This window comes from Trachemys scripta, chromosome 6, assembly GCF_013100865.1.
Source record: "Trachemys scripta elegans isolate TJP31775 chromosome 6, CAS_Tse_1.0, whole genome shotgun sequence".
Lineage (NCBI taxonomy): Eukaryota > Metazoa > Chordata > Testudines > Emydidae > Trachemys > Trachemys scripta.
In genome coordinates, this window is record NC_048303.1 from 88,220,831 (window position 1) to 88,342,123 (window position 121,293).

General features: G+C 41.4%; 1 protein-coding gene across 1 annotated transcript; it reads right to left on the bottom strand.

The window, feature by feature from the left end:
• Positions 1–4,592: 4,592 nt before the first annotated feature.
• On the bottom strand, positions 4,593–79,520 carry SLC1A1 (solute carrier family 1 member 1). Its single transcript, XM_034774054.1, has 12 exons — positions 79,381–79,520; positions 50,800–50,940; positions 29,298–29,390; positions 27,448–27,562; positions 25,028–25,070; positions 23,470–23,577; positions 21,797–21,981; positions 20,463–20,570; positions 14,390–14,512; positions 13,605–13,799; positions 12,724–12,858; positions 4,593–6,512 (listed from the first exon to the last, which is right to left on the bottom strand). The coding sequence occupies exons 1-12, from the start codon at positions 79,469–79,471 to the stop codon at positions 6,266–6,268; spliced, it is 1,584 nt and encodes a 527-aa protein (XP_034629945.1). The 5' UTR covers positions 79,472–79,520; the 3' UTR covers positions 4,593–6,265.
• Positions 79,521–121,293: the final 41,773 nt, after the last annotated feature.

Genomic DNA, 121,293 nt, shown 5'->3' on the forward strand with positions numbered 1-121,293 from the left:
ACCCCCTGGCCACCCAGCACTGCTGGTCCCCGGCGGCCCGGTGCACTCCCCGGCCGCCCAGCACCGCCGGTCCCCGGCGGCCCGGCGCACCCCCTGGCCGCCCAGCACCGCCGGCCCGGCGCACCCCCCGGCCGCCCAGCACTGCCGGCCCCTGGCCCTGGGCCAGCCCCCGGCCCAGCGGCGCCGGATTTTCCAGGACATGTTCGGCTTTTTGGGATTTCCCCCCGGACGGGGATTTGAGTCCCAAAAAGCCGGACATGTCCGGGAAAATCCGGACGTATGGTAACCCTAGACCACAATAACATGTATGTAGGATAACTAGTTACCCATCTGACTGCAGATGTGTAGCTCTGAGCTGCTGCCTTTTCATTTTATAATGACCAGGGGCCTAACCCTGTTACTGTTACTCACATGAGAGAGGATTTCAAGATTAAGCCATTCATAAGTGCCCATACTTTTTAGGAATCTGTCCCCTTGTGCTTAGTAAATTGTAACTAATAATCATGGGTTTCCTTGCATGACAAATGCTTTTTTCTTAATGATGTAGGATGCCATTTTGTGACTTTTGTATTCATTAGCAATCAGAGCCATCCCTTGGGTAGGTCAAATCGGGGAGATCACTCTGGGCCCCCCCAGCTGCGGGCTGGTGCAATTGGCCAGCGCGGTCAGCCCCGGAAGAGATGAATCCGTCACTTCTGCCCCAGGCCTTGTACCCTCCTAAGGATGGCCTGCTAGCACTCCAGGCTCAGAAAGAGAACCCAGCTTTACTTCTAGTTAATATACTACAGTAACTCCTCACTTAACGTTGTAGTTCTGTTCCTGAAAAATGCGACTTTATGCGAAACGATGCTAAGTGAATCCAATTTCCCCATAAAATTTAATATAAATGTGGGGGTTTTTTTTTTCACCAGACAAAAGACTATATATATATATATATATAGTCTGTCTGGTGAAAAAAAAATTTCCCTAGAACCTAACCCCCGCATTTATATTAAATCTTATAGGGAAATATATATACACACACACACACACTATAAGTTTTAAACAAACGATTTAATACTGGTACACAGCAATGGTGATTGTGAAGCTGGATTGAGGTGGTGAAGTCAGGGTGGGATATTTTGCAGGGAATGCCTTACTGCTAAATGATGAACTAGCATTTGGCTGAGCCCTCAAGGGTTAACTGGTTGTTAATGTAGCCTCACTCTACAAGACAGCAGGCATGGAGGGAGGGGAGAGAGCACAGCAGACAGAGACAGAGAGACACACCATGTGTCTGAGAGCAAGAGATGCACATTTCCCCTTTAAGTAGCTGACGCCAGTCTTAAGTACACCTCCTTGTTAATTAGATCAGCTTGCTGAGACCACAGCTGCTACCTGGAAACTCCCTCCGTCCTGAACCCTGTCACGTGTCTCCCCTGCAATATGGGGTAAGCGGGGTGCAGGAACAGGGGGGAGGGGGACACCCTGACATTAGCCCCCCACTTCCCCTCTCCCCCCATACAGCAAGCAGGAGTCTCTGGGAGCAGCTCCAAGGCAGAGGGCAGGAGCAGCACATGGCAGTGGGGGAGGGACAGCTCAATGCCAGCAATTGCTAGCCTGCTGGACAGCTGCAGCATAGGGAACTTAGGGGAGTGGGGAGCTGATAGGGCGGCTGCCATCCACCCTGATTACAAGCCCCCACCAGTAGCTCCAACGGGCTGCTCTTCCTGCAAGCAGTGGACAAAGCAGGCGGCTGCCAAATGACATTAGAAGGGAGCATTATACAACTTTAAATGAGCATGTTCCCTAATTGATCAGCAACGTAACGAAACAATGTTAACCGGGACGACTTTAAGTGAGGAGTTACTGTAGAACTACAGGTGGGGAAAAAAATCCCTGCTATTGCAGCAGGAAAACAATGAGCAAGCAGAATGGAGAGTTGTAAAATGCTCAGAGTCCATGCTATCAACTGCAGCGATGACCAGCAGTGGATGGAGTTTAAAGTATTCATCTATATGGCATGGGGCCCAGAGCTTTGACTGGGGTTCCTAGGTGCTACCTTAATACAAATAATAGATAGTAACAGTAAAACTTTTTCTGCCATCATGATGAAATTGCCATGGATTTACCTGCTGTATGTGGGAGCATAACTTAAAGAATTACACCCATTTGCAAGAAAAAGAGACTGGACACAGAGTTACTTTGACTTCCTCATTTCATTTAATAATTGCTCAGCATGTCGTTACTACAGTAACAGATCCAGTGCTTGTTACAGAGGGAGACCATGACTGGTTATGTGGTGATACACTTACAACTTAGGGTCAGATTGAAATGCTCTACGCTCTAGTTCCACTGTCACCCTTCTCTGTGTACCCTGGAGACGTATTCTCAGGCAGAAGCATACAGTAAGAGCGCACAGATGGTGTGTGTGTTACTGTGTGAAAGTCTATGGGCCTGATTTTCCTCCTGACTAACACCACCATACGTCACTGGTAATGCCACTGAAGCCAATGGAGCAATGTAGGAGTAAAAGTGGTGATGAGAAAAGAAGCAGGCTTGGAAGAGAGAAAAAGGCTTTGTTTAGAATGGTATTTGCCACTTTCTTTTAGTTGTCAAGGCTAAATAAGATCAGCAAATTCCTTTGGATCACATTCTGACCTGTTTTTAGGCACAACTCACTTTCAGTGGGAACTTCTGTGTGAAAACAGAGGGCAAAATATGGCTCTTTAGATGGTAATTGCTGGGTTTCAGTGAAGCCAGTGGGAGTTATTCCTTTGACTTTGGTGGGGCCAGGAATTGGTCATAGGAAAATCCATGATCGTCACCACTCTTCTTTCTTTATTTATTATTTAAAATATCCCAGCCCCTGCCACCATTCGCTAGCCTGCCACTGGAGCGATATCAGTTAACACTTAACCGGTTAAACAATATAATTTTAATCATTTAACTGGTTAACTTTTTAAACTGATATTTACATCCCTAAGCCAGATGATCCCTTTGCATACCTGCTCAGGTACCAGTCGCAACGTAGGAGGAACAGAGAACCTCTGCTCCATGGTAGAGAGCTAGCATTAGCCTTTACAAAGTAACATTAGGAACATGGCCCCATCCCCTCAGGAGAACTGGTGAGACTTGGTGGTGTGCGTACATGCACCTGTGTGCACACACACAGAGTGTTCTAAAGGAGAGGTGTCCAGGTGCAATCTGGTGGTCCAATGGGGCTTGAACCCCTGTAACCCAGAAGAAGGATAAAGCTGTTAGTCTGAGGTTTTTTGCTGGTGAAGTTAAACAATAAGCAATTTCTGTTCTTCTCAAGGAAGATACATGTATAAGTAAATAGCACGTCATGTTTGTGTGGCTTCATTTTTATCTTCTAAAATTTACATAAATGTATCATATATGCTAACTAGTTGAAGTCCCTGTCTTCTCCATTGGTTCCCGGAAAGGTTTCCATTGAGACCTCCAGTCTCACTAAATTTGGACAATCCAGCCTGAAGGGTTTTAAGAGCTGTGCATGATTTTGAACAAGAGACTCCCACTGATTTCAGTGGAAATGGCATGGCTAAAACCACGTGTGCCATTTAAAGAATGTTGGGTCCAATTCTGAGGTTGCTTGCGCAGTCGCATAAGACCTACGGCAGCAGTAACATTCTGTTTCCCTTGTGTGGGGGGCCAGATCTGTGGAGAACCCTGGAAGAAGGAATCCACACCTGCACGCAAGGGAAATGATTTTTGGTGTGGAATCTTGGTAGGATAATGTGGAGGGAGAAGGCAAGCGCTTGGCTCACACTTGGTGATTCACACACTAAGAAGCTATGTGGTCAAAACTACATGTGAGCAGGAGCGCCGCCAGCTTTTCTGCCGCCCTAGGTGGCGGAAGGTCCCGCCCCAAAATGCCACCCCCCCCCACAGAGGTGGCGGAAGGTCCTGCTGCGGAAATACCGCCGCAGTTGCCGCCCCCCAAATCGCAGTGCCCTAGGCAACCGCCTAGGTCGCCTAATGGGTTGCGCCAGCCCTGCATGTGAGGATGGGCATCCCTGGACTTAACAATATCTTCAGTATATGGGTAGATTGTCTGGTGCTGTAGCTCCTCATACCTAGCAGTATCAGTTGCAGGTTGGGTGCATGGGATCCTTAGTGCTAAAGCATGTGTTGGATAGGCGGATCCTTTCCCCTAGCCCCTCTGTAGGTAAAGGCTTTGCTTGCAGTCTTAAAATTGGGTCCCTGAGGGAACAGTCTGCTTTCCTTACTGAAAAGGGCAATCCATACATAGTAAAACAACAAATGTTTGCCAGCAAAAGCGATTTAGTAGTGTATTAGCAGTTCATCTGTTTCTTCCTGCCATAACAGGAGAAATACAGAATTCCACAGAAGGATGATGAGAGGATGGTAGGATGGAGAAAGAATGAAATAAATAAATATTTATTTAGATCACAATGGGAACAGTATCCATAGTGCCTTATAAGAGGCTGGTTACAAAAAAAGACTTAAAAAAAAAAAAAAGGCAAAGCACACTATAGACAATTATGGAAATTGGTGGTTTTTTTTCTCCTATTAACAAAGCTGTACAAATGAAGATTTTATATACTAGTTCTGCACACGGTAAAGCATTGATTTACTTACTTTGTACACTCCTTTATTTTGTATAAACATATCAGTATTTTTACTTTAGAGTCACACTGTGTTATAGTTTACAATGTTTATTTTAAATACATACAGGATTATGTCTCGCAAATTTAATTTAAGGTGCAATTTATCAAAACCTACCGTAAGGATTATTTTCTTCTCAGTTCTCTTTGGCACATTTCCAGGTTTACGTAAATACAAAAGTGTAGGATTGAATTTACTATCTAACAATCCAGGAACTTGAATATCTTGACAGCATGTAAATGCAATTTTGTGTTTACTACAAGCTTATTTAAGAAAAAAGAGACTCTTGGATATGAATTTCAATTTGCTTTGCAAATCAGATGGCCGACACGATGTAGATATGCAAGGCAAACAGTTTGTTCTTAACAGCGATTCCTCCCTCCAGGGAAAGATGTTGCACCATGGAAATATCGTATCCAGCATTGTATAGAATGCTTGACATTATGGAATGTGTTTATGAAGAAGCCCATGGTGATGTCGTCACTTTGTATAACAAGTCACTAAAACACATGGCTTCCTTAGTCCAGGAGCTTTGATAAAATAGTACGATTTAGCTGGTAGGGCTTGGCACTGAAATGGTGGGGTGTAGGGCTTTTGCAGCTGCAAAATTTCACCTGTTCAATCAAGGAGCAAACAAACCAACTAGCTGTGTAAAAGCTTAGCTAGCCAGTAGCATCTCTCTAGAAAAAGGAGTGCCTCATCTACACTTGATATTATGTCCTTCTTTTTCCAAGCGGAAAAGATTTGGAAGTCACCCTATGAGTAGCTATTTTTATCTTCATGACCTCCGCCTGCCCTGCAGCTGAGAAATACTAGGCTAAAATAAAAAATGGACAATACTGAAGCTGTCTTCTTGCTACTTTCAATGGAGATGTTTTAATAAACTATCAAAGTGGACCTAACTTGGCAGAGAGTTTCACTTTGCAATAATTTATTCAAGTATAAGAGAAAACCTGTAGCAATTTGCTTCACATGCAGAGTTCAGTTCTGCTCTCTGCTGGCATTCATGGGGGGGAGGGGGGAAATCAACTATATAACATTAGAAGCTTGTCCTTGACCAATAACTTCCAACATCCATAATGCTTAAAATAAAAGCAATGTAAAACCTCATAAATGTTAAAACGCTTATTGAAGAACCCTTAAGGCCTGTTTTCTTTCTAAAACTGTTTGCCCCATGTATTGTTCAAACCAGCTGCAGAAGTGAACAATTTGGCACATTATCAAGTTACAGTAGGTGTTTTATATGCAGCGTCATTTGTAAAAATGTGAAAGGCAAAAATATTAACAAGAATTCCATACACAGAGTGGCAGAATGGAAGAGAGGTGTGAAACACTGCATGTTGCCCGAGAGAAGCACATTTGCTTCACTTCACTGGCCAGGTTCTAACATCCAGCTTATGAACTAGATGATTCCAAATAGGTATTCCAAAGCCTCATCCATCTTACATGATTAAAAAATGACATATTTTACAACTTGCCTTAATGCCGTCTCATCAACTTGCCCACAGGGACCAAATGCTGCGAATCCAAACAGTGGGGGAAAAAACAGAAGTCTGTGTATCAAATCAAACATACTCAAGTTTGTTATTAGCTTTTTCTTAATTATCCTTCAGTGCCAGCGGAACTGTAGGCTTCAGAACTGTGATGTCTGGGTGAATGATATGGTGTCAGATTTATCTATGGCAAAACCTCCATTGATGTAGGATTTCTTGGTCTCCGGTTCATCATTATCGAGTATTGTTGTTTCCAAGGCAAAAGGATTGACTATGTTGACTTCAGAAGAGACATCCATTTGCTCTAGCTCTCTTTTGGAGAGCTTCTCCACAATCCCTGCACCAAAGGCATCTCCAAGGACGTTTACCATTGTTCTGAACCGGTCCCTATGGAGTAAAAATGTTGGGTTAGAGAGGCCAGGATTTCTGGTTCCAATGTGCTTTCTTAGAAACTGTATGTCATTTAAATACAAATATTTTTTAGTAATCAGTTTAAAATTAAACTATACTGTAGATACTAAGCCAGATGCTATACTGGTGTAACTCCAGTGGGTTTACTCTGGATTTTCACTGGTGTAGGAATTAGGAGCAGAATTTTTTCACTCTTTCCTCTAGGCAATATTATTTGAAAAAACTTGGAATTATTGGTACTAAAAAGTGATTTTTAGAAACAGTAGGTAACATTACATTTCTGTTATAGCAGAAGTTACCAGGTGGCGATGTTACATGTAGTTTTACAAATAGAGCTGGGCAAACTGTGATTTTTTTGATTCTCTGTCCTGTTTCCACCCCATCCATCCCCCCCCCCCCCCCCCCCCCAAAAAAAAAAAAAGAAAGAAAAAGAAAAGAAAAGCAAAGAAAATCAGTTCAGGTCAAACTACATCTAAAAATTGTGAAACATTTTGGCAAATTGAAAAAAGTCCATTTAGGACTAAACAAATTCATTATCTGTCGTATTGACAATGAAGTCAGTGGGGCAGGAAAAGTGAGTGAGAATGCCTCTATACCTAGTTAGAGTGCTAGTAGAATGTGGGAGACCCAAGCTGAAGTCCCTGCTCCAATGACTGTTTATACATAGTAGAACAGTTTAATCAGGAGAGATCCCTTAACCTAATGGTCAGGACACTATCTTGCAATGTGGGTGACTTCAGGCCAAGGGGGGAGTTGTAACCAGGCCTCTCAAACCCAGGTGAGTGTCCTACCAACTGGGCTAAAAGTTATAAAAGAAGCCACTGCTGCAATGCATCAGAGTCCTGAAAAGCCTTTTTGGAGGGAGAATGGGAGGGGAGCAGAGCAGGGTGGTCAGTATTATTTAGTGAATTGACACAGTTTGTGGTTGGCCAGAACTGCATTTTGGGGGAGAAAAAATATTCCTCCAAATTTTTTTGCCCAGTTCTACTTACAAGTTCTTTTTCATGTGAGCATTGTCCAGTCTTTGAAGAAATGCTGTGCTGTTGGTTGTTTTATTATGAGGGGTTTTTGGGGGGGGGAGAGAGGGAAGCTCTGGTGACCAGCTGGAGCATTTGCTCTCTGCCTTAATTGTTCCAACTGGAATCAATTTTCGTTGCAGAGTTGCTCCCTGGGAAGTGGGCATTGGTATTTTGGCTGAGAGTCCAGAAAGAGGGGCTTGCCTGTCTGCTGTTTGTCTATCTCTGTTTAAAAACAGGTGTCTGAAGTGTACATAAAACAAATTACACTAAGAAATAGCTGGACACCATGTCACTGGTTTCCCCTCCAATGGGAAACTGACCAGAAAGGCCCCAAATTTGCTTAATAATAAATTATAATGCTACCACTTGGCAAAGGAGTGACCATACTTTGCCATGTAGTATAGTTTGAAATTTGGGGCCAGATGTAAATTGGCACAGAACTGGGACAGGGAATGTGAAAACTAGTGTGTCTGTTGTTTGTTCCCCATGTGACCTCTGGATGGTTGGGACTTTGAGGGATGTTGATGCCAGTGCATGGGGCGGAGGCAAGAAGCTTTTCAAAACGATAGTGCCTCAGGTGGTAATACTTAAACAAATGTTTATTCATGGTAGTTTTGTGACTATTCTTGCAAATAAAAAGTCACTCAAATGTTCCCCTCAAATGCGCCCGAGTTAACCCTGCAGTGAAGATGCACCCTTAGAGGTGGAGCTGTGCTGGGAGCAGGAAGGGAGAGGAGCAGTGGTAGCTGAAGGCATTATGCTAACACTGTTGCTTAAGAATGGTAGGAAATCAAATTTCAGTGCAGATAAACGTAAGATTGCAGAATCCAAAGTTCAAGGGAGGAAAGAATCTGCATAGGACACAAAACACTAACTTAAAAAGAAGTGGAATATTACCAATTTATAGGCACTGTGCAGTAAAGTTAACTGGCTGTAAATATCAGCACACTGGTTAAAAGCACATAGTGTAGAATTTTGTGATTACACTGAATTCTTAGGAACAGCCCATCTTTTCTTGTGCATGATGCTCTCTCCTTTAGATTCTCTTCCTTTCAAGTAATTTCACATTGCTGATGTTAACTAGAAGATCACAGGTCCTGGTTTAACAGCTATGGCAACAACAAACTTCTTTAGGGGATTCCAGGGTACAAAGGTATGGTCTTGAAAATCTGCCCTATGAAATATATGGTATGTGGTATTATAAAGGTTTTATGGTTTGGGACTGGTCACATTACTACTATGGCTAGCACAGTAACAGCCATCTAAAGAGCAACTTTAGCACTGAAAAATCTTTCTATTTAAGGGCATGGCACTTCCCAGAGGAGGGTTTTCTGGTAAAAGCATTCTGACCTCTTCCAAACATTTTTCATGCAAACAAAGGTGGGTTGTGTGAGTTTTCCTAGATTGGCTCCCCATTGTGGGTTTGATGCATCTGTCTCTATCATCAGATAAAGGGTAGACTGAGTACAGTATATCAAAGAAAAGACTGAGTAGCATGACAAAGACAAAGAAACTGGCTGAGATGCTGTAACTCTATGCATCCTTTCTCTATAATTTCTGAGTAACATCAGTCTGACTTGATGAATTGCCATATTGAGATAAAAAAGAAAGGTCATCCCTAACTGCAGGTGGACATGGAAGAAACTGCCCCCCCCCCCCAAAGTACTGGATCAGAATTTCCAAGGAAAATATCAGCATGGCTGCTTGGAAGCTAAAGATGATGAAAGGGCTAAAGAGCTGATGACTCAGAAGAGCGACGGTATTGCTTCCCAGTGGTGCTTCCTTTGAGGCCGATGCACAAATTACTTCTGGTGGGCGGAGAGCCCAGAGTCTCAGCCTGGTCGATGCTGTTAGAATTCTCCCTGGCACATGCAACCTGTTGTCTTTTTCTTATATGAAAACTGGGACCAATCCAAATTATCTAGCAGTGGTTCTTGTGTCCTCCAGTTTCCCAAGACTGGCGTTTGTTTTGTCATTAGATTAGAGCTCTCTGCTGGAAGATTTTGACATTGTTCGTCTGCATTTATTGAGAAAGTCCCAATGTCTGGCACCAAGAGCACCACCCAGCGTAAGCAATGAGACTATGGAACAGCAGCTGAAACATTCTACGCTGTTCTCAGAAAGAGTTCAGACAGATCTTAGCCTCAATGTTTTCTGGCCCTTGAGTCTTCCTTGTTGTCCCCCTGGAGAAGATCAGTCACCAAAAGTTTCAATTATATGCCAAGTTCCTTGGAACTGTTTAAATCAAGGCATTTAAACTCAATAGCATGGTATATGACTGAGCTTTACTGATCATTTTGACACTGCATGGGTATCCTCATGGCACTGACTAAACTCTCACACCGAATTTACAGCCATCAGGGAGAGAGGATAAAGAGATGGCCATGAGTCATCAGGTAAGAGGATGCCACAGCCTCCCTCATCCACTCTTCTGTTTCTTATTCAGAGCTGTTGTCGCTCAGATTAATGGATTCAGATACTTGGTCACTTCCTGGAGATTCTGCTCACTTCTTGGGACATTTTGGGAAAAGAAAGAACATTGCATCACCCCCAAGATCAGTCCACAAAGGACAGAGTTGGTGTTCGTAGCCTTATGAATCTAGCAGGAGATATGATCTCACATTCTAAGAGAAGGCATTTGTTCTCCAATTGTCAAGGCGGTGCATGACCACAAAGCCCTTTTTGTCTTGTCGCTGTTTATGAAGTAACCAGAAGTGCTGGTTTTACATCTTCATCTGGCTAGGAGACTTTGCACTTACCTTTTGGATGCAGCCACAGCCACAGGGGCCCATAATTTTATCATCACAAGACTTGATTTCAACATTCTCTACCTTGGACTGACCCCTGAAAGCCATCCAGAAGCTACAGCTGGTTCAACATGCAATGGCCTGCCTGCTAGGCAGAGGCTAGGCCTGCCTGCTATGCTGACATGAGCACATCCATTCTATACTTCACATGTTATACCAGCTACTTGCTTAATACCAGATCCGTTTCATTGTTCTGGACCTTATCAGTAAAGCCCTAAATAGGCTAGAACCTGCCACTCTCTCCATACCCCTCAATGGCAAGCACTGAAGATGACAGAGACCAGGTTCTATCATGTGGGAGAGTCAGTGTTCTTAGTTGGTGGGCCCTTAAATGTGGAATTCACTACTGCCAGAGGCCAGGCTGAAATGGAGTCCTGTGACCTTTAGAGAATGGTGTGAGACTTGTACTTTTTGATAAACCTTCCCCTAAGAAAGTTTCCCCTGTTGGGAGGTCTATGAGATACATCAACAAGGAAATCGCATCAGTCTATTGGTGAGGGGATGGGAGTTTTGTTCATTGAGGGGAGCTTTGTATGTCTAAATTAAATTTAATGGGACCCTGACAGTACAGAACACTTCAGAAATGTACATCATAATAAAAACAAATTACAATCCCACTGCCCTGTTCATTTGTTTTCTGTGGCTCGATGAAGATGGCATAAACCATCAGTGGTTCTTCCTTGCTTGTATGCCCATGTTTAGACTAGGACATAGATTGTGTATAAAAACATGAGCTAAGTTGTGTTTATAAATTATACTACTTTCCTAGTCTAGACAGGACCTTTGGGAGAGGATTCCACTGTTCCCCCATCTGTTAGCCCACTTTGCAGATACTGATTTACAACTCCAGAGAGTCTCAGGCAACATTAAGGCAGCTGACATCTAATAACACCCTGGAGAGACTTTATCTGGCTGTTTTGGGAATACAGGAATAAAAATGCTCATCCTGTTGTAACTCTGACAGCCATCAGCTGTCTGACCATGACACACAGGAGGAACGGATGGCTGCACAAAGTGGGTGGCTCACAGGTCAGAGATTTTTCCTGTTATGGTTTTCTTTTTTTAAGAGTAATACTCGGTCACACTTTTCACCTATAGGTCTCTAAGCCTCTTACAAAATGGGTAGCACCATTATCTCCAAATGATAGGGAAACTGAGGCACAGAGCGGCTGCTCTGCTCCAACTAACACTATACATCCATGACAGTCAGGACCCAGGATCCTACTCCAGCACCTCATCATGTTGCTTCCCTGGGGCTTGGGTGTCTCATTCTTAATCAGAAGATACTTTCTCCTCCATCAGTCCAGCACCTGGCATTAGGGGTTCCCCAAAATAACCAAGTGGGCAAGGCCAACACTTTTGAGACCTTTCTTCCTGGAGAGAGGTCTGTAAACAAACCTCTAGAATCAGTGGAAAAGGCACATGACAAGCCCCCAGGAGATCTTTATCTCTCCCCTGGAAAAATAACTTAACAGGATCAGGAAAGTTTTCATGAGCTGGAAAGGGGGAATCAAGGTGTGTGTGGGGGGGGGGGGGGGGGGGGGGGGGGGGGGGGGAACATGCCCATGTTGATCTTTCAGAGTGGAGAGCAGCTCACACAGGAAAGAAGTTGCTACTGCAGAAGCCCTGTGCGACTGTACTTTGGACACGTGCTTAGAACTTTTTCCCTCTAAAACAAAACAAAAATCACAGAAGTAAATGGTTTGCGTTGTGAAAATTAGCTGGAATGTTATGTTTGTGGCTTGCATCTGATTACTGCAAATAAATTATGTAACTATCATAACATTATTTTACAAATACCTCTGATTGAAATGGATGTTTTTGCTTACAGTTCTTTTCTTAGTTACATTTTGCAGTCTGTATATTTTGAGTTAGATTTTCATGAACTGAGGCCATTTTCTTGTGTACTCTGTATATGCAGTTACCATAACTGCATTGGTGAATTGGGGCACATGGGTGTATAAACAGGTATTTAACCATTGAGGTGCATATGCAATTGTGGTAATTGGTGTGAGTATTTTTGTACGTATAGAGTGTACAGATCTTGGTCCTTGTTTTTATCAAAATCTGGCCTTGTATGTCATTTTCACATAACAGAATAATAAAAAGGGCCCAGATCTGATCAGACTGTTAGCTGTTTTGATTAACTATGATGTTGTTTATATAATTGTATTACAAATCAGATGTGTGGCAGTGTTATCTCTAACCTACTTTATTTCTAGTTAATTTTTAAACATATTATTGAACAGCCTAGTTAGAAGGAGAAATAAATTCAGGGTTAAAAGTCCGGTCACAGATGTTCATGCACCATGTATAAAATACACTACTGAAATAATTAAATGCTGAATATATTAAACTTACAGAAGCCAGTCAACTGCTATGATAAGGGTAACATCTTCAGCAGGCAGCCCAACTGCGCTCAGCACAATCACCATGGTGACTAGTCCAGCCTGGGGGACCCCTGCAGCTCCGATGCTGGCTGCAGTAGCTGTGACACTAAATCCCAGACAAATGAGGGAAAAGACAGTTTGAAAATGTCCTCCTCCTGAGTGGATTTCTCTGCTACATTCAGAATTGTGTGCTCATTGAAATATAAAACTAATTTTTAAAAATCCTTCTTCATACTAATCCCATACTTCACTGGGAGTTATACCTGCATAGAGGCATGTGGGATCCAGGACCCCAGTGGGTTTCTATCATTTGCAGATGTTTTTATCAGCATTGTTGTTGACATAGTGGCTGATCACATTTAGGGGTAGATCCTGGCCTGCCCTTGTACAAAAGGCAAAAAAGGTGTACAGGCTATGAAGCTGCCATCGTTCTGCTGCACAGGGCAAGTACATATACCCAGTATGCTTTGGAGCTGTCTAAACAGCAGCACTGATGAGGAACTTAGGAGGGGTGGGGGGCATGGCCAATGGGATTGCAAAGTATGCAGATCTACTGGACAAAATGTCCAGGTTGGGGGTGTACTGCAAGCCTCAGCTGTTATTGTACCTACAGCTTCCAGACACTGCGGCCCCATGCCCTGCTACCTTGTTCCTCACCCCAAATTCCTACATAAGTCCTCGGTGCAAGGCTTATTTACTGAAGATTTGTGGAAGAGGTGAAAATTTGACCCTTATTGCTCAGGGGTGTGAATGACAGGTGTGAAATCAGCAAGATTCTATTAGGGTGCCTGAAGTAAATCCACAATTCAGTAACAAAAATAACAACATAACTCATGTTGGTATCACCCTCACCTAATGGTAATTATTTTGCCAACATCCAACTCTAAGTCATTAAGTTGTGCAATAAACACAGCTGCCACGGCTTCGTAGAGGGCTGTTCCATCCATGTTGATTGTAGCTCCGACTGGTAAAACAAATCTGGTAATTCTTTTGTCGACATGATTTTTTTCTTCTGCACAGCGAAAGGTGACAGGCAGAGTTGCTGAACTGGGTCATAAATAAATAAACAAATAAGCAGCACACTACTAGAATGCCTGTTCTTTTATTAATCTGATGTGCCCTTTATTTTTTTTTTTTTAAGCCAAACTGCAGTCAAATTCTGCCCTAGGGTGTGAAGGAGAGTTGTGCACATACATTGAAAGTACAGTTTGTCCCTTGGATTGAAATCGTAATTCCCATCTCTTCTCATTCCTGGAACAATAACTGAAAGTTTTAATTATCCTTAAAATAACACAAAGCAATGAAACAATTTAGCTTCAGATATTTTGTGAGCAATGAACTAATTTACAGCACTATTTCCTGGACTTACACACAAGAGACTAGACACTAATCTCAAAAGCATTGGTATAAATCCAGGATAACGCCATTGTAGTCAACGGCACACTTTTGGGTGCTATATGAAAAATAATTATAAGAGTAATACTTCCTCTAGGTTTACACCCAATGGATTTACAATGGTTCATGTGAGATCAGGATGAGAAACACAGGCAGCAATAAAATCAGAGCAACAGATAAACTAAAGGGATGATGATTACAAAGTATATTAATGCTAGAGGGAAAAAAATTATTTTGATTACCTGGAGGAGATCATGAGGGCTGTCAGAAGTGCCTGAGCCATCCCTATGGCAAACCGAAAAGGGTTTTTCCTTACTGTTATTAAATAGATCAGTGGCAGAACTACAACGGAATGGATTGCAAGTCTGCAAAAGAAAACAGCCTGTTCAAATAGTTAGATCTATCTGATCTCATGGTCTTAATGAGGAGGTGTTAACCAGTGTCCAGTTCTGCCCTCAGATACCTGTGTGCAACTCAGATTGACTTCAATGATAATTACATGCATGTATTCCAGGGCAAATTATGCCCAATTTATGTTAGTAATTTTTGGACAGATGCACTTCTCCTGAAACATTTTTTTTGGGGGGAGGCATTATATGTCTCTGTTTTCAATGTACAATATGAAATCAGATGAACTAATTAATATATTAGGATCAAAGTCAAACTGAAGATGTTAAAACAAATAAAATAAATGAAGAATATTCAAACAGAAGAACAGAGGCAGTGTTGAAAAAAATGAAAAAGTCCAAAATATTCTTATAACTAAGACTAGAGGCTAGAGCTAAAAAATGGATTAGCATTATTAAAAAGTATTATATCACCTTTGGAAATATTTTCTGATTGCGGTTAAAGGGAAATTTGGTTTACAGATGAGTTTTCATAATGGCTTTGATTACATCCATTTCAACATCACATTTTTGTACTGTGGGAAATTGCATATGTAAATTTGGTTCAAATTCTACTGTTAAATTAGCGTAAATCTCGATTAAATTCAACTGAGTTATTCCTGATTTACCCTGGTGTAAATGAGAAGTATATGGCCCTATAGTACTGAATGTTGTTAGAGCTGAAGGATTGTCATTTAACACTGTTACTTAGATCACTTTTATTTGTACTGATAGAATAAGAAGGACAAAATTCTCCCCTCAGATATATGTGAGCAACTCCTGCTGGAGTTAATTGGAGTTGTGGGCATGTATCTGAAGGAAGAATTTGCCCCGGGATGTATTAATTACTATACTTGCCTAGCACACACCTGTTAATTTGAGCATAGAGTTCATGAATGTGTATGCTGCAGCTTGGAAAAGAGGAGACTAAGGGGGGATATGATAGAGGTAGATACAATCATGAGTGGTGTGGAGAAAGTGAATAAGGAAAAGTTATTTACTTGTTCCCATAATATAAGAACTAGGGGCCACCAAATGAAATTAATAGGCAGCAGGTTTAAAACAAATAAAAGGAAGTTCTTCTTCACGGAGCGCACAGTCAACCTGGGAACTCTTTGCCTGAGGAGGTTGTGAAGGCTAGGACTATAACAGGGTTTACAAGAGAACTAGATAAATTCATGGAGGTTAAGTCCATTAATGGCTATTAGCCAGGATGGGTAAGGAATGGTGTCCCTAGCCTCTGTTTGTCAGAGGGTGGAGATGGATGGGATCACTTGATCATTACCTGTTAGGTTCACTCCCTCTGGGGCACTGGCACTGGCCACTGTTGGAAGACAGGATACTGGCCTGGATGGACCTTTGGTCTGACCCAGTATGGCTGTTCTTATGAGGCTGGAGATATATAGCTTATGTTAAGTATATTTGAAGTGAAATGTTTATGAAAGGTCTGTGAAATACTTCTGGCCACATGCCATCACAGCAACAGCAATTGTCATAGATAGGAATAGTCAGAGCCTGGAAAAGGCATAGACCATATACATGGCATGTACAATCTTGGAACTCCTATAGTACCATCACAGGATGTTCTTGGGAGCATGAATGTGTTTGCAACACCATTTAATGATCTCACAGCAGCTGATAAAGATATTGAGAAAGTCTGGGACCACTTGTTCTGCCAAAATCAGGCAATTAACACAGCAATGGCTACCTACGGAACAGAAATTTACAGTGGCACATAAAATGGGCAAGTTATCAGACTGTAGGGGGAGAGATCTGTTTTACACCATTGGACTTCATAGTTTTTAATCTGTAATGTGAGTGCTTGGTCCAGCAAGCAGAATGGAAGTGTTGAGAGATTCTGGGGGCTAAGGAAGTGGATGGAGAAAATTTTTTACTCTTCGTAATATTGGAAAAAGGAACTTTTTCACCATTCTGGTAAAAGCAAGTTTAATGATCATTGGCCTATAAACAGGACGAAAGCAATTTTAGGGAGCTGGTTAAACCATAAGTGTGAAAAACAAAACTAAGGTTTATATCTAACCATTTAAGTCAAATTTGGACAGAATGGTTGTCTCTAAGAAGTCTGAACCAGGTGTTTAACAGAAAAGAAATCAAGCCCTTTATGATTATGTGCAGAAAGATATTTTAGATCCAACAGAACAATAAAGAGAGAATGGAAAGAATGTTATGTGCTGGAGTTTACAAAAAGTTACTAAAGGTAAAATTTTCTATAGGGCCTAAGTGACTTAGGGCTTAACAACTCCCAACTGACTTAGGCACTTTTGAAAATTGTATTCTTAGGTATTGTTAGAATCAGTAATTAATCAGAATTATCCCAAGTAAATATGTTTGTGCTCATCTCAGTACTCATGCCAGTAATTTAGTCATATCTTGCTCTAGTATTTATGAAAATTTATTTCCAAAAAACTTCCTCTCTCAGTTGATAATAAAATTTTTACAGTTAAAAACAAAAACAAAAAACTCTATCAGCAGCGAGAAGGGAAGTCCTGGGAAATAGAGCTCTTCCTGAGATAGAAGCCTGTTGCCCAAGAATATAGATAAACATGAGGATTTAAGCAGTTCTTTGCTTTTTAAAGGATCAGAAGGAGCAGATTACAGGGACACCACTTAGTCCCCTGTCCTCTCCTCCCCAGCTTCTCTTTGGGCCCTGATTCCTCTGGCCTGCTCATGGTGCATTTTAGGTCAATTCCTCTTTCTTTAGGCTGATAAAGTGTCCCCATTTTGACACATCATCTGTGAGATGGAGAAGTACCACTGGGGTAGAGAGATACTGGGGAAGACAGAGAGTGAAGGAGGGAGACATTGGAACCAATTAGGGTTTGGGCGGGAGAGACACTGGGAGCAACGTACCCTTGGATGACTTGAAGGAGAGACATTGGGGGTGAGATGCATTACAACCAATCTGAGAGTGAGACCTAATGGGGTTCAGAAACACATGAAGATGTTTGGGGATGTGAGAGAAATTATACAGGGATTTGGGGGAGTGGAATAGAGAGAGAGAGAAAGAGACATTATGGGGTGATTGAGGAACACATTAAAAAGTGGAAGGACAGAAGAAAGAAATCTGGGAAGAGATGAGATAGGAAATGGGAGCTGGAGACAGGAGAAGGAAAGAGGGGATGGAGTGAAAGGAGTGTGCAAAGACAGGGACAAAGAATAAAGGGTGAATGCAATGGAAGTTGAGGGCGTTCTACAACACACATGGATAAAACCCAAAGAAAGGCATAAGAAAAAAATGAAAAGATGGTTGCAGAAAATGCAGAACAGAAACCTGCAGAGAAAGAGGAGACCAAAATATAAAGACAGAGAAGAACAAGAAAGAAGGTCAAAATGGAAGAGATTAATAATGAAAACCCGGCTGGGTCTAGGGGAAAATATAGTAATGAGGATGAGGAGGGACAACTACTGTGCTCTCCTACATAGCAAAAGGGAGCTAGGTATTTAGCTGCCTAAAGATGGGAGAAGGAAGAGCAGGCACCTTTCCCTCACCCCTGCTGTCTAATGCCCGTTACATACATTGCCACCCTCACTTCTGTGAATCCGGTCATAAAACCCTCTCCCTTCTGTTCAGAGTTGCAGAGAATGTGCTGCCCTTTGCCTTTCTCCATAGCAGCTAGAGCATGGCTCTCTGCAGAGTTTCCCATAAGTTCCTGCATAGTCAAGGAGTGTGCATCACTGGGCCTTGCAGAGTGAGAGCCTATTCTCTGCAAAGCTGAAAAGTCAGAGCTCTTGACCTTCGAAGGAGCACTTGGGGACTTATTTACAAACCATTATGCCCTGGGGCATTTGGCTGCTATCTAAACAGAAAGATAAACAGGAGTACTTGTGGCACCTTAGAGACTAATAAATTTATTAGAGCATAAGCTTTCGTGGACTACAGCCCACTTCTTCGGATGCATATAGAATGGAACATATATTAGATAGTATGTGTAACAATACAGGGAGTGTCTCTACCTGTGTGTTTGTACAGCACCCAGGAAGACATGGGCCTGATTGGGGGCCTTAAGGTGCTACCACATAAATAATAATAATATTTAGTGTTCTAGATAAAACTGAAGTCAAAGGACAGTAATAGTCCAGCTAGTGAATACCTTCTCTGGGCTATCTGGAGTTCTTAATCTACAAAACTGCTGGACTGACCCTGTATCTTTCTATATGTTCCTGCCTAATTTCTGCTCATGGTTTGATTTATAATTAAACTCAGAAGAATTAGATCTGAATTAACAAATTATTGGCAATCATCAATTTCTGCCTTCTTTGTAAAACTGACAGACAATGTTTCCACAACTAAAATGGAAATTTACAAGAAGTTTAAAATATTGTATGTTCCACTTGTATGTATTCAACACAATCTTCTGCAGTGTAATATTTTGAAATATTATCAGAATCGAATATTCCATTTCTGAATATTTATATTACATTTCAAACAATCATTATTTGAAGTTTAAAATTATTTCTTGCAAGTCCCAACATGAAAGTGTAAACAATTAAAAAAAACCACGTTTGAAATAAAAAACCCAGTATCTAACAGATTCACAAAAAATAAAGATCAGATCTTTCCATTTCTTTTTAGAGCGGCTTGTGCTAAACCCATTTATATCACCCTCCCCCCAGCTTGTGAAATGCTTTTGAAGAATAGCGTGTGCCTGTATACAAAAGGGGCAGAAACTCTGAAGCTCCTTTGGATCTGGCCTCTAAACAAAACATGAATAAATCCTCAGTATGCTGAAGAAATTTTGAAGAGCTGAAGCTTAAGGCAATGAACCAACAAAATCTGGATGCTATGCTTCAGTGCCTTGGAAACAGACATTTAAATGCACCTAACTTAATGGGACCTTAAGCATGTATTTATTTTTCTAACAGTGTGCTTTGTGGGATATTCCTCAGAGATGTGGATTATCTATTGCTATAAGATAAATTGCTTACAGTAGTTAAACTGTCCTTGCTAAGGCCCCAGACCTGCAAAGGGATTAGTGTAGTGTAAGTGTCCAAACATTAGCAGCACTTTGCAGAGTCATGGGGTCTAAAATAGATTTTTTTTCTTTGAGTTGCCCTGGATTAAAACTAGAGAGTAAATGCTGCTTTTGTGGCTTTGTCAGCTACTCTTGTCTTGAAGAACCAATGTCTCAGATCACGCCTCCAAATGAATTCACAGAGTAGACTCTCTGGATGCAAATTGCCTGCTCTGTGTGGAAACAGGGCACAGCTGCCTCCCTGGCACCATTTCCTCTCCCTCTCCCACACAATGGAGCTGGGGATAGGCCACCAGAGGCTACCGCTGGTGTAGGGGCACAGGTCCTCGATGCAGATCACTCTCGCCTCCCAGTGATCCCCAGGGAGCGACCAAATTTGAGGAGGGCAACACAGCCTTGTCAATAGGTTGGCAAACCTGGTCCGCCAATAAGAAGTTGGTGGGAGCAGCAGGGTTCTTCATGCCAGGAGACTTCCTTCCCCTGCCCCATCCTTCCTGTGTTTAGTGGAGGCATCACCCCATTTTCTAAAGCAACATACCTACTGAGGAGCCAGCTAAGAGAGAGAGAAAGTACTGAGTTCCATATGCACCTTTTCATTTTATGCTGCAAGCACTGGTGCTGGAACTAGGGGTGCTGGATTGAAGCAGTAATAACAAACACCAAGCACCATGGTTTCCATCATCAGCACCTCCACTATAAAAACTGTTCCATCACCCCTGGCTGGAAGGCAGCTGATAGTTTAAAGTAAAGGGTGCATTTCTAATGCAAACTATCCTCAAATGACTTTATAGATGGGATCTTTTCTCAGATCTTATTTTTATATCATTATCTGTCTGAGTATAGCGGAGGCTGGTTTGTTGTAGATAATTAAAACTTAATAAAGTGTGGTCCAATCAAATCATACATTTTCATTTTACCTTCAAGGAATGACATACCCGCTTAGTACTGTAGCCATATAAAGACCCAATTTGCGAAAGATTTCCCAGTCCTCAACTTCTATTATCTTCCCAGCAATCAAGAACAAAATGCCAAGTGGCATATACCTAGGGTGCACAAAACAGCTTAATTAAAAATGCATCCTTTTGTAAAGCTGACGTTGCTACACAGATCTTGCACAATAACATTTTCTTTCTGCAAAAGAAAGATTTATTTTCATCACTCTAAAAATAAAGGAGAATTTGAGGTAGGATTCTGCAATACAGCTGAATTTACTCACTTTCAAATGTACTACATTAGAAGTGATTTTTAATATTAAAACATTAGTGTTTGCATGTTTAGGCGTCAGAGTAAATATAGCAGTAACCATAGTCCTACATGTAATGAGTAAAGACATATTAACAGAGGTTGGAGAGATGGGTGAGGGATTACAGACTATGCCCCAATCCTGCAGAACCTTATGCATGTGCATAACTTTACTCACATATGTAAGAGTTTGCAGGATTGGGGCCTATAACCTTACACTGCAAAGAGATTGAGGTGGGAAAGTTCCGTTCTTCTCACATGGATTGCAGTGCAGAATCAGGGGCTATATCTTTATATAAAAATATACATTTTAATATATCAAGACAATGCATTGGTCTTCGCATTGTGTAATAAGGAACAGAACTACCATTTAATTAAGGCAAAAGCTATTGCTTTACAGCCAGATCACCTCTGGCTCTGTTCACATATGATCTCACATGCTTACAGCCCAATCCTATAAACTCTTATTAGGGTGAATAGTGCATACTGCCAGGAGTGGCGGTCCTTTTCAGGTCACAGTAGTTAACAACACACTCTCATTATCAAGTGTTTTCAGGGTCAAACCCTATAAAGGCCTGGGTGAAAATTATGGTCCTGATCCTGCAATCTGATTTCCACAAAGTCCTATTACAGATGATGGAGTACTGAACAGCTGTGAGGTCAGGCTGCAGGATTTTACTCCAATTTCAAGATCAAGACCCGTGTTTGTAATCTGGTTTCCTTGTCCAAAGTATATGTAGTATAATCTCACAAAACCTATTAGTATTGGGTTAATGATGCTGAAGTTTTAAATTACATGACCGCCTTATATTTGTGAATACTGAATAAATTCTAAACTGGCTCATATTATTGTTTCTTATTTTGAATTTGCAAGCCATTTATTAGACTTACTTTACTTTTAAAGTAGTTTGCTGTAAGAAGCGATATAAAAAAATAAACACAGAGCATGATCCTGCTTCCATTAAAGTTAATGGAAAAACTTGCTTAAAGGAGGTAATAGAAAATATCAGGATATCATTGTACTCACCACATGATTATTTGAACAATTTTCATTGTAGCATCGTTCAGTGCATTGAAAAAGTCCACCAGAACTTGTCCCTTTTCTCCCATTTTCCCAATAACAATTCCAAAGACAAGACAAAAGACAATCAAGCCTAGCACATTAATGCCATCGGAATACATGCCCACTATTTTGTATTCTTTGGTTTTGTTCTGTAGATTGAAACCAAGAAAAGTGTTACTTAACAGGAACAGTATATTTAGTTTACATGAGTCCTAAAATGAAAACACATCTTAGATCGTTCACTGAAAAAACAAGGCGCCTGATTCTCTGGTCTCACACTTGCAGCAGGGAGTATGTGTGTGTGTGGGGATTAAGGTGGCTTTAAGATGCCTTTATGATCTTAAATTATGCAAGCAGGGGTGCTGGAACAATCTGTATAGTGGGGGTGCTGAGAGCATTGAACCAAACTGTAAACCCTGTATATGATGGAAACTACTTCAAGCCAGAGGGTGCTGCCACACCTCCAGCACCCCTAGTTTCAGCTCCTATGAATGCAAGGACCTGTCCATACTGTAGGATAAGTTGCAGTGGCCCCAGGGCTGGTGTAATTTGCACAGTTTCCCAGGGCCCTGGGAAGCAGAGAATAACTATAGCATAGTGTGCTCTAGACACCCCCAACATGAACATGATTCACTTCCTGCACTGGGGATTAAGAGCAGGGCTGATGTACAGCTCTTATGCCAACTCTGTGCCAGACAGGGAGGCTCTCTGTGCAGGGGCCAATATCCAGATCACTGTAAAGGGGCCTTAGTGCAATTGAGAATCATGTTCAAGGTATCCAGTTTTGCCCTTAGTTACATGAATATAATTCATCTGAAGTTAGTGGATTTGCGTGAGTATAATGAGGTAGAATCTGATGCATGATATTTCAATGAAAGACCTAAATTGTATTGTTCAATTAGTTATGGGTCTTAAGTGCAGTATAATTGTATGAGGAAAAAGTTAAATAGACACAGGGCCTGATTCTCCACTGCCTTCCACTTTAGCATTTAAGTTAGATAAATCTCCCTTTGCTCTTATATTATGAGATGACAGTTTTAAAAAAAGAGGATCTGATCAATATTAATTATACTGTTCTGCTCATAATTCTGTGTTCATCTATTAAATCCCTTCTTACTCTTCTCTTCTCCAGGCTAACCCTAGTCTTTGCAAGCTGTCGTCATATGTAAGTCTTCCATACCTCTGCTCATATTTGTTAAATCTCTTCTTTATTTTTCATTCTCTACTATATTTTTCTTGAGGAACTACCAAAACACAAGAACGTTTAACTACTGCCATTTATCAGAATGCCATCATGTGGTCACTTTCTTTTCTTTTTCTTTTTGTAATACCCACACCTATTTTATTTGCTTCTTTAATCTCTATTGCACATTAGGCATATATCTTGAGCAAGCCATCCGTAATGACTATTTCCTTCAGTGATTCAGCAAGTTTAGAGTTCATCACATGAGAATTTAAGATTATTTTCCCCCATTGTGTATTACTTTATTTTTGTCCAAGATAAATTTCACCAACTTGCTGTTTACTTCCTCCTCCAGATCATTAATATATTGAACAAACCACATATCAGTCTACAAATCCTTCCCTATTTCTTATACCTCTCTTTGTAACACAGAATACAATAATAAAAACCGCACCTCCAAAACCTCTGTTGTCATGACAATTGTAACAGGCTCTTCTGTAACTGTGGTGCTGTTTTTTTCCAGTTCATTTGTAAGTTTCACTTCTTCACGTTTGGTTTTATACTGAAATTTGTGGGAGGAAATGATAACATTTATTTGGGAGCACTAGGAAAATTAACAATGGCAAATCTACCCAGTAATTCTGAGGAAAAGATGCAATTCTGACTTTCATAAGGTTTTGGCCAGCAATTACACACAAACACGTAAAACTTTCAAATGACTGAGTGACTGAATTTCTCCATATGAGCTACTGGAAAGGGGCACACTCATACACAGATACTATCATGCAAAGTCTGCTCCCCACCCTTCTGGTGCACAGTGTGAAACTTGTGCAGTTCTGTGGGGACAGAGCAGGATTCCTGAACCCAGCACAAGAGATCTGCAATATGCGGGTGTAGTGGAGCAGATGTTCAAAGGGGGAATTTCTGAGAGTCACTGTTGAGAGGTTGGTAGTGAAGATGGAGCCAGAGCAACTATGTAGCTCCACTAGCTATTCCTCATTTGCTAGTGGAGAACATATACTCCACGAGGGAGATGCTGTAGCCATGAGGGTACAAAGATGGGTTCCTTCCCCTCTCGTCCTTCAGGGAAGCCTTTTGCAAGACTGGTGCAAGGAGCAGGATTTGTCCTTTAAAATCTACATGCAAAATTACTACTACTGTAAACACACACACACACACACTATTTTGTAGAGAAAGATTAACATCTTTTCTTGGGAAAAATTTAGTTCTGTATTAGGTGAGCTTTATTGCCCTGCAATAACTCTGGTAGGCAACTGTTGAGGAAGGCAAAAAAAGGGAAGCAGACAACATCATGAGGTTCAACAAATATATTTGTGAATTTCCTCAAAGATCTTTTCCCCAGTTTTAGATGTGAATGAATCGGGAACAGGACTGTTGGATCTTTTTATCTCTGTTGTAGCACCAATAAAAACCTTAACTCTTCTAGGTCTAATTCTTTCTCAAGAGAGATCCTTCAACTATAATCTGTGTATATCATGCAGAGTAGACACCCAGACATCAGTTCCATCCATCTACAGCAGATTTGAAAGAGATGTATGGGGCAAGTTAGGGGTGTGTGCATGCAGATTTCATCAGACAGAGGAAGAGTTTAAAGATTTTCTCAGTGGAACTGTAAGAACAAGGCAATCAGGTAATTACAAAATTATTACACCTCTGCCCATCCATTATCTCTGAAGAGCAAACTTTATGCTCACATATTGCTTTGGTGGTTCTTCTAGTTCCCAAAGCAGTGGGTCTTGGAAGGGATGAATAAATTTTTTTGAGCCAGCAATAAAAAGTCTATTTCTGTGGAAAGGAAAATGAGATTTTTTAACAATATAATTCTTTCCACTAGACATTTGTCTCAATATTGTGCAAGAGCCACCCTGATTTTTCATAACTAATTCCTACCACATTGCAATGCAAAGGAACATCCTCAGGGCTTGGAAATAAGAAGAACTGAACAGGTGGGAATAAAAACTGCAACAACAAAAAAAAATATTTGACCTTACCTGTTGAAAACAAGCCTGGACGAGGTTTTCTGGGAACATATTCCTGTTAAATAAATTAAAGACTTTACAATGTTATGGTGTACTAAAAACAATCTATTTTCCAAAATAAAATAGCCAGCTAGTTGAAAAACAGAATGGGGTGTATTGCTGTTGTACACAATCACTCTTCCCAAACAGTGGTGAATTTATCACTGTCAGCTTTGAAGCACTGGCCAAGACAAAGCTTCAAGATTTATAATGCTCGGGTGGCTGTTTAATCTAATGTGGAATTCCAGGGTCACTTTTCAGTATTTGACCTTTAAATTGATGAACAACCAGATCCAGGATCCTTCCTCTTTACTGTGCTGTCTCCCTCATTTGCATGAGTATAGTAATCATTCTAAACTCATTTTTATATAGTTCACCATGTATCGGGCAGAGGTGTGCAGGAAGAGGAATGATGTTTATTAACATTATGGTGGGGGGAACAGGTTTTTTGTTATAAGCCTGGATTCCAAAATGAATCTTGGCTGTTGGAAGATTCCCACATGTTCCAACATCAAGAACCATTTTCATTTAATGAAAAAATTAGGAACACAGAAATCACAATACTGGATCAAACCAGAGGTCAATGTAATCCAGTTGCTTGTCTCAGACAGTGGGCAGTGCCAGATGCATCAAAGGAAGTGGCAAGAAACTCTGTAATGGAAAGTTTCTTCCTAGCCCCATTATTTAGAGGTTGACTCGTGCCCTGAAGCATGAGGGTTTATATCCCTTCCAAATCATTTTTAAAATCCTCTCTTTATTTTTCAGATTCTTAGGCAAAATTCCTTTGAAGTCTTGGGCAGTCTGCACGAGTGTAGACTGTGTGAAACCAGAACCAGGACATCAGGATTTGCCCTTAAAACCAGTTGAGATGCAAAAGTTGCTATAATTCATCGTAGCAGAATTTTAGATCTCCGTCGTTACTTTTAGGTCATGACCTCCAGGTGGTTTATGAGAACGGTAGCCATGAGATTGTGACTAAAACTGGACAATTATCTAAAATAAAAGTAATTCAATTACTTTTTCTAAACCTGCATATGCTCCTCTTGTGCATTTACAGCATCATTGTGCATGCCATGCCTACATGATCATATGCATTGCCGAAGTGGTGAGCAACAGGCCACCTTAAGTTTTCCAGCGTGGCTGACCAGGTGGAGCCCAGCTGAATGCTTCTGCTGCAGCTATGCTGCAATAGGGAGAGATGGTTTACTTCAGCCACCTGCTGCTCCTGCTTTGCAAAGTGAGAAGGGAACAGAGACCGGGAATGTCAGAGACTATGGGGTGGAGGACACAGAGACACCAGTAAGAACTATGGTCCTGGTGGTGTCACACAGGCCTCCTTGTGAGCTGTGAAGATGGTAGAGGAGGGACAGATATTTTATGAATATCATGCCAGTAAAGATTTGCTGTAATCATCAGCCAGTTTTTGGTTTCTTTGATAGTGAAAGGTGATGAGAACACCTATCTTAGCTGTTCAGCTGTTGATTTTTAGATTAGAAATTAAGCAAAAATGCCACAGAAAGAAAAGCATCCACAGATGTAAGTGATTCTGAGCAATGACTAACTGTAATTGTGGGGCGGGGGGGAGGTGGGAAGCCATAAAACATTGTTATAATTACTGAGCCATTACTGGGAAAGAAGCCCATTGGTCTGATGTCTGCATTTCTCTCAACAACTTACATATTATTCAGCTGATGCCACGGATGAAAAATTGTGTTGGGGAGACCAGTAGCTCAGGTCTTTTGTACAGACTTCGCCTGGCTGTTTTTTTCTAACCACTTCATTTATCCATCATCGTACAGTACCGTGGACAGGGAAGGCAAGTAACCAGATTGCTTTGAAACCAGATGACACAGCAAACCAGTAGACTAGGCAAGCGGAGGAAATGTACATGCAGTGTATCTATTACCTTCCTTCCTTTATTGAGACGAGAAAGCTACACTATGCAGTCTTCTGTGTTCTAAGAAACAGAATTCCAGAGCTGCCATGGGGCAACTAGCCTTTTGATCTGTCTTTTTTTGGATACTCTTCTCATGCTAAGACAATAAGTGTAAAATTTTGTTTCCATTGGAGGCAGAGGAAATAAACTGCAGGAGCAATGTTGATGCTGGATCCTTGGGTGAGTTATTATTGGAAGTGTCTCATGTATGCCACCTTATATGCAAAAGAAACCCAGGCAGATACTAGTGTAGGCAAAAGGGTATTTTACAAAACTGTTTTGTAGGAATCCATCTAAAGCTATGTGATCATTTAGCTAACCTTTGGGAACATAGGTTTTTTTCTGTATCCTTACTCTTCCAAATGATATTGTGAAGCATTTGTATGTTATGCACTTTAATCATTGTGCTTTATCATTTAGCCTTTTGAAACAACAGTATGGAAGCTGAAAAACTCACCTAATCAGATCTAGCATGGCATCCACTGTTGTGACTTCAGGGGTACTGCCTGTTCTGTCAATTTCATCAGCTTTCTGAGACACCCCAGGTTTGATGGTCACAACTAGCACAATCCCTGTAATCAAGAGAAACCCACGTAGTTGGAATCCTTAAAGAGTAGGTTCTACCAATAGAATAGAGTAGCAGTGGCAGTTCTATGATGCTATTGATAGAATCAAACCCTTCTGACATTCTTCTTCTTGTGTATATTATCTATTCAAAACTATATATATATATATATATATAATTTTCAAGAGGAATTACTTTAAGAGCAAATGGTTGCTTTTTCCTGTTGTGATGTTTTCAAGAGCTGGTCTAATTTTTCCTCACACAGCTAGTTTTCATTACTGCTTTCAGATGATAATGGGATTGCCTCATTCCATGAATCCACAGAACTGAATTTGCTTTTGTAAAGATAGCCTAGAGCATTAGGTTCACACAAGACTAAGTTTCAGAAACAGACAGAACTAAAAATATCTGTAAACATGCTGTAAACATGGGGCCTAGTCTTGCTCACAATGATGTCAATGACAAACTTCCATTGACTTCAGTGGGATCAGGATCAGGCATTGTTACTATGGTATAATAAAAGCTAAGCCCTTGTCATGGTATTCCTTTTTGTTCAAAATAAATGAACAAAAATAAATCAAATTGTAGCTCCGTGATCCCTCAACACCCCTGTCAATGAATTACTTTTATTGATACAGGCAGAACTAACTTTGTGTAAACTCCCCTCAGAAATAGAAATTCTAAAGCAGGAGCCAGCAACTCCCAACTTATTCTGTATTCAATCTTGGTTTGCATTTATTCACTGAAAGTTCCTCACACACATATTTAAACTAAATAAAGTATTATCCTAAGCTCAGCAAGTCACAGGCCAAATTTATCTGGGTATTTGACATCAGTGAAGTTTTGCTAGGGATGAATCAGGCTCATGCATCTACACTCCCATTTTTTCAACTGTTAAGTAGATTTTTCATGTGCAAATGGGTCATTCTTGGAGCAAACTTCTGCCTTTGAATGAGTTTACACTATTCCCATAAATGGGAGATATCTGAGCCCATAATTTGATCTTGTGTTTGACCCTACAGAGAAGTTGGCATATAGGGGGTTAATTCTCTCCTCTGGATTAAGAAGAAGGGCCACTGATGCCGGCCCTGAGTGCAGAGAATTGCAAGGTGGCTGGGCTGGGCTGCTGCATAGAATTAGTGGACTACAAGAGGGCTATGCTGCAGGAAGGCAGGAGTGGAACCTGGCAGTGAGAAGGAGAGCGGGAAACCCTCTAAGAAAAGGGAAGGAGCTGAGCAGGGAAGCAGCAGCAGGGTTTCTCACTCCCTGGGGCGGTAAGTCACGCTATGTATTTGTGCTTCTAGGACTGTGGCTGAAACAAGTCTCAATTTATAACTTTGCTTTTTGGACTCTGGTTGAAGAAGATTCTATCTGCTTTTATGTTTGGCCTGCAAAAAGGCAGAATACTCTTCAGTCAATTACACCATGCTGATAATTAAACTTTACCTGGGCAGAGAGCCCCTGAACTGAAATCCATAGCAAAACTCCCACTTATTTCAGAAGTATGGGATCAGGCCTTTAGATTATTTCTTGAAATCCCCATATTCATTACAGGTTTGTCACAGGCCCCTGAGAAAGATCTTACCCGACTTTAGATATTGGACCACTGAGAATCGATTCAAGTGCTTATCTCCATGCTCAATCTCCATGTTAGCAGTGAAAACCCAATATTTGCATGATGCTGTAAACTTCTAATTACACAATATTTTAAGGTTTCTAAAGGCTACCGTGTAGGATATTACCTAGAATTACAGCTATGACTGTAGTGCAGAAATAATATACAACGGCACGCAAACCAATCTTCCCAGAAACACTGGAGTCCAAAGCAGCAACACCTGGGAAAAAAAAGAAATGAACTGATTGTAAAGACTAAACATATTGTGTATATAAAGTGATTTATTTCTATGAAGGAGATAGTTCATCATCCTAAATCTTCCTAAACAGCTAGCAAGCACCCAGTACTAATAATATTCTGGAAAACTTTCTGTAACAGGCTTACAGTGATTGCTTGAGACACCACATGTGTGGAGCTTGCAGGGAAAAGCTTAAGTGTTTTGCTGACTTGCTGAGGTAAGTGACTCATTACCCCTATCTGGATATAATGGAATTTTTTCCCAAGATGTTTGAATATTTACTTTAAAAAGACTTCAGATTTGTAAGTTGCCACTTGGCTTCAGAATTAGTTCCAACTGAAAAGCATGAAAGCAGTTCATGCCACTTGGAGCTATTGTTTCAGTTTGCTTGGCTGCATACTCAGGCAAGAAACAATGCATTGGTTCTGCCATGGAAGGTTTTTCTTTGTAACCAGAAAAGCAAAAAACTTATTTTCTGTTTAAAAATGAAAACTTAAATTCTTCTGAAAAGGGCAGGAGTGAGTAGAGCTGCTTCCACCACTGTGCTTAGATCTGCCACTGCCAGTAAGAGAGAACAGCTTTTGTTGGTGCAGGAGTCAAGCAGGAATTCACCTTTAAGAAATGTTAACCTCTGGCAATGATATATCAAATACCAGGCTTTTGAGAGGGGTTCTCTTAAGTTCAAAGCAATTCTGCAGTGAAGATTTAACTATTTCAAAGATTTACAATCATGCCCACATATCTTAAGTTCAATAACCAGGGTACAATTGTAAAACAAGCACCAAAATAGGTTCTGAAACTCAATAATCTATAACCACAGCTAGTTAATGACTCACTACTATATATCTGTTATACCTCTGAGATCCCCTTATGTTTGCACTCATCAGTATATGCAGTCAGATTCTCAGAGATTGGTTGGCTTCCCTTCAGACTAGAAAAGAAACGACTTACTCATGATGTTTAACCTCAGAAAAGTGAGTGGGTGTAAGTTTAAATATTTTCAAAGACAAAAATCTGACAAAAATCTCACATATGGACCTCTATCCAGGAGCGCCGCCAGCTTTTTTGCCACCCTAGGTGGCTGAAGGTCCCGCCCCCGAAATGCCGCCCCCGACAGAGGCAGCGGAAGGTCCCGGCCCTGAAATACTGCCGACGACCGGGGCGGCCGAAGATCTGGCCGCCGCGGTCGCCGCCCCCCAAATGTTAGCGCCCTAGGTGACCGCCTAGGTCGCCTAATGGGTTGCGCCGGCCCTGCCTCTATCCACAGCAAGGATTGTGGCAAATGCACTCTATGCACATGATAATAATAGCTTGAGCATCAGATGCTTAGATAATATCCTGATAGTATTGTTCAATTGTTTTCCACAATATATATAAACAACAACTTAAAAAAAGTATGGAGAGTCTCTTAGTATGTTGTTTTCTTTTCATAGACTTTAGGGTCAGAATGGACCATCATGATCATCTAGTCTGACCTCCTGCACAGTGCAGACTACAGAACCTCACCCACCCACTCCTGTAATAGACCCATAACTATTTGACTTCTCGGACTTTCATGGTATTACAAAACCTAACAGAGAAGAACCAGGTTATGTACAGTAAGACTATATATGTACGATGAAACAAACCTTCTGGGCACAGTAAAAAGCCCTATATATATATATATTGCAAATAGGCAGAGCCCATTTCCCAGCATTCTCAGGTCATCAGCAGAAAAAACAGCACCACAATTAGTGCTGATTGCATCTTTGTGGTGGCAATCCCATCAAAGAAGCAAATGTGCAGGGAGACCAGACTATCATTTTTCACTTTTCATGTCAGGAAGTTGGTATAATACATAGGGTAGAGTGGGGGAGTTTGCACTGCCATTGTCCATGCTTGGATATCATAGTTATAAGTGCTCTTGAGGTATGTGTGATAATGAATTTTATACTGGCTTTATGTATAATAAAAGGATTTTGGTTTCCCAGGTTATCAACCCCACACCTCCCACAAATGATAAATTCACTTACAAGGTTTTAAACCATTTTGTAAAAAGCAAATGGATAGATTTTTGCTAAAAGACAAATCATATTTTGGTAGGAAATATTCATAAAGTTTAGAAAACTATGTATTTTGTATTAAACCTTGTTGCATTGAGTATCAGTTCTGGCCTCCAAGTGTGGCTTCAGTAGTGATAAAATATAAACCCTACCATAAACACTAAAAGGGATGGTGTTTCTTAAAAACAAGGCTCTGATTTAAGATTCTTTTCAATCTGCCAGCCTTGCTAACTCAACCTGAGAGCTGAAAATCACGTTAGGTTATTTCCCTCATATATTTAATAATAAAGATTCTAGAATTAGGATAAGTTCCTGTCACAGCAATTCTGTTGGCTCCAAAATGATGTTCCTATGCAATCCCATTGTGTTCAATGGAGTTAGAGTGGCATATTTTTAACTCATTTAACAGTTCTGTTGCTGATGAGCAAGCCATGCTAGAATTCAGCTTACTCTCCCATTGCAGTGCTAGGTGTGCTGTGTTAATAGCAGTAAAAAGTAGTCCAAACCTAAAAAGGAGTCCAGAAATATATGTGCCAGTAACATAAGCTGAGGCGATGGTGAGCTGCTCTGAGTAAGAACATGCTATTCTCATGCAGTCGTTTTTCAGAGAAGAGCTGTACTTTTAAAAAAGTACTTACAGAAAAATGGTTTTTCTTCAGATTTTATGATTACACCACCAACCTCGAGAGCGAAGCAGTATTTCATGACAACTCCCACAGACAGTGTCTAGAGACAGAGATCTATACTGGTATTTCAGGCTGATGTTTAAAATGTGCACTTTTCCTTTGTTGAGATTTGTTTCATATAGAAAAACGCAGTGTACAGTTTATTTTTAAAAAGTAGAAAACAATTCTCACACAAATGCAATAGCCCCCATTAGCAAGGAGTGATTGAGTAATTTACCATACTGGCATAGCACAAGAGTGTTGTAGTCCCTCTGCCCCCCCCCCCAATAAAAAAACAACTTTATTTCGGGGGGGGGGGGGAGAGGGGAAATCACTAAAAAAATCCCAGTGGAAAAAATTGAAAAGAGTCTTGGAGATTTTGTAAAATGAAACACAGAAAACACACTACATGATTCAGTTCATAAGCATATTTATTGCTCAAATGGGGCAAACACATTATCAAAAACATAAACCTTGCAATTCTGCAAGTAAAATACAAGAATACAATAATAGCCCTACCATACTTTTGTACCTGCCCATAGATACCATACATTTTTACCAGTTTTATTTACTTTTTAGCACCTTGTTAGGTATCAAGTTTTGACCAAACCATCCAAGTGTACTGGAACAGAGTGAAAATGTACTGTATAGAGGAAAATGGTTGTGGTAGATTCTCAGTCATTGGAAGTCTTTAAATCAAGATTGGATGTTTTCCTAAAGACATGCTCTAGTTCAACCACAGCTATTGACTTGAAACAGGAATTAATTCCTGGAAGTTCTACGGCCTGTGTTAAGCAGGACATCAGACTAGATGATCACAATGGTCCTGTCTGGTCTTGTAATCTATAAATCTATGTATCAAATGTGCTGGAGCAGAATGCAGGCATCTTAAAATGTAACAACATTCTGAAATCAATTGTCCTTTCTTCTGGGATTTTACTTCCACATATTGACATAATGGACTAAAATGCAAAGTTCTTTGCAAACATAAATTTAGAGTAGAAATATGGATCTTCAATTATAGAAGAGAAGGAAAGAATTTTAGGTTATAGTATATCAGTATTACAGTCGTTCAAAAATAATTAGATTGAAATTTAAAAAAAATAAAATTTGAGCTTTTTTTATTTACCTTCTAGTTTTTGAGCTTTTAGGGGAGGTCACTTTTTCTTGCTTTTCTCCTCAGTTGTGAGGGCTAGAGACTTAACTTTACAAAAAGTGAGATTCTTACCTTATTACAAGACTTCAGGAGCTTGGAATATGGCAGGACTTGAGATAAAATCATGAGAATTGGCAACATTGACAATTGCCATGTTTCTTCCTTTCCGGGTTCAATCTCTGACTTTTGCATTTGGGATCAGTGATGTTAGCTAAGTAATGGAAAAGACTCATAGCTTCTCTGGTCCATTTTTAAAATTTTGCATTTGTGTTATACCAATTCTTTGTTAATTACATCAAGCCAAATTTCCACTTACTCTGGACACTAGCGTCAGTCACCTGTAATCTCTCAAATCTCCCCAAAACCTCTTCTGATTTTCTTTTGTTAAATTACTGCTGCTCTCTGAAAACCCTTTTTGTATAAAATGAATGATATGTTCTGATCAAAGTCTTCCTTTTGCCCAGTGCAAAGTTGAATGCAAATGCAGAAACACAATGTTCCTTAAAGTGCCACCAAGAGTCATTGAGAAGCTGGGGCATCAATCATTTGTTTCAGATGCTCAGTTTGTGCTACATTGAATGTGATGTGTTACTATAAAAGAAATGTTCTGTTTCCTCAAAGTCAAGTTTTTGCATTTCATTTTACTTTATGGAATAATCCTGAGTAATCTTTGCCATTCTTTTGGTACCAAAGAGGATCTGAGACTGTTCCTGAATGAAGCTGATGTTAAAATGCTGCTTGAAAACTTTTAACATCTCATTGCTGGTATATTTTGCAGGATCATTACTGTTTTGATCTTCCATTTCAATAGACAAAGTTTCATCCAATAGTACATTTGATCTTGAAGAATCAGAAGAGATCAGTTTTTTACACTTTTTGAGATGGGCACCAGTCTTTTCTGTCTTGCTGCTTGACAACTTTCTTTCAGAGGTTTCTAAATAATAATCCCTTATTGTTTTTAACTCCATGCACTCCCCTCTTTTCTTTTTCCAATGACAGACAACTCTTTGCCCCTACTACCTACATAAGCCTCACTCTGTCCAGTCACCAATGACCTCCACCTATTCTCCTTTCCTCTAGGCTTCTGAATAGTTCTATAACTTTCTTATTGTTTCCTAAACTTTGCCACTCATTCATTATACTGCCATGCCAAATTTGTGTAACTCTGCTTTATTAGAACCCTACTTAGTTAATTCAAAAGTTCCTAGAGATTTTGAAGTAAGCCGGGTGGAGCTATATACTAAGGATTTTTAAGGTCTCTTTGGTGGATGAGCAGCTCTGTCCTGGCATATTTCTCATTCCTTTCACCTGTCTCAGGAGCTCTTCTGTTTGAGAGCAAGGGCCTAAATTCTTGAGACTTCTTTTTCCATTGCCCCTTACAGATGATGTCCATGTTAATGCAACTGCTTTTGTAGTGGTCCCAGTCCAAGACCAAGTCTCACATTGAGCTACTACCTATTTCCCCATGCTAACTTTCTCCCCCTACTGTTACTCACACCTTCTTGTCAATGGCTGGAAATGGGCCATCCTGATTACCACTACAAAAGTTTTTTTTTCTCCTGCTGATAATAGTCCACCTTAATTACTGATTACTCTCGTTATAGTTGGTAGGGCAACACCCATTTTTTTATGTCCTCTGTGTATATATTCCTACTGTATTTTCCACTGCGTGCATCTGATGAAGTGGGTTTTAGCCCACGAAAGCTTATGCTCAAATAAATTTGTTAGTCTCTAAGATGCCACAAGTACTCTTCGTTCTTTTTGCTGATACAGACAAACACGGCTACCACTCTGAAACCTATAACTTTTTTTGTGACTCTAGAACAGGGGTGGGCAAACTACAGCCCACAGGCCACTTCTAGCCCTGGAGCTCCCACTGGGGAGCGGGGTCAGAGGCTTGCCCTGCTCTGCCCACCCAGTGCTCCCCAGCCCCCAATTCATAATTCCTTGATAAGCCTCATCTTCCGGCACGCAGAGCCACATTGTGCAGGCACGACTTCACCATGCTGTTTCCAGGATCAGAACCCTGCCCCATGTGGCAGCCCCCTCCACCACTTGGCAGCACCCCTAATCCCCTCACGGTCTCCTACGGCCCCACCCTTGAGAGCCTCGAAACCGCCAGGGGCCGCACTCGTCCCAGCTAGGGTGCCTCCGCTCATGGTGGTGCCTGGTACAGCTACCTTGGTGTCACTGCCGGCAGGGCCCCTAGGAGTCCCTGGTACCATCCCTGTAGAGTTGCCCCTGCCCTGTGACACACCCCAGGAGCCCTCCCTGCCCCTGCTCAGTAACATCCCTTCTAGAGCCCCCCCAGGCTACACCCCATAGAGTTCCCCTCCCCCATCAGGCATTCATGGCCTGCCATAAAATTTCCATACCCAGATGTGGCCCTCAGGCCAAAAAGTTTGCCCACCTCTGCTGTAGAAATAGTGAAAGTCATCATCAAATGCATATCTGCATATTTCTCATCAGTTCTCTTAGCAAGACTGAAACAAGTCAATTTAAGATTAGTGGAAACTACAGAATCCATTTCTTCCACCATCCCACTTAGCCCACACAATAAATTGGCCATTAAGTAGAATCAGCAAAAGGCAGACTGTTTAACTGCATTTTTCAATGGTGCCACATTTGATGACCAATACTTAAACTCTCTCTATACCGAGACTGATTTCATACTGCTCACTTGGCCAGTTTCCAGACAGACAGCAAGTGGTTGTGCTCTGTGTGGAATTGACTGCTGAGACAAAAGACTTAATCAAAGGACCATCCCACTTCCTCTATTACTTTAATGAAAAGATTATGGTGTTTACTGCCTGGCCAACAACCACCAGCCACCCAAAATCCTGCATGGTATTTGTATTTGGTCTGTAGAGAAACCAAATCACACTACTGTAGGGAAATAATTGACATTTAGAGACATGCCCACTGGGGCATCATAGGGGGCAGCTCCCTCCCTCCTCCCCCCATCCTTTGGAACCTAATTTGCCATTGTAAAATATATCAAATAGAAGCAAGGGCCCTTGAGGGGCAGAATGAACTATTGCATCTGTTTGCATCGTGTCTATTATCAGGAGCATGCACAGGAATTTAAATTTGACCGCTTTTGGAGAGGCACGTTCTGTGCCCCGGCTGGGGAGGAGGAGCTGTCGGCTCCCACTGAGGCCCTGGGGCCGGAGGAGCTCACTCTCCCCACCGTGACCCCAGGGTCACAGGAGATCTGTGCCCCCACCACAGCCTGTGGCTGGAGGAGCTCTGTGCCTCTGCCCAGGCCCCATGCCCCTGCTCGTCCCCCTTTGTTCACGCCTCTATTATCCATATTTGCATAGTAATTCAGAGGCTGATCCATGGATAAAACTGCACCAAATTGCATCTGCTTCACTGCTTGAAATGAGAAATTTCTGCAGCAGCTCAGGGAACCATTAGAGCAGTGTTCAGCTCACACCAACACTACTGCTGCTTCTGCTGCTGCTGCTTTATTTTATTTATTTATTTTAGCCATTCCAGCTGCCACCTCCAAATACTAAGCCCTGGAAATGCCACCATGGACATCCTATGTAAACAGAACCGTATGTTTAAATTTTATTTATAGGCTGTCAGAACAGTAGCATGAATGGGGGGAAATACATAAGACATCTCAAAATGCAGTTAGTGCTTTTCAGCAGGCAATAACAGTAACAAAAATGTAGTGTTGTTTTGTTAGTATGGGCATAGAATCATAGAAATATAGGGTTGGAAGGGACCTTGAGAATGCATCAAGTCCAGCCCCCTGCACTGGGGCAGGACCAGGTAAACATAGACCATCTCTGATAGGTGTTTGACCAAGCTGTTCTTAAAAACCACAGCCTCCCTTTGAAACCTATTCCAGAGCTTAACTCTACTTATAATTAGAAAGTTTTCCTAATAAGGAACCTAAATCTCCTTTACTGCAGATTAAGCCCATTACTTATTATCCTACTGCTGGTGGACATAGAGAACAATTGGTTACAGTCCTTGTTATAACAGCCCTTAACATATTTGAAGACGGTTATCAAGTCCCCCCTCAGTCTTCTTTTCTCAAGAGTAAACATGTCCAGTTTTTTTAACCTTTCCTCACAGTTCAGATTTTTTAAACCTTTTATAATTTTTGTTGCTCTCCTCTGGTCTCTCTCCAATTTGTTCACATCTTTTCTAAAGCGTGGCGCCCAGAATTGGACACAACACTCCAGCTAAGGCTTCACCAGGGCCCAGTACAGTGGGACGGTTACCTCCCAGGTCTTACCTATGATATTCCTGTTAATATACCCTAAAATGATATTAGTCTTTTTTGAAAATGTATCACATTGTTGACTCGTATTCAAATTATAATCCACTATAACCCCCACATCCTTTCCAGCAGTACTCCCACCTATCCAGCTATTCCCAATTTTGTAGCTGTGCATTTGATTTTTCCTTCCGAAGTGTGGTATTTTGTCTTTACTGAATTTCATCTTGATTTCAGACCAGTTTTCCAATTTGTCAAGTGTGCAACACCTCCTAATTTGGTGTCATCCACAAATTTTATAAGCATACTCTTCACTCCATGATCAAACTAATTAATGAAAATATTGAATAGTTCTGGACCCATGACTGATCCCTGTGGGACTCCTCTAGATATGTCCTCCCATTTTGACAGTGAACCATTGATAACTACTGTTTGAGTAGTCTTTCAACGAGCTGTGTACCTAAGTAATTTAATCTAGACCACATTTTCCTAGTTTGCTTATGAGAATGTCATGTGGGACTGTGTCAAGAGCCCTACTAAAAATCAAGATATATCACATCTACTGCTTCCTCTCTATCCTTTAGGCCACTAACCCTGTCAAAGGAGGAAATTAAGTTGGTTTAGCATGATTTATTCTCAACAAATCTATACAAGCTATACCTTATAACTCTATTAACCTCTAGGGGCTTACAAATGATTCTTTAATAATTTGTTTCACTCTCTTTCCATGCTACACTATGGGTGCTCAGCACTTCTGAAAATCAGGTCCCTTTAACAGAGCTGACAGTAGGTGTTTTGCTATCCATGGTGGGAAACGTTTCTGGCACCCCCTGAGCAACCGAGCCAAAACACAAAAAATGGCAGAGCAGCCAGGCAGTATGCCAGGATATTGATTGCTGCCCCTGGATGGTGGTGCTAGGGCAACCACCCATATCACCCCCAGGCTGGCCCTGTCATTCAAGGCATCGCAAGTGGTTACCCTAAAATTGAGGCACTTGAAATCATTAAATCAGTTTTGAAAATTTATCTAAAGAGATTACTAAATTTTTAAGGGTGACCACTGGAGCTACCCACACACAAAAGACCTGTAAACACTCAAATCCAGGGGTTGTTCCTCACTTTTATCCAAATTTTACTTACTTACTACTGCTACCCGCTATGAGAGTTATTCCTTTATCTCTAGGAACTGAAAATCCAGGGTTCTATGTCCAGTGTTGGAGTCTTATTAAATATACTCCTCCTCCTTTTATTATATAAAAGAATTCAAGTTTATATTCATCTTCCATGGGACATTAATGCTAATCAGTAGTAACAAACATATATGGATGTTAGTTGCAGTGAAATCTGGCAAATTTAATATAAGACTCTGCAAGCATTGTTTCTACCATGTTTTCATGTAATTCCTGCTATCATATGTTACATCAGGCTATAGATGCAAATATTGTTTCACACAGAGAAGGGTCTTTTACACTATTCTGCAATTTCTTGAAAGGTCTATGATCTCAAATTCAGCTCTCCAGCGACACGTGCATTCAGCTTGCATGTCTTCATGCATGTGGTCTCCTTTTTGACTGAGTAGAGCAGGATGAACTCAAAGCCATTTTAGGAAATGAACAATACCACTGTATCTAAGTAGGGGCGAATGTTGTATTCACCTGCCCTGACAATAAAGAATGGGTGAATCAAATGTTACATTGCAAATAACACAAATATTTTTTCACCCATCTAGCCTGCTGCTGACATCAGCAGGCCCTCTATACATTGCCTGGGCATTTCCCCTCCTCACGACCATCAGTGGGAGCAAATAATCCCTGGCCTCAGGCCTGCCGATGGGGGGCTGGGCAAAGAGGGCAATTGCCCAGGGGAATGGGTGATTTAAAAGGGCCCGGGGGCCCCTGGCCGCCAGCACAGCGAGGCTAGGGCAGGCTTCCTGCCCCTCCTCGCTCCGTTGCTCCACACCGCTCCTGGAAGCGGCCAGCACGTCCCTGCGGCCCCTGGAGATGGGGTCTCTGCACACTACCCCCGCCCCGAGCGCCGACTCCTCAGATGCCTGGGTCTGAGAGAAGTCTGCTGACTCTAGAATACTCCTCCGGTAACTGGCCCCAGACTCCCACTCTCCTGGATAGGAAGGGAACACACTCACCTCATATTTTCAGGGGTAGATGACTGACCTGCTCCTCCCTACTGTTTCTTCATTAGCTGTCCATTGCCTTGCTTCTCCCACCCAGTATCTCACAGGGATAGCTAGTAAACCTGTTTCTGTCCAAACCCTCAGTCTAGCAGTATAACTTTGTCATCCTGCTGCAGTGGGGAGCAGAAATGCCGCTGTCTGCAGTGTATACTGGCCCTTGTACTATGGGGCTGAGAGATCCCCTAGAGTGCACGGGGCTAGGGGAATCCTTGAACTCGCAGAAGAACCGTAACAGATTTTGTATAATATGTATGCTTCAAAGATCACATCATTCACGTCACAGTGCATAGCTCCTACTGTAGTAGTGATTGTCTTGCCATTCCAGGTGCTGAAGTTTGTCATGGTAATAACACTACACATTGTACAGTATTCCTGTTACACAAAATCAGCCTTCTCCCCAGTTTGTCCCCCTCCCCATATGCAGGATCTGAACCTCACAGAACCCCACAAAACATCCCCAATGGGTCAGAAGGAAATGGGTATGCTGCAGAGCTGAGGCATCCCCATTGGTGCTCCCTGTGCCTGGCTCTACAACTGCAGTCTCCTTTCTGATGTGTTTAACTACTGCACCATAAAGTCCATTCAAGCTCACACACAATTAGAAGATCCCTGCAGTATCTAGATATGGCCAGGATGAGCTGAGATGAAGAAGCAGCTTGAGCAAAGGATTCCCTGCATATAGTTGATTTAACAACTGGTAGTGTCGGTTTCCTTAAAATTAGCGCATCTGAATATACAATTAGCATTATAAAGCATTCAGTTTTTCTTGCTCCAGCAGTTATACTGTAACTCATCCTGTCTCCTTTCACAAACTCAGAGTGGATGAACTTTTTTTAAAAAAAAGGGGGTGGGGTGGGGTTGTAAACTGAGTTTTGGAGAGTGCATTCAAATAGTCTGCAGAATGACATATGCAACTAGTAGTTTAACTGTTATGCTTTTGGCGTGAGAGCTCATTCTGGCTGCATTCATGAAGTTAGAGAAATTATTTTCGTTTACACTAAGGCCCCTTCACACCATTCTGGCCGTGTTTCTAAAAGTGGGTGTAATCTACACTTTTCTTTTAAAAGCATTTTATTTGATTTTACTGTAAATGAGAATCGAGCCCTAAGTATAGAAGATATGGCTATACAACGCTATACAAAGTTTCACTGGGCAGGAGTATGCACCTGTGTTATTGCATAAAGTGTCCTGAAATATTTTCACCAAATAGAGTGTACCATATCTGTAAATTGAGCTATCTTGCAGGTTGACTTGAAGTGGAATGTGATTGTGTATGCCATAAAATGGCCAGTTTTCAACACTGAAAAACCCCACAACCAACCAACTGGTCTACATTAGTAAGACAAGTAGGTTAAAGGAGAGAAGTAAATATGGAAATATAGAATACAAAACTGTGGAAATATAGAATACAAAACTGAACCAGACTCACGACATAGGAGGGCAGAGTTTGCTGTACATTGAAACAGCATAAAAGGAGTGTGGAAACAAACCCCGAGGACTACCCCTGCTGTAAAGTGATGCCCCCAGCAGCATGAAGTTGCCACAATAGTTCTATGCTGCATGCCTACCACCCTCAGTAGTGGAAAGGGTGTGGCTGGAGAGTGCTGTGCTGCAGTTAATCCCAGACAGTGTGACCCATTACAAGCCAACATAATTAAGAGCAGCCTACTCCTATTGTTCAATGATGCCAGTTTTTACCTTTCTGTCAATTTCCTTTTTCCCATTTCTGGCTCTGTCTTTTCTATGCTGCCCCCATATTTGGAATCATCTTCCAGTCCTAGTTTACAATGACACCACTCTCTCCTTATTCACATCCCTTCCAAAAACTCATCACTTCCATGATGGCCACGAATCTTGACTTTATGAAGTATAATAAATGAAAATTAAATTTATTCCCTTATCTGGATTGCACAGTAAATCCTTCTTTCTTTGTGTCTTAGGCTATGTATGCACTGCAATTGGAGGTGTGATTGCAGTTCAGATAGGCATATTCACATTAGCATTAATCTAGCTAGCATGGCCAAAGATAGCAGTGAAGATGCAGCAACATGGGCTGTACAAACCTGCCTGGAACCCTGGGCACACACTGACAGTGCTAGCCTTTGCTGGGGTCCATGCCACCGCATCTTCACTGCTAGTTTTAGCCATGCTAGCTAAATTAAAGTTAGAATGGGTATGCCTCCCTGAGCTGCAATCACACCTCCATGCTCTTACTATGCTAAAGTACCATACTGAACTGGAGCCAGAATGTGGTCAGAAAACTCAGGTCAAAGATGTTTTGATGGAAAAACAAGACATTTTGGGGAGTAAAAATAAACAAAGAAAAACCTTCCATTTTCCAACCATCTCTACTCATGGAACACTAGGGCTTGCATAGGGGGCAGGGGAGAAGAGAGGGATCTGGTCTAGACTAAGGCCATTCATTCTCCAGGACTAGACAACCTAAGAATTATGAAAGAGCTTTAAAACACTGGTGTAATTATCACTGCTCCACAGTTGTTAAGTGTTTTCACAGCAAAATTCAGTGTAAACCCTTCTAGTGTTGAGGCATTCTATTACTGCTAATAAAACACATAGTTTACATTTGTTTGTAAAGGTGAAGTTTGGCCCTAAAATTTTAAGGAAACATTTTATGATGAAGGTGATTGTGAGTTGTAGTTAATGGAAGCTGTTGGGTGCTCAGCACCAGGGCCGTCCAGAGGATTCAGGAGGCCTGGGGTCTTTGGCGGCGGGGGGCCCCTGCTGCCGAATTGTCACCGAAGACCCAGAGCGGAAGAAGCTCCGGGGGCCTGGGTCCCACGAGAGTTTTCTGGGGCCCCCGGAGCGAGTGAAGGACCCTGCTCCAGAGGCTCCGAAAAACTCTTGTGGGGGCCCCTCCGGGGCTTGGGGCAAATTGCCCTACTTGCCCCCCCCCCCCCCCGGGCAGCCCTTTTCAAAATCAGTCCACTCAGTTAGGAACTTAAATATAGGCTTAGGAATCTAACCAAGCATTACTGAAAATCCTGGCACTTGCTTTTCTCCGTATAGGACTGCTCACTGTTCAATGAATAATAATGGACGTTTGGGGATCGTTTCAGTCCTTAGTTTAACTCCTCGCCACCAAATAACTAAGAAAAACGTAGTGTGCCTCTGCATGTAGTATGGGCTGAGCAATTTGCACTAAGATGCTGATGTAGATTTTTTGGCATATCTGACAGTGAGTGGGATCTCAACTGCAGGGCTGCTGACAAATAAATGCATAGGTAAGAATTATACACTCGTCACATATTGGTTTCTGCTTGTTCTAGAATAGAATTAGACGCAAGAATGAGACCCATTCTAGCTGTCCAATCAAGAATGCACTACCTAGCTTTTTTTTTTTTTTTTTTTTTTTTTTTTTTTAAAAACAGAATGAAATAATACTGTCAGTTATAACCAAGCAGCAAGAGATAGTTTTGGTAGAGTATAAAGACGACACTTGAATGTTTGTCATTTGCTCTGACAACTCATGGAAAGCTAAACTCACTCACTAATTGATTTTTTTAAAAGTATCTACTGAACATTTTCAGAATAAAAGACACAAATGAATTAAAAACAGACAATAGAAAAAGTGATCAATCATAATTATTAGAAAAAGATAAGTATATAGCATTTCAAATAACTTTTTCCATACCTGAAAGATATGAGACTAATTAGTAACCAGCAGTTTAATATGTATTGAATACACAAAAGTACCATTGCATACCGAATATGCAAATTTACCAACTTTCAAGCTTTATATGGATGGATGTAAAGTAATTTGCTCACTGCTGAAACATTTGCTGCAAAATTTCAGTAAGTTGTCATTTCAATAATAAAACATAAGACAAAAACATAGGAGACAGAATCCAACTTTAGAAGAAAAAAGAGAAAAAACTAACACATTTGCAAATGACATTTGCAGGGAACTTTAATCAGGTGTTGGAGGCTAGATAAGTCCAAGTTAATGACTATTGTCCCTTGAAGGGACACAATAACTAAGTTAAGTAAAGTCTTTGATACCTCCTATGCTCCACACAAAGAGATATACTTACTGCTTTACTGGCAACAGACATATTCCAAAATAGACTATTTCATGATAGCTAGTAACCTGGTTACCTGTACTATTAATTCCCACATTGTTATAGGGGATCATTCCCCAGTACATTTTAACATTTAACAAAACTCTTAGTATAGTACTTAGCTCATATAAAACTAAGGAATACATTAAACAAAACCAGATTTTATATGGCTCTGAATCCATGATGTGAACCTAGAATGTGGTATGTACTAAAAGTCTAAATTAGAGGGAGGATAACACATCACTGCCAAACAAAAAAGGCTAACTGATTTCACAGGAAAACATAGAGTTAGTTAATGGATATAGTAGACACCCAATCCCCAATTACTGCACATAAAATATGATGTGAATGCTGCTAACGAGGCAAGCCCTGAAAATGCTTTATTTAAACAGGCATTACCAGTAGTTAAAGGAACAGATGGGCAATTATTAGCTTACAGGCTCCTACAAAGGAAACTCTAAGACAGTATTTTACCTGCTCGTGGCATTAATGTTACTACATATAAGGAAATACAGAAAAAGAAGAGGGTAGCTCATGGCACATAAAGAAAGCCAGTACAGCACAGTGGACTGCTTTAACTTTTGGTCTGATCAGATTGACACAAGCAATAGATCCTCAGTGACATGAGTCGGAAAGAGATTGAAGGCTGCAGATACTGCAGCCTGCTTTCTCTAGACTCTTTGCCCTTGAGAGTTGGTGGTGATCATGCTCTGTGAACCAGAACAGCACTTCAAAATTTTATTATTATAATTAAAAACCTTAAATAATGCAGAACCTGCCTATGTTTCATGATGGCAACCAATATTGATGGGACAGGGCTGGCTGTACAGTCTTAAGAGAATGGAAGCAAATCCTTGTCTATTAATAGCCCATGACACTGCAGTTCTCTCTGCCTCAGTAACACTGAACACCATGGGGTGTTTGCCTTTGGCATCCTTCAGCCCCAAATGTAAAGGTGACTTGCAAGGGAAATGTGTCTTTTTGCTCTTTATACAATAGACATGATGTAAAGTAACCAGCTGGGCACAGTGGGGTCCAAATAACTGTTTACTAATGATATATAATGATATATATGTAGGGCCTAGCTACATATACACACTGATGCTCTGCAGGACTCTAGTGGCTTCTGAATTACGGAAGACAGTGAGGGACACTAAAGGGTCAAAACTATTTAAAGGGATACTACCTAATTCAAAACTCTACAGGAAAAAATTGACTTGTGCCTTTTTTTTTTTTGCTCCTTTATGATTGACAAAGAGGGTACAAACAATTTTTCCTTTTTTAAAAAAAGTTTATCATTTTTTTAGAAATGCAGGTCTTATTTGCTCTGGGGCACTCTGTGCTGACTTCAAAGCTAGTAAAATGGTATCATCACAACAAACAGTGAAAGTTGAGCCAAGTGTGAGGGGAAAAGGATTTTTACTCAGGTCTAGTCTGCATTTGGAATAGCCCCAATTCAGTCATCGATGGCTGGCAATCATTGCCACTGCACTGATGCTGACCAACAAACAAGGACAAGCTGGGGTTTGCACCCGTTGTGGTAATCGGGGTTTACACACTTACAAGGAAAGATAAATTTTGATTAGGTGAATATTTACATTTTGCTTCAGAAGAATGATCTGTTTTCATTACTTCAGTCCATCATTTATTTCCTACCGCTTCCTTTCTGTTAAGGCATATGAAATCAGATGATTCTATGCACTGATGTTTGACAGTCACTAAACATTATTCACGCATTTGCAGTATTCATCAGCAGCTTTCACATTTACTAGAGTTAGACTGCGAAACAACCACTTTGTAAATTTAAGTCTGTGAAGAATAGAGGCTGAAACTAATTAGATGAGCTCTATTGGGAAACAGGATTAATAGATGAAGCCCTGCATCTGCATACCTTCTGGAATTTTTTTTAATTCTAGTAAACCAAGCGCCCAATAGCCCACAAACTCCCCACGTGCTTCCTCTTCAACAGTTTTTCATCCCAATTATAACTAATTCCATCCATTAACCAAGTCCTTTTCTCTAATCACTAGTGAACTGTATCTAGTCCCTTTCTAGCCAGTTCTATAACTTTCTTATTATTTCCTATTAGGCATAACCATAACCTTTATGTGAAGAATTACTGCAGGTGAATGACACATTATTAGGCAAATCTGAGTAAAATATCATTCTTTTCCTCTAGCTGATTAAGAGGTTTACGTCTGTATACAGGTAAAGTCCAAAATGTTACCAATCTTAGGGAACATTGCACTTTGAAAGATGAATTTTTCAGTGAGCACCAAAGAAATTAGATATTTTGGGTCAAATTATCTTTAATGGGCCCTTTGGACATAGTCAAATTTATATCTGCTAGCCAATAAAATTAGTTATGGGGAGATGGGAATAATTACAACTTGGTCTCTGAGGTAAACTAAAATTAATTAAAAAGAACACTGTATTATACTGAATCTCCTATATTCCCAGAGCTCTTGACAGCCTAATAACCACATTTCTCATATTTTAATAAGATTTTCTAAAGCTTTATCAGGGGAGATAGGAAGACGTCAGAAATAATATTACCACCTAGCACTTACACTGACTAGTTACTAGGGCCCAGTCCTGCTCCCCATAGATCAAAGGCTAAATTCTGACTAGCTTCAACAGGAGCAGGCCCTTCATCCTCACAACACCTATGTGAGGTAGCCATGCAAGTATTATCATCTCTCCTTTACAGCTTGTGAAACCAAGACAGCAGAGGAAAAGTATCTCTTGCCAAGCTCTCCATTTACACAAGAGAGGGGGGATTTTGCTTCTCAATGTTGAAAATGCATCAGGTAAAATCCTTGCCTCGTTGAAGAAATAATTCGCAGTTTTACTATTTACTTCATTGGGGTTAAGATTTTACCCATCATGGTCAATTTATTTTAAAGTGTATCCTGTATCAAGGGAAAATCCAGAGACCAGATCATAAATGATTTACATAATGGCATAGAAAGTACATTTATAAAGTTTGTGGCCTATACCAAGCTGGGAGGAGTTGCAAATGCTTTGGAAGATAGGATTAAGATTCAAAATGAACTAGACAAACTGGAGAAATGGTCTGAAGTAAATAGGATGAAATTCAATAAGGACAAATGCAAAGTATTCCATTGAGGAAGGAACAATTAATTGCACAAATGCAAAATGGTAAATAACTGCCTAGCAAGGAGTACTGTGGAAAAGGATCTGGGGGTTATAGTGGATCACAAGCTAAATATGAGTCAACAGTATAACACTGTTGCAAAAAAGGTAAACATTATTCTGGCATGTATTAGCAGGAGTGTTGTAAGCAAGGCAATTTGTTCCAGTGCTTAACCACCCTGACAGTTAGGAAGTTTTTCCTAATGTCCAACCTGAACCCCCCTTGTTGCAATTTAAGCCCTTACTTCTTGTCCTATTCTCAAAGGTTAAGAAGAACTATTCTTCTCCCTCCTCCTTGTAACAACCATTTATGTTTTCAAATTTTGCCACGTCACTGTTTACCCCCTTTTCCAGATCATTTATGAATATGTTGAATAGGACTGGTCCCAGAACAGACCCCTGGAGGACACCACTATTTACCTCTCTCCATTCTGAAAACTGACCATTTATTCCTACCCTCTGTTTCCTATCTTTTAACCAGTTACCAATCCATGAGCGAACTTTCCCTCTTATCCCATGACAGCTTATTTTGCTTAAGAGCCTTTGGTGAGGGACCTTGGCAAAGGCTTTCTGAAAATCTAAGTACCCTATATTAACTGGATCCTCCTTGTCCACATGCTTGTTGACCCCCCTCAAAGAATTCTAGTAGATTGGTGAGGCATGATTTCCCTTTACAAAAGCCATGTTGACTCTTCCCCAATAAATTATATTAATCTATGTGTCTGACAATTTGGTTCTTTACTATAATTTCAACCAGTTTGCCTGGTACTGAAGTCAGGCTTACCGGCCTGTAATTGCTGGGATCACCTCTGGAGTCCTTTTTAAAAATTGGCATCACATTCGCTATTCACCACTCATTTGGTACAGAAGCTGATTTAAATTATAGTAGTTCTGCAATTTCACATCTGAGTTCTTCAGAACTCTTGGGTGAATACCATCTGGTCCTGGTGACTTATTACTGTTTAGTTTACCATTTGTTCCCAAACCTCCTCTAATGACACCTCAGTCTGCGACAGTTTCTCAATACTATCATATTGCACTTTACATGTGGCAAAAGCAGTATCCACTCAATGTCTTGCACAGCAGGAGGAAGGAAAATAGTGATAGCAGTGTAAACAGCTACCTTGCATGGACATGCCTGTTTTGTTTTCTTAGCAAGCACTTCATAGCTATTTGGATACTGGAAGTTATTGTCAATATCTCCAGGAGTTACAGAACTTAAAGCAATATATAAACTACTGAAAAGAACTGGAATGTCCATTGCCCAGGCAATGACACGGTCTGGCCCTTTTCCTTTAGCAAAAGCTGTTTGAGTTCTGTGCTGAGAAACCGACACATTTGTATGACAAATATGCACTTGTGTTCAACGGAAACCGAATCTGCCAAGGCAAGAGCAAAACAGCTCACTTTTTATGAATTTAGCCTTTGCAGTCTATAGACGGTGAATTCTGAGTTCACAATAGTAGTTACAAACACAGCTTACTGATATTTTGGGGAGACTGGTAGGTGGTAAGCATATTATGTGGGGGGAAATTATGTCACTAACAGAAGTGTTGGGCAGGAACTCGTTTCATGAATAAGGTTCTGTGTCTGTTATGGAAGTTGCGGAAGTCATGGATTCAGTGACTTCCTGCAACCTGTGTGACTTCTGCAGCGGCCAGTGTGGCTGACCCTCGGGCCCTGGAGCCAGCTGCTGAGGGGAGGGATAGCTCAATGGTTTGAGCATTGGCCTGCTAAACCCAGGGTTGTGAGTTCAATCCTTGAGGGGGCCACTTAGGGATCTGGGGCAAAATCAGTACTTGGTCCTGCTAGTGAAGGCAGGGGGCTGGACTCGATGACCTTTCAAGGTCCCTTCCAGTTCTAGGAGATGGGATATCTCCATTTAAAAAAAACAAACAAACAAACAAAAAAAACCCTGGGGACAGCCATGCCGGCCACTGCTGGAGCAGCTCTGCAGCCATCTGCTTGGGTGCCCCAGGGACCACCCGAGCACCTGCCAATGCAGCTGGCCCCAGAGCTCCCCCTCCCAGCAGCTGCTGGAGTGGTTGTGGGCCCCTTGGGGCTCCCTTATCCTGGTGGTGGCCGGAGCGGGGGTGGGCCTCTGGGACTCCTCTTTTGGCGGGGCCTGAGCAGCAGCAGGCCCCCTGGGGTTCCTCCCCCGCAACGGGCCCCTGGATTTCCCCCTGCAGCACTCCCTCCCAAGATTGAATCATGAGTATTTTTAGTAAAAGTCATGGACAGGTCACAAGCAAAAAACAAAAAATCACGGCCCCATGACCTGTCCATGACTTTTACTAACAATACTCACAATTAAATTGTAGCCTTATTCATGAATAATTAATTTGGCTCCTCTGAAGCCTGTACAAATTAACCAGATTATATCACTTATTTTGAAAATCCAGGTCCAGTTTCATCCACCACTCAAAGGAATGAGCCTATTTCACAGCATGTTTGAAAAGAGGAAAGGGCTTATTTCCTCTTGATAGCTTTTCCTGGAACTCTTGTCACTGACTCAAATTCAACATGATAAAAAATAAGAACTCCTCTTTCGTTCCTTCTCCCTCTCATCTCCAGCGCCATAAAATCACCATCACTCTCTCCATCATTTAAAACTCAGGGCATTTTTACTCCTCTCTTTCTTCCCCCCACATCCTGGCTGTTGGGAAATCTCTAAAATCTCATCTTTCATCTTAATCACTTCTGATAAAAAAAACCCTTGTCTGTGTTGTGACCACTTCTCATCTTGATTCTTCCAACTTCCTTTTTGGTCTCCCTTTAGTGTATCCAAAATAATGTCGCCAAAAAAACCCCACAAAAAACCCTTTGCTGCTGCTGCTCTTGTTTCTCCTCATCTCAAATCCCTTCACTGGCTTCCTCTCACCTTTACACCACAATCATGCCTCCAAGGTTTGGCCAACTTCACTCTTGCCTCCATTGCTGCACTCATTTCCTGGCAATTCCTGCATAGCATTTGATCCTGCACCACTGAAATCAATGGTATTTTTGCCGTGGACTTCAATAAACTCAGGATTGAGTCCCTTATAGCATACACGCCGTTGACTGCTGCTTTTATTCCTTCCTACCAATCTTGTCTTCAGCCCTTCTTTTATGCCATCCCTATGCTCAGCATTCTCTCACTCACTCTTCAACCACAAGGTGATCTTCCTCTCCTCAATCAAATCCCTAAGGTCTTTCCATGATAACCCAGCCAAACACCTAAGGGTATATTGAACACAAGCCAAAAGCAAAGACTGTGTGGAGATGATAGAGTAGAGCACTTTGGCAAACATGGGTAGGTTTATTATGGAATGTTAAAGGAAGACTACTTGAGCTTTTGTTTCCTGAACAAAAAATGAGAGAATAAAAAACAAACAAAATAAACAAATGAAAAAAACACCACAACAACTTTGTAGTTAGAGCATATTTGACAGCCAGTTCTGTCACCTTCTGCATTTAAAGCTTGATCCTGCAAATATTTTACTACTAGTTGTAGTACTTACTACTGTGCATTCATAGAGAGTACTCAGAGTTAGAATTTGCAGATTTGGACCCATAATTGGGAAGCACTTAATCCACCATCAAGAATGGGGTGGGAGAGATGATTTACAAAACCTGCAAATGATTATGGGAGAGTTTTATCATACATTTGTTTTTTAGCAGTGTTCTCTATCACATTCTGACTTAATCTTCTATTTCCATTCACATTCTATATAGAAACATTTCACTTAAATAGAATTTTTATAATCTAGGATTGCAGATAAAAGCGTTTAAGAAAATATTCTTACAATTTATTTTCATAAAAAATTAGAAGAAAAACCAAACAGTAGTTGAAGAACTATAACAAACAGCATATTTCTAGTCATACCTGTAATCATGCTTGATATGATCAAGGGTAGAATGATGAGTTTGAGCATTCTCATCAGAACCTCTCCAGGAAATGCAAAGTAGAACTTATCCAGGTTGGAGAGCCTGCCATATTCTCGTACTAGAACTCCTACCCCAATACCTAGAGGGTACATTAAAAACATAACACATATTAAGGATTATGCAGTAGATTGTCATAAATACATAGAGGCGGAGGAGAAGAAAACACAAGTATTATAGAAAATGGATAAAACAAAACCGGCTACCAATTTTATTTTTTCCAAAGTAATGTGACTTTTTAAATGACTCCATGTTAGCAACAGAGATACATACACCTCAGTCTTTTCTCTTGAGATACATACACCTCAGTCTTTTCTCTTTTCCCTTATGGTCAGGTAACAAATTAATACAATAAATAATAAAATAAAATGTCTAAGTTGAGAGGACCACTAATTTAGGCAACCAAATAAGGACACAAGAGCCTAACTTTAAGCATCTCTTCTGGAAAAATCTTAGTGTAGGTCTTCTGAGGTTCAGCCCTGTCCCTTAACCAAAAGGCCAGCAGGACTTTATACAGCTTACTCTATTTACCTCTACCAGGAGGGTTTGCAAATGGAATTTTAAAAAAATTAAGCATTTATGACAGTTAATGCTACAGGTATATTAAAAAAGAAACTAAGATGATCTGATATGTAAGGAATTTTCTAATTTGGTTGCTCCATATCAACTAAAATATATATAACTTAGCAATATTTTTAGTTCATACACTCCATATCATTAGAAAGAAAAACATCATGTGAAAAATCACACAGCATCATTGTAGTCCCTACATTTGTTTAATAATCACCAAGTATTCAATCAACCTAAACCACTATTCAAACCAAATTATGCTTGCATTATTCCACCATTTGAGCCACCCAGAAAAATACCAGCCAGTGAGTATAATCAATGGCTAAAAGAAATTACCAGACACATCTGTATTTATTATCTTTCTCTTAAATGAATTAGGTGATTACTCTGCTTAAAGGAATGACGTAAAAGTAAATATTACTGAAAACAAATCCTAGTCCAAGAGAGTTAATCCCGCTACTCTGACTGAACAAACCCTTTCTTTTCAATTTTAACCTGGACTAAGAAATGACAATCAGTGGGCTAGAACACGTTTACCAATGTTTTGTCAGCTACTTAGCTCTTGTTTCCCTAAATAATTATAGAATCATAGATTCCAAAGCCAGAAGGAACCATTGTGATCAATCTGACCTCCTGGTTTTACAATTTAACAAAAATGGTAAATAATTTTTTCTTTTCTTTTTTTCTCCTCACCTTTCCATACTTTCTCTCCACCATAGTTTTTATTTTAAAGGGAATAGTTATATAAGGCAACAACTTTGCAATCACTCTGCACACTTAGGTCCTGGTCATGCAAAGTGTCAAGAGCTCTAATCTCCAACTGGGTTCAGTTCAGCATTCAGAACCTTGCAGGACTGGCCCAATCCAGCAAACTCTTACTAATGTTAGTTGCCACATTGAAGTTAATGGGACTACTCATTAGACTAGGCCCTGATTTTTTAAGGTATTCTGGTATTGCTCCACTCACTGTTGCAACACCTAACTGACTTAGGAGCCTAAGTCTCATTTTCAAAAGTGACTTGTCTACACTTAAAATGTCACTGTAGTGCTTCAGCATAGACACTACCAACGTGGATAGGAGGGGTTCTCCAATCAACATAGGTAATCCGCCTTCCTGATCGGTGGTAGCTAAATTGACAGGAGTATTCTTCCATTGACCAAGGGCTGTCTACAAGGGGATTTAGGTTGGGTTAACTATGCTGATCCAGGAGTGTGGATTTTTCACATCCCTGACTGACTTACTTAAACCAACCTAATTTTCTAGTGTAGACCAGGCTTTAGGCTCCTAAGACTGATTGAAAGTTTAGGCTCTGAAATGTCTAAGTCACTTTTAGGCTCCTGAGGTCTGATCTACTCTACAGACCTATACTGGTATAACTACGTTGCTCAGGAGTATGAAAAATCCACACCTCTGAGTGATGCAGTTATACCAACCTAACCCCCCCACCACCCCGGGGTGGACAGCGCTATGTCAACACAGCTACCTCCTCTTGGGGAGGTGGATTAACTATGCCAACGGGAGAGCTCACTCCCCTCAGTTTACAGCATCTTCATTAAAGTGTTACAGCAGCGCAGCTGCATCGGTGCAGCCGCACTACCGTGACCAGATGTCCCATTATTATTGGGACCATCCAAATATTAGGGGCTTTGTCTTATATATGCAACTACACCCCCCCACCCCGAAAGAAAAAGTATTCTGATTTTTCACACTTGCTCTGTGGTCACTCTAAGCTGCGCCAATGCAGAGTTTTAAGTGTAGACTTGCCCTAAGTCAGGTAGGCGGTGCAATAAATAACTTTAAAAATCTAGGCCTAAGTGTATGTCTAAACTATAAGCTCAGCAGAAGCACAGCTGCAGCTATGCTAGTGTAGTGTAATAGCCACTTAGTGATGGAAGAGGTTTTTTCATCACTCATTAATCCACCTCCTTGGGAGGTGGTAGCTAGATTGATGGAAGAATTCTTCGTCTATACTGGGGCTTAGGTCAGCTTAAATACGTCTCTCAGGATTGTGAATTTTTCACATCCCAGAGCAACATAGCTAGGTCAACCTAAGTTTTAGGTGTAGACCAGGTCTAAGAGTCTGATGTAAAGCCCATTGAAGTAAGTGGATACTTGCAGGATAGGGCCCTTATTTGGTTGGGACTCTGCTTCTTCTGTGACAGCAGTAAGTAAATCAGGATTAATCAGTTGACAAAAACTGTGTACAGAATATTTCCTTGATTCTCTGAAGGTTTGTTTCCAAAGTTATCACATTTCTTTGGGAGCAAAATGGTAGGTTATGGAAAGAAAGGGTGGGGGTGGTTCTGAGGAAGAAGGAGGGGGGAAATGAAAAAAATCCAGCTCTAAATATGTAAAATATTAAGAACACATTTTAGAAATGTTGCTGCTTATTGGGGTTTCCTTTGCTTTGGCTGTTGCAAGTTCTGCACATATATATGACCAAGCTCTTTGAAAATTACAGTGAGGACTTTCCGATCTAAGCACCAGATTTAAAACGCCTTAGCTGGTGTTCTGTGTCTTTAGGGAGAGGATGGGGGCAGCACAGAAAGGCACAGCTTTGAGCCACCTTCACCCCATGCAACTAGGCATGGGAACTTTATGAACTTCTACCTTATTTAAATTGCTTCTAAGTATGTGCAAGTTAACCTTTCAGCCAAATCCTAAGCAACTAAAAAGCTATTCCTGATTTATTTGTGTCAGTGAGCACAGACAGTTTAACCTTCCTGCAACACCCTGAATCTTAACTGCCTTCAAGATATTTGCAATATTACGTAAATGTCCTTCATCAGTGGAAGGAGACACACAAACTCTCTGCTGTTAATCTAAGTGACTAAAGGAAATGTGTTGGAAAAGAATTAGTCTGAGTTCTATGTTAATTCCAAAGAAGGCTCTTAAAGCCCTAAGTGTTAAAAAAAAAAAAAAAAAAAAAATTCTGAATGTGTACTTATCAAGGTAAGTCACTAAGGCCCTGATCTTGCAAATTCCTATGTACATGTTTAAATTTAGATCCCAGTGTTTTCAATGGAATTACTCACATACCTAAAGTTAAGCACATTTATAAGTGTTTTCAGGACTGGAGTTTACATTTAAAATAAGGTGTAATCTATATAAAGTACAGCTCCATCATCTATACAAATACTTGTTAATACAGAATGGAATAGGTACAGTCTTGGAGCAAGGTTGGTCTTTAAAAATAATTCTGAAAACCTTAGGGGAAAAGTCTTGCTATTTAACAGATCTGCTTCTTACTTCCTTTACTCTAGGCAGGAGTTCTGGCTGGGGGGCAAATGTGGCTAACTTTTCCAAAATGCCTTCAAGGGGAGAGATGGGAAAAGGAACCATTAGCTACTGATCTCCCACTGTAAGGATAAAGAGGTGCTAGCTAGGGAATAGGAACTGATGTTAGACTGAGCCATGAGCTGAAGAGAACCCATCACTTCTGCCACGGAAATGTTCAGTGTTGCTAAGTATGCAATATTTAGGTGAGAGGGCAAATGGAACGTTAAGAACTGAGAGTGGCTGGCAGCATTGGATTGGGGAGAAGGGAATGTTAGAGACACCATCTACTTAAAATCTAGTCAGTTTCAAAAAACAGATTCAAAGTTGCTTTGGGTGCTAGACTTGCCCTTGCGCCTGCCGGACAATTTTTGTGGTTTCAAAACCACATTTTCCTATTTTTTAAAATGTGTTTCTCTCCCACATTGCTGCATAAAAGACCAACACAAATGGGAAAACTGATTAAGGCCTTTGCTCTGCAAAGACAATGGTGCAGGTTGACCCCTGCACTCACACAGAACCCCACTGACTTCAATCAGGTTCTGCACAGGGCCCAGCCTACATGCTCTTTCTCCAGGATTGGGTCTAGTTGACTGGACAGGGGGAAAATATATTATATTCAAAAAGTTGTCAGAGGCACATGGCAAGCAAGTTGAAAAATAGGGAAAATATTTCTTTTCCCTTAATCTCTTTCAGTTACAGTCATCTTAGGTGTTACTTGTAGGAACAGTGACAAAAATGTCTTCGAACAGTGTCTTTTTAATTATTCCAGATGGTGACTTATTCATGAAATAGTTATATATCTGGGTGATTTTCTCCTCTTGATTTCCATGCTAATAAGGTTACTGGAAAGTGGAATTGGGTCACTATTCTTAAATTGTTTTCCCTGATCTTCTGTTACCCTCGCTACTTTTTTAGATTCCACTTCTACATGCCATTTTTTCAAATTTTTAAGATGAGGGTGGGGTTTCCTCAGTCTCTCACCCATGTAATTTGTTTGTTTGCTTTGGAAACTCAGAGAATGCCATAGAAGAGGCTTACTGCTCTCAGCAGGATTTTGAAACAGCTGTGCTGCCACTTCCCTATTCAGTCTACATTCTGACAAGTAAGCAGCAGTTAATTCTTAATGACTTGTGTAGCACCAAAGCATTGTGGAGTTAAAATAGGACAGCCATTAAAAATGGAGCTAGAAATGCTACACTAGAATTTAGGACCAGGAAATGAGAAGAATACTTTATTCAATTGAAGTAATGGGGGAATTTTGGTAGGCAGCACATATTTGCCTATGTATTGGAATTTGTGAATCACAGGTTCCATCCCTTTTTGAGCTGTCATCATTATCAATTATGTCAGCACCTCTTTTCTGACTGTGGAATTCTAACCTTAGGAAATTCAATGCAATATAGGAAATGTAGTCTAGTATAGGACAGATTCGTTTACACACCAGTGTTTTAACACTATGTTGATTAGACCTGCTCTGAGCAAATTTAAAGGACAGAGTTAAAAATGTCCATGTTATTGCTGTTGCTACCATCTCTGAAACTAAACCAATATTAGGAGCAGTAGAAACTCTCTAGTGTAGACAAAGTTTCAGTCTGTTGTGTTTTCTTCTTGTCTCCCATCTTGTTATTCCACTTCTTCTGCAGTGGTTCCACTTTCTATAAAATACTTGAATAGTCATTGGGCAAGAGAGCATGAGAACTGCTTGATAGCTTGGTTCTTAGGGCACTCATAAGAACGGACATACTGGGTCAGACCAAAGGTTCATCAAGCCCAGTATTCTGTCCTCTGACAGTGGCCAATGGCAGGTGCCCCAAAGGGAATGAATAGACAGTGATCCATCAAGTGATCCATGCCCTGTCACCCAATCCCAGCTTCTGGCAAACAGAGGCTAGGGACACCATTCCTGCCCATCCTGACTAATAGCAATTGATGGATCTATCTTCCATGAATCTATCTAGCTCCCTTTTGAACCCCATTATAGTATTGGCCTTCACGACACCCTCTGGCAAGGAGTTCCAGAGGTTGACAGTGCGTTGCGTGAAAAAATGCTTTCTTGTGTTTGTTTTAAACCTGCTACCTATTAATTTCATTTGGTGGCCCATTGTTCTTGGGTTATGAGAAGAAGTAAATAACACTTCCTTATTTACTTTCTCTATACCACTCATGATTTAATAGACCTCTATCATATCCCCCTTTATTCGCCTCTTTTCCAAGCTGAAAAGTCCCAGTCTTATTAATCTCTCATCATACAGAACCATACTATACCCCTAATCATTTTTGTTGCCCTTTTCTGAACCTTTTCCAATTCCACTATATCTTTTTTGAGATGGGGCGACCGCATCTGCACGCAGTATTCAAGGTGTGCATGTACCATGGATTTATATAGCGGCAATATGATATTTTCTGTCTTATTATCTATCCCTTTCTTGATGATTCCCAACATTCTGTTAGCCGCTGCACATTGAGTGGATGATTTCAGAGAACTATCCACAATGACTCCAAGATCTCTTTCTTGAGTGGTAACAGCTAATTTAGACCCTATCATTGTATATGTATAGTTAGGATTATGTTTTCCAATGTGCATTACTTTGCATTTATCAACATTAAATTTCATCTGCCATTTTGTTGCCCAGTCACCCAGTTTTGTGAGATCCTTTTGTAGCTCTTCGCAGGCTGCCTGGGACATAACTATCTTGGGTAGTTTTGTATCATCTGCATATTTTGCCACCTTGCTGTTTACCCCTTTTTCCAGATCATTTATGAATATGTTAAATAGGACTGGGCTCAGTACAGATCCCTGGGGGACACCACTATTTACCTCTCTCCATTCTGAAAACTGACCATTTATTCCTACTCTTTGTTTCCTATCTTTTAACCAGTTACCAATCCATGAGAGAACCTTCCCTCTTATCCCATGACTGCTTATTTTGCTTAAGAGCCTTTGGTGAGGGACCTTGGCAAAGGCTTTCTGAAAATCTAAATATACTATATCCACTGGATCTCCTTTGTCCGCATGCTTGTTGACCCCCTCAAAGAATTCTAGTAGATTGGTGAGGCATGATTTCCCTTTACAAAAACCATGTTGACTATTTCCCAACAAATTATATTCATCTATGTGTCTGATAATTTTTAGGTTACAGATGACAGTTAGTAGTTCTGCAATTTCACATTTGAGTTCCTTCAGAACTCTTGGGTGAATACCATCAGGTCCTGGAGACTTATTACTGTTTAGTTTATCAATTTGTTCCAAAACCTCCTCTAATGACACCTCAATTTGGGACAGTTCCTTATATCTGTCACCCAAAAAGAATGGCTCAGGTTTGGGAATCTCCCTCACATCCTCAGCAGTGAAGACAGATGCAAAGAATTCATTTAGTTTCTCTGCAATGGCCTTATCATCTTTGAGTGCTCCTTTAGCATCTCGCTCGTCCAGTGGCCCCACTGGTTGTTTAGCAGGCTTTCTACTTCTGATGTATTTAAGATGTGGGATGGGGGATGCGGGAGCTCTTGGTTCAATTCCTTGCTCCACTTAATTATTTAAATAAAAATGGAACAGCTTCAACAGGAGATATTGAGTCACCTCTTCCCCAAAATACCCCATAGGCCAATGATTCAGGCACACTTAGGGTTGCCAACCCTCCAGGGTTGGCTGGAGTCTCCAGGAATTAAAGATTAATTTTAACTAAGGATTATGTCATGTGATGAAACCTTCAGGAATATGTTCAACCAAAATTGGCAACCCTAGGCAAACTCCTGTGAGATAGGAGACTGAAGTTCAAATCCCTGTTCCATATCAGGCAGAAGAAAAAATTGAAGCAAGATCTCCCACATCCCAGTTGAGCACCTATACCTAGTTGGCTAATGGTTATAAGATGGGCTCCTCTTCTCCCCCTTTTGTGACTCAAGCCCTTTATAAATGCACATGCACAGCACATTTCATTCAACCCAAAATAGACTTTTTTGATTTACTGAATTTTTTTTTTTTTTAAATTTCTGGATTGGCTTCAACCAGAATCAAATTTCCCCTCTCCCGCAACCCCCACCCAAAATATTTTTGGAACTGCAGGCAAATGAAAAAAATCAATTATTTACCAACCCCTAATAGCAGTAGGTGTGATAGGAGAGGGTAACTACCCACCAATTCATCACAAGAGAGTCTCAATCACAGAAAGTTGTAGAATATAGTGTCCTGCCTCTTGAAGAGGGAACCCTGTGCTTCTCCTATAGCTCTGCCTAATGGAGAGGAAGCAGGAAATGATGTGAAATGATAGCATCTAGAGTTAGCTACACTGCAAAGCAGAACTGTGGTGCTACTCCTATCAAATCTGAGGCCTCTCAAAATCCATGAGGGATGGGAGCTCTCTAAGTAGGTGATAGTACCTGCCTGCTCTGTGCGGGTATGAACCTCAGAGACTAGATAAGCTGTGATTAGGGAACTCTCTAAATGGTGCAACTGCAAACCAAGTGACTTAGATGTGTCTGTCTCATTTGGGGCATCATGTAGGCATTCACCTGTTTGTCATAATCTGACACACTTTTAAAGTATGTCTCTGCAACTTGTTATTTATAGCTATTGTTTTTGAAACATTCTCTAGGACTGGTGCATAACATTTGCAGGGAGATAACTACAGTTACAGTGCTTCTTCCCTTTAACCATTGTGTTATCTGGCAAATGACAGAAATTTAGGAATTATTAAAAAAATAAAATAGGTGCCTTGTCAACAAGCTCCTGCTTCCTCAGGACTCCCTAGTGCTTAAACAGCACAGCTCACATGGGGGCCTTTGTGGAGCTGCATCACTGCAGCCATGTGCCTTCATATCTCCACAGCCAGTCAGCTAGCTCTCCTGGTGCAACAAGGAAGGGCCATGGCCTCAGGGTTCCATGAAGGAAACAGCCCCTGTACTTCTTCCAAACACAAAGACAATAGTTGGGTTCTACATGGGCTGCACAAGAGGAGTGAGTAAAGGCTCCTTGCACTCCCTCCTGTATATCCACATATGGCCCAACTCTAATCTGGCCTTGAATTAGGAGGCACAAATCCTCTAATGTATCTACCATTTTCCATTTGCCCCGGTGATATGGTTGGAGTGACTGACACTATTTCCTTTGTATTGTTGTTATATTGTGTTAGATGCTAATCTAGCAACTGTTTATGCTGCTGTGAATAAAATGTCATTACATTTAATGCCTACATCACTCTTTATCCTCCTTGCTCCCACTCAGAAGTAATATGGACTAGTGTTTAAACAAATGTAGCTGAAGTCTACCACATGGAGGAGTTGAGCCTGTTGTTATTTCTGACTGTGACACTGGGGAAGGATGAAACAATTATTTGAAAGGAAAATGTATTTGCATTCATAGTAGAAGTGACTGAACCCAGGCCTTGCTGAGTATATTGTATATTATATTCTTCTCACTCAGGACAGCGTGACATCACCAACGCTGCAAAGTACCGGTTGCTGATCACCCTGCTCTCCCACTGACTTCAGTAGGGGAAGGGCCTTTCAGAGTGAACCCTGGTGAACATGAGAAAAAGAGGCCCTTGAATATTTCTGGAGGTCAAATAATCAGTTTCGTAAAAGAACACAAATTCTTATTCATTCCAGGGTTCTCTCTGGAAACCCAAGGAGTATTATTGTTTGTCATCATATAATTGAGAATTCTAAAATGCTATTGGAGCAGAGCAGGTGATTCTCGCTGCTATCATAAATTGGGAAAAGCCTGGAGACTCTGCTGCAAATAAACTGAAACATGTTTTGTAAGCAGATGAAAAGAGGGTTTATCTGATGGCATCAAGACTTAAGTTTAATATTTCATTATACTGTAGAACAGGGGTGGGCAAACTATGGCTCGGGGGGCTGCATCCGGCCCTTCAGACATTTTAATCTGGCCCTCGAGCTACAGCACCCAGGGCTTGCCCCGCTCCTGCCAGGGAGAGGGATTGGGGGCTTGCCTGGCTCCATGCATGCCAGGTCTCCGGGTGGCTCCTGGAAGCAGCGGCATGTCCCTCCTCCACCTCCTACACATAGGGGCAGCCAGGGGGCTCCGCACGCTGCCCTCACAGCTCCCATTGCCTGGCAACTGTGGTCCAATGGGAGCTGCCGGGGCAGCGCCTGCAGACGGCAGCATGCAGAGTCTCCGGGCTGCACCTCTGCATAGGAGCCGGAGGGGGGACACGCCGCTGCTTCCAGGAGCTGCTTGAGGTAAACACTGGCCGGAGCCTGCACCCCAACCCCCTCCCGTGCCCCAACCGCCTGCCCCAGCCCTGATCCCCTTCCTGCCCTCCAAACCCCTCGGTCCCAGCCCAGAGCACCCTCCTGAACCCACAACCCCTCATTCCCAACCCTATCCCAGAACTCAGACCCCCAGCCGAAGCCCTCATCCCCTCCCAACCCTTAATTTTGTGAGCATTCCTGGCCACCATACAATTTCCATACCCAGATGTGGCCCTCGGGCCAAAAAATTTGCCCACCCCTGCTGTAGAAGCATGACCATAGTAATATACATCCTGTGACAGCTTTGTGTATATTCCTTGTAGCGGACAAAGTTTTGTTCTGTTTTTTTCATATCAACAGGTCATTAAATGATTTATTTTTTATGATTGGTCATTCATATGGTTGACAAGTTTAGGAACCACTGTTAACTGACATCTTTTGAAAGACAGTACAAAAACTGTTCAACTTTAACATGTTAGACTGCAACATGGACAGGCAACTTGTATTACTTTGCAAGAGAATCTGCCCTCCATTAATATTTTATAAGGTCAATTTTGTTTCTGGTCTTACTAGAGGATTTATAATAGTTTGGCTAACTTTTAATCACTCGGGTGTATCCAGTGCAACAACATTGTACTAAAATGTAGGTGTGTAACAAGTGATTACAATAAACCTCTTAATTCATCTCTGCTCAGATTTGTTTATTCTTGTATGGTGTTTTGCATGTTACTTGACAACTAGTACCTTTTATGATAAACATACCTATGCTGATGAAACACAGGCAAGGTTCTGAGAACCTCTAGAAAGCTGCATGGGCCCACAAAGTCAGGGTTTAGTCTCACCGGCAATTTTAAAAATTGCAGTAACAGATTTTTACCCTCATAATGCTGGCATCTTCCAAACTACCAACTTACTTTAGAAAGATGTGTACAGTAAAACCCTTTTACAGCTCCAAACCCTGGCCTATGCTTCTGCTGGAGTAGCCCATGGTTTTGCTGCAGTAAACAATGAAATTCTTATGCCTGTAGCCTGGCAGCACACCAGCCCAATGTGGTTAGTCAGCTGAAGACTGAAGAGGGATGGAAGGGCTCTACACCTGCTCCACAGGTGGCAATGCAAACATGCTCTGGGAGAGAAAGGGAAGTTCATCTTGGGTAAATAAAATCCCCTGTTTTACCCCTGCAGCTCTCCACAGATTCTCTACATGGAGGCTACTGGACCACCATGGCTGCACTTTCCTCATGAAGATACTATGAAGAAAGAGAGGGGAACAAAAGCCAGATCCTTATTTTAAAAAAATAAATAAATGATGGGTATGTTGCTGGGAAGTGAACAGGGCGGCATAATGGGTTCTTTAGCCCGGTGGACCCTGCTTGTGCCCTCTGACAATTCAGAAACAGGTGCAGATTGTCTTCAGGAAAGCCCATGTAAGTTCCTGTGCACAAACTCACACGTGCTGGAACAATTTTTATAGTGGGGGTGCTGAGAGCCATTTAACCAAACTGTAAATCTTGTATATGATGGAAACCACTTCAAGCCAGGGGGTGCAGCAGCAGCCCTACTTCCAGCACCTATGCACAAACTGTCAATCACTTGGGAAGGAATCAGCTGCCCAAAAGCCTAGAGTCAGAAAGGCTCTGAATGTACAGTGCTCCCCACGAACGCAGGTGAGGTGGAGTTCTGGTGAGGGGAAAAGTTGGGTACTACTGAAGCACTATGTGGTAACCACTGAGGTGTTCCCCTCACTCACAGAACGGGTGTAGGCCTCTGCAACCAGAGAGCCCAGCATTGCCATGCAGTTTCCAGCCACATTCCACATCATAGAGACACTTGGCCAAGATCTGGCTTGTAGCAAAGTGACTTTTTTTCAAAACAACTTCACTATAAGGCAGCCTTGCATTAAAATTTAGTAGCCAAGCCACACATTTTACTCATCCACCCTATCCCATCCCGAGGATGATTGTTTTAAAAAATACTTTATTTGCCCATGTAGGGAGGGAGAAAGAATCTTTCCAGGACTAGGGATGAGCAGAGTTTTGCAATGCTGCTATTATGACCAGACTGTAATGTTTACATTGCAGTGCATTTAGACAACCTGAATGTCTTTCCTGTTCACTGTAAACTTAGCTTCCCTCTATCTGAATTATTATTATTTGTATTACTGTATCACCTAGGAGCCACAGAGTCATGGCCTATGACCCCATTGTGCTAGGCACTGTACAAACACAGAACAAAAAGATAGTCACTGCCCCAAAGAACTTACATATGACATAGGTAGACTCGATATTCACTCCACTTCCAAATATTTAAAATGTGTAGCTCAGACAGGGCCGGCTCCAGGGTTTTGGCCGCCCCAAGCAGCCAAAAAAAAAAAAAAAAAAAAAAGCCGCGATCGGCGGCAATTCGGCGGAAGGTCCTTCGCTCCGAGCTGGAATGAGGGACCGTCTGCCAAATTGCCACCAAATACCTGGACGTTCCGCCCCTCTCCGGAGTGGCCACCCCAAGCACCTGCTTGCCAGGCTGGCGCCTGGAGCTGGCCCTGAGCTCAGAATAGTGAGATAAAATGATACTGCTGGGAAGTTAGGGTAAAGTGAAGGAAAGAATGGGGTTTTGTTTATGTGCTGTATATATATGCACATACATTTCCTAAAGATGTGAGAACTGCTCCTTAGTTTTAATCTGCATATGGACATTTTTCAGCAACATAAAGAAAACTTTACAGCATAGTTATTTGGTGCTAAATTCATTCATGATGTAACTCCACTGAAGTCAATGAGTTACACCAGAGATAGGTTTTTGCTCTTTGTATAGATCAAACACAACCTGAAAATAGAACAGAACTAATGAATCCCTACAGACAGCCAAATAAGTAAAATATCTATAGCCACAACATAATAAACTTTGTTTTTATTACAAAATAATTTCAAATATAATCTGAAAAACATGCTTATTTCCCAACAATCAGATCTCCCTGCTTCCCCTAATGAGTTAATTTGGATGGGTCAACACAACTCTCGTGACCTGTTGGTTTCATAGATTCATAGATTCTAGGACTGGAAGGGACCTCGAGAGGTCATCGAGTCCAATCCCCTGCCCTCATGGCAGGACCAAATACTGCCTAGACCATCCCTGATAGACATTTATCTAACCTACTCTTAAATATCTCCAGAGATGGAGATTCCACAACCTCCCTAGGCAATTTATTCCAGTATTTAACCACCCTGACAGTTAGGAACTTTTTCCTAATGTCCAACCTAAACCTCCCTTGCTGCAGTTTAAGCCCATTCTCCCTCCTCCTTTTAGATACCTGAAAACTGCTATCATGTCCCCTCTCAGTCTTCTCTTTTCCAAACTAAACAAACCCAATTCTTTCAGCCTTCCTTCATAGGTCATGTTCTCAAGACTTTTAATCATTCTTGTTGCTCTTCTCTGGACCCTCTCCAATTTCTCCACATCTTTCTTGAAATGCGGTGCCCAGAACTGGATACAATACTCCAGTTGAGGCCTAACCAGCGCAGAGTAGAGCGGAAGAATGACTTCTCATGTCTTGCTCACAACACACCTGTTAATACATCCCAGAATCATGTTTGCTTTTTTTGCAACAGCATCACACTGTTAACTCATATTTAGCTTGTGGTCCACTATAACCCCTAGATCCCTTTCTGCCGTACTCCTTCCTAGACAGTCTTTTCCCATTCTGTATGTGTGAAACTGATTTTTCCTTCCTAAGTGGAGCACTTTGCATTTGTGTTAAGTGGTGTTTTCTTTTAAATCAGTAAACCAACTTTTTTGAATTCCACAAAGAAAAGGTTGGATTCAATTTTTTTGAGCAAAAGTTTCAGACCTCTATTTTTATTGTTCTAAAAATTTGATGTCATTCATTGTGATATTTTTAATTTTTATTTTAGTCATTAATTATTCTTGATTACTAGGACTAGATAGATGACAAATAATAAACCTGGGTCTTCTCAAGACATAATATTTATTTCAGCTTCCAGTCTGCAGGAGACGAGCTTATCAGCTTTGAGTTACTCACCATCTGTCTCCGTTCTTAGCCTTCTTCCCATCTCACTTTACACCCTTTTTTTGGAGAATCTCCTTCACTCACATGGCTTCAACTATTGACTGACAAATCTACTTGCCCTCTTCTGAGTACAGCAGGGCAAAAATCTTTGACTGAACCATTTTTCAGTGAAAAATGCAGATTTGGTGACACCAAAACATTTTGTGAATTCATATGTGTTTCTTAAAAAAATAAAAAAACACCTCTCCCCGAAAATAAAAACATTTTCTTTCTGACAAGTTCTAAATGAACCGTTTTAATTTTTCAGCTGGAAATGGCTTTTTATTTAGAAATCTCATTTAATGTCATGAAAAAACAATTCAAACATACAAAGCTCAAAATCAAAATAAAATGTTTCATTTGACCCCGAACAAATTTTTTTAAACCTTTATTCTGGCTATAATAGTTGAGATTGGAAAGGCTGTTTACTGAGAAACTGAAGACACACGATAGTGATGTGTAGAGAAACTATTACTCAAACTAATCAATGCAGCAAAGTTGAGAAATCAAAGAGATGACCTAGAAATGGAGTTCTGATTAAGCAAGGTCAGGTTGCTTGTGATTTCTAAAAGGTGTGGCGGTCTGAGAAATGTTTGTTTTGCAATATATTGGGAAAGTGTTAGGGTTGGAAAATTTGTAATCTTTGTAAACGGACATGCTGTGTTACACTCTGTCTCTCAAGAAGTCAACTAGTAAGCATGGAATGTGAAACACTTCGAACAAGGAACAATTAAAAAAAAAAAAATTGGACTCTGGCAATTTTTTATCTGTGTTATAGTTATGCCCTTCAGCATTAGAAAGCAATTAAAGGCATGAGACTATATGTACTCATCAGATGAGGTATTGCTTGCAAGGGTCAGATGCAAGAATGTTACAGTGTTTTAGGAAAAGGAAGAGGTAGATTAACAATGCAAATATCTTTGATTAGCCTCAATTGGTGCATTATCTATGTTTACTGGGGCATATGGGCAGAAGGTGTCTTTATATTTTTGTGGAATGGGAAAACAGCACAAGGAGTCCTACAGATGTTCTTTTAGACTGCCAGTGGGAAATCAGTAGTAGGAAATATTTTACTGGGGGTCTTATTGCTTTTCAGCTAGGGGAGGAATGATCCATCAATTTCAGTGGCTTTACTCCATTTTGGGTTTTATGGCATGGAAAGGTACCTAAGAGTCATTCCTTCCAAATTTCCCTCTATTGAAAATTTCTTATAAAGTTCTTAATCTATATGTCCAAATTCCTCATCAGTTTGAACTGTGCATGTGGGTCTAGGCCTGAAGTTTCATGTACAAAATAGGGCTGTCAATTAATCGCAGTTAACTCACGCGATTAACCCCCCAAAATTAATCGCAATTAAAAAAATTAATCACACTTAATCACGCTGTTAAACAATAATAGAATACCATTTATTTAAATATTTTTGGATGTTTTCCACATTTTCAAATATATTGATTTCAATTACAACACAGAATACAAAGTGTACAGTGCTCACTTTATATTTATTTTTATTACAAATATTTGCACTGTAAAAACAAAAGAAATAGTATTTTTCAATTCATCTAATATAAGTACTGTAATACAATCTCTTTTTCATGAAAGCTGAACTTAAAGATGTAGAATTATGTACAAAAAATAACTGCATTCAAAAATAAAACAATGTAAAACTTTAGAGCCTACAAGTACACTCAGTCCTACTTCTTGTTCAGCCAATCGCTAAGAAAACAAGTTTGTTTACATTTATGGGAGATACTGCTGCCTGCTTCTTATTTACAATGTCACTTGAAAGTGAGAACATGCATTCGCATGGCATTTTTGTAGCCGGCATTGCAATGTATTTATGTGCCAGATATGCTAAACATTTGTATGCCCCTTCATGCTTCAGCTACCATTCTGGAGGACATGCTTCCATGCTGGTGATGTTTGTTAAAAAAATAATGTGTTAATTAAATTTGTGACTGAACTCCTTGGGGGAGAATTGTATGTCTCCTATTCTGTTTTACCCACAGTCTGCCATATATTTCATGTTATAGCAGTCTCGGATGATGACCCAGCACATATTGTTTGATTTACAAACACTTTCACTGCAGATTTGACAGAATGCAAAGAAGGTATCAATGTGAGATTTCTAAAAATAGCTACAGCACTTGACCCCAGGTTTAAGAATCTGAAGTGTCTTCCAAAATCTGAGAGGGATGAGGTGTACAGCATGCTTTCAGAAGTCTTAAAAGAACAATATTTCGATGCGGAATCTATAGAACCTGAACCACCAAAAAAGAAAATCAGATGCTGGTGGCATCTGATTCAGATGATGAAAATGAACATGCATCGGTCCGCTCTGCTTTGGATCGTTATTGAGCAGAAGCCATCATCAGCATGGACTCATGTCCTCTGGAATGGTGGTTGAAACATGAAGGGACATATGAATCTTTAGCGCATCTGGCACGTAAATATCTTGCGACGCCGATTACAATAGTGCCATGTGAATGCCTATTTTCACTTTCAGGTGACACTGTAAACCAGAAGTGGGCAGCATTATCTCCTGCAAATGTAACCAAACTTCTTTGTCTGAGCGATTGGCTGAAGTAGGACCGAGTGGCTCTTGTTTTATTTTTGAATGCAGTTTTTTTGTACATAATTCTACATCTTTAAGTTCAGCTTTCATGATAAAGAGATTGCATTACAGTACTTAGATTAATTGAAAAATACTATTTCTTTTGTTTTTTAAAGTGCAAATATTTGTAATCAACAATAAATGTAAAGTGAACACTGTACACTTTGTATTCTGTGTACAGAATCAATATATTTGAAAATGTAGAAAACACCCAAAAATATTTAAATAAATGTTATTATATTATTGTTTAACAGTGTGATTAATCATGCTATTAATTGAGATTATTTTTTTTAATTGTGCGATTAATTGAGATTAATTTTTTTAATCGCTTGACAGCCCTAATGAAAAAAAAAACAATTTACATGAGAGGCAGGGGAATCTTTTAATTGTTAAATGAATTAACAAATCTTGCTTTGAAAAAAATGTTTCAGAACTTGCTGTCAGACAGCAAAGGAACTGAGTTTAACTTCAATTATCTTTGCTTTTGTTCTGTAGATAAATTTCTAGTCTGAGGATGCTTGTCGATCCTCAACACTAGCATGAAACTGAAATAAAGCCATCCACAGTCTGTTTTGTGTCTTAATAGTCAATCCAGTCTCTTTTAGAGATGCTGTGTTTTGTTACTCACAGCACAGATTCTGTCTTTCTGTGCTACTACATATAAATGAATTGGATTGAATTGTACTGAGTTTTGGAGAAGGAAAAGGAGACAAGCATCACGGCTGTTTAAAGAGGTACTACTGAGGCCTGGTCTATACTACCCGCCTGAATCGGCGGGTAGAAATCGACCTCTCGGGGATCGATTTATCGCGTCCCGTCGGGACGCGACAATCGATCCCCGAATCGGCGCTCTAACTCCACCAGCGGAGGTGGTAGTAAGCGCCGCCGACAAAAAGCGGCAGAAGTCGATTTTGCCGCCGTCCTCACAACGGGGTAAGTCGGCTGTAATACGTCGAATTCAGCTACGCTATTCACGTAGCTGAATTTGCGTATCTTAAATCGACTCCCCGCTGTAGTGTAGATGTACCCTGAGTGTGTGACACTTAGTATCACAGCAGGAAGAAACTGAAACCTCTCATTACATTTCCAGACTAATCGTTGACTCAGGATGTCTGGTTTGCATTCATTAAAAATTCCAAATTAATAAAAGATGTATTTGAAGATTTAGAGAAAGGAAGTGAATATCAGATGTTTAATGGAGAACCAACATTATCACGAACCTATCAGACAGTAATTCACTTGCTTCATCATAATCTCTTTGTTTTGTCCTAATGACAAAAATAGGAACAGTTCTGTTTTTACAAATGTGTTTCCAAAGATGGTTCATCCTTTTTTATATGCTTCATGCTGTGTTTTGCAAGTGCACAGAAATGATTCAGGAGAAAAGAGCCACAGCCAAGATAAAGGGGAACCCAGAGGTAACAGAACAAGGAAATGGAAATGGAAATTGCAAACACTGAGCTCTTAGTATTTTTTCAGAACAGTGTTTTGTTTTGTTTTGTTTTACTTAAATCTCTCTGAAGCAGAAAAGTTTATCAAGCCAAGCCTAAAGACTTTACAAATTACAATTGTGTCACAGATTCCAGGCCAAATTTACATCTGAAGCTGCTTGCCCAAAGGAGTCCAATATGCTCCCTGGGACTGCAGACATGAAGGCTGTCTTCCATTTCGAGGGGAAATACCAAGTGTCTATCAAAAGAGGGATGCCATGTTAAATGTTCTGCTGCTGTCTCTTCCCCCACGTGGCAGTTGCTCTTATAGGAACTACACCAGTGGGCTCCCCAAGAATGCTCAGCATTTCTCTAGTTGTCCTAACACAGACATGGGTGGATTGTAAAGTGCTGCTGTGCTTTGAAATGTAACAAAAAAGTCATCTTATTTCTCAACTCATTTGCTTCCTGTATACGTTCAGTCATCTCTGCTCACTTGAGTGGTGAAAATAAATTTGTAGTTTTTTTTATTCTTGTTAACCCTGCAGAGTCAACACAGTTAAGAGAAAGTATGATGGAGTCTATCTGTTCTTATGCTTCATCAAGAGAACTGGCAATTAAGTTCCCACTGCAGGGCCAAATTCTTATTTTTTTGCAACCCCAGTGAAGGCAATGTGTTTTGTACAGGTGTCATGGAGGTCAGATTTTGGACTGTAGAATTTTTACTACTAATGCCAATGTACAAGTCCAGGTGTATGTCTACATTGCAAAAAAAAAAAGTGTTCTTAACTTGGGTTAAAATAGTAGTGTTGCCATGTCTTCACTGCTTTTAACTCAGGTTAGCAGCTCGAGTTAAAGCCTGTAGGGGTGTCTGAGGTTGAACTCAAACTACTAACCTGAGTTAAAAACAGTGAAGACATGGCAACACTGCTATTTTAACTCAAATTAAGAACACACTTTTTTTTTTTCCAATGTAGACATGGATCTCCCTGTGCCGTTTTTACAGGCAGTTTTCAGAGAACAACTCAACTTTATAGGGGCCAAATGTATGAGGATATTCCATGCTAACAGTTCAATTCCTGGCAGCTGGAAAGAAGGAGGAAGGGAGGTGGGGGAAATCTTGTTTAACAGATGCTGACAACAGACAAAAGTCTCACCTGCCTTTCAAAATAAAACACTAGAGATTGAGCGATGATGGGGCGGAAAGGATTTTTCCTAATAAGGGGTAGCCCCCATCTACCAAGACTGCAGTGGCTGGGACAAACCCATGTTCCCCATATTCAAAAACACACATGTAGAGTTTTAACATCTTTTTTAAATAAATAAAACAGATGACTTAGCTTTAACTTGCCTGTAGCTCCACCCCCAGCATCAGGTTAGGCAGTGAGTTTTCTCCAAGTGTAGGAAGCATTCATGGAAGAATGATCCTTTCCCTGGATAGGGCTCTGTGGCCCAAATGTATAAGGCTATTTTTTCATAGTCGATTGCTCCTCTTCTTACATAGATGGCCTGCCACTAATTCAGCATCTATGGCCTTCTAGGCTTGCTCAACTCATAACGCCAAGGTTACATTTTACTGCAGCAGGCCCTTCAATGATTAAATACGTAGCACTCCTACTAAATTTTGAAGAAGAGCTCAGTGTAGCTTGAAAGTTTGTCTCTCTCGCCAACAGAAGTTGATCCAATAAAAGATACTACACCTCACCCACCTTGTCTCTCTATTTAATTAGTGGCATTTGTAAGAAAATCTAGTAGATATAATTACACCCAGAGGCAGAGTCTCATGCCCTTGGCAATAAGATTTTCACACCGTGTTTTCTTAAATGAACATGTCCCATGGAAGATTGTCAAACTAGTATTTTTACTTTGAAGAAAGGCTATGTTTCTCCTCAAAATCTTAGGTAAACTCTTTTTTTCCTCCAGCATCTGTTTAACAAGATTTCCCCCTTTTTAACAGGGACTCAGGAGATCTGGGTTCATTTCTCAGATCTGCCATAGACTCCTTGTGTAACCTGAAAGTCTGATCTATAGCTCATTGAAGCCAATGAAAAAACTCCCTTTGACTTCAGTGGGCTCTGGGTTAGGTCCTTAATCTGTGCCTCAGTTCCCAATATGTAATATGGGGATAACAGTGTTTCCTTTCTCCCCATTTGTCTGTCTTGTCTAGGTTGTAAATTTTCAGGACTGGAAAGATCTTCTACCATGTGTATGTACAGCACCCAGCACACTGAGACCCTGATCTTGCTTAGGAGGTCTAGGCACAATGGTAGTAAAAATAAATGATAAAAACATTGATAACAGCAAAGTAAAGGTTCCTCTATAAAGAAATAATCAGAAGTTGTACACATTCTCAAGTGCCTGTTGACAAATTATCATTTTAAAGGATTGAGGTTGAGGAGAATCTGCTGATTGGTTGGACACCCCCATCACTTGCAGCTACAGAGGAGTTAATTTTCTTTTTACCTTTAACTGTTCCCAGATCAAGGTGGAATTTGTGTGTTTCCTATCTCATAAATAAGGCTACGTTTTAGTCACAGGTATTTTTAGTAAAAGTAATGGACAGGTCATAAGCAGTAAACAAAAATTCACAGCCCGTGACTTGTCCATGACTTGTACTATGTATCCCTAACTAAAACTTGGGCTGGGGGGCCATGAGTGCTGTGGGGGGGGCGGTCTGGGGGCACTTCGGGTGCTGTGGGGTCTTTCCCGGGACCCCGCTGGTGCTGGGGGGCAGGCAGGCAAAGGTGTGCGGCCTGGGACCCCTGCTGGGGGTGGAGGAAGGTTGGCAGGGCTGGCAGGCTCCCTACTGGGCTCCACACAGCTCGCAGCTGGCATGTCTCTGCAGCTCCTGGGGGTGGGGAGGGAGAGGGAAGGCCGGGGGGCTCCACATGCTGCCCCCACCACGAGCTCCAGCTCCACAACTCCCATTTTCCGTGAGCCGCAGCTAATGGGAGCTGCAGGGGTAGTGCCTCCAGGCAGAGGCAGCTTGTAGAGCCCCCTGGCCCCTCTGCCTAGGAGCTGCAGGGATGTGCTGCTCCCCATCAGGTATTGGCTGCCCTGCACCTCAACTCCCAGCCCTGAACCCACACCCAAACTGCCCCAGCAGCTGCCGGTGCGACTGGCCCAGGGACTGCCTGATCTGATTGGGCAGCCCTGGAGCCAGCTGCACCAGCTGCTGCAGAAGTCACGGAGGTCAAGTTATGGAATCCATGACTTCCATGACAGACATGGAGCCTTACTCATAAATGAGTTGGTGAAGTTACACAGCTACTCTAAAAGTAAACTTCCTCAATATAACACTTCCTTCCTTTATCAGATACAGTGTTTCTCAACCTTTTTGATACCAGCGTCTGCCTTGCTGCCTTCCTAAATTGTGTCAGGGAGATCTCAGGACAAAATATGTATGACTACAAAGAGTGACTAATTGACCAATGGAAAATGGAGGTCTAATAAGTGACATGAAACTACGCCATCTATTTAGTAATCTTATCCCTGAAAGATGAGGTCTCATCATCATCATTATTCCACACATGATCCCTTGTCTGACTCGGTCTATTATTAAGGGTTCCTCATTTCCCAATATAAGGTCCTATTTTCAGTTGCTTATAACTTTGCCAAATTTTAACCATTACTGTTTAAATTTTCCATGTCAGGTAGCTGAGGACTCACTTCTGCAACTGAAGACAATGGAAGCTTTGCTTTGAATATACAAAGTGCTATATAATGCTAAGTACTCTGCAAAATTGAGTCCTAGAGTTCTTAAATTGAGCACCCACAATTACTGGATATTTTTTACCTTAATCTCTCTGTGCATCACTTGTCCATCTGTAAAACTGGGATAATACCACCTCTTATCTCATTTTGGTGTGAAAATAAGGTAATGTTTGTGAAGCACTGAGGTACTACAAGTGCTATGGAATAACCCATGAGGAAATTAATAATTCTGCCGTCAGAGCAGGGTTTGAATACTGTGCAGTAAATAAACCAAGAGGTCAGACATTGTTCAATGAAAAGGCAACAAAAGATTGACTCTCTACTTGTTAAGGACGTATCATCCATCCTGTGCACTGAATGAGGCAGGGGTCCAGAGGAAATAGTAATATGTTATTGTGTAATTAAAGACTGTAGCACAATGCATATGCACACAAGCAGGCCAAATTAAGGTTGCACAAGCAGCTTTAGTTCTGGCACTTCCTAAATGTTGAGTGCTTGATTTTGCAGCCTTACTGTTCTTTTAATGTATTTTGTGTGTACTATATCAGACAGACATATGTTACTATTATGAAATATAAAATAATCATATTTTAATTTTAGAATAAATAGTGGGCAATGGTGAATTTGGGCCTATGATACTACTGAAGTGATACTGTAAAAAACAGAAATGAAGCTCCTGTAGTTTGTATAATAATCAAAATCCTGAGCAGGAATTATAGCTCTGTAATTCACCATTCATTAGACTGTTTTTATTTACTCCAATGTCTCTTCTCCTAGCACATCTCCTCCTCCCAGGAGATCAAGGTGGGAAAACAAACATGGCACTAGTGATGTAATGCTTCTCATAAAAAGATTGGACAAGCTAAGGCTCTGATCCCATTCTTATTGAAGTCAATGACCAAATTCCCTTTAGCTTCAATGGTGCAGAATCAGGCCTTCAATGAGCTCATTTCTCTCCTGCCTCCAGCATGGAGATGAACCAGGGATTCTCAATTTAATTTTCTTTGTTTTTTCCCGCTGGCAGGATCCCATGGTTCTGGCTAACAAGTGCTTTGCAGAGAAGCATGTCTTCTTCTCTCTGCACTCTTCCCTGCTCTCCCCATCAATTATATTCCCCCTTATTATGCTGCCTTCCCCTTCTCTGCTTCCTCAACTCTTCTCCCCCTCCTCGACCCATTTTCTGTCTCTTTCCCATTGCTGTGCCTCCCTAACTACCATGGACAGCTCCTGCTACTTCCCTAAACCCTACCACACCCCATTCCCAGCTCTTCTTTAACCCCTGCCATGTGTTTTGGCCTTCTTTGATCATCACCTTTCCTCACATGTGGTGACTGTAAGAAAATGTTAACTCTTTAGTGGCCACCCTTGTAGTCTGAGTTCTGTTTGGGAATTCAGGAAGTAGTCTAAGTGAATAGGCAGATGTAGTGTGGAGAAAAGAAGGGAGTTAATGGCAGAGTACAGAAACTCTATTCCCCACCTCTCACAAATGCAGTGGTTACAGTCATTTTGGTAAATGGGATATAAAATTGACCATGGAAGGGCAATCTTGCCACCTCAGTCCCATCGACAGGCAGCACTGTCAATATAGCAATCATATTTTTAAAATCTCGTTGGCCATGTTCCATATAATGTTACAGTTTGAGAAGTGAAAGAATTTTTAACAGTAACTTCCATCATGGATGCTCTTTGTTTATTTTTGATTTTCTCTGGGGTTAGAGAATGAAAATAGTCTGGTCATTTTCTCTTATAGGTTCTTTAGCTATTGGCCTTCAATTCTGTAAAATCTTATTTTTACAAAATCTACATTTGGGACAAATTTGACCTGTCAATGTTGCTTTGATTCTTAAGCAGATGCACAATTTGGAGGGGGAGAGTGGGATAGTTGCTTGTCTAAAAGTCCTCCAAACAAAATGACTTCATTCTCTTTAATTAATATGCTTTGTGACTCTCTTTATTTAGTGTATGTTGCAGGAGATGGTGGGGGTAGAGGGGAAGGGTTGTTTTTCACTCTCAAGTTCAGGAGTGAATTAGACCAGATTGTCTTTTTTCTTGATTAGTTAAATAACTACTTATGTAACGTCAGGTGCCCAAACACATAATCACTTTATAAGTAAAATTGTAGTGTTCTAGATTAACTTGCTTACCTCTACACCTTTGTGTAGTCTTGCACAAGGATATCTGACCTGCATTAATTCTCTGGTTCACCTAGAGAAACAATCTCAAAAATCTCTGTAAACTAAAAATTTCTGTAAACTTACTTTTGAATTTATAAATGAATTCACTTGGGCCAGTCTTGTGCTCGTTCCTTGAATATTTGTATTTTACGCACACAAATTTTTGTTGAAAGGAAATTTCAAAGTCAAAATCATGACGCTCAGAGAGACAGTTCAGTCCCTTCTCTGCTCTTGCCCTTTTCTCAGACTGGATTGTAAAGCTGTAAGCCAGTTCAGAAAAAGTATTCTTTCTAAATAATCACTTCAGTCTGTTGTTTTAATTCAAAGAGTCATTTTCAAATAAAAACTAAAACATAAAAAATTCAACCAAAATTGTTCCAAAAAGTTCTTCTACTTGAAATCTGAAAAATTACAGCATGTTGTCCATGTTATTTCACTCAATACACACAGTATTTCTTAGAAACTAAGAATAAACAATTCTGAACACAAATCCTTTATAAAAAAAATCCTTATTCTTACTCTTCAGTTAATGCAGATGGATGTACTCACACACAAAAAGTATGAGGCTTCTAAAATGCTTTCTGCATCAATCTTAAACCACAGATCATAAATCTCTTTTCAGATTGTAAAAAAAGAAATTCAAAAGTACATAAGATGGGTTCCTAAAAATGAAAAATGTTATTCATATGAAAAGATGAATAGCTCAGGCAGATAATTAAATGCTTCCCATATTATATTACAAGTATGCGGAAGAAAACCCCACCAGAATCTTGAACCTTTCTTGTTTTTGTTTTTAATCTCCAGAGAGGAGTGTGATATTGTTCTCTAGCTTACTTATCTTCCTTAGTGATGATGGGCAAAAAATATATCAAACCAACATAAAATGCTTGAGCATCTGAGCCTTCCCCAAATAGTTTAACAATTTAAACATTCTTTTGAGTAACTTGCAGTATTCTTCATATCCATCCCTTACCATATATATAGTTTTCTATAAAAGCCAGGTATCTTTTCTATCATCAGAATGATCTCTGAATTACATTCTCTTCCTCTTTTTGGGATGTTATACTCCTCCTTCAAACTAACCATCTTGATAAAGAAAAAAGCTATTTCCTAACTAAATTGTGTGCTCTAGTATGCAGAAAACCAGAATGTATGCTAATTTAATTAAGAAAGGCTTACAATTCTGAGACTTATGGAGTTTTGGTATATTGCAGGGGTTCTCAAACTGGGGGTCAGGACCACTCAGGGGGTCGTGAGGTTGTTACCTGGGGGGTCACGAGCGGTCAGCCTCCACCCCCAAACCCCGCTTTGCCTCCAGCATTTAAAATGGTGTTAAATTTAGTGTTTTTAATTTATTAGGGGGGTTGCACTCAGAGGCTTGCTATGTGAAACGGGTCACCAGTACAAAAGTGAGAACCACTGGTATATTGCAAACATTCCTCAGACTGTAATAAGGAAATGACATTTTATTATGACATATAATGAAATTAAATTGTTCTGATAAGGGTTTTATTGATGTTGTGGTATCTAAGTTATACCTCCAACAAGAAACATTAAAAATATAGCAGTTATCATGCAGCTTGTTGCAACAGGCAACTTTGTTCCTTAAGATTCGCTTTATAGCAAGCTGATTTACTCTGTTAATATTATGTCATTTTGTAACTAATCAAAAAAACATACTAAGGTTCTAGTTTGTTGATTTTCAAAGGCACATAGGGCACATGCATGCCCATCCCCTATTTGTAATTTGAAAGTCTTCCCCATAATGCCGACGTCACTCAATCTCAATGTTTTGGCACCCCGTTCAGCTCTTGCACTGTATAACTGCCCTTGGAGTTAGCAGGCATTTTGCTTACCTGGGGTTGCAGTCAGACCATAAATTTCAGTTCTATTTGTTGAAGCTAATGTGAAAATGAATATTGTTTGGTGGCATTTCTATAATTAGGAAATAACTAGTCCAGTTCATGAAAAACATATCTGAGAGCAGCAACTGTGTATGGATAATAAAATAATAATAATAATAATAAATAGTGGTGGTGTACATAGTCCTTGAGGGCCAGATTTTCAAAAGAGCTCAGCATCCAGTGTAATGACCTCTTTTCAAAATCTGGCCACTTATTGTGGGGCCTAACTGAGCACAGCTATTTTGAAAATCTAGCCTTTAGATGACAACACACACACACACACACAAAAACATGCATGAGGACATAAACTGATTTTACCTCTAGATTACAGTATGGGGAGAGTCACAAAATAATAATAATTATACCCTTCCCCAACACACACATACTTAAAATAACTTACTAAGTAATCTGAAAAAAAAACAAAAAACTTCCAAAGGGCAAATATAAGTAACAAAACAATGGAAGCAACATATCCGTGTGGGAGCAAATAAGTAAAGGATGCTGTCCTCATCTAAAAAAGTTATAAAATAATAAGCAGAAGAAAACCAGTGGGAGATATGCCAGTGACAAATATTATAAATGTGTAATGCAAAACTTGAATGACCACACTTTCAGCCACTCTGGTCACATTCTCTGATTTGCAGAAATTCATGCCATTTTTTTCCTCAGGGGGGAAAAAAAAGATGATAGTTCCCTAAAATATTGAAATCCATTTGAAACCACTTTATAGGGAACTAGATGGCACATTGGATTGGTAACAAAAAGCAGAATTTTTCACTGCAGGATGCTGGCACAAACTAAGCATCAGAGATTACCAAAAGTTCAGTGGCCTGTGAACTGGATAGGCAGATGTCCAAATACAAAAAAACACCACCACTGTTTGCATCTTTGTTGACAGACTCAGCCTACAGGCCTAACACTGAATGGGCCATTGAGAATGAACTCCCCTCTTTATCTAGAGGAGGTTTCTCTTGTCAGATTTGAGGCACACTGACAAGTCTGTATGCGGAAGCTTCTTGCAGTGTGTTGCACCTGTAGTGTGGATACACAAATGACTTCAATTTTTCAGGGTCTATCAGTCTGATACCACTAATGAGCATTACATTCACATGATATTTTAACCCCCCTATTGATACAGAAGATACGTTTGCAGATTTTTCATGTCAGACTGAAAAAATTTCAGAAGCCTATTATTAATTATATTTTTATTATTCAAAGTTTGTGGGATAAATATTGGAGACTGTGATGAAGTAGCAGAAAAGGCATAGACAGGGGCTAGATAAGTATACTATCAAATTTTAGGACTGTCCATAATACTTCTTTCCCCCCCCCCATTTCTAGTTGTGGCTATAACAGCAATTGGTTTATTTAATTTGCACAAAACTTCTGTTTTTAACAAGCAGAACAGCAAAGTTCAAGCTGTGGTTTTATTTTTATAGTGTAATGATTATGTTCTGTCGTTAACATTGAAAAACAGTTTAACCAATAAGAAGGCCAATATGTAGGAACAGAAAAATGTTTATTCAGTCTAACATCAATTTGTCTCAAATTATTAATTATTTTAAGTTTCTGACATTAACAGGTGTTAATATTTTATGAGAAGTGCATTGGCTACATAAGAGTAATTTACACTTCTAAAAATCCACCATACAATCTGGCAAGTAAATGAGATGACAAATTAATTATTTAGCAAATCCCGGCAGGAAAACCACAAAGGGTCTTTATTTTATTTATTTTACAATGAGGCAAGTCGGAGCTGAAAGAGAGCCTGCCTACATGAGATTTAAGTGTCTGCCCCCAGTAAATAATTACACTGAAAGAACTCTCCATCTTGGAGAAGGGGGCGGGGGAGGGAACATGATCCCTGATATATGCCAGGAAGGAGAATTAAAGCACATATGTGTCTTGCCAGACATTCAGGGAGGAATTTTAGGGCCTTGATCTTCCATTCCGTGTGTATCCAAAGCGCCCTTGATTTTAATAGTAGCGTTTTGGTGCATAAGGAACGCAGGATAGGGCCCCTGGGTACGCTGCGCTATAGAAATGAATCCCTGTAATTATCGACATTCCAGCACTGGCCCTCACACACACACACACACACACCGTGTGAATGTAAAATACGGTAATCGGATTGCTGCGCTGCGAGATCGTAACATCCACCAGTATCATCACAAACGTGCCGCTGCCTGGCTAAACTAGGATGCTGATTTTCCTGCAGCTGTTTCCACGGAGACATGCCCCAGAAAGCCCCAAAGGAAGGTGTTTGGGGCGGGGGGAAGAAATCGGACTGTAAGCCCCCCAGGGCTGCGTGGATGGGGGACTGGTAGATAGAGCGGCTCTTTATCCCCCCCTCCCTTTTGAAGACCACGATTAAGAGCAGGGCTTAGCCACGAGGCAGGAGAGGACTAGATGGAGGGAGAGGTGGGGCTGGGGTCCCTGCTGCTGGGCCGCGGAAATCACCCTGCTGCCTCCCCGCCTGGCTGGAAGTAGCATCCTCCCAATCCCAGCCCGGGAGGATGCCGCAGCTCCCGCAGCCCGCGCCGCGCCCGGCCCCACTCACCCAGCACCACGGCGCAGACCGTGCTGAGCAGCAGCCAGTTGTTCCTCAGGAAGCGCTGGCAGTCGCAGCCCCTCCGGCTTTTCCTCGCCATCGCGGCGGCGGCGGCGGCTCTCCGGCGGCTCGGGCTGAGCTGAGCTGAGCTGCGGCGGGGTGTGAGCGCTGAGCGGAGCGCTGCTGCTGCGCTGGGAGCTCGGCGCCTGCTGCTGCCGCTCCGCCCGTGTGGCTGCTGATGCGCTCTGCGGCTCCCCGGCGGGGGAGGAGGGAGCGTGGGGCGGAGGCAGGAGGCAGACACACCTGGCCGCGCCACAGCCCCGCGCGCCCGCCTGGCCAGCCCTGCACCCACGCGCCCTCTGGCTCAGCTGCCTCGCACGTCGGGGGTCGCTCTAGCTCCGACACAGCCTGCGCCTCTCTGAGCTCCTGGCAAAGGGGGACCAGTGTCATTCTCCCCAGGGACCAGCCGGGCCAACTTGGGGGCCTGCCCAAGGTCACACAGCCAAAGCGCACACCGGTGACAACAGCCCCTCCGCCTCCAGACCTGCCGCCCGCTGTAAGTTATACAGACTGGCAGGAGAAGCTGGGGGCACACAGCGAAGTTGCCTTTGGTGCCCCCCCCTCCTCCTGCGCTCACAAATCTCTCCACTTTTCTTCCAGACCGTCACAAACCCCTTCCACCACTGGCCTTTACACCTGCATTGGCTTTCTTGGGAAGAAAAATAGGGACATGTCTTAAAGGCCATTTCAGTGAGCTGGACTAGGGGAAAATAGTAAACATTTTTCTAAAGCTGGCTAGTCCTGTCCAAGGGTATGTCTGCACTGCCATTAGACACATGTGCTGGCTTTTGCCAGCTGACTGCTGATGCCAGCTCTTGGCACTCGGCTAAGGGGCTGTTTAATTGCCGTGTAGACGTTCAGGAGCCTGGACTTTAGGATCCTGGGACGGTCCCAGAGGTCAGACTCCAGCCCAAGCCCTAACTACTCTGTAATTAAAGCATGGGCCAGCCATGGGTGTCTAATTGCAGTGTAGATATAACCCAAGAGTTTGACTCAGCCTAGTGACACACAGTGATTACACGAGTGTTAGCTGTAGACCACTTCTGGTGACCAAGTGGTCAACCCAATGTAATACTACTACATACGTCCATAGGTAAGAATCAGTTACACCAGGAGTGACAGTAAAGGAAAACCCACACCCACTGTAAAGGAAAACCCCCGCCCACTCAAAGACTGCTCATATTTACTCTATATACTGCAATCCATTACCAATGGCAAGCTTAGCTCTAGCAACTCCTGCCTGCAGTTGTCTGCAGTGGAGGCACTGGAGGCAGAGAGAGGAGCGTGAGGCAGAGTTATTGTGTATACTAGACATGCAAAATATAATCAGTCTTTGAGTGGGTGGGGGTTTTCCTTTACAGTGGGTGCTGGTTTTCCTTTACCTTCATTCCTGGTGTCACTGGTTCTTACCTCTGGAATGCTTCATTGAGTAAGGAAACTTTCCAATTATGGTGAAATATTCTGCTTCATCATTTGTGTCAGAAAAAGTTGGGGGAAGAGAAGGGAAAAGAAAGAGCCATAGGACTTTCTACTGGGGTTTTATGCTAGTAAGTTTAAAAATTAGAAGTCTGAAGAAACATTATCCACTTTCTCATGTGATATGTTGACACTGTAATAGAAAAAAGGGCAAACATTCTATGTTGTAAGCATGATTATTGCATGTACTAATATGATCCCATGCCTAGTGGGACTATGGGAAGGCTTCCTCTAATATATATTTGTAAATATATTGGTTCTGGCTTGGTTTTCCAATTTTGTTTAAGTCAGTTGGCAAGTATAAGAAAGACAGTGGCTGCTACCATCAAGCCGAATCTTCTAACGAATCAACTGTAGTGGTGCAGAATGTGAGGTGGCAAATTACTACTGTTCTTGTTATTTGCTTAAATTAAATATTGTAACTTACAAACTTTTCCAGTATAAATTTTGGATGATTTGCTATTCCCAGGCAGAACAGATTAATGATTATGTGGGAAAACTAGTTGGAAGGTAGAAAACTTAGGGTTTTTTGGGGGGGGAAATCTATTTTATCATCTATTTAATTTAGATGGAAATTTCCCAGCTAACTTTATTGCAGGTTCATCATTCAAAAGGAAACAGATGAATAAGTACTATGTTAGATTAATTAAAAATAAAAAAGGTTATAGACAATTTAAAATGAAAGCTGGCAGAATACTTGTGTTATAAAAAAGAAAGCAGCCGCAAAACAAATACAATTTGGAACAAAGAAATACTTAAGTAAAGGATGAAGACACTAATTTATAGTTTTTGCTATAGGCATGTACTGTATAGTGTGATTTGACATTAAAGAAAAGACTGAGGGAAGGTCTACATTACTGCTTAAGTCAATCTAATTTATGTCACTCAAGGGTGTGAAATAGCCTTTCCCCCCAAGTGACGCAAGTTTTGTGCTATCGACACTGAGGATCTAGCACACACACAGGCAGGGCCACACCCAGCTGCAGAAAGACACAGACACTGAGATCAGCTCTGGGAAGGCTTAGCTTAAGGAACTTGCTCCAGCACTTAGATGCCCACCTCCCTTGGAGTGCAGACCCAAAAATGTATTGCATTGTATAGAAAGATCTGCACAGCGCAAGCTCATAAAAATTCACCCTCTCCCTCAGTGTGACGAGGACTGGAGGAGTGAACTTGGGGCAGTGAGTGTCTAGCCTCCCATCCATCCTCCTCCTTCCCAGGGGTAAAACAAGGACCTTGCTTCCCACCAAGCTTAAACCCCTCTGCCTGTGATTTATTCCTAATAAATTTATCTGCAAAAGTTGCAAGTTCTTTGACCGTCTCTACCTTTTTATCCCATAAACACTGTTTTACATCTTCATTAGACATATTCAGTAACTGTTCCTAGCAATCAAATTACGCATTGCTTCAAAGCTTGTAATACCTTTTCCCTTTACCCACTTATCCAGTAGATCTCTCAGTTGGTACACATAAGCCACATTACTTAATCCATCCCCTCTCTTAAGGCTTCTAAATTTTACTCCATAAATCTCAGGTGTAATCTGAAACTGTTTTAAAACCAATTCCTTAAATTTACCATAATTGGAAGCATCACCAATTGGCATCTTATTGAATATGTCCAGAGCTCTCCCAGTCAACTTTGCAACCAAAGTGGTCATCTGTTGATCCTCAGGAATTGCATGGAGCATACACAGCCTCTCAAAGGTGATGAAATATTCAGCAATGTCCCCAAACTCATTATATTGTTTTCACTCATCTTGCTGATTTTCTGCCTCTACTTCCCTTACCCAAAATAATCAAACAGAAAATAACAAACCAGCAACCACTTTGTCTGTTCTCTAGCCAACATGCTTAAAACTCACTTAAAATCAGCACCAGTGTTTCAGGGCAATAAGCTATGCACACTATCACAGAATCATAGAATATCAGGGTTGGAAGGGACCTCAGGAGGTCATCTAGTCCAACCCCCTGCTCAAAGCAGGACCAATCCCCAACTAAATCATCCCAGCCAGGGCTTTGTAAAGCCTGACCTTAAAAGCCGCTAGGGAAGGAGATTCCACCACCTCCCTAGGTAACCCATTCCAGTGCTTCACCACCCTCCTAGTGAAAAAGTTCTTCCTAATATCCAACCTAAACCTCCCCCACTGCAACTTGAGACCATTACTCCTTGTTCTATCATCTGGTACCACTGAGAACAGTCTAGATCCATCCTCTTTGGAACCCCCTTTCAGGTAGTTGAAAGCAGGTATCAAATGTCCCCTCATTCTTCTCTTTTGCAGACTAAATAATTCCAGTTCCCTCAACCTCTCCTCATAAATCATGTGCTCCAGTCCCCTAATCATTTTTGTTGCCCTCCGCTGGACTCTTTCCAATTTTTCCACATCCTTCTTGTAGTGTGGTGCCCAAAACTGGACACAGTACTCCAGATGAGGCCTCATCAATGCCTAATAGAGGAAATGATCACGTCCCTCGATCTGCTGGCAATGCCCCTACTTATAGAGCCCAAAATGCCGCTAGCCTTCCTGGAAATGAGGGCACACTGTTGACTCATATCCAGCTTCTTGTCCACTGTAACCCCTAGGTCCTTTTCTGCAGAACTGCTGCCTAGCCACTCGTTCCCTAGTCTGTATCAGTGAATGGGATTCTTCCTTCCTAAGTGCAGGACTCTGCACTTGTCCTTGTTGAACCTCATCAGATTTCTTTTGGCCCAATCCTCTAATTTGTCTAGGTCCCTCTGTATCCTATCCCTACTCTCAAGAGTATCTCCACTCCTCCCAGGTTCGTGTCATCTGCAAACTTGCTGAAGGTGCAATCCACGCCATCCTCCAGATCATTAATGAAGATATTGAACAAAACTGTCCCCAGGACCAAGCCTTGGGGCACTCCGCTTGATACCAGCTGCCAACTAGACATGGAGCCATTGATCACTACCCGTTGAGCCCAATGATCTAGCCAGCTTTCTATCCACCTTATAGTTAATTCATCCAGCCCATACTTCTTTAACTTGCTGGCAAGAATACTTTGGGAAACTGTATCAAGAGCTTTGCTAAAGTCAAGGAATAACATGTCCACTGCTTTCCCATCATCCACAGAGCCAGTTATCTTATCATAGAAGGCAATTAGGTTAGTCAGGCATGACTTATCCTTGGTGAATCCATGCTGACTGTTCCTGATCACTTTCCTCTTGTTTGTTTGTGAAGACAGAGGCGAAAAAAGCATTGCGTACATTAGCTTTTTCCACATCCTCTGTCACTAGGTTGCCTCCCTCATTCAATAAGGGGCCCACACTTTCCCTGACCTGCTTCTTGGGTCCTGCTCGACTATGCCACTGTGACAGGTTGGACCCCTGTTCTGGGATGCCACCTGTTGTTCTGAGGTTTCACTGAGCCCCTTCTGTTCCGCCAGCCTGGGTCCCCTTTAGTCTGTCTTGCTGAGCCAGGTTCTTAAGTCTCTTCTAGCATACACACAGGCAGGGCCATACCCAGCTGCAGAAAGACACAGACACTGAGATCAACTCTGGGAAGACTCAGTTTAAGGGACATGCCCCAGCACTTAGGTGCCCACCTCCCTTGGAGTGCAGACCCAAAGGTATATTGTCTTGCGCTGTATAGAAAGATCTGCACAGCGCAAGCTCATAAAAATTTGCCTTCTCCCTCAATGTGAAGAGAGATATGTACAACTTCTTGTCCCCCCCACATTAGAAATTGCACAAACTGGGTTTAATAATAAACAAAACAAATTTATTAACTATAAAAGGCAGATTTTAAGTTATTATAAGGGATATCAAGCAGAACAAAGCAGATTACTGAGCAAATAAAACAAAACATGCATACTAAGCTTAAGATCTTGAAGAGACTGGTTTCAAGAAGTAATTTCTCACCCTAAATGTTATTTTAGGCAAATTGCAGAGTTTCTGTAGCTTAGAGTTCCACTTATTTGTTCTTACAGACTGGACCTCCTGTCTCAGTCTGGACTCACCCCTGCCTTTCCCCCAGGTTGATTCCTTTGTCCCTTCAGGTACTTTCAGCAGCCCTTCTTCTTGGGTAGGCAATGGAGGAGAGTCCAGATTAAAAGGCAGGAAACCGTTGTTTGATCCCCATCCCCCTACCGAGGAAAAAGACCAGCAGTGTCCAAGGTGGCACACTGTATTAGGTGCTCTTATCACCTGACCTGGTAGTGTCACAGCAACATCCCAGGACGCCTATCAGGAAGGAGAGAGATTAGTATCTGCACAGTCTTATTGTTTCTTCCTAATGACCCATCAAGGCTGTTATGGCCGGTTGTCTGGTGGGTGTCTCCCAAATACACACACAGTTGTAATTGTTACATAGTCAACATTTTTAACTTTATATATAAAAATAACATGCATACAAATTGGATAATCACATTCAATAAATCATAACCTTTCCAATACCTTACAAGATCCATCTTGCATAAAATATATCTTAGTTAGGCCATAGTCATATCAGAACCATATTTCTATGAAGAATATGGGGTGTAGCGTCACAGTCTCCTCTGTGTATGAGTATCTTTCTTGGGTTTTGGCCCACGAAAGCTTATGCCCAAATAAATTTGTTAGTCTCTAAAGTACCACAAGGACTCCTCATTGTTTTTTCTTAAAAACAACATCCTGTCTGCTTCTTTGTGTGGACATTAAAGATTTCATAGCACTTTTTTGGGTGTAAGAAATAGGGATTTACCCCAGTGCCCTTGGCCTTAGTACTGGGCAGTGTGCTGCTATTCTTGGCTATTCTTTGCCACTTGGGAAGCAGATGCATTCCAGAAGTGCTGTACAGCTTTATAATTATCTAAATCATTATGCTATACAACGTGTGAATGCTTTGGGATCTTTCAGAAAGAAATGTGCCATATAAACATAAAATATTCTTCACTATTTTACTTTCTGGTGAGATGTCAAATATTCCTATTTGATCATACTGAATAGATCCATGTACCTCTTATTTACTATTGTAGGACACTGCTTCTGCTCCATTCTGTTAGTTTTCTGTTCCTACCAAGATTTAATCAAGCCAGGATAGACCCCTGCTATCCTAAAACATTAGATATTTTGCCTGCTTCATCAAATGTACTTCAGTGGTCATGAATTTAAGAACACAATGTGGATAACTTGTTGCATCCATACAAAATTAAGGAATCATTTAAAAAGAGACTTATGCAGGTGAAATAGAGATGTTTTAAACTTTCTAATGAATAGGCTTTTAAAAATTGATCTTGTTATTATAGAATGACAGAGATTGGCTCTGTAGTTAGGGTAGTTAAGCATTGGAATAAATTGCCTGGAGAGATTGTCTAACCTGCTCTTAAAAATCTCCAATGACGGAGATTCCACAAGCACCTGTTGGGGATCATCTAGATAATACCTAGCCCTGCCATAAGTGCAGGGGACTGGACTAGGTGACCTCTCAAGGTCCCTTCCAGTCCTACAGTTCTATGATTCTCTGATCTTGGATGTAGATTCAACTTGGCAGTTTCTGTATGGGGAGCTAGAAAAGAATCTGTAATAAAAGAATCCCAATAAAATGGAAAAGAATTACAGGCTCATAGATCACTCCTGAGATACTGAAGTTATTTGAAAAATGAGCACAGCTATGGAAAATGACCAACCCCCGCAAATAATTTGGGTGGTTATCAACCATATAGCTAGTGTACCCAGTGATCACACTTGCTGAGCAAAATAAAAGTCTGTATGTTATTTAAACAAGACACTTTGAATTTTGTGTGACATTAAGACATTCTGGAATAACTATTAAATGTTGTGTGGAAGACTTTGATAAAATTTTCAGTATGTTTAATATAGAGAGACTATAGGGAAATTGTAGACCTCTTTAATAGTTATTTCATTCAAGCCTGTCTTTTGGGGAAAATGTTCACACCTATGAAGATCTCCAGATGTACCAGATTGTGACTAGGTTTGAGGAGCAATCCAGACCAGTGAGGGGTTGTGTCACCACTTGCCCTGCAACCCTGGGTGACTTACAGTGCTTTGCTGCTGTAGCTCCCAGCCTGGGATGCTTGCAACTAGCCTACTAGCATGCATGTCACACACTGAAGTGTCTGTGTGCTAGACAACCCTGGTTCAGCAGCTCTGAGCTCCGCAGCCTGTCTACAGTCCCACAGTCCCACTCTGGCTTCCACCACTCTTGGTTACAACCAGCAAGGTGACCCCCACACACTCCCACTCCTGAATTTCCCCAAACCGTGTGCTCTAGAATGTTCAGCCCTCTCCTGGACAGTTCAGAGAAATAATGTTAGTTTTTTTCCTTGAATGACACAGAACACATCACAGCTTATTAACTTAACTGCGGTAAATACACTCTTCCCTTCAAACACAACACTGAAATAAAGTAAAAATAAAATAAAGTAAAAAATAAAACAAATGGCCTGTGCCGCTTCCCGCAGTTCCCATTGGCTGAGAACGGCGAACCACAGCCACTGGGAGCTGTGGGCAGCTGTGCAAATGTAAACAAACTGTCTGGTGGCCCATCAGCAGATTATCCTGATGGGCCACTTGCGGCCCGCAGGCTGCAGGTTGTCCACCACTGCTGTAAACCCTGTATATGATGGAAACCATTTGAAGCCAGGGGGTGTGGCAGCCCCCCCAGCACGCCTAGTTCCAGCACCTATGCTGGCACCTGGTCTGCCAGCCTCACACCCTGCTTAATCTCACTGGAGACAGGTAGATAGCTGCCTTCTGTCCTATCTGGCAGGATATCTGTTTCTCCCCATTTGGCCACAGATTTTCAAGCATAATATAACTAAGTATCCATATTTCCTCATATATAATACATATGGATATATTATATTATATTAATAATTATATTAATCACCATTGTGTCCTTAGCTTACAGAAAAGACCTCACTCTAAACACTTTCGTAATACAATAATATTGTATAAATTGACTCAATTGCTTATCAGTTGAGGTACAGAGTCTTATCTTTATAGACCAGTAAACCCCTCAAACTAAAGTTTATTCAAGATGTGAGGAAGGTGACATGGAGTCTGGTGGTAAAGAAAGCTCCATGCACTTTCTTCCCCCATATATTAGCTTAATAGCTTTGTTTACCTAATTTGTAAAGGGACCTTCATTGTCTTTGCCTGAAGATTGGGCGGGTCAGAGAATCAAATAGCCTTTTCTTTGTGTAAGGCAGATCTGTTTACCAACTACTCGGACATGCCTGTTTAAACACACTTTAGTCATAATTCTCCCATATATCCATAAATCTTAAAACCCACCACATACATATATCATGAAAGAATATTAATGATCAGTGAGTTAATTTCCAAATGATACCTTACGTTCAAATGATACGTTGTATTTTGTACAAAGATTATTATGATAGTGCATAGGGTATGAATATGGGAGTGCTTAGTGTCACACACACAAAAACAAATCAGATCATGTCAATGTGCCATTACTTTTTTGTTTATGCTCATGAAAAAATGGACAAATTGGAGAGGGTCCAGAGGACAGTAACAAAAATATGTGGCTTAGTAAACAGGACTTATGAGGAAATGTGGAAAGAATTGGGCTAGTTTAGTCTAAATAAGAGAAGGCTGAAGGCGGGGGTGGGGAGGGGGAGCGGGAACATAATGAATCTTCAAACATGTAAAAAGTTGTTACAAAGAGGAAGGAGATCAATTGTTCTCCATATCAAGCAAGGACAAAAGTAATTGATTTAGTTTGTAGCAAGGAAGATTTAGGTTGGATATTAGGAAAAAGTTTTCTAACTATAAAGGTAGTTAAACACTGAAACAGGTTACCTAGGGAGGTTTTGAAATCCCCCTCACTGGATGTTTTAAAGAATAGGTTAGACAAACACCTTTCAGGGATGACCTTAATCCTGCCTCAGCATGGGGTGGACTAGAACAACTTTTCTCAATGGCCGGTCCGTGGACCAGCGCCGGTCCCTGAGATTTCCATGACACAGTTTAGGAAGGCAACAAACTGGTCCCTGGTATCAAAAATGTTCAGAAACACTGAACTAGATGACCTCTTGAGGTCATTTTCAGCCCTATTTTTCTATAGTTTCTATGAAAGTGCACAGACATGAGTCCTGGTTGTTAGGGTGCTAACATGGGACTCAGGTTCAGCTCCTAGCTCCGACACATACTTCCTGTGTGATCCTGTGCAAGTCACTTATCTTCTCTGAATCTCAGTTCATCATCAATAAAATGGAGATAATAGTACTTCTTTACCTCACAGGGGGGTTGTGAAGATAAATGCTTTAATGGTTGTGAGGTGCGCAGGTACTGCAGTGATGGGAGATATATAAGTATCTAAGAGAGATGGCACTGGAGATTTAAATCCTGTACTGAGCCACAGAACAGGTATTGCATGGTGCAACCTTTCCCACCGTTGTGCCTCAAAACTGACCTGAAGGCATCATCTTTAGAGGAGAAAGAACAATTGAGTCTTCTTGCCAATTCAGTCCTTGCACTCTCTCTGCCAGGTTTGCCAGTCGTTACCAGCTGTGATTGTTTTTGTGATGGAGACATGTCTACTCAGAACTGGACAGAGACAACCAAAGTCATTTCACATACTGCAAGTCACCAAACCATCATCAGATGGAATGTATTTGAATCATTACTGACCAGGGCTGGATATGAACAGCTGTCTCAGGGCAGTGCTGAATTCAAGGAGAATTCTTCCATTGTGAATATTACATTTATTGAAATACATTGATGCAACTAAAGCATTTGGAAAAAATTGCCAAAAATTGTTGTTAATGTCCTACATGAGCCATTGACAGAATTATTTATTCTGCCTTTTTATTAATGGAAAGTCCATTAAATTGGAAGGTTGCATCAATTATTCTTATCATGAAGCCTGGCAACCTCTAGGAAATTTCAAATTATCAGGTAATTTCACTTCTGCCTAATATAGCTAATCTTCAGAAAACATAATTTAATAAAAAATATGGCATTTGTAAGTACTCAAAACATTTCCAGTTGTCATTGTTTGGCATGAATCCAGCTTGCTCTTCTCACTAAAGTGACTGATGATATTTTTTGGCTATGGAGCAGGGTAAGAGGAAAGCTGCAATCTTTTGTAGAATTATCTAAAAATGAGCCTGTTAAACACAATCTTTTAGTCTAAAAATTACAGAATTTAGCTTTCATCAAAATAGCCTTGCATTGGCTCTATTCTTATCTTTCCAACAGAAAACAGGCAGTGGAAATAAAAGGTCTGATCCTGGCCCCATTTCAGGAATGCAAGTAAGCATTCCCTGAATTAGGACCCCAATAGATGCTGAGCACCTGCAGCTCTCAGATCCCACCCAATTGGTGTGGACCTGAGCCTCTCATGACATGACCTCAAATTTGACAATCACCATAATTAATGACATAATCAAGTTTAAACCCTCAAGATAACTTTAGTGTCAAATTGCCTATTTTTTTTTAATAAAAACAACCTTGGGTAGAGTCTACTATTACCTCCAGGGGCAGAGATTACCAAATGCTGATTATTACCTTTTGATGTGCGGGAAAAAGACCCTAAAACTGCAGCTTATCTGCATATCGAGTTCCCAATCAATGTGAGTTGCATCTGCAGTATCCTTCTATGTATTTAATCTATATTCTCTTTTTTAATTTTATAGGATTGTCTATATATTTTCCTGTTGCTGCTTCTAAATCCACACAGAGATCCTTATTTGATTTTGTGATCCCCTTTTAGGTACTTTTATACTTCAGTAAGATTCCCTATAACCACCTCTCCTCCAGATTGCATAGCTTCTTCTGCTGTTTTAGCAAAGACCCTCCATACCCTTATCAGATTACTAACCCTTCTCTGTATCTTTCACAGCTGAGTGTGTTCAAAATAGGTTGGCTGATCAGCATGTGTTTCAACATGAATCAAAACAGCAGGATTTGGCCTGCAATCAACAATGAAAGGCTAAATAGTATTTTTATAGAAGTCATGCCAAATTAATAAGGCTATGATAAAACGTTATGGGTCAAATCCATCCTCGTTCAACTTCACTGAAGCCAATAGGGCTATAGCTGGGATACATTTGGCCCTATATATTAATGTATTCTAGGGTATTTATCTTTTAAGTTGCACGTATATTGCCTGGTGGTGACAGCTTCTGCTGGATAGCTTTTCTCTACCAAACCCACGCCACTTCTGCATAAACTAACTGGCCGCATCATAATAGCTTCTTCCCTTTGAGAACCATGTCACAAAAGTGCCAACTCCTTATCTCTTATTAAAAAAACCCAGAATAATTAATTTACATATTGTTTTAAAAAACCTTCCTTACTAATGACCCTACTATATCTTAAAAAAATCACTCCAAATCTCTCATAACTTTTATTAAGTCCTGTTCCTGCTGGTATTGATGCTAACAAGAGTATTATCATAGATTTCAAAAGGGAAGTAGAACGGGTCCTAGCTTGTATAATAATTAAAATAATTTCCAACAGAGGAAATATTTTGAAACTTTAATTTCCTAATTTAAGTGGTAAAAAAATTGTATGTGATGCTTGTGGGATTACCTGGATGCAGACTTTTTGCATTGGGCCTATCTAGTAGGATCCAAAAGGGGTTTATCCTGGGTCTGATACTATTCAATATTTTCATTAATGACTTGGATAATGGAGTGAAGGATATGCTTATAAAATTTGTGGATGATGCCAAGCTGAGAGGGGTTGCAAGCACTCTGGAGGACAGAATTAAAATTCAAAATGCCCTTGACAATTAAAGAATTGGTCTGAAATCAACAAGATGAAATTCAATAAAGACAAGTGCAAAGTACTATACTGAGGAAGGAAAAATCAATTGCACAACTACAAAATGGGGAATAACTGGCTAGGTCGTAGTACTGCTGAAAAGGTCTGGGGGTTATAGTAGATCACAAACTGAATATGAGTCACCTATGTGATGCAGTTGCAAAAAAGGCTAATATTCTGGAATGTATTAACAGGAGTGTCATATGTAAGATACAGGAGGTAACTGTCCCACACTACCTAGCACTGGTGAGGCCTCAGCTGGAGTACTATGTTCAGTTCTGGGCGCCACACTTTAGGAAAGATGCAGACAAATTGGAGAGAGAGTCCACAGAAGAGCAATAAAAGTGATACAAGGTTTAGAAAACCTGACCTATGAGGAAAGGTTAAAAAAACAACTCAGCATGTTTAGTCTTGAGAAAAGAACATTAAAGAAGGACCCGATAACTGTTTTGAAATACGTTAAGGCCTGTTATAAAGAGGACGGTGGTCAATTGTTCTCCATGTCCACTGAAGGTAGGATAAGAAGTAATGGCTTTAATCTGCAGCAAGGAGATCCAGGCTGGATATTACAAAAATCTTTCCAACTATAAGGATAATTAAGCTCTGGAATAGGTTTCCAGAGGAATAGGGAGGTTCTGGAATCCCTGCCACTGGAGGTTTTTAAGAAGAGGTTGAAAAAACACTTATCAGAGATGGCCTAGTTATACTTGTTCCTGCCTGAGCGCAGGGAATGCTCTTCCAGCTCAGAGCAAGTGTTGTTTAATAATAGTAATGGTGTTCAAGCTCCAGGAACAAACAGAAAATTTGGTCCTGCTTATGCTTGCACTGAATTCTTTCCTTCCAGGAAACTGAGAAATAATAGTGTGTTAAGCAAATATTGTTTTGCTCATGGAATAGCAAATTGTTCCACGAAAAAGATTATGCTGTTATGTTGCCATATCAGGTTGACATTTTTTCCTTTCCATAGTGTGAAATGTGCATTAAGAATAATGATAAATGAAGAGTGAAGGACAGTATAATATTTTATTGCCACTCCTGCACTTTTGCAGAATGACTCATTATATAATATTGATGTGTCATACATGTAGCTACTTTAATATAATTATATAATTACTGATTTGTGGAGGCAATGGGCTCTTTGCCACTTTTTACAAATGGCGTAGATGGAACTGGAGAGCTTTGTTCACTCATATGCCATTTGAAGTTTTATTTTAATGAAGACATAATGTAATGAAGCAGAATGCTTTCCCTGCAGAAGATAATGATAGCAAATGACAAGAGGGTTTTAAAGCTTAAATCACTCAGTAACACATAGAAATGGATGAGTGGGTGAACATTAATCTGTACTGTGTTGAGCAAGTTTGACAAAACAGGTTAACTCACACTCCCAAAAGATCTAGAGGCCAAAATGGGGAAAGCTTTCAAAAATTCTGGACTGCGAAGAATACTAAAAATAATTACAGCCATGTGGCCAAACGTTTCAATTTATTTTCAGTACTGGCCATTGCCCATAAAATCCATTCTGGGCATAGCTAAGCAATGATTTTGTAGCCAACCTGTCTAAATTTGGGTGGTGTTTGCAGTGAGGATTAAAAAAAAAGCATGCAACTCCATATTGTTTTGTGGGTGGTAGTGCCTTGTAATTCTCTGGAATGCTAACAGCTCAGCCATGTAGGAGATGTGAACATGACACTTCCACTTTTTTCTTGACAAAGGCTGAGTATCTTAAAGAGATGACGTAGTCAGTCTCTGGCAGAGGGAACAGGCTGCAGCATTGACAGAAGTTGTGTGACTTGCTTTATCAAAAAGTAAAGGACTGTACAGATGACTGCTGACTAATAGTAGAGGTAGGGAAGTCTGGGAATATAAATGGGATGGGAGGAGAGAAATGGGGAGCAAGAGAAGAAAAATTATGCTGAATTGATTTGGGTGAGGGCCAGGTTTTCGGCTTGTGCTGTTTAACCCGTTTTAATTAATCACACAGAGATTTTTCTGGTGAATGTCTACAAAGACAAGTATTTGAAATGGCTCAGTCTCAACTGACAGCAGGGCCGCCCTGGGAGTGAGGGGGAGGGAAGTGGAGCAATTTGCCCCAGACCCTGGGCCCTGCAGGGGCCCCCACGAGAATATAGTATTCTATAGTATTGCAACTTTTTTTTTATGGAAGGGGCTCCCGAAATTGCCTTGCCCCAGGCCCCCTGAATCCTCTGGGCAGCCCTGACTGACAGAAGCTGATATAATTTGGGAATGGTTGCACCGGTCATGTAATTAAGTTCTCACAATTCCTGCTGCATACTGAATGCTCAGTGCTGCCTGTGGCAGTCAAGACGGAATGCGTTTGTGAAAATTATGATTAGCAGAATATAGTAAGTGACCTGGGAGAGGTGGTTTTGAATCATATACTTGGTTTCCTACTTCTCAAAGAGATTACACAATGTGATATGTCCAAAAACGATTAGACAGACAATGAAAAAAATTAAAACCTTATCAGGGGGTTCAGGTCAGAGAAGAACTATTGACAGTCTCCTTCGCTTATCGAGATATGCATAAACAGAATTAAAAGGCTCTTTTGCTGCTGGAGGGAAATGTAGTAGGATGATTTGATTGGGATTTATTTGCTTAATATTTCCTCCTGGAAAACACTCTTGTTATCAGCTACTTTTAGATGATGTTTAGGCCAATATACAGTAGATGTTACATTTGTGCACTATGGAAGATAATGTTGACACAGACAGCAATTTGGATGTATATTCCCCTCCATGTTTGAAATTGCTCTTAAGAATGGATTTCTGGGGGACAGTTTGCAGCTGGGAGTTCATAGTGGCATGGCCAATGCTATTGGGAACACGATGTACCTGAGTACATTATGGATGTATTGGTCTTCTATGCAACAGCCTCTGCTTTCCACAGGTGTCCTGAGAATTGTGGGATTTCTCCAGACATCTCAGGACATCCATGAATTTGGTGGGTCTTGCCCCTGCCTGTTTAACTGCATGATGCTCTGGAAGAAACTCTGCAAGTTGAAATTCTGTGATTTTCATTACCTCTATGCAGGTTTTTCCACACAGATTTATCTTTGTCTGAAAGCCCTGACAGTTGGAGAGAAAACTGGTTGTTAGTACTGGAGATGGCACAACCTCAGCTGGTGGAGAATATTTATGAGCAGTCCATTATGTGTTCCATAGTAAGAATCTCCTCATGAATGATATTGGAGAAACAGTAGTTGGCTGTTTGAAGAAACGCTCCATAGGCAGGACTGCTCCCCTGCACAACTTTAAGAGGGATGAACATATAGGCCAGTGGTCTCCAACCTTTTTCGTCTGGTGGGCGCCAGACGACAAGCCATGGAGGACCATGGCAGCGGACGAGCATCTGCCGAAATGCCGCCGACAAGCAGCCTCTGGATGACGCTGCTTTATGGTGACATTTCAGCGGATGCTCATCTGCCGGCCAGTACGCGGGCGCACTTAGACTCCCCTGATATAGGCCATGTCAAATTCCATCCTTAGTGCTGAGAAGCGGGGCTGGTGAATCTGGAAGGATCATTGTCATTTGGAAAGTTTCCTATGGTAAAGGAGATGAGATAACAATGACGCTTGGCACAAACCCTGGAAGCCGGAACGTAGGGATTGGTTCCTACTGACCAGAAGCGAAGGGCCAGGGGTAGTCTACACTAGAATCACTACAGTGGCTCAGCTGTACCAATGTAGCTGTGCTGCTGTAGCACTGCTAGTGCACGCTCTATGCTGACAGGAGAGAGCTCTCCTGTCAGCATAATTACTCCACCTCCCTGAGCCGCGGTAGCTATGGCAGTGGGAGAACTTCTTCTGCCAGCATAGCGCTGTCCCTTAGGTCTGTATCAGAGGGGTAGCCGTGTTAGTCTGAATCTGTAAAAAGGAACAGAGGGTCTTGTGGCACCTTTGAGACTAACAGAAGTATTGGGAGCATAAGCTTTCGTGGGTAAGAACCTCACTTCTTCAGATGCAAGTAATGGAAATCTCCAGAGGCAGGTATAAATCAGTATGGAGATAACGAGGTTAGTTCAATCAGGGAGGGTGAGGTGCTCTGCTAGCAATTGAGGTGTGAACACCAAGGGAGGAGAAACTGCTTCTGTAGTTGGATAGCCATTCACAGTCTTTGTTTAATCCTGATCTGATGGTGTCAAATTTGCAAATGAATTGGAGCTCAGCAGTTTCTCTTTGGAGTCTGGTCCTGAAGTTTTTTTGCTGTAAGATGGCTACCTTTACATCTGCTATTGTGTGGCCAGGGAGGTTGAAGTGTTCTCCTACAGGTTTTTGTATATTGCCATTCCTGATATCTGACTTGTGTCCATTTATCCTCTTGCATAGTGACTGTCCAGTTTGGCCAATGTACATAGCAGAGGAGCATTGCTGGCATATGATGGCATATATAACATTGGTGGACCTGCAGGTGAGTAAAGAATATGCTTAACAGACAACCTGCCAACCTTAAGCATATTCTCACCAGCAACCACGCACTGCACCATAACAACTCTAACTCAGGAACCAACCCATGCAACAAACCTCGATGCCAACTCTGCCCACATATCTACAGCAGCAACAACATCACAGGACCTAACCAGATCAGCTACAACATCACCGGCTCATTCACCTGCACGTCCACCAATGTTATATATGCCATCATATGCCAGCAATGCCCCTCTGCTATGTACATTGGCCAGACTGGACAGTCACTACGCATCTGAAGAAGTGAGGTTCTTACCCACGAAAGCTTATGCTCCCAATACTTCTGTTAGTCTCAAAGGTGCCACAAGACCCTCTGTTGCTCCTTAGGTCTGTGTAACTTACATCGCCCAGGGGTGTGGCTTTTCCACGCCCTGAGCGACGTAAGTTATATTGAAGTAAGCGCTAGTGTGTACAAGCTCCAGATTCCCAGCTAGTGTAAACCAGTGCAGCTCCATTATCTTAGGAGATAAAGACTGGCACAGCTGAGGAACTATCCCAGTGCAATTACTCCACAGAGTGTCTACTGGGGATAAGGGAAGGTACAGAAATAAATGTAGTACGATGTAGCCTAGTGAATGCTCAGTCAGTGTGGACAGTTGTTAGTTATACAAAAGACTATATATTAGTGGAAGTTATATAAGTAGTTATCTCAGTGGTACTATTAGTATTCCAAGGAATTATTGTTTATATTCATTCACAAGATACTTAGGCATCACTAGTGCTCCCCCTCTGTCCAGTGATTCGCTATATAATCCTGGGGAAATCACTTCACCTCTTTGCACCTCTGTTTCACTATCTGCAAAATGGGGATGATGGTACTTATTTACCTTGGTAAAGCTCTCTGAGATTTACAGATGAAAAGTGCTATACAAATGCTAAGTATAACTACTTTATTATTTATTTATTAATGGACAGATGATGGGAAATTTGAAGTCCCTTGGCTTTGCCTCAGGGCCTTAATCCATCTGGTAATTAACTACTGAGAAGTCCCTGACCTGAAAGGCATTAAAATGTGAAATATAAAAATATAAAGAAAATTAATGTAATTATCTTTGTATCTGTTGAAAGGTTAAAATTTGAGCAGTATAATAGCATGTTGTCATGGAGTCACTGCTTATTTTAGAGCAGTTATCTTTCATAGCAGATAAAGACTGGAAGTTATCAATAGGAAATCAGGACTTCAACCTGAGCATTCTGATAGGTTTATAATTAACTTTATTGACTACAGGTTTATCATATTTTCACAGTCCTGACTTGAAATGCTTTGTGAGAATAAACAAACCTTTCTAAAACTCTGAACTGATAAAATAGTCTTTGTAAAGATAAAACAGTCTTTGTAAAGATAAAACACTGCAGATAACACAGGAAAAATCTAATAACAGGACTCCCTACCTCCTTAGGAGGCATAATACCTTGATTGTGATCCCTGTTCCTAGTACAGTATTTGCTTTTGTCACTTAGGAAAGTTACCAAAAGACTAAAATATGAACATCTGAGTTCATCCCTGTGCCAGTGCAGGAATTGAGAGCAGGTGGCTTGCACCGCTGTTCAGGGACTGTGGGGCCAGTTCATCCCTGGCATAGGATATGAACAGTCCCCAGCATTGCCATTATCTCCATGTGGCTTTTGGCAGCAGGGAATTTTCAGGGGACAGGACCACTCCAGCCACACCTCCAACTCCAGCCAACCTCCAATATGCCCATGGATGACTTTAGAATGCCCCCAGCAACAGAAGCTTCTGAGGGGGCAGAGCAGAGCTGCCTCTGTATTTGGCACAGAGGCCCTCTGTGCCTGTGCTATTCACTGGAGGGAGGGGTGGGGGGTGATTCTGCCTGCCCTATGCCTCTTTCCACCAGTTTTGCTTGCACAAAGGGGCTTAAGGGCAATAATGAATCTGGCTCAAAATGTGCAGCAGAATTTCAAGTGCTATGCCCATTTCAGACTAATATGTTCACTCATAGGGACTGGTTAAACATTTTAGTAGGACAAATAAAGATGTCCTCAATGAGAAAACCAAACCCAGTTTCATGGATCTGTGACTGCATGAGGATATGTCACTGTAGTTCTCTCCCATATTCTATGACAGTGTGATATGAACCTGCAGAGAAAGGCAGAACATGCCTTTTATCAGGGACAGGACTAGTATTATGGTGTTCCTCTTGAACATAATATAACATGAAGGAAGGTCACTTTATTTTATAGCAGGGGTGAGACAGTTAAATTGTGACATGTATTGTTACTAATTATGTAATCTGACTCCACCCTGATTAGGACTGAAGACCTACTCAGACCACTGAAGTGATTTAAATTAAAAATACATCCTGCATTGCAAATGGAAATAGTTTAGGATATTGGTCTTTGCAGTATTGTATTGCATATGTCTAGATTTTCTGGGTGTGTTAGTCAGCAGTGTGGTCGTGAATGACTTATTATCAGCTCTGTTGTGTGACACCATCCCAAGGACAAGTCAGTGTATCATCTGTATGTGTTTACATGGAAGAGAAAGAGATATAATGTACATTAAGGATTGCCATCAAACAATTCCTCCTTTTGTGATAAACGAATATGTGCATAATTCATTGGTGATAGTTTCCTTCTATTAGCTTATGTCACCTCATATATTACAGAGATGTAAAGAAGAAATTATAAGATATGTGGGGAGAGATTTGTTCTGTCAAATGACTTTCACCAAGGCCATGGTCACTTAGTTTATAGACACAGTAGCACTGCACAAAGATCACAAGGTGCAGGAAGCTGCAGAGAATTTAACTTGGAGGAAACTGCAGAAAAATCTCAGAACATGAGATTTCAAATGTATAAACTGCATTGAGCTAAGGGTATCAGTTAAGTTCTGAAGATCGTCTATGTGCCAGTCTTACCAGTGAAATTACCCTAATTAGGCACTTTGCAAGAACTCTCTCTCTTATGAAATCTTGACATTAACCTGAGTAAAGTAAAGATCCACACTTAGGCTGTTTTCTGGTTGTAATGGTTTTTCTTGCCAGAAAAATGCAACAAGTAAATTACCAGCAGATGCTACTATTCAGTGAGAAAGCTTTGAAATGGAGTGTTTAAAAAGTGCTTTGCAGATTACTGTGGCAGGTTACATTATCTATGAGTAAGATGGTCGGGAAGTTTGCTGCTGTATTTCTTAAGGGAAGGGGTAAGTGCAATGGCAGGTGGGTGTTGAGGCAATCAGTAGCAGCCTTGTGAGTCATGCTGCTGTTGCTTAAGTCAGGACGAGGGAGTGCATGGCTGCACATAGATGGTCCAAGATCCATGAGGCAAGACCTGCTGATCTTGGGCCAATGCACTTTGATTCACCATGCTTGCTCTTTACTTTCCTCCCTGCTAGAGGGTAGATTTCACCATTCCCCAAAGGTATGGATTGTTTATGGTTAGGTCTCCATGTTTGGGCCTTTTTACAAGGCAAGAAATATATTTTGTGCAGGGGGTGTGCAGAAGGGAAAGAAAAAAATAAAGGTGCGGGACATCCTTCTGGATAAGGGTGAGAGAATGATAATCAGTGAATCATTGTTTCAAAACAGAAATAAATTGCAAGCTTCTACAGATGTTCAAACTAAAAATACAGTTGCAAATAGGGGAAACATTCATGGAAAAATACCTTTTCATTAAATATGAGCTCAAACTAGAACATTTGGTCCATTTTACCTCACATTGTAGAGAAGTTTAGATCTGGATGACCACAGAACCATCATGGCATAGACCCATCTCTGTTTACAGTAATCCTAGAAGACTAGTTCTGTAGAAACCTATTTAAGCCTGCCTGCTAGTAACTCTCTGCCAGAAGTAGATCACTTTTCAGGTTTTCTTCAAAAACTATTAATGAGAAATACCTGGAAAAATACATCTTCCCACCTTGAACCCAATCGACTCCAACTCACTAGTTACTAATGTGCTAAAAATGCTTGACAAGTGAAGCAAGTATATAATGATACACAGATCACAGTATTAACAGATGTGTTCCTAGTTTTGTTGAGGCCACTCAGTCACAGATTGAAATGTGAGTTCCATAACCATATCACTAACTTTCCTGACAAGCTTGGCAACTTTTCTGTTCCTCCAGGCAGATCTTGCAGCTGGCACCCTACCATTGCATAGATTACCATCTCAGACCATTTCCTGCACTCGCACCTCCTACTTGCCTAATGCCGTAAACCAAAGCAGTCCTCAGCCAAGAGGTAGTAAAGCCTGACACAGGGGCTCCATAGGAAGAGTAAAGTTAAAGGGCAATAAAAGGTGGAAAATAGGAAGATTAAAGATCTCACACAAAATGGGACAGAAGGGGACTTACCTCTGGGCCATCCTGGCTGCTGACAGACTGTCTTAGCTACTTTTCCTTTGTTGGTTTCTCAGCGAGAGAAAAGATCCACTGAGCCGGTGTCCAGTAAAAAATATTAACTCTCCTGTTATAATTATAATGTATTATTACAGGACATATATTAATATAAATTTCGTTCTACTTTATTGCAATACCTTAATTAATGCTATGGGCCTAATTCTTGTAATCATTATTCACTCTGAATACTACTTTCTCACATGCATGGTCTCATTCCTTTCAATGGCCAGTAAATTCTACTCAGTGTGAATAGGGTTTGCAAAATCAGCCCCTGCGTGGTTTACAGCTTGACACAAGAGGTATTTCTCAGCCAGTTGTTCCCCCAAGTCATTTATTTACAAATGTTTATGTAACATTATTATGACTTTTTCTGTGTTGCCCATACACTTTATAATTGTAATATTTTATGAATGAATGGGATTAGCATTGTGCTGTCCCTCATGAACATAAGACATCTTTAAAGAAGGTGACTACTTCTAATAGTGTGTGTGATACTGTAGTATTTATAGAGTTGGTATCACTGCGTGCAAATCTAACTAATCAAATAATTCAGTTCTTGGAGATTCTACAAGGCTAGACAATAAGGGCCAAATATTAAAAATGTTAAATTTGTTCCAGTTTTTGGCTCCCTAACATCAGACACCTTGGGCCTGATTTTTCAGATGTCTTGCACCTGTAGCTCCCTACAGTTGTTGATGTTCAGCACTTTGAACATGAGGCCTAAGGTGTCTCAGGCTGGGCACCCAAAATCACTGGTTCCTTTTGAAAATGTTGGCCTGCATCTGTTAGTCAGATGTCATCTCTCCCCAAGAACTAATTAGAATAGTCCTTAATGTTTTTTCCCCCTGATCCTATCCCATCATGTGTATTGATCTTACTGCCACTTTGTCACTTTTTATTTGCATATTTGTTATATTGTTGGAACATTGCTTTGTGAACTTGGACTCTCATGCAAGGCACTTTGGGCATCTCTGTCTTGGTCCCCCTTCATGCTCGGTAGAGTTGCCCTTGTACTCTTAGGCACTTATTTGATTACACTGCCACCAAAGTTTATGCCAGCTATCACAGTTACAAAGCTGGTCTAAGAAATAAGTGGATAGGCATTTAGCTTAAAAAAATGAGAGCGAGAAAGAGGAATTGGTATTTCTTCTGAATTCCATTAAGAGAAGATTGTCCTACAATGACTCTGATTATGCTTTCTTTGAAATGAGTGGCAAAACTCCCATTGACTTCAATGAGCTGGATTGAGCTCTGATATTATTGGTACTCTATCTTTACCTATGTATTTAGCTGATCAAGACAGTTAGAGGGATATTGTTATCCTTCTAATTTCCAGAAGACCTTCAGAGTCCAACTTGTGGAACTCTTTCTCTTGGAAGATATGGTACATGCCTCTAATGTTCCATCTGCAGTGTAAGCCGTATGCCAGTTTCATTACTTAGGGAAATACAGGAGGTGTTGGTTGTGGCAGAAATAAACTAAAATATAGCACCAAATTAGGAAACTATTTTCACAGATCAATGAATACTTTAATGCATCTGCTTGTTTATTTGCCATACCAAGATAACTATGAAACAGAGAGGATAATCTGATGGTATATGAGCTCCCAGATAATAACTCACAAAGTTTGTGAAAGAGGGGCATCCGATTCTGGTAGAAAGGGTGTGGGGTGGGGGGGGGGGAGCGGAGTGTCCTATCAGGGAAGGAAAAGAAAGAATTGGAAGGAATTGTGATTGTGACTAGAGTGCCTTTCATGTTGCTATCATCACTGATACATAAAGCATGACATTTATAGGTTCATTACAGCACACTGGTAATCTGATAGTCTATTAGCTGCAGGGACATTACCATATTTATAGACGTATGTGTTCCACTGCTACTGCTGCTGCTGCTCCCTGCATTATATGCCATGTACCAGTTACTTAAAAAGTTATGTGATAGGACAACATGCAGTGCACAGTTACAACAAATATATTTCTTTTTTCTCTCCTCTAGTTTTTTTTCTTCCTGTGATCAGTGTGCTGATTATTCATGAGAAAATATTTGGTCTAGTCCAACAAAGTCATTTTTCAAGAGATTTCATTAAGTAGACCCAACACACGTTTTAGGTGCCAGGTAATGATGAGCATTATTTAATGATACTTAGATTGTTGTGGTGTTCAAAGGGCCAGGATTGGTGCCATATTGTGAGCTAAGTGCTATACAAATACATGTCAAAACACAGTCCCTTTCCTGGACAGAAGACAAGTGACATATGAAGAATGTGGGGAGAGATATATAATTAAATACACGACACTTTAAAAAACTTATAAACAGATGAAGGCATCCCCACCTGTCCCTCAAGCCATCTTTAACAGACATTTTTCTCATAGGCATTTCAGCAGATGTGGGTCTTGAGAAGAGAATAGTGGTTATACAGATCAGTTCATGGGGGGTGGTCAGTGCACAAGGAATAGCGTGGAACATGTGAAGATGTTTGTGTCCACAGATATCTGGATTTCCTAAGAATCTAGGCAATTTTCTTGAAAAAGAAAATAATGAATTTATTATTCAAACAGCATAAAGTGGCATCCCCTTTGAAGAATAGAAATGAAGGTGACTTGTCATACATACAAAGACCAAACCTTGGTTTAGCTGAAATATATTGCATCAGTACTCATGTAAGGATGCTAATCTATTTTTGAAGTCAGGATGCAAAGGTAGAAACAACATCCTGCGTGGCTGGATTTCTTTTTAATAACTAGTCATATGTTTTTCCAAATAATACTGAATAGTGCTATTCATTTCTTATGAAGATAACAGCTATTCTCCAGACAAATCTGAAAGAGCTATAGTGAAAGGTAGGATACAATTATGTGAATTAAACCAGTCATCTTTGTTCAGTGCATCTTCATGTTCCCTTAGGTGAGGAGTGGGAAAATATACAGACAGGTGTCAGGGCAACTGGACTAGAGAAACTGGTAGTGATGGAGGAGAAGGGGGTTGCTCTTAAAGGGTCTGTCTTCATGGCACAGTTAACTCAGGCTCTTAGCTCAATCCCCCCAACCATCCAAACAGAAAAAACCTCTGATTTCAGTCTGGAGGTGCTTTAAGCCTAGGCTAGTTTACCCAGATGGGGGTGAAGGTTAGAGCCTGGGCTCCAGTTTAATTCAGGCTGGAACCCACCAACTGTGCAGTGAGGACACAGGCAACATCACAAGCTGATAATCCTCCAATTCCCTTCCCACAGTTCCCCCTGGTGGATAAACAAGTTCTCCTGCAATTGACACCATTGACTGTGAAAGAAACCTTGAGTGTCTCAGCATAAAAAACGATGGGACATGCTCCCAGACAAACATGGGCAAGTACACTGTAACACGGGTAAAGCTTTGCAGTGGGGATGCTCTCAGCTGCTCAAGGCTACCTTAGGTGCTCATACCCAGGTGCTAATCCCTCAGGTGATCTGTGTAGTGGAGATTTAGCGAAGGAAACTGCTGGCTGAATGGCCTCCATGGTGTTTAGTAATTTGTAATAAGCAACTGTAATCTTCAGAGTGCATCATGTGGTTATTGTAGAAGGAGAGAATAATTTGTTTTCCATTAATTTGAAGTTAAACAACATTCTGTGTAGTTTGTGCTGAGAAAAGCACTTTAAGAAGACAACTTAATAAAGGGGAAAATTAAAATATGTAAGCAGAAGTTCAAGGAAATGAGGAGGAGCAGAGCAAATTGGGTAACAAATCGGGTAGTTTTCATTCTACTTCACTAGACTGCATTGTTATGCAAACCTAACAAACTGCCACAGAGTATGAACTCTTGATTAGCTGGGGGTGAATTATAACCTGAGGCATGCATCAAGGATTCTTCATTCTAGTAAATCTTTGACTTCAGAGGAATATGTCCATTGTCATGCCAAGAAACCAAAGCTGTGACTATAGGCAATGTTCAACATGTAATTAGGATACAGTCAGGAATGGATGCATCCGAATCCTCTTAATGGAGAACCATTAAAGAGCTTGCCATACAGATGGGATTCCTTGCAAACAAGATTTAGTATAACAAGATAATCCACTGCTGATTTTAGGCTGTGATTAGATAATCCAGAGGGATGATATATAATTGAAAGACAGTTGTGGCATGAAGAGTGTGAGCTTAGAGGGTGGATCAGGGACAGGGGATCTGTTTTTGATTCCTGTAACAGTCTGTAAATGGGGCTAATGATGGCAAGGTCAGGTATACATGTGATACCAACAAGGAAAATTATCGTTTCTGTAAATTTGATTTGGAAAACCAACACCATCCAAATATTTAAAATATAAATCCTGATATATTTATTCCCAAGCTGTCTATTACAGTGTAAATAAATTATTGCACACAAAAACTACAGTTAGAAACATTATTAAGGTTCTAAATTAAGCACTAAAAAGTAAGGAAATGCCAGGATTAATATTGCCTGTGTAACCTTAATTCAGCTCCCTTGTGTGTATACATTATGCCATAGTTTTTAACTACATGGTCACATGCTATTTTTTCCACAGACTCCTGCCTCATTCAGTGCACAGCCTGGACAATATTTTTTTTTCCTCATTGTTTAATGTGTGGCCCTATGCCTTATTTATCACACACTATTCAACGCCTTCTCTGAAGAGAAAATTACTAATTTTTTCATGGGCTTTTCTGTAGTGCTCACCACTATAGTGGTTCAAAAATATTAATTAATTTTCACAGCACCCCTGTGTGATGGGGTGTCTACTGAACAGGACAAGGGAACAAGGAGTCTGAGAGATCAGCCCACCTTGCTTCACCTGGAGGCTGCTTCAGGTTTGATTTGTTATTGGACTCAGTGGGGAAGGAGCTGGGTCTTCATAAAAGAAGGAAGTGAAAGCTATATGGGAGGTCCAGGAGAGAAGAGGAAGGAAGTTCCAGCTTTCTGGGAAAGGTTAGGGTTAGGGTAGACTGAAGAAGGAAAGGGTGTAGCACACAGTTGCCAACTTTCATGCAGTAAATAAGCACCTCAACTTTCACAATAAGCCAAAAATCAAGCTAATTCCATTTCAAAACAAGGCAAAAACAAGCCAATCCCTAAGAACCGCAACACTCTATGTGACTAGATCCTCCCCGGTGTGCAGTCTGGGACTATGGTGGGCCTGCTGTGAACCCGAATCTCTCCCTCTCCTTGCCCCTGCTTGTCCCCCTTTGCCCCTGCTTGCCAGGAGCTGATAAAAAAAAAAAAAAAAAAAGGCAACAAGCTGCAACAAGCCAAAAACTAGCCAACAAGCAACTCACAAACCAACTTAGGCCTGGTCTACACTATGACTTTAATTCGGATTTAGCAACGTTAAATCGAATTAACCCTGCACCTGTCCACACAATGAAGCCATTTATTTCGAAATAAAGGGCTCTTAAAATCGATTTCTGTACTCCACCCCGACGAGCGGAGTAGCGCCAAAATCGATATTGTCATTTCGAATTAGGGTTAGTGTGGCCGCAATTCGATGGTATTGGCCTCCGGGAGCTGTCCCACAGTGCACCATTGTGACCGCTCTGGACAGCAATCTGAACTCGGATGCACTGGCCAGGTAGACAGGAAAAGCCCCTCGAACATTTGAATTTCATTTCCTGTTTGCCCTGCGTGGAGAACACAGGTGACCACAGATAGCTCAGCTCATCAGCACAGGTAATCATGCAGGCCAATAATCGAAAAAGAGCACCAGCATGGACCATACGGGAGGTACTGGATCTGATTGCTATATGGGGAGAGGATTCAGTGCTAGCAGAACTTCGTTCGAAAAGACGAAATGCCAAAACTTTTGAAAAAATCTCCAAGGGCATGATGGAGAGAGGCCACAATAGGGACGCAGATCAGTGCCGCGTGAAAGTCAAGGAGCTCAGACAAGCCTATCAAAAAACAAAGGAGGCAAACGGTCGCTCCAGGTCAGAGCCGCGGACATGCCGCTTCTATGCCGAGCTGCATGCAGTTCTAGGAGGGGCCGCCCCCACTACCCCACCTCTGACCGTGGATTCCGAGGCGGGGATAATCTCATCAGCTACACCTGAGGATTCTGCAGATGGGGAAGAGGAGGAGGAGGAGGAGGACGACGAGCTTGCAGAGAGCACCCAGCACTCCGTTCTCCCCAACAGCCAGGATCTTTTTCTCAGCTTGACTGAAGTACCCTCCCAAGCCAGTATCCAAGACCATGACCCCATGGAAGGGACCTCAGGTGAGTTTACCTTTTAAAATATAAAACTTGTTTTAAAAGCAAGCGTTTAATGATTACTTTGCCCAGAGGACTTAGGATGCATTCGCGGCCAGTACAGCTACTGGAAAAGTCTGTTAACGTGTCTGGGGATGGAGCGGAAATCCTCCAGGGACATCTCCATGAAGCTCTCCTGGAGGTACTCCAAAAGCCTTGTCACAAGGTTTCTGGGCAGTGCAGCCTTATTCCGTCCTCTATGGTAGGACACTTGACCACACCATGCTTGCAGCAAGTAATCTGGTATCATTGCATGACAAAGCCTGGCAGCGTATGGTCCCGGTGTTTGCTGGCATTCAAGCAACACCCGTTCTTTATCTTGCTGCATAATCCTCAGGAGAGTGATATCGCTCATGGTAACCTGGTTGAAATACGGGAATTTAATTAAGGGAACAGAGGTGGACGTTCCTACTGGGCTGTTTGCCTGCGGCTAAAAAGAAATCCTTCCCTGCAGTTAGCCAGGGGGGGGGGGGGGGGGAGAGGGGTTGGCCCTGAGCTTTTCGCGTTTGACTAGCAGGGATCTTCCCTGTTACCAGCCACGCGGTGGGGGGAGGGATAAAGTGATCATCCCAGAGAATTGGATGCGGGTGGGTTAGTTTGTTTTCTGGTGCTGAAGGTTAACAGGAAAACCACAGCAGTCAACGGGCTTTGCTTGGTATTTGGGAAAGGAGGGCGCAGAAGCTGAAAGACAATGGCTTACCATGGCCGCATGCAAGCTGAATTCTGTGGCCTGGACCTGCGTTTGTGATCTCTAACACCAAAGCCACAGGCACTCAATATTAAGATGGAAAATGTGACCTTGTACTGAAATCACATGTGCCCATGTAATGTGAATAGTGTTGTTCACCATGAAAGAGTATAAGCATTGTTCTGTAAAATGTATCATTTTAAAAACTTCTCTCCTTTTTTTCAACCCTCCCTCCAGCAGCTGCAAATTTTTCAAGCCTCCCTCCTCAGTCCCAAAGGCTATCTCAGATAAGGCGGCGGAGAAAGAGGATGCGAGACGAGATGTTCACGGAAATAATGGAATGCACCCGCAATGAAAGAGCTCATTTGAATGAGTGGAAGGACACGATATCTAAATTTAGGAAAGATGTCAGTGAACGTGAGGTCATGAGGGACGCTCGAGATGAGAGGTGGCAGGCTGCAACACTGGGGCTGCTGATTGATCAAACGGACATGCTCCGGCATCTGGTGGAGCTTCAGGAACGGCAGCAGGATAACAGACTGCTGCTGCAGCCGCTGTATAACCTCCCTCCTCCCTCACCATGTTCCATATCCTCCTCACCCAGACGTGTAAGAACATGGGGGGGGAGGCTCCGTGCACCCTCCCACTCCACCCCAGTGGACAGCCCAACCAAAAGGCTGTCATTATATTGAATTTTTTCAGTGGCCTTTTACTTCCCGCCTATCCTCCTCCCAAACCTCACCCAGATTACCTTGTCGGTTCTCTCCCTATGTTTATAATCAATTAATAAAGAATACATGATTTGTAAATGATAGTGACTTTATTTCCTTTGAAAGCAAGCTGGGGGAAGGGGGAGGGTGGGTTCCTTACAGAGAATGAGTCAATAAAGGGGGCAGGTTTTCATGAAGGAGAAACAAACAGAAATTTCACACTGTAGGCTGGCCAGTCATGAAACTGGTTTTCAAAGCTTCTCTGATACACAGCGCTTCCTGGTGTGCTCTTCTAATCGCCCTGGTGTCTGGCTGCGCATAATCAGCAGCCAGGGGATTTGCCTCAGCCTCCCACCCCGCCATAAAGGTCTCCCCCTTACTTTCACAGAGATTGTGGAGCACACAGCAAGCAGAAATAACAATGGGGGGCTGAGGTCTGAGCGAGTCAGTAACGATCGCCAGCGACCTTTTAAATGGCCAAATGCACATTCTACCACCATTCTGCACTTGCTCAGCCTGTAGTTGAACAGCTCCTGACTCCTCTCCAGGCTGCCTGTGTATGGCTTCATGAGCCGTGGCATTAAGGGGTAGGCTGGGTCCCCAAGAATAACTATTGGCATTTCAATATCCCCAACGGTTATTTTCTGGTCGGGGAAGTAAGTCCCTTGCTGCAGCCGTTTAAACAGATTAGTGTTCCTGAAGACGCGAGCGTCATGAACCCTTCCCGGCCAGCCCACGTTGATGTTGGTGAAACGTCCCTTGTGATCCACAAGTGCTTGCAGCACCATTGAAAAGTACCCCTTGCAGTTTATGTACTGGGTACCCTGGTGCTCCGGTGCCAAGATAGGGATATGGGTTCCATCTATCGCCCCACCACAGTTAGGGAATCCCTTTGCAGCAAAGCCATCCACTGTGACCCGCACATTTCCCAGAGTCATTACCTTTTGTAGCAGCAGCTCAGTGATTGCTTTGGCTACTTGCATCACAGCAGCCCCCACAGTAGATTTGCCCACTCCAAATTGATTCCCGACTGACCGGTGGCTGTCTGGCGTTGCAAGCTTCCACAGGGCTATCACCACTCGCTTCTCAACTGTGAGGGCTGCTCTCATCTTGGTATTCTGGCGCTTCAGGGCAGGGGAAAGCAAGTCACAAAATTCCAAGAAAGTGCCCTTACGAATGCGAAAGTTTTGCAGCCCTGGGAATCATCCCACACCTGCAACATTATGCGGTCCCACCAGTCTGTGCTTGTTTCCCGGGCCCAGAATCGGCGTTCCATGGCTATAACCTGCCCCATTAACAGCATGATCTCCAAAGCACTGGGTCCCATGGTTTGATAGAATTCCATGTCCATATCCTCATCACTCTTGATGCTGCGCTGCTGTAGCCTACTCCTCGCTGCCTGGTTTTGCAGGTTCTGGTTCAGCATAAACTGCACGATAACGCGCGAGGTGTTTACAATGTTCTTGACTGCTGTCTTGAGCTGAGCGGGCTCCATGCTTGCCGTGGTAAGGCGTCTGCACTATTCACCCAGGAAAAAGGCACAAAACGGTTGTCTGCCATTGCTTCCCTGGAGAGGGGGGAGGATATACCCAGAGCCACTTGTGACAATGTTTTTGGCCCCATCAGGCATTGGGATCTCAACCCAGAATTCCAATGGGTGGAGGAGACTGCGGGAACTATGGGATAGCTATGGGATAGCTACCCACAGTGCAGTGCTCCAGAAATCGATGCTAGCCCCGGTACATGGACGCACACCACTGAATTAATGTGCTTAGTGTGGCTGCATACATTCGACTTTATACAATCTGTTTCCAAAATTCGAATTATATAAATTTGGATTAATCCCGTAGTGTAGGCATACCCTTAGCCAAAAACAAGCCCCATTTCTGCGTTTTTTTCCCACGGGTTTGTCTTGCTGGTGTAGGGAACAGAGGGGCAGTCCTGACGGGTTGGAGTTCCAGCAAGAGAAAGATGGAGCTGGGAGGACCTAGGGAGAAGCCAGAGCCCTGGGAACCATAGTAAAGCTATGTTAGGCACATGTTGCAGGAAAGTAGCAAAAATGGCTAATAGATAGGAAGTCACCCGGGGAAACAGCAGTGCATCTGAAATGCAACCCAGATGGAGCTACTATAAGGTGGGTGCATAACTGGTTGGAAGACTTTTTCCAGAGAGTAATTATCAGTGGTTCACAGTGATGCTGGAAGGGCATAACGAGTGGGGTCCCGCAGGGATCAGTTCGGAGTTCTGTTCTGTTCAATATCTGCATCATAGCATAGAGAGTACACTTATAAAGTTTGTGGATGATACCAAGCTGGGAAGGGTTGCAAGTGCTTTGGAGGATAGGATTAAAATTCAAAATGATCTGGACAAATTGGAGAAATGGTATGAAGTAAAAAGGATGATATTCAATGAGGACAAATGCAAAGTACTCCACTTAGGAAGGAACAGTCAGTTGCACACATACAAAATGTGAAATGACTGCCTAGAAAGGAGTACTGCAGAAAGGGATCTGGGAGTCACAGTGGACCACAAGCTAAACAGTGTAACACTGTTGCAAAAAAAGGCAACATCATTCTGGGATGTATTAGCAGGAGTGTTGTAAGCAAGACATGAGAAGTAAATTTTCCCCTCTGCTCTGAGCCTTTCAGAAGCAGGCTATCCCAGGGTGGATCATTTGAAAAACTCTAGCCAATGAGCATTTGCCTGTGTGTATAAAACCGTGTATTTTTGTGAACTGTAGTTTTAAAATTGGGAGGCTAGACACTATGGCCATGTCCTTTTACAAGACACCTACAGACACCAAGAAGCCTGAATTGGTTTTGGGTGCCCCTAGCTGTGTTCAGAAGTGACGCCTCATTTACACTTATTTTGCTAAAGAGACAGCGCCGATGCTGAACCCCGTGTTTCAGCCTGAAATTGAACCAAAGAACCAAGAAGACTTTATGGAGTCATTGCCATCTGTAAAAGAGGAAAAGAGTAGTGTGCGAAAAAATCTGTTGCTAGCTTTGGAGGAAGCAGACTTGAAGGTGGAGGTAAGGTGATTTATATTATTTTATAATAAAATGTTGAAAAATTATAAATTTTATATTTTATGATTAAATATATTTATGCTTTTTATAGATAGGAATGGAAGAAGAGCCAGTATATGAAGACATGGCTGCCGACGTATCGTCGGAGGATAGCGAAGTCGAGAGCCAACTGATAGCCCCTGAGCCATGGAAAGATGGCAACATTGTTACGGTAAAAGCATCTGAAAGTTTCACCAGATGTGAAAAAATTATTACAATCATGTGCTTAAAATGTAATTTTTTTTTTTACAGATAACCAAGCCAGGACTGTACATGATCACAGCTCTGGTGTGTAGCAAGTGGCCATCAGATGTAGAGCCAGAAGCGCATGATGAGGTAAAAACAGTTTAAATTATTCTGAAAGAAAAAAAATATATACAAGGCTCTTGTTTACAACCTTGGTACGATAGGATTGGTTCAGAAAAACGCATTCTATGACAAAGCTGTAAAATGGTTTCTGATTGGTCTGACCGAGAGGTGGGGATAACTCCTGAGGCTCGCCACCCAGAGCAGCTATCATTTCCCTACCGGCAGTCATTGGGGTAGGATGCTTCGCTCTGCATGTGTTCAGTAACATGAACTCTCTTGTTGCTTTATTTTTATTTGTTTCTCTAAAACCCTCTCTCCTTACTCTACCTAACCAAACAATCTTTCTATTCTTTCGTAACAGCGCTCCTTACTCAACCTAACCAAAAAGCTTTCTTTTTTTTAAAACTCCTTTTTTTAAAGCTCTCTCCTTCTATTCTTTTGAAAACTTTTTCTCTAAACAAGCAACCAAATGTGTCAACTCACAAGCATACAACATTCCCCTGGCCAAACACAGAAAAATAATTAAAAAAAAATCAAAATGGCCGACAGCACCAAAAATGTACATGACTGGAACAGGAATGGGGAGCGGGACATAAGCCCTAAATGGGGCATGGAAACCTGTCAAAAAGTATATGGTGATGAATATTATCAAGGTTATACTACTTATGAAGGCTCAAACCTAGTTGCTTGATACAGTGTTCCTGGGCTGGAACCCAGAACAGAGAACGGGTCTGGGTTTCCCTACCATCCTTGAGGAAGGTGTGAACAAGCGTGATATAAGGACTACTGAGTGGGGCTGGAGACTGATCCTTGAGGATGGGCTGAGGACTAGCCCAAGAAGGGGGAAGAAGGATCTCTTATGTTAGACTTTCTGTTACCCTGAAATGGGCTAGAAACAAAATGTGACCTGGCTGGAGGGCTGAGTCATAAGAAGAGGTAGAGCATGGCAGGGCTGGAGTAATATTATCCCCATTTTACAGATTTACAGATGGGGAGGCAAGGCACAGAGAGATAAAGACAAAAATATTGACTACGCTTGAGTACTCCATCTGAGAAATACAGGCCTGATTTTTCAGACTACTTAACATATTATATGTTTAAAGCACAGGTCCCAGTGATCTCAGCTGCAGCTGTGAGTGATCATCACTTTGGCAATTCAGGCACCAAGATCATGAGGAACACACAATTAGTGACCACCAGTGAAAAGTAGGGCTAAGTAAGTTGCCTGGCATCACATAGCAACTTGGTGGCGGGGGCAGGGATAGAATATAATTCTCCAGGGCAGCATTCAAATGCCTTAACCATGAGACATCCTTTCTCTTCATATAATCCCTTGCTTCAATATACTTCCTCCAGCTTCTACAATAACTGGAGCAGGGATACTACTGATAAGTCTTCTTCACTAACCCAACTCTGGTTCATTCCCAAAGCAGGATCATCCAGTACATTGAGCGAGGCTGAGGTCCTGTGGGAAAAAATAGTATGTGAACTTGTAATTAAAGAGTCTTATCATAAAGCATATACACAAAGGAACCCAGTTAAGGTTGCACAGGCAACCTTAATTCTGGCATTTCCCAACTTTAAGTGCTTGACTTTACAACCCTAACAATATACTTTTAACATGTGTTTTGAGTGTGCATATTTCCAGGTGAGCTAACGGACTAACTGATAGCAGTAACTGTCATTCTCTGTGTGGACCAGCACTAGAGCAGGAGGGGAGTCATACACTTTGCTAGTGGGTTTCACAAATATTTGCTGACAGCAAAGGAATGGTCAGATTCAGGAATCTTGGGTTCTGTTCCAGGCTTGGGAAGGGAGTGTTCTCTAGTGGGTACAGACTCTTCTGCCCTTATCCCCCCATCAAGCTTGACTCTTTCTGCCCTCATCCTCTCCATTATGAGAGAGGATATCCTTGGTTGTATTTCCAACCCTAACAGAAACAGGAGAGCTTGGAAAATTCATCATAACTCTTGCTCCTTTGAGATTTCCAGCTTTTCTTGGCCACAGATATTTGGAATAACATGACAACTTTTAGGTGCTGATAAGTACTAAACTGTGAGCCTGATTCTTCTCTCTTGAACAATAATTCCATTGATTAACCTTAGTGGAATTATTTCTGTTTTTCAGTGGAAAATCAGGCTTGCAATGAGAGCTAGTCGGGAATTTTCTGTTAGAAATTTTTTTCAACAAAAATGTAGTTTCCACAACAAAATTGAGAACTTCCATGGGAAAACTTCAATTTTGCCAAAATGTTTGAATTTTCTGCTGGGAAAAATTAAACAAAACATTCCATTTCAGGTCAGTTCAGTGTTTAATAGAATTTTCCTGTTTTGACACATTGCTTCAAGAGAGCTGTAGTTTGGGAGGCCTGATCTACATCTCCCATGATGCAATAAGGCCTACCACTGACAGAGCAACATTGTGCATTATGGGAGTCACATGACTGCAGATGCATTGTGGAAGATGTATTCCAGCCAGAGAGCCTGGCCTATAGGGGAGAATAAGGAACATTGAACCCATACTACAACTCCAGTGAGGCAATGAGCCACAATAAATATAGGTAATATAGGTAAATATAGTTTCTATACTACTGAACTGACTCAAAATGAAATGTTTTGGCATTTCTGAATCAAAATTGTTTGGAATACATCATTCCATGAAAAAAAATCAATGCTTCAATTTGTACTGATTCAGGACAAAAAACATTGTGAAAATCTAATATTTCACCAAGGGATGGAAATTCCAATTTTGCTCAGCTTTACCGGGGACAAATGTTTGTGCAGTGTCTATGCTAGAATTTGGAATTATGTTAATTAAAACATATTAATACACAGCTAAAATTGTAAACCATCTATAGGGCCATCAAGTGTAAGCCATCTTTAGGGCCCCATTTTGTCCTTTGTTAAGGTCACACAAATCCCATTTAAGTCAATGGGGATTGGGAACACAACTGAGAGCAGGAATCTGGGCCATAATCATTACACTGCACATTGAATTTCACCCTAACAGCTTGTGGAAGTCAATAAAGCTGTATGTGGGAAAAATCCTGCAGTCCTGGCACACTCAAACTCAAAGTAAAGACATCTGGAGTTTTAGGTACACAATGAATGCAGGGTTGAGACTAGGATATAACTCAGGGAGAGCTTAGCTCCGTATATAGAAGCCTGAGTAAGGAAAATAAAACTCAGTGAGAAGGAAGCTAAGCACTTTGCTTTAATGGGAAGCATACTGGCACTGATCTTGGGATCTGGTATGGCTGCTTTACACTACATCACAAGATCATTCTGCCCATACAGCCAACATAACTAGCTATGAGAAACTCACTCCAGTAGACAGAGATTCCCTTACGCTACATCTACACTACCCGCCGGGTCGGCGGGTAGTGATCGATCTATCAGGGATCGATTTATTGCGTCTAATGTAGATGCGATAAAATCAATCCCCGAACGCTCTGCCATAGACTCTGGAACTCCACCGTGGTGAGAGGTGGAAGCGGAGTCGATGGGGGAGCGGCAGCGGTCGACTTGCCGTCGTCCTCACGGCCAGGTAAGTCGACCTAAGATACGCCGACTTCAGCTATGCTATTCGCGTAGCTGAAGTTGCGTATCTTAGGTCGACCCCCCAGCTAGTATAGACCTAGCCTCAGTGGCATAGAGTTACCTTAGAGGCTTGTATGCCTTCGTCTCTGCTGCCCATGTTGGGAATGTGGCCAGCAAGAAGGGGTTGTAGCCAGAGGATCCTAGCACCCTCCTGTCCCCCAGATGCTATATTGGCCCACTGGGACTGTTCATTGCTGGCAGTAACTTAGATCAATTTTTGGGGTGCACTAATTTATGTCAGGGGAATGGACTGGCATATAGTAGGTCCAGGATTGGATGAGCACAAAAGCCACCTTTGCACCCATCCTGCCATGACCTCCACTGTGTGTCCCTTTGCTGGAGATCAGAATCTGAGCCACTGTGTCTGAGATTCCTTTAGTAAGGAAAATGCCTGGGAATGACATCTGTGAAACAAAACACATTTTTCTCCTAAATACTTAATACAACAAAATGACCAAAACATTCCAGCATATAGCCAATTACAGTAAGCAAACTGATCCAACATAGCCAATTAAAAAGGTAAGGTAACTGAAATATCACGTGCCATCTCACAGCCCAGTACTGATCTCCCTGAAGTCCATGGCAAACTTCTCATTGACTTCGGTAGGAATAGGAACTGACACTTAACACATATAGCTGAAATTGCAGTGTTGAATTTCCTGCTGAACATGTAAGTTACTGGTTAGCTATGGCTGTGTCCCAAAAAATACACATTATTTTTCTCTTACCTTGAGAAAAGACTTGAAGCTTGTATGCACTGGCTAATCTATCTTCTAATCAGTAGTTGTCTTTCCATCAAGATTCAGTAACAGGGCTCAGATTTGGAAAAATAGACATTCTGTTCTCAGTATAGTAGCTGGGCATCTGTGTCTGTCTCTCGTGTTCTTGTAAATCCTCCATTATGATTGCCTTCACAGCCCTGTTTTATGGACAAGCATGTCAAGCATCCTTTAACTATTTTCTATATACACAGAGTTCTCCTTAGTATTGATTCCCAATAGCTTTGCTAGCAATTCTTCCATAAAAGCCAAAATAGTTCTGATTTTGGTACCATGGGAACTCAGGGATTGCCAGACTAGATCAGACCCAAGATCCATCTAGTCCAGGATAGTCCAGACTATCCTGTCTCTGACAGTGGTCCGTACCAGATGCTTCAGGAAAGGTACAAGAAAACCTGCAGTAGGCAGTTATGGGATAACCTGTCTCAAAGGAAAGTTTCAGCCTCATACCCGTTATTTAGAGCAGTGGATCCCGACCCACCAGTGGATTGTGGGAAGGTTCTATATGGGTTGCCACATCCAGGGTTATATTAACCTGTCACTGGGCCCTAGGCAAATATATGTTTCTCCCTTCCCAGGGCAGAGGCGAGGCCTGGGCTGGGGGGTGTTGGAGAGTGAGCCCTTCCCATACTCACTCTGTCCCACAGGGCTGGGACTTGCTCCCAACTCTGGGTGTCCCAACATGGCGGATGGGGTTGCAGAGCCACTCACTCAAATTTGGTCTGACTGCACCTTCATCATGATGAAGAGGCATCCAGACCAAATCTGAGTAATGCTGCAGCCCTGTGCCTCAGCTCGCAACGCCTGAAGCGGGGCACTGGGACAGGAGCTGCTCCTGCGAGGTGTCTGTGGGGTGGGCTCGCTCTCCAATCCCAACCCCCTGAGGCCTCCCTTCTGCATGTGGCCAGGACTAAGGTTGCAGTGTTGGGACAGAGAGCTGTTGATGGGTTGTCTTAGTAAAAAGTTTGGGAACCACTTATTTAGAAGTTGGCTTATACCTTGCAGCATGAGGGTTTATATCCCTTTCAAAACACACCCTTTTCTCTCTCTCTTTTTTTAAAAATCCTTTATTACTACTCTGGAAGTTCTTGTTATACTGACTAATATCCAGTCCTTTTTTGAATCCTGCTGAGCTGTAGGACACAATGATATTTTCTGACCATGAATGTGTATCTCAATATCTAGCAAGTTCTGAGAACAGGCCTGGTTTTCTGGCAACTGAGTTTGTCTTTGGGAGTAGGTGTGTTTTGTAATTGCTGCTCTTAATATAATTACCTCCTCCACTTGCATACAGTATCTTTGAGTTTCATTTTCCACACCTTCAAGGTTCCTGTTCAGTGTCAATCCGCCATTCAGCACTTGTCATTCAAGTGGTGAGCAATTCAGTTTTGCCCTTCACTCAGGCAAGTTTTAATTCTTTTCAACTAAATGTAGTGCTCATGAAGTATGTCTGACTGACAGCTCTGGAGTGTGAAGCTCTTTTTATCCACATTAAAACTCCAAAACAAACAGCTGCAGTGCAAGCATCTTTGTAATACCCTGACCCTGACCTGTTGTGGGTGAGAGGTGAGTTCAGTTTCCACTTCCTTGTCCTCCCTGCTATGACTTCCTAACAAGGGTGCTTGTTGTGGGGTTTGTGATATGGACCCTCTTTCACTAGCAGTTGGTCTGAGACTCCAAATAGGTACAAAAAGGGCAACAACTTTTATTTACAACTAACCTGAACTGGATTTGAGCCAAAATCTATAAATAAAACCTTATTTTGTTAAGTACTAGAGAATTGCCTATAAATAAACTAAAATTTTTTTATTGTGGGATATTCCATTATCAGCTCTATTCCCTTGTTGATGGGGCACATGGCCCCACGTTAGCAAGAAGGGGGTTAATGAGGGCTTGTGGATCCAATTAGCCCTGCTTGTTACACCTGTAACAGATTGCAGGTGTGGAGAGGGGATTTAAAAGGAGAAAATGAGTCAGTGGATGTCTGACTAGGAAAGAAAGTATAGCTCTGTTTTGCCTTCTGTGAAAGAAGCCAGGTTACAGCCAGGAGTTTGAGTCAGTAGATTGATAAGTGAGGTGTCTATAGACCCATGCCTCCAGCCTACCACCAAACATGGAGAACTCTGTGCTCTCATGGGGTGATGTGAATTTTTTTTTCCAAATTGTTTTTGTGGCTAGGCTCTTGCTTTGTACATTTTTTAGTACAATTCTGGCTCTTGTTCACTTACACCAAAATAAGTGTAGCTGCCCAAACAAACAAAAAATGTATTGGGCCATTCTGCAGTATAAACTTGTAAAGCCCTTATTCTGCTGTCATTTACACTAGTGCAAACCTGAAGTAACTCCACCAAACCTGAGAGCGTTCCTCCATGTGCTTTTGTAGCTAAGAGCAGAATTTGGTTTGCACAATTCTCCGAAAGCATGTTTGCCTCATGTCATGTTGGCCCTGCTGCAGTTTGTATTTCATTTTGTGTTCAATCTTGTTTCCATTTATGTATGAAAGAAAATGTTCATTGCTGATTACTCACTGTTACCATGGTAATAAGATTAAGGCTGTCAATATTTCTAAATAGACACTACAGCTGTGAAATTTTATTTGAAATTAAAATCATTCTGGAATCTGCCTTTCCAAGAATGAAGTGTTCTCTGCAAAATTTGTCATATCAGCCAAATTTTTGTCCAAGTTGGGCATGACATTTCCCCCCCTGCTATTTGGATGTCAGTGAAAATTTTGATAGTCTTTTATGGTGTGGGTTTTGAGCTGGGTTGGTTGGATTTCATCACATATTTTTTTCTTTCGTTCTTTCACTGGGTGAGCCTATTCCACGTGGTCTGGAGGATAAGAACTGAATTAGATTGTTTATGTGCAGACCACCACTGGAATGTAGACTAGAAATGTAATAGCCATTCTGTGTCAGGAGCATGAGAGAGCAGTGATTCATTTGCTGCAATTCTTATTCAGGCAGAATTCCTACTCACTTAAACAGGATTTTTGCTTTATAAGGTGTGAATAAGAACTTCAGGGTTTGGCCCGGTGTTTTAGAGATGAAGGTACTTTCTAACTCTACCTAATAGACACTCTGGGGGAATTTAGTAGGGGCCAAATCTTACTTTCTTACTCAGTCTTTAATTTAAATGGGAGTTTTGCCTAAACGAAGACTACAGAATCAGGCCCTTATTTAGGCATAGTATAGGTATTTGATCAGACTCTAGTGATCTGCCACTTTTCACACAGTACGTGGTGATATATCATGTTAACTCAGAGGAAAGCGGGGCCTCTCTTGAGTTAACATTTCCTACAACACCTAGGTTTTCCTTTCGAGACAGGGATGCTGGAACAACTCTTATAGGTCTGGTGCTGAAAGCCATTGAACAAAACTGTAAACCCTATGTATGATGGAAGCCATGCATGCTATTATTACTTCAAGCCAGGAGGTGCCCAGCAACTCTACTTAGGGGTGTCCCATCCCATTACAAACTGAGGCCAGAATGCTTAGTTGATGATTCTGTTGAAGTTATAACCCAAGAAAGATGATGACTGAAGGATCAAGAGTATAATCTAAACAGAGCTGATATATCTGCCCTGGTTAAAATGAAAGTACCCCAAGAACTAAATGGTGACAGACAGTGGAAAATCAGTCATATTGTAGACTTATTGTCCAGTTAGATGTGAATAAGCATTGTATTTCCAGACTTCCTTTTTGTTTAGATTGTCTAAATTGTTAACATTATTTTAGTTCATGTGCGTTTTGTCAGATTCATATTATGCACCGTCTGTGAATTTAAACCAGGCCATTAAGAAAATGTAAACATTAGCCGAACTGAATACATTTCTGTGTTTTCCCCAACGGACGTCCAAGAACATGCAGCACTATAGTAAAAATGTAGGAAAGGTATGTGCCAGAATTTTAAAAATTGTGATTAGCTGTTTATTGAATATTCAGTGCAGGCACAGAACTAAATGTTTTGCACTCAGAGCTGGCACTAGGCATAAGCAGACTAAGCAATGCCCGGTGCCCTGCCTATTTGCTTTTTATTATTATTGGGGAGGGGGTACAAAAATATTACTGCTGAGGGTCCCCAATGGGCTAGCACCACCTTTGTTTGCACTCGTCAAAATAATTAATCTGCTTAATAAGCCTTCTATAGCAACCAGTGCCTGATATGTGCTGATGTAATTCATGAAAGCTAGAGACAGCAAATCTTTGCTCTTTGGGCAATACTGAAATACAACAAAGGTTCTTTGTGTACCCATTTCACTGCAGCTATAGTAGAGGTTATACATGTGTATGGGGAAGGGAGAATATGTCCCTAAATACTGCCATTAAATAAAGGGGTGTGTCATTTCATCCTGGGTTATTCTGCTGGGATAATGCAGGGCAGGAGGCTTCAGCTGGTATAAATCTGTTTTATTGTAGTTTAAAGTGACCCATCATATTTGCTCTATCAGAGGGCTCACAGGCAGCCAGCACAGGCCTTATGGGGAAACTCTGAGGGAAGGTGGGGGTACAAAACACCACCTGTATCTAACCTGGGATGCATCTCCCTTGGAAGTCAGAGCATTTCACAGGTGCAGAGATTGCAACTTGCAGCTCTCTGCATGCAGGGAGGTGAACTAAGCCTAAGCAGTGAAAGAAAAGGAAAAGTTTCCATGTGAAAAATCAGATGAAGACAGATAACTGTCAAGCTTTGAAACATCTTGGCATTGAAACATCCCAGGTCCTCAGATACCATGGTGCTGAGCATAGTATAAATGCCTAGGTAGACAGATGGCAAACATATCTGATCTCTAATACCTAGCCAGCTGAGTATTTATATACAGTTATTCTAGTTGGAGCTTTTTTTTTTCTAGTTAACCTTTGCCACGTGGTTAACAGCATCAAAAAGGGCTGCGTTCAACGTAGCTAGATTCCCTCTTGACAAATGACTAAATCATCTCATGAATCCCATCCAGAAACCTGGGAAAACTAAATACACCCTCCCTGGAGGCCTTTAAAAGGCAGAATGTTCTTGCTCACAAGCAAGCCAAGACTGTACAAACAAGGAATATTGATTAGGGGAAAGGGAATGCAGTTATAAACTTGGGAAAACACAGCAACAGAAAACGTATGCAAATAAAGAGTAAAATACCCTCCTTCTAGTAATTTTGGCAGCATCTAACTCCCTTCCTGTTCCCTTGAGAATGTCCCACAGATGACAGTCCCTTGGCCACATCACCTCACTACGCACCAAACACCAATCATGATTGGGATCAGTGAGTAACAATAGCCCTTGTGTCTCTGTGCAGGTTTGCCTCTAGTCTAGGGGTCGGCAACGTTCGGCACGCGGCTCGCCAGGGTAAGCACCCTGGAGGGCCGGGCCAGTTTTATTTACCTGCTGACGCGGCAGGTTCGGCCGATCA

What these genes read in the sequence shown, in the direction of transcription:
- SLC1A1 (XM_034774054.1), bottom strand. Translation starts at nt 79,471, where the DNA reads ATGGCGAGGAAAAGCCGGAGGGGCTGCGACTGCCAGCGCTTCCTGAGG. An exon ending in ATGGCTACAGTACTAAGCGG is followed by an intron (nt 14,513 to 20,462) that starts GTATGTCATTCC and finishes TTTCTTTTGCAG; the next exon opens with ACTTGCAATCCATTCCGTTG. An exon ending in GGCAAAATAATTACCATTAG is followed by an intron (nt 12,859 to 13,604) that starts GTGAGGGTGATA and finishes TCTGGGATTTAG; the next exon opens with TGTCACAGCTACTGCAGCCA.